Source organism: Diadema antillarum, unplaced genomic scaffold (genome assembly GCF_040938485.1).
Source record: "Diadema antillarum isolate AM-2024a unplaced genomic scaffold, OU_Dant_1.0 seq00000550_RagTag, whole genome shotgun sequence".
In the NCBI taxonomy this organism is placed as follows: Eukaryota; Metazoa; Echinodermata; class Echinoidea; order Diadematoida; family Diadematidae; genus Diadema; species Diadema antillarum.
This window is the reverse complement of record NW_027271495.1, coordinates 4,116,203-4,260,381: the sequence shown is the minus strand read 5'-3', so window position 1 is coordinate 4,260,381 and position 144,179 is coordinate 4,116,203. Positions and strand designations below refer to the sequence as shown.

The window sequence follows — 144,179 nt, the reverse complement described above, 5'->3', positions numbered from 1 at the left end:
CTCATGCATGTGATAGATAGACATGTATCACTCTCAGGATGTCACAAACAAAATAAAGTGATTCACAAAATCCAGTGTAGGTTATACTTCAGATCTCTGATGGTTTCTTTCATTTTCAGCAAAGTAATGAGGATGAAAGCAAAAAAGCAGAGCACTAAAGTTGAGCTGTCATTGCACGCAAACAAGAGTGCCCCACATCTATACCAAGACCTGACCCTTCCACCTGGAAGTTCTGGTACGCCCAACCCAGTGTACCAGGACATTGCTGCTGTAAAAGAGGAAGAAGGGAATTCCGGACAGGCCACATACGTCAACACAGCATGTGGATCTACACCAAAGAAGGCTGCATTATACGAGATCCCAGACTGTTGTCGGCAGTCCATTCCGGATGACGGCCGGAAAACGGCACCAAAATAAGATGAATCCTCTCTCCTGAGGTGGATACACCCCCCCCCCCCCCCAAAAAAAAAACCTATTGTTTATCTCTTGTCTATAACTCATAGTGTATACATGCATACTTTCAAATGCTGCCTAGTTCAATTTCACCATGAAATAACTTTTGACACATAGGGTTTTTCTCTTAATCTTATATTACTTGGGGAAAATATATGTCAAACATTCACAGGTAGAACTGAAATGAAATAAATAAATAGATAAATGTGTATGTATTATTATACATGAATATACCAATGCTTGACACAGGTTTTTTTTAATAGTCAATTCAGCCATATGAAATCATTATATTTGAAATGTTGGTGGCCCCAAAAATAAAAAAATAAAAAATCTGTGACCTACTATAAAAGGAAATATAGCAATATATTTTGAATTTTAGTTGCCAAATTGGGCAACCAAAAGGTATGCTTTTTGAAAGCTTGGACATTCAACAGCAATTTTTACTGCGGCCTCAATAGAGCGAATGTCAAGCCTTGTACATGTGTATATAATTTGTACTGACGACAAGAGGCTGCGGTTAGCAATGATATCATTATAGACTTGTAGATGTACCACCAACCTATCAAATACTGGTACAAGGTATGAAATATTTAGGCATTCACTACAAAATACAAAAATACCATGTATAACCCACTACAGCAGAATGATTGATGCAATATGCTAGCATCATCCATGACCCAATTCCTGTTACCTTGGAATTTAGATCAGGAAATAATGCATTGTCCTATGATGGCAATTGAAAAATACTGCCATCCTCTAGGAAAACCATTTTATGAGGCCAGTTAGGGCTTTCCACAAATTAACTGAAAAAAAGACAGACCTGTGACATGTTTTACTGGTTTTAACTTTCATTATTCAGATTTCAAAGTTAGTGTGCATATTTACTCAAGCTATTTCCTCATGCTTCAATAGCCCTTTGCTTATACTGATAGGTGACATGGGTAAAACCCCACAAGAATGTACGGGATCATCCAATCAGTGCAGCTTTTGCCTACAACATGTCATCTCTCATCCACTTGAATGTACCCTGGACAGGAGTATGCAGTTTATGACTATTTCCTCCATCAAATGAAGCTAGACTTGTACTTTTAGCTTATATAAATATATTACAGACATTCTAGTCGTATGATGTTTGGGAAACTGTTCTGAATTAATGCTGCTACAATTTTCATACATGTAAAAAAAAAGGAACTTTAGCCTACAATGTATTATTAATGGTTTCGAGGTGAACAACCAAATCTCTCTGCTTTACACTTAAGTGAGGTTTCAATGGGCAGTTTGTAAAACCACTACTGATATGCTATTGAGTAAAGTCAAGCACATAAATACAATTGTGTTATTCTTTGTCTCACAAAAAACTATGTCACCTAAAGACAGGTTACATGTGCTGTGTAAATATAACTTCCTGAATAGGCACCTCAAGACTAGTCAGTATCCTTTCATATCAACTGAAGTGGTAGGACAATTAAGTTTGGGCAGTGATGAAAAAGACCATTGAAACTACCAGCACTCCAAAGCACTTAACTCTGTCACTCTGATAAGTCATGATGCCCTGACGGAAGGTGCTGGAATGCCTGTAATGAGCAAACATCACTTTTCATAGCTTCTGACTTTCACTGTTTCCTCTCAAAAGACTATGGGTAAATGAATGTGGGTTTACTTTCATGACTGTCATGTGCACTGTACTACAAACAAAGACCAGTTTAATGGCAATATTGTGGCACTTACAAACTGAGGACTTTGTAGTGAGTGTGACATTAAACTTGTTTGAAGAGATACTCATTTAAAAGCATTGCCATAAATTGTAAAAGGATTCTCACATTATGTTTGTTTTTGTACTGGTTTTCCTAAGGCAAGCCACAAATTGTTACAACACATTGCTTTGAGAAGCCCCTGGCCTGCAAAAGGCCTATCTATTTTCATGGGAGATATTAGAGAACTCACAACTCATGAACATGGGCTGTCCAATCATGCTATGAAATTTTCATTTCTTGATTCCAACCATTTTCCTGTTGATTTCTTCTATGTGAAAAAGTCTACAAATACAATGATCTGAATATGTTTTTTCAACACATGTATCACACATAAAACAAAAATTGTCTATCTTTTCTGCAACCACTACACTCCACTCTCATACTCTTAACACAGCTTTATGCATTGAATAATGTCATCATGCCTCACATTCTTTGGTAATCACTGCCACCAATTCTCAGATTTTTGCCATTGTTGAAGACGTAATGAGTAAAGAAAACAACATGATTTTAATCCTCTATACACCTCTGATCTTGAGATTATCAAAATCATGGACTGGCAGAATGCAAAACACCCACAGCAGTAATATAAAATGGTTCAAATCAGTGAATTCTGAACTTACAATAATCATGTTTCATGCATTTTCCTCAGGTACATCACACCAAAATCCTCCTGAATGCAGGTCAGGAATGTTATTTGCTGTTTTATAATTATAATGTACATTAACATGTATTTGTCCATGCCCTATCAAAACTGAACTGGTAAAAGCAGGTAAAGCAAACAATGTGTAATCATATTTTGCACATTTGCCAAGAAATTGATAGACATTTCCTGGTTTGAAAAAGCAAACAAACAAAATAAAACAAACCTGTCACACTTCCTGCAATGCAAATATGTGATTCTGCCATAGTGTGGGCACACTATTGAAAACCTTTCAATGTTAATAATGGGAAGCTTGATGGCATCCTCACATGTTTCAGTCAGAGTTATGCATGCGGCATGTTTTTATTTGCATTGTTTAATTTTCATGAATTTTATATGGGCATTAAAATCGTTGCCTTTTAGATTTAGCTGTTTGCTCTGTGTAATTTGTACCTCCATCCCTTGTCACGTTTTTGGTGCAGTGAAATAATTTGAGGAAGTGCTCCATGAGTCACTGGTATGGACATCTTGGTGACTGCCAGTATTTTGTTAAAATGCATGAAAAAAAAAAAAGGTGTGTAAACTGCCCAATGGTAAGTTTAGGAGACAACATGAACAAGATAGAAATGTTCTCATCTTCTTTGTTTGTTTGATTTGTTTTCATGAAGTGTCAGGTAGACGATTATACGAGAAGTCCCATCACCATGCATGACTGTGCTTCCTTCTTCAGGAAGTACAGGAAATTTGAGATGGTTCATATCAACCTCAGACTTGAAAAAAAAAAGCATTGAATAACTCTATCATTTTCTCTATAGCCATGCAGAAGATTGCAGGAACAAACAAATGAAAAAAAAAAACTCAAAATAGGGCAAAAACAAAACATACACATTATAGCAATGTTCATATCATTTTGTCATAGCACAGAGAATGGTACAAGTGATCTTCATAATTAGGTAAAAGACCACACACACACACACACACACAAAAAAAAAAAAAACAACCCACAAATATGCAGCAAGTGATAGACAACCAGGATGTATGGAATAAATGTTATAAAGATGGCATGTTTGCAAGTATGACCTCTATACCAAATTTCAATGGTTTCACTGTAGGTGTGTAACAATGACATTTATAACTCATGCAGGGCATGTACAGCTGAGCACACATGCTTCCACTTTTTATTTAGACTGGAACTAATTGCACTGCCTCCTCGCAAGTAATAAGGAAGTTTGATGACATCATAAGGTGGGTGCTTCCTGAGCATTGCCGCAGCTAGTACACGCTTTTATAAAGAACACTGTATAGGGAAAAGCAGCATGATATGGGGGTGGCCTTGGTAGGTGTTGGAATGAGGAAGTAGGATGCTTTGTGGGACATTGTTCAGCAAGTTCTTGTTGGAATAATTATGTCATGTATGCTTTGGCTTGAGCTCTATTTTCCTGGAGTGTGGGCCATTCTAATTCATTGCACATGTCTGTTACACCTCTTGTTGACCACTAGAAACAACAGCATTGTGCCATCTCAAGTCTGTGTTGACATTGGCTCAGTGAACAGGTTCCATGTTTCGCTAGCATACTCCACTTTGGCTTCTGGGATGGTTAGGGAACAGAGTCTTTGGACATTTCTTGGACATGAGTGATGGTTTCTTTGGATAATTGCACTGGTGGAACTTGCCCGTTTTCTGATGAGGTAGACATAATAATTCAACTTTCTGGATGTTAAATGGCAAGGTATTTGGCTGTGTGCACCCCACCTCGTCAAAGCAGTAATATCTCACCAAAGGCAATCCAACTTCAAATAGAAATTTCTCACTTGTGTATCTGTCCATCTGATTCCAGTGCCACAGCTTACCAAGCTCTGCTATTTGATAGCAATTAGTATTTTTGACATCCCCGTGTCAGTGCCATACAACATATCAGTAAGAGAATGTGCTGATAAAAACCACCACCAAAAAACTGATGATGCTACATTCTTCCACTGTTAAAAGATCAAAAGTACATAAATATAATTTCCCTGCATCTTAATCATGAATTATGACAATATGCTCCACAAAAAAGAGCTTGAAGCAAGTTTTAAATGTGTCTGATTTACATGCATTTCTTCATCATTTTTTTTTTGTTCAGATTGTATCAGTGACAATTTTTTTTTCACTCACATCAGTCTAAATTTTGACTGCCACCACGTGAAACTGAGCTGAAATACATGACATGCAGCATCTTCCATTTCCTTATGTTCTGTACATCTCAGAAAACACAGAGATACAACATAATACAGTAGCCTAGGATTTAAGAAACAGTCCATTTTATTGGTTCAAAAAAAATATATGGATACTGAGACCACCTAAAAATTGTCATAACTCTGAATGTTTGATGATTACAGGTTTCAAGTTTAAATCTCACAGATTTGACCTGTCAGACAACATGCTATATTTGCTTGATTGCAAATACATAATTGTAACCTGGTCTAACAATAAATTCCTAGTACAGTACTCTCCGCATAATCGGGTAGGCTCGGGCAGAGCTTTTCTTACCTGATTAAGCGGAGTACCCGATTAACAGAAGAACACATCTCATTCACAGTTGACACATACATGCATTGTACACTGCATCAAACACCTACACTGTATGCTTGAACACGCAAGCTTGCATGGCACATTATACATACCTTACACCTGCTGAGTCACGAGCAATAATTTACACTCTTTTTACGGACAAATATGTCTTCAGGAAACTCATGTTTAATCACTCCCCAAATGATCAGTCTTCTTTGCAAATTGAAGAGAATACGATTAGCCGTGGAAAATTTGACATTCATGATTTCTTAAAGTGTTTTATCTGCGATAAAATGTGGGTAGAAATTATATTAGAAGAAAATTATTTACCCATTTATGCGGAGAGGCAACCCGATTATCAGGTAAATTTGATGTGCATTGGAACTGATTTTGACATTACTACCCAATTAAACGGAGTACCCGTTTAAGCGATACCCGATTACGCGGAGAGTACTGTACCACATTGGTCACAATGTTCCAATATCGAAAAAAAAAAAAATCAACTTCAATTATCTTCCATGCAAGGAAGTTAAGCACTCCAATGAAATACTATCTTTTGAAGAGGGTCTTGAGTGAACTTTAAATTTCCTTGTGCATGGCTTTTGGTATTCGATGCAACACATGAAACACCACTTGATATTTGATATCACATTGGTTCTTTGCTTTTTATCCAAATAAATAACTGACAAACACAAGTGTGCTCTGGAGTTTACTGATAATATAGATTTTAAAGGAAAAAGTAGACAATTCAAAAATGTGAAAATGATACTCTTGAAGTACTCTAAGTACTTCTGAAGAGGAAACCAAACCACTGATGGGCATTATCAACCTAGCATGAACATTAAAATCATCGCAATGCTTGAATAAACAGATAAAAAGTTAAATAAATAACAGGAAATAGAATAAATACTTCAATAAATGAGCGAACAGATTATATGTGTATGTACACATACACTTAGAAGTAAAAGATATTGCTTTGTCACTTCCCAATATCTGGTTTTTTTTTTTTCTGTAGTGGACCATGTACACCAAAGATCAACAAAAATGAAAGAAACGCCCTGTCACGTGAGTGACTTTTTTTTTTTCTCTGCTACTCTGACATCGAAATAATGGAAATTCAAACTGTTCGTATACAGTTATGTTCGAGTTTAATCTTTCAAATCTTTGCAGCTTTCTCGATCGTTCATAACAATACATTGAGCATAAAATATAATATGAAACAAATCACAAATACATAACTTAGGTTGTCTTGGATGACCTGAACTGGTGATCCCCTCAGCTTGGCTCAGTCGTCATCGATGTCCGATACCCTCGTCGTCGACCTCGGCACAGTCGCTTGGCTTGTCTCTTGGAAGCACCCCTTGACTTGGCCACTCAGCTAGACGCTACCCTATCGGCGGTCCTCTCAGCTCCTCGGCCTTCACTAGTCCCTGCTACCACGCAGACTCATGCCTTGACCTGCGATGCCCGAGCTCAAACGACGGCGAGCAGGCAAATGGAGATTGAGCTCCGTTCCAAAGTTCGGATCATAACTGTCCGAGTTCAGTTTTATCGGCAGCTGGAGCTCGCATCTCACCGACGTAGAAAACCCCCAGAAGAACGACTGCTGCCTAAGCGGAGATCTATGCTGGATGTCTGATCAAAGTATTTCTCCTCGATCCTCTACATTACCGAGCTTTTTATTAGCTTCCCTAACCATAGAGATTAACACTAAAGTCCCTTACACTCCCATACACTTGCTTTTTCATGCCTTTTCTACACAAAAAGGATCATCCAATCATCATGCTTAAATATAGCCCTATTGAAACTCTACACAATATGTCTAGCCATCGTCTAGACTGCTGTTACATAACATCTTTACTCATGAACTTATGAACAATAAACTACAACCAACACCCTAGTGACACTGACATAGCTGAGTCTCGACTGAGCTAGAAAACATTCCTAGCCACCACCTGGATGGGACCTATTACATAACACCTCTATTCACTCAATTTCTATAGTCTGAATTAATACATAATACTACAAACCGGGCATGCTGTTGCCATGCTATTTCTTTAACTTTTGCTTTGTCTCATTTCATGAGACTGCCCTGTCTGAACTTGACTGATCTAGACATGCTGTTGCTATGCCAGTTTATTCTTTAACTTTTACTTTGTCTCATTTAATATAAATTTCCAGACAGTCACTTTCTTGTAGTTTGACCTAGTGGCTTTCTAGGACAAGTTCAATTTCACTTCACTGGCAAAATCAAAGATAAATTTCTCTCCTGACAATATCCCCCACCTTAAGATATAATTGGGATATCAAAATTATATCCTACAAGAAATTTATGGTACACGCTATTCAATCAACCAACATACTATTCACAGTGTATGTCAATATGCATATGTTCAAAAGAGAGACTGATAAACATCAATATCAACAGCATATATACATCATACATTACACTATCCTTTTCTCCTCTGCCATCCTTGTTCTGAAAAGAAACAACTTCATAATCATCTCCCAAGCCTTTTAACAACCAACTTTTGCTTTGCTGGTATTCCTAATAAAGGCCTTATAGCTTACTTAATACATCATCTTCAAATCCTGCTCGAGTATAAGCTTTAAGTCTTCTATAACTAAAGCAGAACCATCGAACATGTATACATAAAATCTTCATTGCCTATAATGATACCTTTTAGCAATAATATCTCTGCTATCACACATTCTTGCTCAGATATCCTAATATGTTTGTGCGTGCTTTGGCTTTCATTTCCCTATACTTCCATGTTGCACAAACCTTACAACAAATAATATTGTTGCTATTTACATGTTTATCTGGATGAAAATCTACTGAAATGTAATCTTGCTACCTGGTTAACACCTGCTACCTCTTAGTACGCCTAGTGTTCTAATACCTCATATATACTTGAATACGTACACTGTAAGATTTAACCAAGCCTTAAGCATTACTCCCTACTCTTAATCCCTTTACATCTATATTGTAATCGCGATTCGCTGATCCTGTAAGAGAAATAAGAGAGTGAGAGAAAGGCTTTTGTAGCATTTGCACTTACATGAGTATTATTTTGTTCATGACAATTCAACAAAATTAATATGTGTTTCATCATTTATGTTCCTCTCTTTCTTTGAGCTTTACCTCGTCAACATGTAATGGAAAAGCAAGGACCATTACCAACAACAACAATATAAACAGTTATAGTAGTCTACTCATGAGGTCAGCCGCCCTATTTTCAGACCCCTTTATGGACACCAGGCGAAACCTATACTCCTGTAGGCACATACTCCACCTCATGATTCGCTTGTTTGTCGACTTCTTTGTTTGGAGGTACGTGAGGGGTTTGTGGTCAGTGTGGATCTCAAACACTCTCCCAAACAGATAGTAATCAAACTTTCTGACCGCCCAGACAATAGCAAGACATTCTTTTTCTACCGTGGAGTATCTCTGCTCCCTAGGAAGGAGTTTCTTGCTAGCATAGGCCAACGGGAATTCATCCCCATCATGCTCCTGCATGAGTACCGCCCCCAGACCACTGTCAGAAGCATCAACCTTTAACATAAAGGTTTTCTCGAAATCGGGCAACCGCAACACTGGAGGATTTGCAAGACACTCTTTCAGCTTGACAAATGCACTTTCCTCTTCAGGCCCCCACACAACATCTCCAGGCCTACCTTTGCGAGTCAGGTTAGTAAGGGGTAGGGCTATGTCTGCATAATTGGGTATGTAGTCTCTGTAGTAGCCACAGAGTCCTAGGAAAGACCTAACCTGCCTCTTCGTCTTGGGCCTTGGAGCTTTGCGCACTTTGTCTGTGAGCCTATCGCTAGTGTGAATCACGCCTTCTCCTAATGTGTGTCCTAGGAATTCTATGGTACTCGAACCTACGGTGCATTTGGATGGCCTAGCTGCCAGATTGGCATCGCGCAGTCTATGCAAGACTTCATCTAGAACCTCCACATGCTCTTGCCAAGTGTCCGTGTGAATCAGAATATCATCGATGTAATTCACAACATTCGACATTCCATCTAGTACCTTCCTCATCATTCTAGTGAATTGAGCACTGGCTGTCACAAGCCCAAACGGCATGTACTTGAATTGGTATTGTCCCTTAGGCGTTATGAAAGCTGTCTTTGCTTTATCTTCATTCCTCATTGGGATCTGCCAATACCCTTTTGTCAAGTCTAGTTTTGTGAAGTACCTACTGTCGGCTAACGACGCAAATAGCTCCTGAGGATTGGGCATGGGCTCTGGATCAAAGACTGTGACCTTATTCAATCGCCTGAAATCTACACAAAACCGATTAGAGCCGTCCGGCTTCTTGACTATCACAATGGGATGACCGTATGGAGAGTTAGAAGGCTCGATTACTCCTAACTTCAACATGGAATCAACTTCCTTGCTAATCTCCTCTTCCATAGCCTGAGGTACCCTATGAGGCGGAGATCGCACTGGTTGATCAGTCGTCAACGAGATTTCACATTCAGATATGGTTGTCTTCTTCGGGATATCGGTGAATACATCCTGATATTCACAGAGGATCTTTTGCACCTGAGTCCTCTCACTATCCTTTAAGACTGGATCTACTGTTACCATGTCAACGAACTCCATCTGTACTACGCTAGGCATACTGGGCATCTCCCTATTCCAATCAGGGCTAGCCTCTGCCACATCTTCCTCGTCAGCCATGACCTCAACAACTTCCTCATTGCCTTCGACTCTCTCAACCTCAAAGCAACTGGCCACTGGTACCTCTTCACGTCGACTATAGTACCTCTTCAACAAATTGATGTGATACGTTTTGGCAACACCATCAACGTCGACCACATAGTCATAGTCAAACTCGTACTTGAAATTATCAACATGTCCTCTTTTCTGCCATAGAGGGCGCAACGACTCATCATCTTTCTGTTCCTTTAGAAATTCACTCGACCGCACATTATCAACAGGATCTGCAATAGTCAAACCTTTACTAGGCCTCGAATCCTTCACCTTTTGTGCAAAAGTTTGAACAGCCATCCCTGTATCATCCAACTCACCTGGGATTGCGACCTCGACGTCCTGTTCTACACCATCATTTGAACTTTCTAGATCCGTATCCGGGGTTATGACCTCTACATCCGGGTCAGACACAACACTCTTTGGGGCCCAATGTAGATTGGGGTCACTCGGTTCACGAGCCCCTTCTACATTCCCGATAACTACCTCACTCAAACAATCAGGCATGCACACGGCTTCAACTTCCCCTTCGAAATATGGCGAGTCAACAGCTACCTTAGCCACGGGAAAACGCCTAACCGTACCGTCAATTAACCTCACTGCCTGATGTTGACCTGTTAATTGGTCATTTCTAACCAATTTCTCTTTCACCACGCACGTACTACAACCTGTATCACGCAAAACAGACACGGGTGTATTATCTGGCATCAGTCTTCCAGACACAACCGGCATACGATTCGCCTTCGCAGCGACATCATTGTATGTCATTCCACCTTTTTCAACCACTTCATTCTTTACACACTCAAAATCATTGACCACTCTCTCAAGGAGGAAACAACCTGCCGTCGAACCAACAACTCCCGGCTCGGGCTCACCCCGCGACACCTCATTCGCCACATTCATGTCTACTTTTGGGGCCGTACCTTCCCCAGCACCCATCAAACCTTGAGCTGATACAGGCCTAGACAACATGGGACAATCTCTTTTCATGTGATTTGGGTTTCCACACATATAGCAACCCCTGCCCTGAAAAGTCCTATTTCCCATAGCCTTTCCCACCTTTGACTGAGCATCAGCCGGTTTCTGATACGTACTAGTCTTTTTGGCCTGATTTTGTTGGGGCGGTTTGCTTTCCGGCTTTGAATCAGATCGGTTTCCTTCCGATCTCTGTACACCCGAAAATGCATGAGGACCGTGAGCTTCTACATAGATTTCAGCACAATCGACTACCTCCTTGAAATCTTTACATTTTCGTTCCTTAACAAACCTAACTACTTCTCTGGGACAATCTATCAGAAATTGCTCTTGCAAAATCAAATCTTCTAGATCCTTTCTAGTATCCCCGATCTCAGCCTCTTCCACCCAATGATCAAAATACCCCTTCATTCGAGTAGCAAACTGTTTTGGGCGCTCAAACTTCATTGGCTTTGCTGATCTAAAACTCCGCCTATACCCCTCTTCAGTGAGATGATAATATGACATCAACTCATGCTTCACTGTAGCATAACTCTGGCGATCATCAGCACTCATCCGATTCACAACATCTAACGCTTTGCCTGTTAGATTGGAAATCAAATACAACACCCACATGTCTACCGGGATATTCTGACTTTTCATCAACATTTCGAACTTTGTGACATAAGCATCAAACTTATCATGTGCGTCATCAAATCGACCTACTTTCAGCTTTAAGCCAGCTAACTGGGGCCTACCAACATTCGCTGTTCCTTCCTCTATGCGCAACTGTGCTAATCTTATTTCATGTTCGCGCGCCTTTTCTAGAGCTTCGCGTTCATGATCAGCTTTAAGCTCTGCTTCAATTGCCTGGCATCGTTCTGAAACAAAGCTACTCAATTCACCACCACTAAGGCCCATTTCTCTGCCTAATGAAGAGAACTCTCTGATTTGCTCAACACTAGCCATACTGACTATGTAACTTCCAGACTAAGCAAACGTGTAGTCGTACAAAACAACAGCTGACTAGCACCTAGCTATCAAAGTCCGACAAAAGTACTACCTTGCAGCCAGCGTACTTAACAACAATTTGTATCTCCGAACGAGCATACAATTGCAAATGACAAACAGCTGAAATTCACTCAACAAGTATTCCACATATCAAACCGCTAGTACCATGTCAAAAGCGTACTGGAATGCAGGCAATGTGAAATGACACGAGTTCACTCAACCAACATTCCACATACCAAGCATGCCTTGTCAATAAGCATACTAGAGCTGTATCTCCCAATGAGCATACAATTGATTTGGGACTGTACAAACCCCACACTACAATCCACCAAACATGCCTATACCAGGCAACACCAAGGGCGTAACCTTGTATAAAATAACTCTCCGCACAGATTCATTCATGCATGCAAACCCCGAATCTATCACACTGCCTCTAACCGGCAATACCAAGGGCGTAACCTTGAAAAAGGAGTAACACTCCACATAGACTCATGCACACAAACCCGAATCAATCAAACATGCATATAACATGCAACACCAAGGGCGTAACCTTGAAAACGGAGCAACACTCCACACAGATTCAATACCCGAATCCACATCACACATGTGCCTCTAGTAGGCAACACCAAGGGCATAACCTTGGGGAGAAAAACTTCAATCAAACTGTCACGTAAGGCGACATACTCGCACAATTCACACTGGGGTAATGTTTCCGATCAAACGTACGAAACAGTTATTATATCGACAATAATAACATGCAATAAATGACGGTAATGCGTACGATTGAGCAATGAGGCTTCAATCATGAATCAAACACAAACATCGCATTTAAGCCTAGAACATGTTAAAAGAGTAGCAGGATCTCGGTGGGACCTCCAAATTGTCACGTGAGTGACTTTTTTTTTTTCTCTGCTACTCTGACATCGAAATAATGGAAATTCAAACTGTTCGTATACAGTTATGTTCGAGTTTAATCTTTCAAATCTTTGCAGCTTTCTCGATCGTTCATAACAATACATTGAGCATAAAATATAATATGAAACAAATCACAAATACATAACTTAGGTTGTCTTGGATGACCTGAACTGGTGATCCCCTCAGCTTGGCTCAGTCGTCATCGATGTCCGATACCCTCGTCGTCGACCTCGGCACAGTCGCTTGGCTTGTCTCTTGGAAGCACCCCTTGACTTGGCCACTCAGCTAGACGCTACCCTATCGGCGGTCCTCTCAGCTCCTCGGCCTTCACTAGTCCCTGCTACCACGCAGACTCATGCCTTGACCTGCGATGCCCGAGCTCAAACGACGGCGAGCAGGCAAATGGAGATTGAGCTCCGTTCCAAAGTTCGGATCATAACTGTCCGAGTTCAGTTTTATCGGCAGCTGGAGCTCGCATCTCACCGACGTAGAAAACCCCCAGAAGAACGACTGCTGCCTAAGCGGAGATCTATGCTGGATGTCTGATCAAAGTATTTCTCCTCGATCCTCTACATTACCGAGCTTTTTATTAGCTTCCCTAACCATAGAGATTAACACTAAAGTCCCTTACACTCCCATACACTTGCTTTTTCATGCCTTTTCTACACAAAAAGGATCATCCAATCATCATGCTTAAATATAGCCCTATTGAAACTCTACACAATATGTCTAGCCATCGTCTAGACTGCTGTTACATAACATCTTTACTCATGAACTTATGAACAATAAACTACAACCAACACCCTAGTGACACTGACATAGCTGAGTCTCGACTGAGCTAGAAAACATTCCTAGCCACCACCTGGATGGGACCTATTACATAACACCTCTATTCACTCAATTTCTATAGTCTGAATTAATACATAATACTACAAACCGGGCATGCTGTTGCCATGCTATTTCTTTAACTTTTGCTTTGTCTCATTTCATGAGACTGCCCTGTCTGAACTTGACTGATCTAGACATGCTGTTGCTATGCCAGTTTATTCTTTAACTTTTACTTTGTCTCATTTAATATAAATTTCCAGACAGTCACTTTCTTGTAGTTTGACCTAGTGGCTTTCTAGGACAAGTTCAATTTCACTTCACTGGCAAAATCAAAGATAAATTTCTCTCCTGACACGCCCACATGTACACAACTGTGTGTATATCAGTTTTGTACAATACACAATCCCTCTTAAAATCAGCTAAAATATATGAGATATGGGTAGCTACATATGCAAGCAAAATAAACTGTTTACTACAAGTAATAAATGATGATGATACAATCAGACCAAGGGGCTCAAAAATATCAAAATCACATTATCTTTCTCAAATCTCATCGTTTCAGTGAAAACTGTAAGTGCTCACAATGTCCACCTAATTTAACCTGATGATGGCATCTTGTACGAGAACATGATCTTCACTCAAACAAGCCAAAGGTTTGGCCATGAGAAAGAAAGTGTAATAGGCTTTATATCCTTGCATTCTGAATGTGTCACCTACTCAACACAAGGGTAATGCAGTTACTTACAGTCAAACCTGTCTATAGTGGCCATCAAAGGGAGACAAAAAAAGTGACTGCTATAGACAGGTGGTTGCTAAGGCAGGTTTGACTGTTCCTGCAAATTAGACACAAACAGGTATTGTCATCAGTTTGGTGGAATTATAAAAATATTAACAGGCAGGAAATTCCTTCATACAGTTTGAAAGTTGCCTGGTGCTCAAGGTCAATACAGAGGGTGATTCTCACACGGCAAACCATGATCACTGCTGAATCTGGGCCAAGATTTTTGCACTAACAAACAGGAGTCACTCTTAGTCTCTGACTTTTTGTGTGATAATAATAATAATAATAATAATAATAATAATAAGGTCTTATTTACCCAGGGTAGCCTCTTCAGTGTTGCCACTGCTCTACCAGAGGGCCCTGCTATTATTATTACCCTAGCGTTGCCAGGTACCCATTTATACACCTGGGTCGAGAGGGACATTGTGGGTAAAAACATCTTGTCCAAGGATGTAAGCACTGGGCGGGATTCGAACTCACGATCCTCCGTTCGGGAGTCAGAAGTCTTATCCACTATGCCACAGCGCCCCCATGTGATGTGAAACGTACGCAGTAAACACAGACTTAAGGCAACACATCAGATTGAGTTATGCACCCATATTACTGGGAGCAATATAATGTGAAAATTATGTCACAAAGTGTTCCTTAGAAAGCTTATGCTCCTTCAGCCTCTGTTCACAGACATGTAGCCACCCACTTCATACCTAACATATACATGTACATATCAAAGCACTAAAACAAACAGTTAGTACATGTACAGTGTGGAATACACAACAAATCTTATTTGTAATACTACCATGGATGCAAAGAGTCCCTCTTCTCTACTAGGTTACTAGGTTTAATGTCCTATTTGCCCTACGTCAGTAGTAATCATCGAAGCTGAAGAGAGCTAATTCTCTCTTTAAATAGACCCTTATGATACCTTTGAAATATTTCCCGTTACAAAAGTTGGCCAAAGCTAGGCCTGTCCAGCCAAGATCAATCAGGGATAATTACACTGAATATGAGACTGGGATGAGACTATTAAGCAGAGCAGGAAGTTCCTGTTGAGCAGGAAAAGAAAAGATATCTCCTTATCTCTTCTATGAATGAGTAGTGTTAGTATCCTGTTTACCACCTCTCATAATCATTTGTAGTACAATTGACATGCAATAAATCTTTACTTCCTCGAAAAAATGAAATGAGGATCGGGTCATTTTTTCCTTGTCTTCGTTGTGTTCAGTTGTTTGAGTGTTTTGTTTTTTTTTGTTGTTGTTATGCATATGACCCACATTAAGTGCAAATAGGAGCTTTTGTATTTCTTTCACTTGCTCTCAATAATACACTTAAACCTGCATCAATTTCAAAAAGAGTAGGCACTCGAACTCTGCAGCTGGTTATACTGAAAATGCAGACAAAATAGAACATAATAACATAGATATTTACAGAGCAACTGATTATAAGGAGACCTTCATTTCATTTTCTTTTCTCTTTTTTTTTTTAAGATGGAGAAGGCTTTACTGTTACCAGTCTTCCACTTTTAAAAAAAAAAGTCACTTTGATGTGCATGCCACTTTCCCACGCTACTAGTTTAGGAGTCATGACAACTCAGTGGTCTTTCATTTTCAAAGATCAAGAGGCAAATCTTTCATGGACTCCACACTGTATTCAAAGGGCAGATATAATGGTGTATAAGCAAAGTGCCAGGATCCCAGCAGATAAATCATAATTCATTTTCATGCAGACATCTTACCAAAAAAAAAAAAAAAAATCTTGCACTGTCAAAATCAAAGAAGACACAAATTTGTCATTACACAACCTCATGATGTAAATTGTTTGAAGCAATAATGGCAATAGGTCCTACAACAAAAATCATCAAACTCCTAATCCCTCTAAAAGTCTTGCACGATAAACATGTGTATATTTTGATTATACAGCTACACTGTATATGGCTGAGATGTAAAATATTTAAATTGCACTGCAAAAGATGGCAAGCACTATAAAACTAGTTTTAAACAGTAATTCCTCATGATAAAAACATAAAATCTAGTGAAGACATACAATTTTACAAATGGCTGTAAAAACAAACAAACAAACAAACAGACAGACAAACAAACAAACAAACAAACAAACAAACGAACAAACAAATTGGTATTACCTCTCCAGTTTTATAGCTGGAAGTGCATTGAAGTTCTAATGTTGCAATAAAATGTACAATGAAGAATCTTTAACATATAGTGTCCTGCAGTACTGAACCTCATGAATGTGTAAGAATAATGTGAATCTTACATGTAGTTTCCTGCAATTAGTATACTTCAAGCTTTTTATGCCTACTTTACTTTGTTGCAGCAAAAACACCTCTACATTTTCTTAATTGAAAAAAGATACTACACAAACAAATCATTTTCCTTCTCTTGATCACATCTATTTAAAAGGGGAATGAAATAAGAGATGTTTTGACACATTATTATCATCACGAGAAATTTGATAGGAAAAGGGTGCCATTAATCTACGTTCTAATAATAAAACTGTATTCAGCATCTTTTCCTCACTTACATATTTTGCAACTCAAAGTTACTTGTGGATACTCAGCAACAGCTGTCAACATGGCATTACTCTGGCATGATTGATATGAACACAGTGCCAGCTGTATGCAAAGTATTGATGTATGTTTAACCACTAGCATTACAATTCCCCCTTTCTAGTCAGCCTAAGAGAACTCGACACATGAAGCAAATGATGGACTAATTTCAGCACAAAGTGTAATCTACAGAATACAGTAGGTACTGGTTCATGTATGTGTTACAGCACTTTATATGCACCTGACTTCAAATATGAAACTTGAACCCAGGAAAAATGTATATGTTAATCAATCAAATTGGTAATCCCTGTAATGCACTCTATATTAAGCAGAGATGCCACATGAACTTCATGACAATGTGGAGTTATATCGTATGTCAAAAAGAGAGACTGTATCTTTTTTATGGTCGGACATCCACACGTTCATTGAAATCCCCCGCTGAAAGAGCGACAAAATCACGGCTGGTGGTTTCAGCCGTGTGTTAGGTCACCGTATGTGGCGCTGTAGGAAGCGGGATTGCAAATACAAACACATGTAGTAGTTCTTCGCCACCACATTTCGAGCATGTGCACTTTTGAGGAAAACAGCTGCATGAGAGATCAAGGTCAGTCCCCGCAAGAATTTGTTGCCAGACTCAACAAGCTTGCCGGGGGAGTGGGGGATGTCCTATTGAGCGTTCACACGATGGGATTCCCGGAGAAAGTCCTGGCAAACGGGACATTCCCCGCGAAGTCGGGGATCGTCTGAACGCAGGAATAGTGGCATCTCTGATTAATGTGGCATGTTACAGGTGATACACCGTTTCAAGGACAGGTGCTCGTAGATTACAAAATTAACTAAAAAGAAAAGAACAAACAAATTCAGTTGGGAATAGAGATTTGAGTTCATTTGAATGTCTTCTTTCCCCCTTTAGTTAATAGATGAAAATTTATGCCAGACATACCAGATAACTTCTTTTATTCAAAATTCAACCCTCAAATTCCACCCTATACAAATATATAGCCATATAAAAATTTATAGCCATATAAATATCTTTGCAGCTCTTATGCATGAGAAGTGAAGAACAGAAAGCAGAGGTGACAAAGTGCGATGATAGGACAACTATCTCCTCTATTCAATCTCTTCACTTAAATATTAACACAAAATGAATACAAAATGCATGAAATTTTGCATACTTGAACTCATTATTGCATTCAAACATATTCTTGTCACTTTCTTGGTATGTACAGACTAAAATGCAGCTTTCCACCACTGCACACAAGATAGAATCAGTACTATGCACCATAAGACTTCATGGTATCAGCATGTTAGCACACTCTTGTTAATTTTCCAATGTTGTATTTGTTCTTCTTTTTTTCTTAAATGTTTTGAAATATACCAGAAATTATGTACCCTTTGAAATAAGCTGACATAGTTCGGCAGTGAAGGATATTTCCTGATATCCTCATTGAACTCTGGCTCAATGGAGTATGGGTACCAGTAATCTGAAGAAGTGACAGGTTCATTCCTTCTTGGGTTTCCTCTCCCCTTTGGCATGAGATGGGGCTGGGCCTTGAGTGGGAGCATCCACCTTCCTCCACTTACCAAAGAGCACGGGCCTACAGGTCTCCTCAATGGGTGTGAATGGATCTGTGATACCAAAGACCAGGGAAGCAATCTTCATGGAGACGAGGAGTGTTGTCAGCATTAACATCAGCTCAGGGGAGGGGATGGTGATGTATCCCAGGTTCTCCAGAGAAAGGAGGATGCTGCACAGAATGGTAGCCTTGGTGGTGCTGGGGGAGGGGAAGTCAGTTTAGATAGTGCATCAGGTCTTTGATTCAAGCAGTTCAAGTTTTAAAAAGAAGTTGTGTTGAAAACAGTAGGTCGGAAATTTTTACAAGCATTTCTTCTTTTTACTGGACAAAATGATGATCAAACAAAACATGTCTAATCCTTGTCCTTTATCACATGATACAAGACCAGAAAGCAAAATTGGTAGCAGATACAAGTCTGTAAGTTGTCTGCAAGAGAAGTAAATGTTTCCAAGGTTGATGCTATTTGTTGAGATGAATAATTTTTTTTCCCCCTGAACTTTGAGGACTGGACATGGGATTCTTGTAGGTCACCTAATTAACAGAGATTTGTGTTTCCTGCCATAAATAAACATAGGCCAGAGTAAGGATAACTAAACAGTACAGGAAAAAAAAACAAAAAACACTTAATCAATGCCAGCATATCATCTACTTACACACACATCTAGACGGTCATTCCTTTCATAAAAGAATCATTATGGTCTTAATTACCCAGGGTTATCCCTTGAGTGTAGGCATTTCCATCTCGGACGGGTCCTGTCAACATTACTAATCAAGCTTCCCCAGATACCCATTTGTAACCCAGGTCAAAGTTACATGGTGGGTATACCGTCTGATCTCATAAAACATGCACTGTGCTGTGTTAGAATGTAGGATCTTCTAACTTCACTGTGTTATTGTGCTTCTTCACTGCTTTTACACATACAGTGTACAGAAAAATGCAACATTGCCTTTCAGCAGGCATTTATTGTGATATCAAAGATCATAATCAACTGAAAGAAAAAAAGAGAGAGAGAGAAGAAAAGCCAATGGCATTCTTCTAGATACAGTCTACTGCTACTGGAAAACCACTCCCTAATCTGTCTGTTATTGAATGTTTCCCAATAATCACACTGCATTATAGCATTGTTTGAAAGGGTTTCATTATTTGTGACCGTGCACCTCAAAACGAACATAAAGTCGCACACACTGATTTTGCGTGAGGACTGAAAATAATTGAAATGGGTCAACCTAGCCGAACTTGACTTTTTTATATTTTCTGAAAGAGCGGGTCTTCTTTTACATTATGCTAAAATTTGGTATCATGAAACGGGCAGGAAAGTGTGTTTTTTAGCAGTTTATCTCGAACGTTTTTGGTAGAATAGTGTGATTAGGATCCCTTTTTCATTTCTGAAAAACCTTGTCCACACTCTTCACTTTCAACTCTAATAACATTTGAAAGGATAGTGCTACTGCTTTGAAAGTTGGCATTGATTATGGACAGAATGTGTTAATGAGGCATGCTTAATTTCAGTTAAATCTGATAATCCTTTCATTGTTGTTACTCTGGTGGTTTACTTCCTGTTTTTTGTCCCATTCATCGCACAGCCAGCACGGTTTGGTAAAGATTAAGCGCTTGAATAGACACTGTACTTCAGAGCCTCTTTTCTCGGTTCACACTTTTCCTGAGTTTGTGCTTTCTTTCCAATATTTAGATAGGTTAGGAGAGTCCATTTGATTTGAGTTATACATCATTTTAAAGCTTAAAGTCTGCTCTTTTAGAATATGGTCTTAACTAAAAATTCATGTCTAGCGACTTTTTGTTTGTTTTGAGGTGCAGGGTCACATTTGCTTGATACATACAAGGAAGGGTTGAGGAGTTCATTCTGTGACAGGTTCCCAGCTCCACGCAGCACTCTTTCAAAGATACGCATGAATGCACTTCCAGACCCTGTTATGAAGAAAAACATTAATTCTAAAAGCAATCCAGAACAGTTATGAAGGCACAGTGTAGCCGCATTGTCTTCACCCACAGAGAGAGAGAGAGAAAAAAAACCTCTTTGTCTTTTCTTGCAATCCATACTCATAAGAATATTGGAATGTCCTTAAATCTTTGGTGTACAGGTATACATATCTGTTCACTTGCTTATGTAAAGCAAGTTCTAATGCAATTGTTGTTGTTTTTTCTTTTTGCAAACAAGTGAATTACTCGCATATTGATAAAAGTTCCAATGAACAACTGAATTCATGTTAATACTAAATTGAATCAATTTTTCCTGTGGAACAACTTCTTTAAGAATTCTTTATTGGTGAAGTATGGGAGAGGGGGATTTGTAGAACTACAGGTAATAAGTCTTTGTGTGTGGTCTCCAAAAATATTAATTCATTTCAGCATACAACAGCAGCTAAAGTTCTGCATCCTGTCATTTGCATTTACACTCAAGAGCTTAACAAGATGAAACACTCACTTTGACACTTTGAGAGGATGTAAAAAAAAATTACTCATTAATTCAGTTCAAAGTAGTGACACATGAAATTCAATATTTACAGTAAATGCACTCATAATATTCTAGGGAATGTAAAAACAAAACTAAAGAATACCTCCAGGGTAGTTTTATTTCTTGACTTCAATTGAGAAATTTAAAGCCTTACAATCGTGGCGAGTGGTTTGTGCGGCAAAGGAGACGAATGCAACACGCTGCCTCCCCAATTCTGTATCAAATGTTGTGACACCGAATGAGAATAGCGCTGGCTCAATGGGTCAGTGAACACGACTGCGGCTCAAAATCATCTGACCCAAAATGGTTGTCCGAGCCACGCGAGCTTCTGAATGGACGCACACTCTCAGTGCACATGCGCATGAAGAGAAACCAAAAGAGCCACACGTCTTCTGGCCTCTCTCCTCCAATCACCGCAGCTCGCGGTCACAATGTTTGTGTATGATGCGTGTACACACACACACACACACACACACACCCGTGTCTCAGTGGCAGCATTGTCCCACACATTTATGGATATAGCACTGCAGTCTGGCACTGCGCAATTGCATGCACAAACTTCATTTGTTCGGGAGTTTACGAAATAACGTACCATTAGGGGTTAGGATCGTCCGACTTTAATAAGTAAATTTCAATTCAATACAAACTGCCATCTTCATACTGTATGTGTGAACTGAACAGGAAAGTCTGTCATACGTAGAAGGCTGATAACTTCATCCCTTTAAAGGGAGGCAGTCCTGAGAATTTTCACTGTATGATAATTAAGGCCGTGTCACACCAGCCTTGCGTGCGACTTGCAAAGAACAATTTTGACTATCCGGAGGTCCCCGTAGATGATCCGCACATGACAGTACCTAGCATGTATCTCAAAAGTAGTCGCCCAGAGGTGCGCACGCATATTTTTTTACCCGCAACCGTGTTTAGGCCCTGTCACACCTTTCCGGGCACGCTACTCGGGCTTGTTACATGTAGGGATTTTCTAGCATACCGGACATTCCTGAGGGCGGAAAAGGATTTGTGCGAGTCAGCGCATGTATCTTACTTGCTGGACGCGTTATACTTGCGAGTATACTGTGTGACCTTTGTACCAGTCGCATGGGGGCTGACAACTCAGTGAAGGAATTCCTCTAATGGAATGGCTGAAATCTCACAGAATTTCATTATCTTGGCTGCATATGGGACTGCGAAGTACCTGCGTGGGAATTGCCTGGGAAGTACTGCCGCTGAGGGTCTCCTACTGGCGTTCTGCGTGGACCTCTACGGGCATTCCAGCGACTCACCCGGAAAAAGTTTTGGTCATGCTCAAAACTTGGCTGCGGTTAAATCGGACTTGCGTGAGCACCTCCGGGCAACTACGCGCTAGATACTGTCAGGTGCGGACCAACTGCGGAGAGCTCCGGGGAGTAAATTTGTTTCCCCGCAAGTCAAGCTGCAGAAGTTCCCCCGTACGCTATGACAAGGCATGAACGAAAACTGCAAACATTCTTGTTCGCCGCTGAAAATCTTCTACGTGCTGGAAACTACCTCCTCGCCACAAGCCCGCGTGGCTTGCCCGGAATGGTGTGACGCGGCCTTTAAGAAGAGTAAAAAATATAACCTTTCACCAATTTATACATGTGGAAAGCAAACACTGTCTCTGTACGCGATTTTTAAAAAATAATTCCTGCAAGCGATCGTGTAAGAGCCTGCAAAAAGGTGCAACGTCATTGATGCCCAACTCACTAAGTTGACAGCCGTGCCTCAGAAAACTAATTTAAGTGTTCAAAATGATCATATCTGATTTTGTCATAAAATGTGACAATATGTGGTTTTATTATTTCAAACAAATATTTCAAGCTTATTTATATATATAATTAATATAAAATAAATAGTAGACATGAATTAATAAATAACTAGGAAGCGTACGCATGACGAGCAGAACACGGCTGGGAAGAGTTGTGCCTCGGTGACGTCTGACTCTCCGCCAAGACTTGCTCATTAGCATATTCACCATGCAGATTCACACTTTTTCAATCAAAATTTACGAGCTTATTTGATGATTTGAAAGTTTGTTTTTGGTGAAAGTAGTTCATTGGAGGTACCAACAACAACATATTTTTTTGAAATTGGTGAGGACTGCCTCACTTTAATGGGCTTTTCTTCCCCATTTAGCACATCTGCCGGCTTGCTCTGTCAATAAACCAGTTCATAATTAGTTCATGTGCACATTGGGACATACTTGTATATGTCCATTCTTTTTTCTTAGTTGGTTTGCAAGCGACATCGTGCTAAGCTTGCACTATGCAACTATTCATGAAATTCATGTTCAAAAGAGAGGATGGCTTGCTTAGACCGGTGACCATTGATAATAATCCATCAATTACTGTAAAACATTATATATTCGCGGCCAGAAATTTTCGCGAATTGGAGCCGACGGCCTTTTTCTTGGCATGAAATTTTCGCGAAATGCCACTGGTGTTAAATGCATATAGTGTAGACAAGAAATTTCGCGTGATTTTAATTTCGCGAATCTTGGCGCTCGTGAAATTCGCGAAATTAAAATGCACGTGAACATTCCTCATTTTACAGTAACACTTGGAGAAAAAAAAAATTGATGCATTGAATAAATACTATGCTTAAATGAACACTTTTTTGCTGTCAGGTGGATGTACTGACCAGCACTATTTGGAAGGATTACAGGAAGTTTCATTACATTACAGAAGTTTATTTCAGTGAATTTAAAAACTTAAAAGCCTGCGGGTACAACTGACCTATTTTTTTTTTTTTTTTTTTTTTTTTTAAATTTCTTTTTGCTCAAGCAAAAAGTGGAACTACAAACTGGTATATTGTCAAAGGCTAACTGACAAGTACATCTCAAGACTTATTGTCTGTCACACGGGATTATGATCCCTGTCACTTTCTTGTTTTACAATGGGCTTTACTTGTGGATTCAAATCATTACATTTGAATAGTTCGTCCAACTCGTATGAAAGCCAAGTTCAATATATGGACGAAGGGTGAATCAACAGACTGCCAGTGTTTCATAGTGGTTAGAATATGAAAGTGTATGGACACGAAAGTGTGCAGGAGAATTCATGCCAGAGACTTACACTGTACATATACATGCATGTACTGTATAAGCTGTTATTTTTGAGTACAGATATTTTTGCAAATGATCTGAGGTCACAGACATTTCCCAAGATGTCTTCCAAAATGCAAACCGATGCTTTCATAAGTGCATGGTTACCATAGCGCATGGCAACATTTTTATGTCTTGTTAAATTTGTGGTCCAACAACGATTCCCAAAATTCGCAAAAATAACAGCTTGTACAGTATCTTTCGCACTTGTTATGGAAATTATTCAAAACCTATTAACATTGAGTTAAAATGCCTTCAAAATAAAAACAGAGCTCTGGGACTAACCTCTGACTGTGCCAATTATGACCATGATTAAGAACCCTTGAGGATAGACCTTGGCTGCTTGGAGTACACCAAGGCCCACTTTGCGGGCCCGTACAGCCTCTTTCATGGGCCCTACAACCAGTTTCCCTGGAAAGCTGGTAACAATCTTATAGAATACATCTCCAGGTGAGTAGAAGATCAGGTACCTGCAAGGCAAAATGACACATGATAGAACCTGCATTATTAAAGGGGAATACTGAAGATATTATATTACATATGAAGTCAAAGAGTGGGACACATAGAACAATTTGTCGTTTACATCGTTTAAAATGGCCTTTTTGAAGTGGAGTTAGAGGATATTGAAGATTTACACCTGTCACCCCCCTGAAATCTAGGTCACAGCGTAAATTTCGAGGCTTTGCCGATGACGTCATGGGGTGAAGGGAATTGCGCAAGGTCTCGAGCGCCGCAGGGCCCCGCGCGCATAATGCATGCATTGTATTGTACAAGTTGTTGTGGAACCCGGTATTAAAAGAAAGTTTTAATACCGATATTAAATGACATCGTACGTTAAGGCCAGTGATGATCAGGATGATTTCTTGGTGGAATTTGAATGTGGAAGCGATGATGAACTGCGTGATATACAATAGTGATGATAGCGATGATGAAACTAGTGATGATGACCCTGGTGAAGTTGGAGAGATAGATGTTGATGACGAGCCGCACGGCCAGGCGCAGGAGGGAGACGCTGCGGGCGAGCTAGGGGGGAAGGCCCAGGGCGGTCCGGTTGAAGCGGACGGACTTCCTGGAGATTGGCAGTACGAGCCTTTGCCACACGGCAGGCCAGGGGACAATGCTGGTGACGCAGGACCAATGCCAGATAGACTTCAAAATTTAGATTGGTGAGAGTTGTTTTTATTCTGAACTGAAAATGATCCGAGCTTAGTGCTGACTTGAACTCGAACTTCAGAGCAGCAGTAGGGCCTAGGCCTAACAATATTAAATCGGCCTGGGCGCTGTATGTATGTACACTAACTTGGGTCTAACGTTATTAGGCTTTATAGGGCCTACCGTAAGATTTTAGCTACGTGTAGAAAATAGAAGTCCATGTCAAAATTTCGGCTGTGTGATGAGCTTTGCTGTAAATGTGAGACACATTAACTTCGTAATATCGCTCTTGACTCAGGTCTCAGTGTCATCTCAGTACAGTAGGCCTAGGTCTTTCTATCTTTAATATTTATCCTTACGAAGTTACGTAGTAACGTAGGGCCTAGCCCGACCAGACGCAGCTGTGCAGCGACTTGACTGTGTATATTCACGCAATCTCAACTTCGCAGCTCGGCCGTATGTAACATTAAGAAGAGTGGATTCCGGAATTACATAGTAACAAAGGTCGGTGTACGATCTTTGATAGTAAGTCTACTACAGTAGACTTAGTATCAAAGATCGACCATCCTCCTCCCTCAACGGCTTTCTCGCGTATAAAATCATGGGCGCGATACGCTGAAACATTCACACATGAATACAAATCAAGAAAAAATAGGAGGATAAGTCCTAGGCCTACATGTAACTAACATGAGAAAACAGGAGGAAAAAGAATTGAAGAATATCCTCATTAAGGTAGTAAATACACATAATTATTGTCAACACCGGTCTATTTGCCCATTCACTGGATTTAGGGTACTGTACGTGCTTTTTAATGGGAAAACGGGTGGTCGGTTTAAAAAAATATAGGCGCCTATACCTATACTACAGCTACCACGGGCGCATGAAAAAACAAAATTAGATCTAATCATTCACTCTGATTTTGGGAATAATAAACTGCAAATTAACCCTTCTACGAAAAGTTATCTTTTTACTGTAGCGCTATGTAAACGTTGCATTATAATTCAGGACGATTTTCGTCATGGAATAATTGACGTCTTTCACGATACACCACAGCAACTTAACCCATTAATTCTACCGAGCAAACTAAAGAGAAAATCGGCAAAGGGAGGCACAGATTCATTGAACTGAGCAGTAGAAGGTCTAACATGAGCATTTCGAACAATTTTTGCCATAAAATCTTGTGATATATCGACATCTTCTAAATCGGAGGTGAATTAAGGTGAATTTCTTAGCGTTTCTACATTTTTGTGTCGCATTTTTGGCGATTTCGGCCCGTAACAACGCTCTGTAGATCATAAGTTGAAGTAGGCCTACCTTAGTATCTAACTATACACAGCCCAGTCGCTGTAAGTAGCGCAGCGTCTGGTCGGGCTACGTAGTATCATATCTTATCATATCACACTCACTCCGTACTCCCGGTCAAAGCTCATCAGCATTCTATCTAGCTAGGAACCCTCACAAATTCAGTGCACGATCCATTCATTATTTCACTGAGTCCATCAAAGTTTTATCACTCTTGATGAAAACCATAGTGCTCTGTATCATTTATTTTATCACCAGATAAGCCGGCCGGCCTAGCGCCTAGTCAAGACTTCAACTTGGCTGCCCGTAGTGCCCTCACACTGAGTAGTACCGGTACTCAGTATCTAGTATTAGCGATCCACATACGCCGAATGTTTTGCGAGGTTTTTTTATTATCGCCAATTTCGTGAACCTGGTGCTTTTTGCGAATTTAAAAACACGACAAAATATTAACTCTCTTTCTGTATACCCCTTCCGTAGTGTACTCCACAACCACGAATTTAAGCACTCGCGAAATTATTGGCAAGTCCCGATTCGCGAAAAAAAAAAGACTCGCTAAATATATGGCGTACACAGCTGTAGTAGTACCAAGGAGCTGCTGATAGTACATTGTACGTGAGGTACGAAGCCCAGGCTTCTCCGCTCTTTGATACACGAAGGCTACTGCACTGCGACATACGCGGCCGGTGATGGGCGCATGCATGTGACTGATCGACTACGAAGCACCCACTACAGGCACTAGGCCTGACAACTTCTGTATTTGTGGCCTAAATAACGCGTAACAGACTTTATTTAAACGAGGAAATGTGTGATTTCACAGGAGACTTGAAGTAGAAAACAGTTTTATTTCATTTTTTTGTGACATTCTGATAAAAAATGTCTTGGGATTTCGGGTACGAGCCTCAACATCTCACTCTCATCGGGAGCATACGTATACGTAAGCTCAGGCTGTTGTGTGATACTTCCGGATTTGCCCTTCACCCCATGACTTCATGGACACACCCCCAAAATAACCACGGATCTTCCGATTGAACATGATTCAGGATGCAATTTTTCTAAGCAGCCGTTCTCCAAAACGCAATTTTCTAATTGGATGAATTAAAGGCCGCTGTGTTTAACATGCTCTAAGCTTGAAATGGGGGAATGATCCAACAAAATATGCGTTTCCTTTAGTATTCTGCTTTAAACCATGATGAATATTAGTCCATGTTCAAAAGTATTATGCAGAGTGTAGAATATCATCCGAGTTTACTTCTAAAGCTTCAAATTGTATATCAAGTATCAATAAATATCAGAAATGGCCACTAATAATCACATCAAAACCCATTCCTTGAATTTGTAAAGCCTCTGTATAGTGTATTAAATGGGCACCCATAAATCCACACACTACCAAGTGTTCAATACATTGTTAGTTTAAAAATGTGATTCAAGTAAAAATGAAATAACTCAAAACTTAGCAAACAAAAAAATTGACACCTTTCATATAATTGGAGTAATATTGTAGTTATTTTGCTAGTGTATCTCAGAGATATGTTTATTGAAAATTTCATATTTGATACATGACAGATCCAGTTCCCTACTACTCAAATGGTATGTTGACAATGCTGCAAACATTCACATTCAATTGATAATTAAGCTCCCTTTGACGACACCCTCTGACAGTTTTGAAAAAAAAGAGATTTTTCACAGCTTGCATTGCAGTATGAAAAAGGACAGTCCAGCTGATGCAACGTACCACACAATAGTTGCTATGCCAATCTTCATGTGGTAGGCAAATGGAGCGACCAGTGACTGCCCAAGGAGAGCATTACTCAGTATGTAGCCAGCAAACGAGGACAGCATGCTGCACAACCAGCATGCTAGCGGGTTGTTCTCCGCCAGTGAGAGAAACCCTACATTGAAAAAACAAACGAACAAACAAACGAAAACAAAAAAAAAAAAAGTATGGTAGATAAATAATACTAATACTATATCAAAGTGCTGGCATCTTGTGAATCCAACCTCTACATTGTGTATGCAATTGAACATACAAAACAGCTAGAGAGTAGAAGAAAATATGTACAATTTTTTGGTATGTTTGCTATGAATGCACAGGTGGAGTTTCAATGATGTCTGCATCTGAATACAGTTTCCATTTTTCAATATTTGTGCATAACGAAAATCTAATGTATAATTCATTCCATAAAAGGAGGGAAATTCAGGAACTATATTCATGACAAAATTATAGCCTCGAGTATTGAGCAACCTTTCACTAGAAATGTTATCTATGTGTATGTGTATTAGGGGACATACAACAAAAGCTGATATTAATTGCTGGAAAATGCATCACATGACCTAGTCCATTCACCATGATGAAACAAACCCCATGCCTTTGATGAACCAAGGAGGTTCGAGAGATGGAGTTACAAAGTACTCTGACTATAATTATTCAATCAGCTGTCAGTTTTCTATGGATGGACAAAAGAATTCCACAGGTGCATTTGGGCCTTTGATGTTCGATGCTTGAAGCCGCCATCTTTCTGAGCAATCGCTAACATAATATCGGGTATATGCTGCTCGTTTATATCAAATGCAATGAAATTTCACCTAATGATGAAGCATATCAAACAAAAGTCAATTCCATTCGAAAATATGTGTGAAAGTGTAAATCTGAGCTGTATTTTGTGAAAGTGTTTGAAATTTTACCCTCATGGAAAGCCGGTTTTATCACTTTTCTCCTTATTTCCGCCAAATGAAACTAATATGGTATCATCTTCAAGTATAGTTCTTTATAAATCAATATGTCAGATTAGTGTACAGACACGTACAGTCGAATAATTTTGATATCTTTTTCAGCAATATTTGAGCAATTTCTATTCGCGCACCCCCGTGCCTTTACCATTGTCTACCGCCCATCGTTTGTAAGTAGGGATAGTGAAAAGTGATTACCATCACAAAGATATATCTTCCTTGGAAAGTGGCTGGTGATTATGCAATGAGACACGAGTCAATTGTCTTCGCATCTGAGCGGCAGATCCAGTTTGACACATATTTCAAACATTTTTTTGTGGCGGCTTCGAGCATGGGCGAATAAGACTGTTGTGACTCCATTTCTCGAACCTCCTTGGATGAACTATGCTGTTATTCACATGTGCATACATCAATTCTTATGCAACATTTTCAAACCAAAATTAGCTGTCAAGAATGATGCAAGAATTTGTGTAAAAATAATGTATGCGAGTATGTACACACTGTACATGTGTAATCTGATCTCGTAAGTATGGTGTGGAAGTTATGGTGTGATGACAAGGGCCTGACCATACAACTTATGATATCGGAAGGAATATGAATAAATAGGCTCAGATATTAACATCATTTACTCTCGACATTTCGCGCCACAATTCCCCAATGCGTAAAGATTTTGCTGCGTTGTTTCATGACCTTTTTCATTGAAGTCTCCTGCATATTTTGAGACAAAATTTGCGACGTCCGGGTACACCGTTCTGAAGTTACATGTAATGTTTTGCATATGTCCATCCGAAAACAGCTCAAATTCATGATATCATGTGCAAATCCAATGTAAATTGTGTTTTTTGGTTAAATTGATATAAATTAGATTATTTCAACTTTTAACCATTGAAACTAATCAATTCTAGTGTAGATAAGCTTGAAAAAGTGCCTGCAACAAATTTTGGCAAAAAAACAATAGAAAACAAAAGGTTGAAAAAAACGATAAAATACATAAAAAATTAACAAAACAATAAAAAACATTAGAAATTGATTTTGATTGTGCTATTTTTTAACAAGAAAATTGTTTGATGTGTCTTGAGGAACACTGACAAAAAAACTTAGCAATCCTTCAGCCTTTTTAATGGAGTTATAGGCGAAAATATGATTTCATGCATAAATTTGCATAATTCATTGATTAAAAATAAAAAGCAAATATTTTTCTAAATTGTATGACCATGGAATCTTGTAGTTGACACCCGGCTCTATCTTTAGGCAAAATTTTGCGGCGATCGCCAGATCGGCGGCCGAGATCTGAAGGGAGGGTCAAATTGACCCCCCCCTACCCCTTGGTCTCAAAGCTACAAATTATGTAACTTTTCTTCTTCATTGAGGTGCAGCAATCCAACTCTGTGCAAGTATGAGCAGTGACATTTTAAAAGAAATCAAACATTTGTAACATTGAGATATTTTCAACTGGAAGCAAATGTGATATCATGATTTAAAGACTTTGGAAAAGTGTTCTTCCACATGTTGTGTGGGCATAATGCTAGCGCATCAAAAAAGAAAGAAAAAAAAAAACACCCCAAAACAAACCATGTAGGAAGTATTGCCTTCTCAAGTAGCCCCCATCAGGAAACACAAGGTATAAGTACTTGCAGATAGGCCTATAACTGAGTAACCTTGCACATATAGCCAAGTAACAAAATTAAAGATCCGTAAGTCTTGTTAATGTGAAATTATGCCTTACAAATATCAACTGCTACAACATCAAATTGATTAATAACCATTGTGGGAACACACAGCCATATTTTTGAAGGCCATCCTAGAGAAGGACTGGTTTTTTTTGTTTGTTTTTTTTCCCCTCCCCCCTCTCTCTCTCTGTCTCTATCTCTGCAGAAAGCATTGAGTTTGTGAGCAGTCTTGCAAGTTTCAAAGTTGTCAAAGAAGACCATAACATGACAACAATATGTGTATTTCTCCTCTGTAATTTCTTCATTTAGAAAAGTCTGAGAGGCTCACAATCCACACTCACCATCTCCTGTGTCTTTCCTGAGGGCAACAATCATCATGATGTAGTGAGCAATGTCAAAGACAGGGAATAGTGGGAGAGTGGCATACGTATTTGCATACTCCACAAACAGGCTGTAGTCTGGGATGTAATTCATGATGTTCTCTGGGATGTGGTCATGAATTTAAAATGAATGCTTGAGTTGTGCAGACAGGTGTCTGTGAACTTCAGGCTCTTGTAGTCACTACTGAGCTGCTATAGAGTACATAACTTGAGTTGATTTCAGGGCCGCAACGCATGTATGTCTTGCATTAGATGGTGGCCGAGCAAAGGCAGGTATCTAAGAGATGCAAAAAGATAAAAGGTTGACAATCACAAGAGTACAAGGAAGTAGGCATTCATGATGCTTTGCAGCCATGGTCGTGTGATACATGTATAAACAATACAAAGTCTACATACCGGTAGTTAAAGTTGTGACCATGCAATACAAGAGCCTAATGAAGTCCCACAAAGCTAGGGACAGCTGACCTTAGCACTGACAGACATTACCTAAAATGTGTGAGAAACTTTTTTGGAAAAGTTCTGTTTATGAACTGAACACTACTTGTCCTTCCAACCTCTCAGTATTTGATCTTGGAGTGATTTCTGATTGACTTGTGTGTGTGTGTGTGTGTGTGTGTGTGTGTGTGTGTGTGTGTGTGTGTGTGTTTTATAGATTTCCAATTGACTTGTACCCACAGACACTGAACTTTTTGTAGTCTGACTAGGCAATCATTACAAGAAAGGTCATTGTAAATTCAGCATGCTTCAAGGATGTTCACTGACCTTTAGACCTAAAAGTTATCATCACCAGATTTTCAAATTCATTTAAATTCAAACATGAATAATCCTTTACTTAGATGTGATAAGAATTTGTGTTTTGATTCTCAGTGCTTTAAGAAGAAGTTCAAACCCTGCATGACACTCATTTTAATAAGCAATATAAATAAGTTTGTATTTGAATTATATAAAGTATTATTACAAACTGACAGCAAGTCCTGCAATCTATGGTCAGTAGTAAAACTTGAGACAAATAGAGAGAATGTTTATGGCACTATCCAACCTTCTGTGGTTCTCACTGGAAAATGGTCTAACTTTCTTTATACTAGGGCTGTTCTCATCATGAAATATTTCAATGTTGCAGTCACAAAAGTTATAAACATCTAAGGTTTTGCCATTATAATATGCAGTAAGCTTTAATTAAAGGGGATGGCTAGTACATTGTAACTGATCGGTGGGAATCTGTGGGAATGCTGGGGGATGGTTGTTCCAATTCTTGTGGGATTCATTGAAGAGTACATTACATTATGTCTATTGTTGTGTGAAAATTATTTGCTTCAGAATGGTCTCATATTCAAGTAATGTGCAGTCACTGTACAGGCATGCTAGCCTGGAAACATTAAACTGCACATTACCTGAATATGAGACCATTCTGAAGCAAATAATTTTCACACAACAATGGATATACACTGTATTATATACTCTTAAATGAATCCCAAAAAAATTGGAACAATCATACCCCAGCATTCCCACTTATTTCCACTGATCAGTTACTAGCCATCCCCTCTAACATTCTGCTGGTGATACAACTGTGTAACACTAGCCCGATGGCTGGATGCATGTTCTGTACTTAACCACGCAGGAGAATCATAATACAACTTGAAGAATGTTTGAAGAATAAAGTCACAGATACCATGCTTCTTCCTGCAGACAGAAACTTGTGGAAAAAAAAATAATGCCAACATCGTGTGTAGTTAATGAAAATCACACTCTGGTGTGTAGTTTCATTGGTGATGTTTTGATCATCACATTTCGTACAGCAACTTCCACCAAGATGTCACAGTTTTAAAATAAAGTGTAGTATATTGCAGCATGAATGGCCATTGAGCAGAAGGCCAATAATGTTTTTATGCCTCTGCCACGAAGTGGTGCCGGAGGCATTATGTTTTCAGGTTGTCCGTCCGTCCGTTCTTCCGTAATGAATTTTGTGGACATCGTAACTATCAAAACCTTTTGAGGTATCCTAATGAAACTTGGCATGTATGTGTATTAGGGGGTGAAGTTGTGTCTATAAACTATTGCGTGCACCTGCTCAAGGTCAAAAGTCAAAAGGTCAAGGTCAAATACATAAAATTTCACTATTTCCACCATATCTATGCAATGCCTTAAGATATTTTCTTGAAACTTAGTGTACATGTATTACCCAATTAAGATTCTGTGGTGAAAGTTTGGGTCATGAGGTCAAAGGTCAAAGGTCAAAAGGTCAAGGAAAAATATTAAAACTTCACTTTTTTCTCCGTACCTTGGAAATTGTTCAAGGTATCTTCATGGAACATAGTATACATGTACTGACTGGCAGTGATTATCTTGAGAATTTAGGGTTCATGGGGTCAAAGGTCAGGGGTCAAAGGTCAAGGGCAACACTTCAAAATTTTACTATTTCTCTCATGTTTATGCAATACCAGCAGGATTATTTTTTTTTTTTTACACTTGGTTTATGGATGTATAACCTAATAGAGATTCTCTTGAAGGCTTTTTTTTTCTTTTTTTTTTTACCTCAAAGGTCAAAAGGTCAAAGATCAAGTGAAAGTGCTGAACTAACTTTCTCCTCCATATCTCGGAAGTGGCTCAAGTTATCTTGAAACTAACTACATATTTATGCATGTTCTGCCTGACAGTGATTATCTTATGAATTTTAGTGTCAAAGGCCAGATGAAAATGGTTTAATTTACTAGACTATTCAATACAGAAATTGCAATTTTTCTCCATACCTTGAAAATTACTCAATGCATTTTTATAAACGTTTGAATGGGTCAAAGTCAAGTTAAAGTCCTTAAATCCCCAAAATACATGCTCTCCTATTCATCCAATTAAACCTAGGTCAAGGAAGGTAGACATTCAGCACATTTTTGACAAACTTGTCATTTTAATATTTTGCCAATTTTGTGAAAATGTAATCACACATTGTCCACATGCACTATCTAGACCTATTAGGAGAATCATGCATTATGGCGGAGGCATACCAGTCACCATAGCGACATTTCTAGTTTCAATATGGATGGAGGAAAAGCAAATAAACAAACAAACAAAACAGCAAAAGCATTCAAAAGTTTTGGATCATGGTAGTATTTTGTTCATTTTCCCCACCTCCTTCTACTAAATTTAGCTACATGGATCTATAATACTAAACAAACAAACAAACAAAACAACACTTCTGGCCCCCATTTCATAAAAAAATGTTAGGATAGCAACTCTTGCTGGAATGAAAACTTCCCATAGCAACAGCCAATCAGGATTCTGGGTTCTTGTCATTACCATTGCCTTTTTTTTTAATGAAATGAGGTCAATGAGAGCACCTGATGGCAAGAATTGACAAATGGGAGTGGGAGTAACTACATGTAGTAGGCCTAAGTCCTCGAGTTGGTTAGATTATCAATTGGAATTAACATGACTAATTTCATGCTCTTTATTTTGCTTAGCTATACGAAGCTCCAGTGCAACACAGTTACAACTAGATCATTCATCATTCAACTCAAGCTCCAATCTTGCCAAACACTGAGTCTCATATAGATCTAGAATTATCTAGATCTACACAGTTCCAGCGAGAAGCAACACTTTTCTGCAGCAGCTGAAAATTGTGAACTAGACTCTACTGTATAGTGTAGTCGTACTGCAAGTAGTGCAATATCTATATCTAGGGCTGGGGGGGGGGGGGTGGGGGGGGGGGTGGGGGGGGGGGACCTCTCTGGTCTACTAATGATAGAACCAATTCTACTATGTGACCATGAACACAAAGTATCCCACAGTACAACTGTGTAATGGAGCACCTCTGGATTACTTTCTATAAACCTACTTGATCTAGATGTACATGTAGTCTAGTACTAGTATAATATAGATGGTCCAGGTCTAGTAGTATTAGAGTAAACAACCCGCAAACAAGCCTGTTTGCGGCAGGGTGCCTTTTTCTGGAAAGGGCACTTTCAGTCATCAACAAAACAGCTAATGAACATCATTTGTGCTTAGTCCCACTTTAGAACACAAGCAGGAGTTACAGGTACGTGCAAGTGCTATGGAAAGTGACACTTGAATGGGCCTTTTCATCAATGACTGAAATGGCCCTGGCCGCAAACATGCAAAAACATATAAAAATTGTAGGCTTCTTTCTACATGTAGATTGGTCTAGACTACTCAGTGGTCAAATTTTGGACACTTTATGGTTTAATTATGGGTAGTTAGCTCTATTCAAGTTAGACCCATCTATAAAATCTAGTAGCGTAGATTTTAGACACCTATGCCCTATGTGTAGTAATTTTTAAAAGTGTTCACACATCAGTCACAATCACCGCTCTCTGTTCTGTCTGTGGCCTCTGCACTGACCTGCTTTTTAAAATTATTTTGTACAAGTTGGTACAAACCGGGATCAAGTCTCCGATTCTTCAAGGCTAAAGATTGACTTCTCGGCTCTGATTAAGCGGCTTCAAACTAGACTAAGTTTATCTACAGTAGAACGTATTCTAGCATAGACTAGCAGGTCTAGACTTCCTCACTTCATAACCCAAGCTCTATACACGAGCAGAAGAGATCACATCAAATAATCTATTCAAGCCCACCGTCCCCGAAGGAACAACTGATTCCTACAAATTCTCCTTTTATCCCCGAACCACTCACATCTGGAACCTATTCTACCAACCATGGCAGTTACTGCCCCAACAGTAGCTGCCTTCCAGGAGGCTGCCTTTCCTGTCATCAGAGGGCTGAAACCTCCTGTGGGTTCCAACTTCCATGCTACTGTATTTTAAATTAATCACTAAAGCTTACAAAATTTTTAGTGTGCACATCACTGTTTTTATAGTAGATCTAGAATCTATATTAAGATCTAGAGTAAGATACCCCATTTGCACCAGTTTAAGGGTTTTTCCCACAGTAAATAAATTGGGCAAATTATTTTTAACCATTTCATATAAAAACATGGACAAGATTATTTTCACACGCTAATGACAAATGTTATCAAACAAATTATGACCAATGACAAACATAGTTTTCAAGATTGACTGGGGGCAAAACCCGGTACCAATTTTCACCGATATGCGCTGTAGATCTACATGTTTAGTAGCTCTGCTTGTGGCATGACGTAAAATTCTTATGCAACATGCACATGCTCCGCAATTTTCAGCTGAACACCTTCACATGGCTCTCGAACATTGTGTAAGCGCCATGACCCCTCATGAAAAATACTGTAACAACAACAAAAGCCAAAAAGATACAGAATTCAGAAACCCACATGTAGATGGCTACACTACGATGCAGTACGAATCATCTTAGCCAAAAAAGACCGGGAAGCGATGGCGTCAATATTCGGCACATGAATTAAATGTAAATATTTGTACGCCACAAAACTTAACAACAACAACAACAACATCCCCTACTGTCACAGCAAATCCCATCCTAACTGCACCAGCCACCCTAACCCGACTCGGTACGGGTTGGGGTCGCTGGTGCGGTTACAGCGACCCCAACACGTACCGGTACTCAACGCCCCGCGCCGGGGTTTAACTAAAATCCCATTCAATCAGTTCGGGAAGAGCTAGCCCCGGAGACTGCGCCGCCAGGCGCGGTCCTGGCGGCTTCCCCGCAGTTTCGCTTATGTGGGAATAACGAATAGCTCCCCTACTGCCACATGCGGCGACTTCACAAATAAACAATAACTAAATTTCGATAATGAACACAATAACAATCAAAATTGAAGTATAGATTACTTCATTGGCTTGGCTCTTCTCACCATATCATCGGGAAACTACAAAATTTTCCACACTTTTTAGGAGTAAGCGACCTGCCCCAGTGAGGAGAGCCTTGCTGCCATTTTGAACGTGTATCCATTTGCACGCATCTACGCATGCGTAAATAATGACGTCATCGGTAGGGAAGCTCAAGGATATGAATAATGCATAATTACTCAGTGCATAATTACAGCAATACAAGGTGAAATGAATATGCATCAAACAGTTCATTTTCAATGTTTGCAATACTGTAGTACAGTACTGTAATTTTTATAGTTGTCTCGATTATATAATCGTATTAAAAGGACAAGTTAATGTTGATGCTTTTATTGCTAACTAGTATTTTCGCCTGTTTTTCTTTTTTCCTTGTTTTTTTTTCCCCCATCGGCCGCATCGTCGATGTACATAATACTAGTAACATTGTAAATGAATATTCATGAACTCAGTGTGAAGACCTAATTGATGTGCATGATCAAGACATTATCATTATTATTATTATTTTGTAAGCGATTCAAGCAGCATTACTGGAACACATTTCTTCAGCGTATTAAGGGTACGGAAAAAAAATTGCAGCAGCATGTTGTTGTTGTTGTTGTTGTTGTTGTTATTTTTTTTTTTGGCGTGTATCATTCATTTGGGCAATTCCATAAATTTGTCAACCAGAGGGTCAATTTTTCAAAATGAAATTATCAGCACAAATTATATATCATTTTGATGGGAATTGTTTAAACTGTTCAAAAATGTTAATTAGAAATGCACTTTATCAAGGTCAAGGTCACAGGAGTGATTTCAATGAAGCCATTTGACAACTGCTCTGGAACCACTTTTATAATCCACTGTTTCATTTGATATTTTTTGTGAAGGAAAAGAAAACTTTTCAAGTCACTACATCATTGAATATGAAGGTAATGAATCACTTTTTCCATATCCACACGATAGAGAACGTGAAAGTGACAATTTATGTTGTCTTCTTTACTTTTATTTTGTGCATTATTTCAATGTACGTCCGAAACAAAAAAACACTTTTTTTAAATCTTACATAAAAACTTGAATGCCAGTAAACTGCAAAATCTCAATGCAAAGCAAGTTTTTGTTGCTTTTCAAATGTGTAACGTTAGAATTTTGTAATTATCTCTAATTAGTGAAAAAATATGTGTTCGGACATACACTTTTTTATGTACGTCCGAAACAACTTTTATGTACGTCCGAAACACTTTTCATGTTGACTTCTTACTGTGCTCTGGAACCCATTGAAAACAATCCTCTTGAGCTTACATATTTAAGGAATACATTTCTGTGTCTAATCCTCTTGTATACATAGGTTTATAATAGTCAATAAAATTTTAATTATTCATTAAATAAACAAATTCTGTCCATACATGTATGTGTGCACACAAACAAGTTAGGCTGAACAGAAAGCGTGGTCTGAAGTTGATACAGTGGAATGTATGAAAACCACCAACAGTAGGGAATGGTCATATAAGAGACATTCTTTAGACAATGTGTCTTTACAAGGACAGATATTGTTTACTTGCTTACCACCTCCCTGCTTACATAGAGCAGAGAAGGTGGCTTGTTGTATGAAATACCCTCCTATTTTGGCCAAGACTGAGTATTTCAGCTTCTTATCACCTTGCATTCACATTGCAATACTACAATGTACTGTTTCCTACCATTTTTGTCAGCTGGTGTTTACAATCCTAATCCTGTGACTCGAAGTTATCGTCTGCATCTTCATGCATTTTGATTACAGATATATGGACACACAGCCTGCAATTTAGACAACAATAGACATGATATACATCATTGTTACGACCTAAGACCTCATAGACATGTATACAATGTTCAATTCACTTCGGTTAGTTCCTAAACTTTTTGTCAATTTTCTTCACAAAGCTATGATGTATTTATCTTCTTTCAAAATCGGTTTCATGGTCTACTGTAGTATCTATGTCATAAATTGTTTTTCAACTTAATGATTTAATTCAATGCTGCACACTGGCACTGGTCCGATTGTCCAGGACAAGTAAAAATTACTGTCGGACCAGTATTTTTTTTAAAGGGATGGACCAGTTAAAAGATGGAAAAACTGGGTACCTACTGGTCTGACAGACCAGTCCGACCAGTAGAAAAAATGGGTAAGTGTGCAGCCCTTTCTAATTTGTGATTTATCTTCATGCACTTTAATCATTCATTTGAAAATTACAGACTGATGTTGCTGCCGAAGGAGTACTGGAGCAGGTCATGCCATAAAAATGGTTATGATAGTGTTAGTGATTTATGATAATAATTATAAATATTTCAGAGTGAATAAGATTTTTTCCATAGAATACATCCTGTAGATTATGCAACAAAAATACACTGCATAGAGCCCATTGTTTAGCAGGTACTCAATAACATTTCACTAAATCTAATATTCTATATAAAAAACAACAACATCAAAAGGCCTTTGATTACCAGAATACTCCAAGCAAAATGCAAAACTGTCCCATATTTTACTTTCTTTATACATTACCATGCATGTTTTTGTGAGCTTGACCTCACAAAAAGGAACCCATAATGTTTGAATTACACTGAATGTTGTGTTTAATACATTTATCCCTCATAAATTGAATGTGACCACGCAATATTTGCTTTGCTCTTTTCATTGTAAGTTCAGAGAGTTTTGAGAACAGAGTAAAAATTCATGTAAAATTTTCTGGTCCAATACATGCATGTACAATGTACTTACTGTTGAATCAACATAAAGTAATCAGCAATTGGTTTCTTTTGATTATTTTTTTCCATAATTGTAAAGGTCCTTGTTTACTAAGCCTGCACTATGCTTTAAGACTAGGGTTTAATTCTAATATTGGTAAAACAGGCCTATTTTTCACTCTTATTTCCCATAAGAGGGCAAAATCAAATAGCTTTGACTTGCCCGTGAACAATATCCATTGTGTCAGGATTACTCTACTGTTGTCTGTAAAAAAAAAAAAAAAAAAAAAAATGTATTGTTTTGCCACCATGGTATACAATGTACATGTAACAAATATCTAGTCAGTATGTTACAAACAGTTATTGGTTACTACACATAAATCTTTCCATTTTCCACAAATTTTATTTTTCTTTCTGTTTGTAAATAAATGCATCTGGTACAGTCCTTCGTTGACCGTACATTATTTTGTACCATGAACAAAAAAAAATGAAATATAATGTTTCTTTAATTAATATAGTAATTGGTTACCTACAGTTTGCAACACATATGATTCTGTTGTTCTGGCCAGTTAGTTTTTAGGCTGTATTTTGTGTTATAATCACAAAGTTTGATATAAGAATTCTGGTTCTGTAATACAAGTACATATACTTGTCATGCGTGAATATTGTCACATGTATTAAGGCAGCTGATAATGCACAGACCCTATGTATACAGTATTTTTCATGTTCTGAAGCTCTTTTATTCATTTACACTGGTAATGCTGACATGATAGACAAGTGCTATCATCTGAGAAGAGCCTAGGATGAAAAATAGTTATGTAACAAATTTCTTTTTGCATTTATTATAAGTGTTGTTGAGGGTGTACAAAGTGTACGTCCGAAACGGCGGTCGTGTACGTCCGAAACTGTACGTCCGAAACAAAAAACAAACATAATAATTTCCATGTTAATTGTTTAAATTGCAATTTTTTTTTACATTTCTACATCATTTCACATCTACTTTAACTGTTATAATGTGAATTTTTAGAAAAATATTGCATACTTCACAGAACTTTGTGATTGAACTTATGAAGTCAGAAAATTCACTTTTTCTGTGTACGTCCGAACACATGCTATTTTTTAATCATTCCAAGGTCACTGAGGCCTTGACATAATTTTTTCATAGTTAATTGTTTTCTACTAACCACTTGTCATATCATGGCCAGAAAAAAGTTTCATATTCTCAATCTTGGTATCTTTGGCAGCTTAATAGTGTGTTCAAAATGTACGTCCGAATTTATGGAATTGCCCATTTATGAATATTTTAATACGTCTGTAGCAAGTATACGTAGCCTTCTGTCAAGGCCCTCTCGCTGTATGGTGTGGAGAGCCCAGCCGAGTGAGGTAGCGCTGTGCGCTCGGATGGACTAGCTTCGCTCGTACGTTCGCTCTTCCGTTACAGCGAGACGGCCTTGACAAAAGGCTAGCAATACAGTTCAAGTATTTTGTGCACTTGTGCAAGTGATTGTGAATTCTGTGAACATCGATGAGCTGCTTATAAGACATCATGGTTCGGGAAGAGCTAACTGCGACAGCCGCCACACGCAGCGTGTGGCGGATGCGCCGTGCTCCCATATCAGATCTTCATGTTGAACAAACGGGTGCCTTTGCGGCGCTATATTTCCTTAATTTTTCAACAGAAACTACTAGGAATACTTACATGGGTCGATGAAACCTAAATGACTATCATCGGCGACTGTTTGATGCATTTCATTGCTTGTGATGCACAAAATGATGTCTTATAAGCAGCTCACCGATGTTCACAGAATTCACAATCACTTGCACAAGCGCACAGAATAGGGGAGCTATTCGTTATTCTCACATAAGCGAAACTGCGGGGAAGCCGCCAGGACCGCGCCTGGCGGCGCGGTCTCCGGGGCTAGGGAAGAGCTAGCTGCCGAGTGCTACAAATGCAACATGATATTGCATACACGGGACTACACAAAGCAGTCATAGTGCAATAGCATCATCACGAAGTTACTTTATCAAAGTACATGAGTAATTTAGCTCATCAAAACATCGTTCTCAAGTTTGCTGTGATCAATTCACGTAACTCTAACTCTTCTCATGAGCTAGTGTTCACCTACCTTAGCTATGGTTCCTGGCTATAAATGATGTGCCGGCTGACCTTGTCTACACGTACCTCGCCTTGCTTGATTCAGGATTCACTGGCCTCGATTCGCGCTTCAGGTCAACGAACTTTCCTCAAGATCGACGATGTGTGGATGGAGTGTACTGAGGTGTACGGAAGGGTGAATATTTTATCAGAGCCATAACATTTTATTGTTGTTTTGTGTAGGCCTATAGGCTTATCTACATGGGTTATTTAACCTATTGGCGCTATAATCTCGACGTTCACCTCCAAAATTTGTGGTAAACTCGATTTCAAAGGCGAGTTAAACATTTAGTAAAACAAGCAATCTTGCTGAGAGCTGCTAATTTCAGCAAGAGCACAACTGGAATTTCAGGTATGTCAGGAATGTCAGCTATGTTTATTATAAAGATCTTAAAGAGTCTGTTAACCAATCGACCATCGAAACACATGGATAATGAGATGGCATCAAACGATAAAGTAACATTCAGAAATTGTTTGCATTGTCAAAATGTTTGTGCTTATTATAGTCTACTAGGTGTTTCAAAAAACATTTCCCACTTTTGATTCTTAATAATTTAAAAACTATATATCAGATATCATTGTCATTGATATGAGCGATAGCTGAATAGTGTACAATTTGGTTGAAGGTGGTTTGAATATGAAAGCATAACTCAGTTTCATGAAATCCATGGTTAATTTCACAGTTAGGTCCCAGATTTTGCTCTATTTTCAACCCTCTGTACAAAATTTCACTTTGCACAGGGGTCAATGGGTGTGTATGCGAGTGTGTGGTTAACACCCTGACAATGGTCCTGAACAATAGCCAGGGTTTGAATGCTTCATTATTTATTCATGAGAAATTCCACTATCACAACTAGTCTTTATTCAGCCTCTGGCAGTATCTGTGTAAAGTCAAACGCCTGCCGATACTGTCGTTGAGTCGTGACAGTGCTCTCCCTACTTCTTAAAAACGAAATTACAATGAATACCTTCTGTTCTATCGTAAACATGGTGACAGGAAGCAAAGAGTATACACTTGTGTATATGGAGCCTTAAATTAATCTACTGTGAAACAAATCGCCCCAATGAGAAATGCTGCTGAACTCTTTACCAAAAATGATCTCTTTTTATCGAAAAAGCAAAAAAATTTGTCAGACTATTTAATCAGTAGAGAGTTGTATTAAAATGAGGAACTTTAGATAATTTATTCTTATTTATATTCCAAATTTAGTGATATGTGAAGCAAAATTTGAAAACGATTGCCAGCTGGAAAGAAATGTGGTGTTTGCAAGCACTTTACTGTGCATGAAGTCAGACTAGCAGTGCCCAGGGCAATCCACATGAATTATTGATTAAGCATTCATGTGCCAGGGAGCGCGAGACTGACGCCTAGTCAAACAGGTGGTTCAGGCATGTCCATTGTTCAGGGCCATTGTCAGCACACACTCACATACACATCATTGGTTCCTGTGCAAAGTTCAATTTTTGTACAGAGGGTTAAAATTTGACCAAAATCTGAAACCTTACTTCAAAATCAATCTTAGATTTAATGAAACTGATTTATGCTGTAACGTGCAAATCACCTTCAACCAAATTGTACAATATCCAGCTATTACTCATATCAATGACAGTTTTATTGGATGAATAGTTTTTGAACTATTAATGATCAAAAGTGGGAAATGTTTTTTGAAACACCTAGTATATGCAGTGGTTTCCTAATTCACTTATACTTTATACTTACAGGCGTGTTCTTACTGCCCGTTATGCCATAATATAGGCACGTAGGCAAAAAGTCCGCCATAAGGATTATTAACTGTTTTCATGATTTGGTAACTGCTCTATGATCCCTGGGAGCCCGGTAACCGCACCGACGACACCAACATGTTTGTATCGGGATATATGCAGCGCCCCAGGGTTGGGAGCCGAGGTGCCGGGTGCTGTTGCTAATATACAGCTCTCTTGTCATGCTTGTGAAAAATAAATGTTGACGGGCAGTGGATCAAGCGCCACAGAAATCATGATTTGTGAAGGGGGGGGGGTGGGGGTGGGGGGGGGGCGGGGGTGGGGAGAACCCCCGTCTTCTGTATAACATGTTTTCATCATGCATGATTCAATACTGTTGAGAAATTCTTGAAGAACTGAATGAAATCTCAAAAAATCCTGGAGATTTCGATATCATTTACAAGAAATGTGATCAGAAAGTGAGCAAATCAAGCTAAAATCAAATCATAGTACCGGCGTTAATCCGTACCGAGTTTGGGGGGGGGGGGGCAGAAGATATGGGGGTGAATGTTTTCCCATACCCTCACTTTTTTTGTGTGCATAAAATATCAGATGGGAGGGGAGTGGCAGCAAAAAAAAAAAAATGTTTTGTTTTGTTTTTGCTTGTCGGCCGATATTTGTCGGAAAGTCGCACGTCAAAAATTTTAAGACATTTTTTTTGTTTTCGTTTTTCTTATGTTTGTTTTTCTTTTTGCTTGACAGACTATCTTGACACCCCCTCACTTTCAAAAACGTATAGCGCCACTCCTGCATGATACACTCTTTTATGATTCTTTATTCGAATTTCGTTCAATTTCATATCACAGAAACAGAAACGTTCAAAGAAACAAAAACAGAACATTATACAAAGACAAACTGCACAAACATTGTACAAAATAACGTCAATCTTTACACGATAAGGACAAAATGCAGTAACACCAACATTGTGCAATCTAATGTCAAACTTACATTGTAACTCCCCTTCTGATCTCGCTAAATATGAAATATATTTAATCATCAATATAATGGTTGTATTCCATCCTTTGACTTTTAACGAGTTTCCGGATATACCTGTATAAACAACTTCGCAATTCATGTTTCCTAGTTCTTCTAAATTCAATTTCTGAATAATAATTTGCCACAATTCCTGCACTTTGATACACTCCCGAAATAAATGTTTGCAGAAAGAACAGAGATCATCCGAAACAAACCCAAATCTCAACAGATTAACTTTTGTATAAAGTGCACCATGAAGAAGTTTAAACTGAAATTCCTTAAGCTTTGGAATAAGAGTTGTGACTCTGGGTCGGAGAAAAATATCTTGGGTTACTTTTGGTGAGAAGACGAAATTACTCTGTTGATCTCGTACGTCCAATGTATGCATAACTGTTGTAAATCAGTTAAAAAATGCTTGTAAATCTCTCTCGAAGGTATATCACCAATCCTAATTTCTTTTCCATATAATTTTAACCAAATATCATACACTTGAAAAGGCTTAGTACTGACCCACGACAAACTAAACCGTCCACTTTTCAAAATTACACCACAAATCCTCCAAACATATTCAATTCCCTCACTGCATAACCCTGCTTTTTGAAAATATCGGCCACACACCTTTTCCATCTAAATAATGACATAATCTACAAATATTTTTCCTGAAAAAGATTTTCATTATATATCATTTTACGTTTAAATAATAATAATAAAAAAAATCTATTATTAGATACTATTTGATTCATATGCACCTCTTCTAAATTTCTCAAACTTCCCAAATCGTGCCACGCTTGTGAAATCTCTTTATAGAATTTCGGAACTTGTAAAGAAAGTTTATTTGTTTCGAAATTACACGGAAAAATTAAAATACCACCAACTGACCTAAAAACATATTGAAAATACTTTTTCCAGGTCATATTCTTTTCTCCACAAAAAAGTCCACACACACACCCGCGAAATGTAGGCCTACGTACCAACAAATAAACAAGTGAATAAATGGAAAAATGGAATGAAATAGTTGAAATGGTATTGATATCTATTTCGGTGTATGTAATAATGAAGTAGATATATATAGGATTTCTCAATTTTCTTGATTAAATTCAGTTAAAATAGTCATTTCCCGGGGCGCCAATCAGTTTTAATGATGGGGGTGTGGGCAAAACCTGGGATGTGCGAAGGAGCGGAATGACAGGGGGGGGGGGGTATTGGAGGGAGTTAACCCTCCAACATGATGGAGATTTTGCACTTTCAAACCTGTAATTTAGAGATCTAGTGCAAAGTCATTTTGGTGAAATGTTCGACATTTGCTTCTGTCAAAATTTAGGGAAATGGGCTGGGGACGGGGTGGAGGGGGATAGGCCCCCTTCCACGGGGAGATTTTGCATTTTCAGACCTGAAATTCAGAGATATGGTGCACACTCTTGGTGAGGTATTTGATTTTTGTTTCTATCAAAAAAATAAGAAAGATATAGTAAAAAATTCGGAGAAATGTGTGCGTGTGTGTCGGGGGGGGGGGGGGGGAATTTAATGGCTGTACGGGATAACCCCCTTCAACAAAGGGAGGTGTTTTTTTTAAAGATCTGAAATTCAGACATCTGGCAGGCCCTACACACTTTTGGTGATATACGTTCGTTTTTTTTTTTCATCAAACAGCAAGAAAAATACATAGTATAGGGAGGTGTGAAGGGGACGGTGTGGAATATCCCCTCCCATGCACACGAAGGACATTTTTGCATTTTCAGACTGGAAATGAGGGATCTGGATTCTAGTGCAACCCTTAATTGGTGAAACATTTGATTTTTGTTTAGCTAGAAGACATTTATGAAGTGAAATATAAACACCGCAGGAGCCCAAAAAATTGGACTGACAAAGACCTTTGTCTAAGTGAGATTGAAAGTAAACATTCCGACAGAAGGCATACCGCCATAGAGGTGAGGCATTTCGTCCCGCCTCCCTTAGGCCTATGCCACTTACTATATTGTATTTGTGTCATGAACCTAATCATGATATAAAAAACAAACACCGACCAAAGCTGCGATAAACCAATTGAACTTATGGGAATAAAGTCAGGAATTGAAATACATGTACATTTCAAATTTACTAAATTGTAGGCATATACTTCAAACATGCTTAAAGCTTTACTACAACAATGTATGCTCAATCACCACTCTGTTCTCAAGACGGGTTAAAAGCTGAACAGACAAGCTGAACAGCTAAAATGACTGAAAACGAGGGGGAAAAGGCTATGAATTGCATCCCTCTTGAAGATGATGCAGTTTGATAAGTGGACAAAATCGGTGTGTTATCGGACAATAATGATCTGTAATACTGAAGTCACGCCAGAGGCAAGAACATAATGCTTGTTTTAGGATTTACTAGCTATAGATAAATTATTTTTCACCTATATCTTGAATAGGCTTCTATTTGTTGACGCTTGTTTGAGAGCACGCAAAAGATCCCGCTTCATTCATTCATCGCAAAGAGCAGGGTGTTTAACTCGGTGAAGTGGTCCCGCCTCACATCCAACTGGACCCAATGAAAGACCAGCTTAGCATAGCTGGATATGGGCTATATACAGCCATCTTCTCAGATGAAAAAAAAAAAACTACAACAAGCAAACTAACAAACAAACAAACGCGATGGAATGTTCTATTGGCCTAAATAGTAATCGAATCGTGGATCAGCTGCGTGACACGCCCATATTTTAATGCCTTTATCATTGTAAGAGAAACACTGGCGTTTTGGCAGGAGAAAACAAAGAGAACTGACCAGGTAAGTTAAGAACGCCTTTAGACAGTTATCAAGATTATTATACATCAATGTTAAAATAAAATGATGTCTTCTATGGAAATCGTATGTGGTACAACGTAGAATAGTGGAAGTTTCACTAACATTAATGTACTACATAGCGAAATTATGGAATTTGAAAATGTTCCATGTATATTTCTGAGAAAAGAAAAACATATTCAGGCGCAATGATATGAAGAAATAATTCAGGTAAGCAATGACGTTACAGCTTTACAACTCTGTTCTTAGTTCATCAAACAGAATCATGATTTGTCGATCGGGATTGCAAAGAATTTAAAACCCTTTCAAATGTATATAGGTCTTCAATGCGTGGCCAAAATCATGAAGTTGCGAATGATTGAAGTTACTACTTTCGAATGAATTCAATCACAGGAATTATATAGGGAAAATATTATTCATATCAAAGAAAGACAAGGGAGACGATCACTTTAATCAATTTGCTCATGTGGTGGCAAATAATCTACCTTTTCATGAAAGCCTGTCAAAATGAAAAAAAAAAGGAATATAGTGGTCTATCATGTTTTATTGTGATATCTCAGCGAAAGCATTTTGTTTTGTTTAAAGGAGACCTCCAGATGATTTTCAGACTTTTATATTTGAACAACCATAAAGTAGTTATACCGAGTACAGAGATTCAGAATATATAGTGATTGGGTCGAGGAATAAGAATGTTTTCAAGATTTACAACAAATTGCAATGAACAAGGATGATGACATGGCAGCCTCACCATAAGAATGCATGAGTTTGGGCTCAAGGAAGTAAACAAAAGAAGATGACATGCATACATTCTACACAGGTGAAGTTGTTATTAAAGCAAGTGGTATTGAAATGGAATTACACTGCTACATTTCTGAAATATGTGGGGCTCCTATGTCATCAACACTGTTCAGTGTGATTTGTTTAAGATTTTTCAGAGTATTGTTTCTCTGCTCAAGAAATCACCACAAAAAATCTTTACATGGAGCTGTCGATTTATTTACTACATCATGTACATGTTGTGAAATTATGAAAATCGTCTGGAAATCCCCTTTAAATGCTATCACTCTGCTTATAAAAGTCAATCCAAATCATGCGGTGGCGTTGCACTCTCAATAAAGGAGGAGAAAAAATCACACAAACACACACGCCCAGCAAAGTTCTCACTGTTTTTGTCTTGATATCATATTCTTGATGGCTCTTCGCATGACATATCAAGAGTAGACTACCATTCACATCTGTTAACGTAGAAAAAGAAGCCATTAGAAAACGTGAAAGTCAACAACTTGACAAAGACGACTTACTCCGAAGTGCCACCATGTGGAATAATTTGCCGACCTCTGAATAGATATAATGCCTTCTGTCCACTTACATTCCTTGCCTTTGAAATTGATTCATCCGTAAGATTGCCAGTAGAGAGCAGGATTTCTACAAAATATGAAATCAGCTTTATGATAGATATTTTTTTTGGCGGCAAACAACGTAGATTTTTTTTCCCTCTCTGTCTTCTACCCGTCGAAAGAGCAACCGCAAGATTCGTTCTCATGGAAATGGTATCCTTATAAAGAGTAATTGAAAGGTTGTTGGAAAAGGATATCACAATGGAGGAACCTACCTGACAGCCAATTTCGTTTTTCTTTCTTTTAAATCAACAAGAACAACAACAAAATCCCCCGATACCTAGGGAGAGACAGATAGCCCGTGAGTGAATAAAAGATGAGTAATAAGAAAGGGAGATTAAAAAAAGCAGTAAGAAAGCGGAAAAAAGAGTAAGAGTCAAGTCTAATTTATATTTCATCTTTTATTGAAAAAAAGCTATAGTGCTGTTCAAGAGCAAATGCAAAAGTGCGTCTGCGAATACAGTGGATACGGAAAACATTTTGTACATGAATACATGCAGAAATCAGTTTTTATATCTTTCATTCAAACTTTCCTTGCAGTCATTTTAGACAGATTTCAGGCACGTTAGTTCCCTTAATAACCAAGGTATACAATAATACTGATGATGTGAACGTCATTTTTTTTTTCCAAACTGGAAAAGAAAAAAAAAATAACACGAGTTTTAAACCAGCCAAAGGCAAGAGAGAGAAACTACATCTCATGCATTATTAGTCTTCTTTTCAAAGCGATATAATAGTTCTGGCTATATCCTGCTTTCCTTTACAAAGGTAGAGTCATGCCACATGATGTTTTCCTTCTGAAAGCTCATTTGTTTCTTATTCAGACATCCTTCTTAAGCTGCGTGACATTCAGAATTGATTTTGTGGTCCCTTGGTCAAACAAATAAAAACAGAGCCGCGGTATGTTGTTACGTCTATCAAATAATGAGGGTTTGACATTACCTGGGAAATATATTTAACTCCTTCATTCAAGACCGTAGAAAAACACTGAAACTTAGAGACATCAACACACTTGATTAAACCATCACAATGCTGCATTATAGGCCTTTATTTGAATGCACGTGCATGGGGATATGTGCATAACTTAAATACCGAAAAAGTAGCAATGGAAATACCAAAAGAAGAAATGAACTTGATGTATAAGACAATACAGTGAAAAAAGCACCCCACAAATTTGATTACTCTTGTGTATAGTAACTTTCAGTTGTTTTTCCAAACAAGTTTTTCTTGTCACAATAATCATCCCGCAAATTTGATTACTCTTGTTATACTTTATTGAGATAGTAACTTTCTGTTGTTGTTTTTTTCCCCAGTAAGTTTTCCTTGTCAGAATAATCACGCAGCTTTTCTCCGAGGCAACATAAAAACCGCATTAACATTTTTATAGCGACAACAACTCCGGTTGCATAATCTAATATGGTAACTTTACAGTTAATGGTCATTCTGCATCCAATGATAACTGCACTAGCACCAGTGACTAGCAACACCTTTCCGTGGCCAATCAATCACAAGAAATTATATATATATATATTTTTAAATGCAGAGTAACCATTTGATTTTGATTTGATTGATTTTGACTCATTCACAAAATGCATATATACATACATTATTCACAAAATATGCACATACTTTACACGAAATACGTTATTATACATTTTGTGTGGATCGTCATTTAACTATGAAAAGCTTGTGGATAACGTACACATATTATGTACATAAACATCACTCAAAAAATGTATTGTGCACGTTCAATTTATTCATAGATAGGGAAATGAGAGAAGGAGAGAAAGAAAGAAAAAAAAAACGATAGAGAGGAAGAAATAAGAAGAGGGGTACTCTACATCATGGTGGTTAAAGGTATACAAGATTGACAATTCTGGTAACATAGAAAAACTCGCTGCTATATGTACGTGATGTACGTATGACAAAATAAACCTGTGAACCTGGGGCGAGGGAGCAGAGTTACCATAGTTTTATGCAACAGGGTCTACGAGTGGAACACTTTTTTTTTTCTCCACAAACAATCATTTGGACAAGTAGTTTATCACATTGGTACGCTTATACAATGTATATGCATATGTATACATTTTGTTGTTGTTGTTGGGTAGCTTCCCCGTTCACCTGTGATCAGTAGGTCCCTATTGCCAGCAATCTTGCGTTGTCACCGAAGGTGTTCTTGACACATAGATAGTTAAAGTCTTGAGGCCTCACTCCAGCCTGTCTCCTTAGCATCTGCGCAAAACGTTCACTTTCTAGATCTTACCTTCCATATCACAATGCAATCTTCATACTTATTAAGTCTTATGCGCATGCGTGCTTGCGATACCAAACGCCAATGATAATTACCGAACTGATTTCCTTGTTATGATGTATTATATCGATTAAAGTGATTCCTCAGAAGTGTACACGACTCCAACAAATGGTCATCCAAGAAAGAAAGTTGGAGATGATTGCAAGTTTCCCCAGTTTGATAAAACGCGTAGACAGATGAGGGAACTTCTGATATTAAACAGGGTTCTCATTCACTGACAAAGTTCAGCGTTTGCTCCATATCCCACTCGCTTCCATCAACAAGGTCGCCTACCACCACTGTCAGAATAATTGTCTTATAGACGCTGCAATAATTCGGAAAGTCATTGTTGCTGCTACTTTGTAGTTGTGTGGCAGCATGGATAGGAATGATACCGCACCCTCCGGGAACATCTATTTCGAATCGACTCTTCTTGCAATCTGCGTGACAGCGATGCTGTGTAATCTTCTCACTCTCTTCGCCATCCTTGGAATCCACGCCTTGCGACGGGAGCAGAACATCTTTACCTTCAATCTGGCGCTCTCGGACCTGGTCCAAGCCGTGTCGCTGATAGGCCAAGTTGCAAACGTGCAGAGCGGAACGGTGAGTTCTAGAAACTGTCTGGTAATCGGGAAGGATTACATTGCAATAAGTATCCATAAGTAATATTGAAACGTGCACCCTTAATAGATCCGTTAAGTCGCATTGATAGCTAAAGAAGCATTTTATAAGGGGGAAATCTGCTTGAAGTTTATATCAAGGTTTTTAATACAAATTTACGTCCCAGGGGGACAAATAATACGTATCAAGATAGAGATGAGCACAACGTCCTCTTCATTTCCACTATTATCATGATTTTGATCACACAATTCATAGTACTCTTTGTTCCTATTGATCTGGGTATTTTAAACCAAGATGAACAAATAATAAGATCACTATACATTGACACTCTCAGCCTCTCTACATAGCTTTCATTTTGCGCTACAGTTCTCGAATGGGGGGGGGGGGGGGGGGACCAAAACGAACACGCTGCATATTGGGCAAAATGAATTAGGATACAGAGGCTGAGAGCATATACTCATTTTCACACATTGAGATCAAAGCTTTAAAGGCACGACAGAACCTATCCAGATGATGAATGATGGCAATTATAGTCTTTTGGTTCAGGCGAGCTGAAAGAAAAGGGGGAGAGAATCTTAGCAGAGTTATTACCCTAACAGAAAGGCTGATTGCCTTGTGTAAATCTGGGCGGGCCCTAGTTCAAATCAATCAGATTCACATACACACAGTCACTCACGCACATGAATTGTTTAACACAGTGCTTGGCAAGTAACCCAAGGAGGTATGATACGTGAAGATTAGAGGCGTGGCAGGTAAGACATGTATCTCTTCTTGAAAATATTAAGTGATAAGAGAGCCTATACAACGATACCCATTTGTCGCATTACTTCCATGACTATAAAGGACCACTAAAAAAAAATAATAGAATAGAAGTAGATACAGTATGAAAATAAACAAAGTTCTAGTTAAATGTTTGTGAATGGACCGATTTAAAGTATTTTTTTTTGTTTACTGTTGGAAGGTTATTCAAACCCGAAAATATAAAAAAGAGATATCAATTTTGAAAGCATGTCCAAAGATATTCAATCCAAAAAGAAAAAAAAAAGAAAAAAGATATTTCAATTTTTAAAAATAAACAGTGGTACAGTATAAGTACACCATTATTTGATATACCAGTAGTCGCAATATCTAATTTCAACAATTCATTTATTTCGTTACGTTTTATTGGCCCACGAAGAGACCGGTTCTATAACCAACAGAAAAATGATAAGATAAAATGACACAGAAAAAATGTAATTGGAAATGAAACCGCAAAATGAACAAGGCGATGATGAATTATAATGGTTATTCATGGCATGTTTGGCATTAGAAGGCGTATAGAGTAGGAAAGTTAATACGAGTTTTGCATTTTTTATAAAATGACAACCTTTAGATCATCTATAACGATTCCAAAGGGATCGTTAGCCTGTGAACTAACCTCGCCTGCTCTCACCACTATTATCAATGGGATATACAGAAAAAAATGGAAAGCTAGAGCTGCTGAGCGATGAAAAGTCGTAATGGCAATTCAAATTCTCTCAAACATAACATCGACGATGACTTTAATACACGAATACATTTACTCATACTATAATAGCAAAGCTTAATGTTATACCGCAAGAGATATCCTTATATACATCAAATCACATAATATACATACTCGAATGGATGTACTAATGTAATTACATACTTATACCTCCGAATACAATATTCTTTCAGGCTAGTCATGCTGGTAGGAAATAAAATAAAACTATGGCTAAAATCCATCAATGTAAATCAAGATGCCATACTTTTACTACTTTTTATCACTATCATTATTACTGTTCTTATATAGCGCGTAATACCTTTGGCAAGGTCGCTATGCGCTTTAGAGGGGAAACAAAGAGATAAAAAGGTAAACGTAATTGCAGAAATTAATGTAATACATATGTATGCATTTCATATTCCCTAACAGGTCACGCCGATTATTGGAGATTTACAAGCCCCTGCAATCATCATGTCCATTTTCAGCACTCTCGCTATCGCCTTCCAGCGGTTCGTTGTCATCCGTCTCGATCCATTCGGTAATCGTAAAATTATCACAGCTACAAGGTCCGTGGCGGCGTGTGTGATTGTTTGGTTCATTGTCCTCTTCGGCTACATCGCGATACCGGAACTGATAGAAACCAATGCCGACTTGGTGTCCTTCGAGATAGTTCCGGTAGCTTCGGTTACGTTCATATTTTTGCTTTTTACGACATTATGCTACGTGGTGATTTACCAACAGGTGGAGAAAGTGTCTCTGCAAGTTGAACTGCCCTCCGACGTGAAGGCAAGGCGTGCTGATCAGAACCGTAAAATCCTCCTCACGTTTGGTCTCGTGGTCGGGACGACATTCGTCGCATGGGCAATGTTCCCTTGCGTTCTTCTGATGGTGTTCTTTGCGCCACATCTTGCTTCGAAGTATTTTCGACCGCTGGTTGACGCTAGTCTCATCTTGCTCGCCCTGAACCTGGTTTTGAACCCGACTATCTACTGGTTTCGCCTCGTCGAGTTTCGACAGCAGTTACTGAGGTGTGTCAGAAAAAGAGGAGAACGAGGTGGATCAGTGTTGCATAAGACATCAAGGAAAGATACCCGAAAGAACCAGGCTGACTCTGTTACCGAGACAACAGCTGTAGGTAGAAGTTTGGATATCGCCAACAACATATGACTTCATCTTGCACTGAGCACAAATCATCATGTAATTGTGCTTTGACAAGGTAGCAAGATTTACAGCGAAATCAACGCAACATTGCGCCTGATTGCGATTTATATCGCTCTTGATTAATCATAGTAACATAAAATTTGTTGCAGTTCTGCATCAAAAGAATACAAAGATCTTAGAAACATGGGCATAATACTTATGCATGCCAAAATATATAATTGTGAACATTATGAACGCACTATAGGTACAGCTGAGCGTAAAAGACACACGTCATGTAAACTTATTTGGCCAAGATTTTTTTTCGAAAAGTGTGTGGCTATAAATCCTAGTCGACATTGATAATCTACGAATGTTTCTATCACCAAACTTTTTCTAGTTGCATGATATAAATCAGCGGGAAAGATTCATTTATTTATTTATTCATTCTTTTTTCTCTCAAACGAAGAGTCCCTTTATTGGCGTATATTGTCCGAGAATAAGAAACATCTGGGCAAGGACCAGTGACCTTATTTTTGAATGTTCAAGAAAAAAACATTATCATAGATGAGAAAATCATAGTAACCGGGTATGAAATTTGTGAGAAAGATTATTTCTTTATCAACGAAATAATTAATTTCATGGAATATGCAATTTATAAGGTATATCTCATGGAAGAATACAGAAATCAGCGATTTACTGCAACCTTTATTGTAAAAGAATTCAAATATGAGTTTCTGTTATATTGTAATGATATCTGTAAAAAAAGAAGTATTCGAGAAATCGATGATAAAATCCGTTATATACAGAATTTTCATTTGATGTAAATTGAACTATGACTACAATTGTCTTATGCTTGTATTGACTTATGCATGATTCTGAATATTTGATTTAAGTAAAAAGTCCCTCAAATTGAGGACAAAAAAAAAAAGAAATAAATTCTAGCCGACATTTAAAATCTACGAATGTTTCTATCACCAAACTTTTTCTAGCTGCATGATATAAATCAGTGGGAAAGATTATTCATTTATTTATTTATTCTATTTTTTTTCTCTCAAACGAAGAGTCCATTTATTGGCGTATACCCGCTTACGCTTGAACGGAATGACGTGTTTCAGAAGAATGAACCTTCGGAATAACGAACCTTATTTTATATTCGGATTACTGGATATTCTAAATAACGAATGTTGCCAAAGAAATACACTCGTAGAGCAGTTCTTGAACACCAGCGCTGCAACTACAGTCATTGTCCCTGACCAATTCTATAAATTAATATCTCATCGTATCCACTACTCGATCTCTATAGCAGAGAACTGCCCTGTATCCAGGCGCGATTTGGTTAAAGTGGTAGTCTGTGGTATTTTCACTGTCACGTTTCCTGTCATCAGTAGATAGAGAGAAGTTTCTCTGCGAAAAGGAAGTTCAGCTATCACTTTCGTTTGTTCCTTAGAGATACAATCATCCTGAACACATTAATTTCATTTGACGAGTTGCACGTTCACCATTTTTTTTTCCAACTGCAGAACTGGAAGAACGTGATTGCCTTTTTGAAAAAAAAAAAACACAAATAAACAACAATACCCTTTTCTCCTTTCTTGTCACCTGTCCTAAGGATGGATGCTTGTTTAAGTCTTTGGTAAGAAAACACACTAAGACTTTGTACTGCACCCTTGTCAAAACTGGCCAGTAAACTTAATGTAATAAGCTGGAAATGTGTCCTGTTTTAATTATCGTTGTTGTCATGGAAAAAAGGGAAAGATTAAAAACAAAATTCTTGTTTTGAAGTTATGTAGCTTTTTTTAGTTCTGACATTTTAAATAAGCTAATAAAAGTAATTCAATTTCTGGATTGATTGATGAGCTATAATAGAGCGAAAAAATGATGTAGGAAAGCTGAATAGAACATAAAACTGATATCGCTGTAATATATGACACAGTCGTTGACGTATGTGCATTTAACAAATCTTCTGTTCTAACAAGACTCTATATGAGCTGTTCTTATTTTACCAAACAGTTAAAAATGTGAGACACTTTTGTGTAGTGGATAGTTTTGCATTTATCACAATCTCTGCAATATAAAGAGTAAAAGTCTTCAGTTGTATTAAATGAATAGAGTAAAATCAGGTGTTATACATAATGTATTAATGTATACAGCAAACGAGAAAAATTAATCGTAACCATGAACGTATTTGATAGTGATTGTAATTCCCACAATTTATAATATATAGAGAGTATGGGGAGGGGAAACCCCTTTTGTTTCTATCAATAAAACTAGTAAAATATACATTGTGGGAAATGTGGGGAAGAGGGTGAAATAATATGGAAAGGGAAGAGACCCTTCCCACTTGAGGGAGATTCTGTATTTTCACACCTGAAATTCAGAGATATGGTGCACAGTTTGATGATTTATTTTTCTCTCAAAATTATAACAAATAACAAACTTGTGTCCAGTGAAACGTGAGGAGTTTTTGCATTTTTAGAACTAAAATTCTGAGATCTGGAATTCCTTTTAGTGAAACGTTCGATGTCTTTTTGCATAAAAAAGTAAGGAACATGGATATTCAGGAAGACGTTCAATTTTGAAGAGTCGCGTACAAGGGAGTGCATTGTTCAAGATTGCGTCATTATGCACACTGTATGATTTTCTTTTACATTATGTGGACGGGACATTTGGAGAAAGCATGCACTTTATTGATTATCATGGCGTAAGATTTATATTTGATCATCAGTGATCCCAAATACAGGTTGGTATACTGTATCCTATATAATTCATAGCACATCTTCGCCCCTGTGCATTTATAACCTCTTAACATAACAATATGGCAATTTCAAAGCCTGAGTAATTTGTTCCTGTTTCATCGTGCTACTGCCAGTAACCATGCAGGGAAAGCCATATGGTGGTAATGTCGCTGCCCGGAAAACAGGTTTGAATCCTACTGGTCCTTTTTTCCGACGTGTTTGTTAAACTGCAGATGAGCAGAGGCGATCCAAACAAGTACATTTGTACAGAGGGTCACAATTATTAAAAAGCAAACAAACAAACAAACAAACAAACAAACAAACAAGCAAACAAGCAAACAAACAAAAAACCACACACATAACAATTCTTATATGATACATCCTCTTTAATCATATTGATTATCACAACCAACATTTTTATGATCACTATTTACGCTGTAGGCACATCTCGTAAAATGATGAGGCTTAAAGAGGCACGAAGAGGAAGAGTTAATTGTATATTGGAGGAAGAGGTGAGACACCCCGCTGTCTCGGCAATTGTGGATGATGTTCTTATACATTGCAAAAGCTATACGTTCTTATCTGACGAACCCTTGAACATTTCAGCAAACGAAAAATATGCCATACAACAAGAGTGTGGATGTCGTTGCTGCCTGCTCCTTTTGACGTTTGTAATATAAGAATTTACATGACATAAGTAGCATTTATTAATCATTTGCAGTTATCTGGCATTCATTCATTTCAGAGTGCTGTCAAACTTCATGTTTAAGTTGGTTTGGACAAAAACTAAAGTAAAACGACCGGAATGGTATGGTGTTTGGTCAAAATTGGACTTGAGGAAGAAAATACTTCCTTTAACCTTGAACAAACATAAAAGTTCGTTATTCCGAAACACACAAATTTCATGTTAGGACCTAGAGGTTTGTAAATCCAAAAATGATAAAAATCGTTATTCCGAGGGTTGTTTGATCAGAAAATTATAAAAAGGGGTGCTAAAAGGGATGGTATAGTTTTGGTTGAGATGGGGGAGCACGTTTCCAAAGATTGCGAGATACAGTAATACGAAACTACCTAAGAAATATGAAAGAGATACAATTCTAGAGGAATTAAAAGTTTATTTCGTTTTTAAATGACTGAGATACCCGAAAACACAGAGGGTCTTATAATAGGTGTGACCCACCTTTGTTTTTCTTTTACCTTGTTTTTGGATATGTCCCCCATTTCAAAACTGATTTTTATCAAATAAACTCTGAAAAACTCTTCTAATTGAATGCTCCTTGATATTTTATAAGTGCTTAAAACCTGAACTTCGCCCCCATCTCAACCAAAACGTGAAACGGTCTTTTTTCGCAAAATATTATTTATTCCGAAAATAGATTTAACTTTACTGAGTGACAAAATAGTGTTGCAGTTGATAAATTATGGTAGGCTAAAGGTATATTACACAATGAAAATTGCTTTAAAAACAGGCACACACACAGACACTATAAACATACTTTTTATTTCGGAATAACAACGTCAGAGTAACAACCTTATTTCGTTTCCGGATGGACGAGCCTTTGGACTGACGAACCCTTTTCATTTTATTTTTTTTTTTCAGATGAACAAACATCTAGGTATACAAGGGAATCTGTCTATTTCGGAAAAACGAACCTCCGCAATAACGAAACTTCCTTAGTTTCAGATGAACGAACACTGCAAAAAGTCCAGTTTTAAATATCAACTCCAAGCTGGTGTTAAATTTCTGTTGCTCATTTGTGGTTGTAGATTAACACTTCCGGGTTTCATTTCACAATATAAAACTGTTTTTTTCTTTAAATATTTACTTAGTTACTGTTATTCACAATGATTTTATTTGAACTTTAACAAAACGATCAAGAACTCTCCAATAAAGTACCATTTGATTATTGAAAAAAAAATGTGTCTAAAATCTTCTATTGACACTGGGTGGGTGTTATACCATTGACATTAACACCAGCAATATCAAATCAACACCAGTGTCAAAAATATCACCAGCTGCATTATCAAATTAACACTACGAAGTGCCAGGTGAACACAAGTCAACATTATCACAACGTATTTTCTACATCTGTCGGTGTGGTCGTCTATCGATACTTGATCGGTGTTACATTTAACACCCATGATGTTACATTCAACACCCATGCTTTTGCAGTGAAGCTTCGGAATAATGAACATCACCCGAAGAATCTAGGCCTACTCTACATACTGCATTAATACCTCAGAAAAAAAAAGCAATTTGTATAATCACTACCGCCAATCCATCCTTTACGAGCAGGAATATTGGACATGAATGGATACTCGAGTTTGAGATAAATGTATATCTTTAAACATATAACAGGGAACTGGAGTGGCATGTATTATACTGGATTATACTCCATGTGCATGGTTTATCAGTGATCAGATTATGAAAGTCGTTTAGTCATGAAACAGTTATTTAGTGTGTGCTAAGTAGTGAGAACCGATCTTAAGCTTCACCTATTACATCATGTTTCTCTGAGAAGCAAAGAAAAAAATTATTCTACAAGAGCCACAGTTAGGCCTATCACATACCCCAATCGATACAAAAAATCGTATGATGCTTAATTAATAATTAACAGTGAGTGTTAGTGTTATTGTGAGCGTCAATGTGTGTGTGTGTGCGTATGCGTTTTTAGAGACACTCTCTAACTTTCCTGAGGATCACAATACTTCTTGATAATAAAATTGTTAAGTAGATTCTACATGTATGATGATAATTATGTGATTGGAGCTTGTTGAATAATAACTTTATGCAGTGGTTACTACCACAAATGAGTAAAACAAATGTTTTCATTTATTCAATCTAACTATCTAGCGTAAAGAATGCCCTCTTTTCCTTGACAACGTCAACAAGAGGAACAACATTATGAAAAGCTTAGAACCTGCCTATTCCACTCAATGCGAAAATATGAGTAGGGTCTACCAGGCATGTTGATGCATGCCCATGCTGTTGGCTCAATCCTCAACTAGCAGTTTCCTGAAGTAGAGCTGAGCATGTCTACATATAAAAATTACTTAAGCAAGCCTGCTGTTTGAACATAAACGTCAACGCGAGAGACCAACATCAGTGTCAAACAGGGTATTTCAAATACAGACAGACTGTCTACATGCACAGTTCATCACTGGACCATCAGGAATAAAGAAGTCATGATGCGCACATATGACTGGATGCTATTTGTAGTACTTTATATGTCAGTTCGTAACAGAAGTAACAGTATGAATCTACAAACATTACACACAAACTGTCTCTGACAGAGTAACCCCGGGGCACTCCGTTGTACACAGTGGGACATGCGGTTGAGCTTAGGCCCTAACATGTTGTGAACAAACACGGGTATATAGTTATGATAAACATTCCAACTGCAGTAGTCTAATTCTGCGGATAGTGTATGTCCTAGCTCTTTTTCCACTTTCAGCCCTTGCAAAGAAATCTGGATACAAAGAAAGAGGTATACCTGGGTATATGTATATTTTTCTATTAGCAATAACCATCATTTCTAAAATCACACAACTATCCACCATTCTTAGAACATAGTGTATGGCGTTATGTTGGTATCAGCCTCACAGAGGGAAATTGATATATATTATATATTTTTAGTACATTCCGGAATATAGTGCGTATTACTATATGGAGGGCATATGACAAAGTGAAGAATGTCTATGCACAAACACAGATACAGCTTTACATCTGGACTACATTTGTACATCAAACTATACATCTTAAAATGGTGATTAAGCATTGCTGTATCTGTCCTGTATATGATTTCTAACATAGTGATCTTTCCAGCAAAAGGTGATCAGTTTGGCCCCGAGAATTGTCAGCATTCAATTCTAGTTAGGAATGTATGTTCTTTACTCTACTATACTTCACTACAAGGCAGTACTACTTGCAACCAAACAGCACCAACTGACGGACAATAATTATAATCTTACTTAGATATCAAGACACTATTTTGACATGGCGCGGTCAGTATAGCAGAATCCTGTGACTTTGCATCACAACCCAACAATAAAGTGCACATGTCAATATCATGATGAACACGAAATTGAGCATTTCTGTTAATAATTATTAATTTATGGAAACTAAAGGGATTAATATTATTGACACTAGTGCTATGAGTACATAGATTGGTGACTATAGTTGAGAACCAAACAGGTTTCCATGAGTAAAGGATATCAGAGTCATGCAAGTATGGTCTGTTGAGAACACCATCAATGGTTGCTAGCAATGGATTAATTGACATCATTCTACTGAGGCCAAGTACTGGGGTGGAAGGAATGCTTTATGACCAACGAAAATATTTCCTCTCGATTATCAAAACTATACTAAAGCTAAACGTGATCTCCTCTTGGTTGCTGCTATACTACAGGACACTATAAACATGTTCAATGCTGGCAAAGTAAAACTGATCAGCCCCTGTCTACTAATACAAGTACACTCTTAATTGTGATGAATGTACGCTATTAGCACCTCTCCATACAGTACATGAAAAGTTGCAGTCTATTCATAGAGTAATATATGTTCTTTGCTTAAACCTATCCAACACACATACCTACAACATACACACATAAACATATTAAACACACATGACACATAAACACACATATTGAGTAAAATCACAAAGTACTGATTCCTCTGTACAAGTTGAAAATTACTACTTGATCATTCCTGCATATCATTCTTTATAATTTCATTTTTTTAATGTTAATTCTACACCATCAATTCAGCCCTGGAACAATATTTCTGCATAGCAAGAGACACAATGTCAAGTATATACAGAATGCATTCATACATGATTAGTATTATGACTTGTCATGTTTGACTGGATTTCCTCACTCCCCTTTTCAAGAAGTATCCACGTTCATGTACACCATGTATGCCTTCTCCTGCTGTAGATATCTGCTCATGGCATCATAGCACAATTTGTACTGATCCTGCAGATTATATGATATTGAAAGAAACATGTATATAAGACTAAATACTTTCACACAATGGCAAGCATGAAATTGCTGTACATAGGCAACATGGAAGTTCTTTGTGTACGAGGGATAAAGGAGATTCTTGAAAGCAACTGAAATGTTTGGACTATATCAGAGCTAAAAAGCATATCATTATTTTGGCTTTACAACTCCTGCAATCTCTTCAATTATTTCTTGACTGCCACGTTCTCATGCTCTAAGACAGAAATAATTGGATTGGCAATGTCATGTTCAAGCACATGAACTATATCATTTCAGTTCATAATAATAACAAAAAGACAAAACACACATAAAATCCCCCATAAAAACACAATGGAATAAACTCACATGCTTAACCATATTTCAAGGAAAGAGATATGTTTCGCGAAAATGAAATAGGCGCCATTGATATGATGAATGAAAAGAAGGTTAACATTTCCATACCACTGAATCTACAGCTTCTTTTCTAAATAGTTTTCATTTGCCCATGTTTTGCATTTCTTTAAGCCAGTAAATGGTGATTAAAATGGCAGATTGGATCTCATAAGTTTTATATATAATTATCATCACAGTTTCGTTACAGTAGTATGCTAAATATTACTTTCACACACTAATGGCCTGTGTGAATTACCCTCAGTCTGTGCTTGGCATGCTATACCCTGCCAGAATAAAAACAAAATTGCAAATATTATTTAAAAAGAAGTCAGTACATGTACTTGAATTACTAGAATACATTTATGCTGAAGGAAGACCGTTCAAACCATCACAGTTCTAAAAGTTCAAGAATATTAACCCGTTGTCTACGGGAACATGGTGCCCCTGTTTTGAAACAATGGGAATTCGAGTAAACTCTGACGTAACAGGTTAATTGCCATACAACTCATGTGACACCTATAATGCAGAATGTCATATTCACCTGTTCACAGTATAAACAGTATTATGTACATGTACTCTCTAAAAAAAATCGAGTGAAAATTTTCACTCTAAAAAGAGTGAATACAAAAAAGAGTGAATTTCGAGTGAAATTGGAGTGAATTTTGAGTGAAAATGCTCATTTTCACTCATTTTGGAGTGACGTCAGGGATCACTCCCAAATCTTCGAGTGATCCCTGACGTCACTCCAAAATGAGTGAAAATTAGCATTTTCACTCGAAATTCACTCCAATTTCACTCGAAATTCACTCTTTTTAGAGTGAAAATTTTCACTCGATTTTTTTTAGAGAGTATCCCTTAAAAGACACTTACGAGTGATTCCACCATGTTTGGTCTGTTGGTACGCAGTACCTGCACTGCATGGAAGATGTCTACTGCACTATCTCTCTGGCATTTGTCAATCACAGACCACAAAGCACAGAACACTCCACTTCGACCGATCCCATTTCTGTCAAGGATGAAAGGTCAAAACCTCACAAAACCATTACCATGTTTGCAGTTCATGTAAAATACGAGCAGTTGATAAATGTGGGCCTATGTATTTTTGTTTTTACCCAATAAGATTAGAGTGATGGACATTCTCTTTTATTAGTTATGTTTGCTCATATCAGAGAGGCAGACAATGGTATTGAAAGTTACGTGAATTTCATAAATTGATTCCAAAGGAATACATGTGGATACGGGAAGTGGCTGCTTGAACTCTTCCCATCTGATTGTGAAGTCAGCAGAATGAGCCACACGACTTAAATCCATACAATCTCATTAGAAATCAACTACATTGCTCAAAATACCTGTGTATAGCCTACAGTAAGGGGAGGGGGAGGGAGCAGGAAAGTTGTGTTATCTTCTTATTTTAATAAATATTAAAAAGTTCTTATCCCCCGTGCTGAATCTTTCTAGCATAGGTTCTTAATTAAATGAATGGATACCGACCGGTGTGCTGTATTCTCTGCACCCTGAATGACATTTCAAATTTGGCTTCAACTACATCTTTGTATGACAGAGGGTCATTTCAAATATCCTACCTATGCAGGGTACTTTAAGCCAGAAACAACTGTTTCATGAAACATCGTGAATTGGAGTTGATGGCCTTCTTGCGGAACGAAACTTTTGTGAATGGCCGACCATAAAAATAACATTACACATGTTAATGTTATGCCTTACAGCATATAGGCCCTACAGTAGTTTTTTTCAGATATTTTATAGCTAGTTGCTTACTAAAAACACACACATCCAAACCAATGTTTCGTGGCTGGTCAAACATGGGGGCCATCCCATTACGACTAAGAGGCAACCATTGGGCATAATATGGGAGCTGTCAAGAGTTTAACCCGCTCCAGGTACTGAATTCTGAAATCCACATAGACTTAGTACACAAGTCATCAGGTTCTCCTATGGAACGGGTTAATAGACTAAAGATAAAACTCACATGCAGTGGACGATGACTGGACCTGAGGTGTGGGCAGTCTTGGCCGCCTTCTGTACTGCCTTCACAAGGTGGATGAGTGACACTGGAGATCGTAGCTTGTTGCTTGCAGCACTCCATCCAAACAGTCTGAATTGGGTCACAGTCACACTCTGGTTGTGACAATCAAAAGATGGCAATACTACTTTAGAGAAATCCTTACTATTAGCTTAGGGTTAAACTTTAACATACTACCCCCATCTTAACAATCTAAACTGACATTGCTGTAAATGATTTTTTTTTTTTTCATATTGATCAACACTATTAACTTTCCTTTTATTGTGTATTATAGTAGTCTTAGAAGATAATAAGATGCTAGCCTTGCCTATTACTTTATAAAATCACTTTATTCCCCTTGTAGACAGTGAGTAGTTTTGACTTCGTGTGCTGGTATGATGGCTGGATAATTCACGTCTGTCATTAAACCTCTTCATACTTTCATGCAAACTGCAACAACAGACTGTCATCTTCCATGTTATTAGATTATCAAGGGACATGTATTTTTTAAATCCAATCTCTCGATTCATCAGTATAATTATGTCTTAATTCACTTACACACTCACACACTAAGCTCGTGCATCAGTGACTTCATAGCTTCATCTGTTTATGACACTGACAAATTTCTAATGATATATAGAATATCAAACACACACACACACACACACACACACACACACACACACACATGCACACACATTTTGTTTTCCCCACAGTTTAGAATTGCATTACACGGCTCATCACATTAGAAAAGAGAAAGTAACAGTGAACTCTGGTGTGTATGCTGACCAATTTTACACAAACCTCTCCCTTGCTTGAGACAGTAAAGGTATCAGAGTCAAAGAAAGGTGCACTTGAAGATCCCACTCGTTCAACATTCAGAGACCCCAACTGAAGAGTGCCCTCATTAGGCCAGTACTGAGCACACGTCTGGGGGAGAAAAGAGAGTTACAGACAGGTGGGTTATTTTAACCCATTTCCCAAGGAAATCAAGTCTGTATAAGAGAATTTCATTCATTTCACACATGCATGTTCACATGCATGTTTTTTTTAATTTTCATTTCCAATCAAACACAGGTAATACACTTTGACATGATTACATATATTGGAACATAATAATACATATTGGTTCTTAAAAGAACTTCATGGAAATGGAAATTGAGGGGCTGCTAAAAAGCGAACTTGTAGATTGCAGTCCCCTCACTTACGTTACATTACTACAATACATTAATTATATATGACTTTATAACACAATACAACGATACATGTACCGTACAAGCTAATCATTAAAAGTATACAGTTTTCATTCAATCAAATCGGATGGTTACATGAAGTACAGTGTATACGCTTTCACATGTATACACATACACATAGACATAGACATAGACATACACATACACACACACATACACACACACATACACACAAGCGCACACACGTACCCACATACACATACGCACACACACGCACGTACACACACATGTATGCATCCACATACATTGTACACACACAGAAGAGAGTAGGGAAAGAGAGGGCGGGAGGGGGAGAGGGGGAGTAGAGAGAGCGAAGGGCAGGTCTCGATACAGGGTGAAGAAAAAAGAACAACAATTCCAAACAGTCAAACTAATCATGGGGTACATATGAGCTAATCAAATATTTCTTTAAATTACTAGAGAATGATTTCAAACTAATGGAATCTTTTATATTTTTCTCAAGGGAATTCCAAAATTTTGGGCCACTGTAGATAAACGTGGATTTTGTAAATAGAGTTCGGGTAAGGGGCAAATGATATTCATCTGTTTGACGAGTGGGTATTTATGAATATTTTTATTCTTATTAAACATATTTTCAAAAACTGAAGGAAGTGACTTATTATACAAACTGTACATAAATTGACCAAGGTAATGATAATACAAATCCCTTACTTTTAAAACCTTATTCTCCACAAATAATCCGTCAGTATGGGAATATTTGGAGGTATTACATATTACTCGAAGTGCTTTTTTTGTAACAAAAATAATCTATCTAAATAAGTTGAATGTGTATTTCCCCATACTATAATTCCATACATTAAATAAGGTAAAATTAACGTTGAATATAACATTAGCAACTTTTTAACAGAAAAACAAAACTTTACTTTATTAATTACACCTATGTTACTGGAAATAGTGCGGCATATACAATCTATATGCTGTTTCCAAGAAAGCTTACTGTCTACAGTTACACCAAGAAATCTAACAGAATAAACCTGTTTTATCACTTCATTTTCAAAAATTATATCATGTGGCAATTTATCAAGGGTATTGCTAAACAACATCACATTTGTTTTCTGCAAATTAAGCGATAATCTATTTGCTCTTAGCCATTGCATTATCTTGTTCAATTCTATATTCATGACATCAACTAATGTATGAGGATTTGAATGAGAAAAGAAAAGATTAGAATCATCTGCAAATAATATAAAAGAAAGAACATTTGAAGATTTTGGAAAATCATTGATGTAGATAATAAAAAGTAACGGCCCTAGTATACTTCCTTGTGGAACTCCACAATCAACTGAGCGCAAAGAAGATTTTTCATTGTTTATACAAACAAATTGTTTTCTGTCTTTCAAATAGCTTCTGAACCACTCCAAGGCCTTCCCACGTATACCATAATGATTAAGTTTATAAAGAAGAATGTCGTGGTTAATCGTTAATCTTCTTCTTCTGCCGTATGTTTGATGCAGCAGCACGAGGTGGGGGTTATAGCTTTATAGGTTGATATCCAGATAATTGCATCATTGGATAATAATAATAATAATAATAATAATTAGCATTTTTACCGCGCTTAATACATGGTTTCTAAGCGCCTTACACATATGATAATCATATCGAAACATAATCTTGCATATCATTCAACATAACTACAAACTCTACAATAATTTACATTACTTAATATAATACACACAAAAATAGAAAAAAAAAGGTAACATAGAGAAACACGAGATCATTGGAAATTCAAATTATATTGTCTTCATTAAATGTGTCTTCAGGAGGGTCTTAAACGTTGGATGAGGTCTAACTCGTTGCTTCTTAACCATAGCAAGTGTAAATTTATTCTTTTTTGATCGATTCTATTTCCATCGTAGGTGACAATATTTTTCTGTCAATATCATGTCGCAATCTGGGTGTTATGTTTGACTCCGACACGGTTACGTGTTGTATAGGTTTTCAATTTCATAATTTTGTTATTCAAGTTTCTATTCTGAGCAATCAATTTCACGCATTCACGCTCGCAGCATGGAAGCAGTATTCAAATCCAAAATATGGTCATTCAAATTTACTATCGGAGCTATCAATTTTCATTTGCGTCATTCAAATCTAAGAAAGGAGCACGAATTTCATATCAGCAACGAACATTCAAATTCCTTTCAAACCCGCGCGCAACGGCAATGGAATCTCGTCGGTCATTCAAATTCGTAAAAATCAACCATGTTCCAAAAAAAGTGCACTCAATTTAAAATGTCTTGCATTTAGTTAGCATGGGGGGGGGGGTGTATGCTTGTCTTTTTCACATAGCTTTGAATTGATTGGGGTTCATGATGAGGACAATTTTATGTTGCCGTATAGGCCCTCCTGTTCATTCTATAAATATGAACTTAACGGGCATGACGAGGGTAAAATGGCAGCCATATACAAGCACGGCAGGCACTGTATGCAAGCGAGAATATAGGGGAGGTTGATTGACACCTTCTAAAAAAACAATTTCCACTACATGGAAACAGAAACCACGAACATCGTAGGCCTTTATGTCTTGTTTGTTGTTTATTCATATCTTATTTGTTAACTATTACTTTTGCGGGACTTTGTGAGATCATTGTGTGTCAGCTTGCCTTTAAATTGACGCATTGTTTAGTTCCTGTTGGAGCGTTGTCCTCTTTTAGTGTGTATTCGTGCACTATTTGGACCTTATGATTGAAAATGTCTTGAAATAAAAAAACCGGGAAAATATGAACAGAAAACAATTCAAAAACATGAAACATAATTGAATGCATAGGCCTATCAGCCTGGGTTGTGTACATCTCTTTGCGTGTTTTATAAGAAACTTTCGCCCATTTCTGTGGCATCTTTACCCCATTATAACCCCATTTTTCAAAATATGTTTTAATAAACAATACATTACCTTTAAACATATACACTGCAAAAATATTGGTGTTACATTTAATACCATGGGTGTTACGTCTAACACTGATCAGGTGTCGATAGAGGACACCGACAAGTGTAGAAATTATGTTGCGATTGTGTTGAAAAGTGTTCGTCTGTAACTTCGTGGTGTTGATTTGACACTGTAGCTGGTAATATTTTTGACACTGCGCTGGTGTTCATTTAACAATGACACTACATGGTGTTGATTTGATATTGCTTGTGTTAATGTCAATGGTATAACATCTGCCCAGTGTCAACAGGAGACCACACCAACTGGTGTTACTGTGGTGGTAAAGGGTTTACATTTTTTTTTTTTTAAATCAAGTACTTTATCGGAAAGTTCTTGTTCATCTTTGTGAAATTCAAAATCAACAAGAAGAACATCTAATTACCTGTCTAAAAAAAGAAAGTTTTATATTTTGAAGTGACACCCGGAGATGGTAATTTAACACCAAAAAAGCTCGGTGTTTCACAATGAACACCCAACTTTTTGCAGTGTATTTATAAGAATAATAAGCCTTTGGGAGTGGTGTATACCAGTGTGCTGATATAAGCTACTTTCGCCCCTTTCTCCCCATCCTCACACTCATTAACCCTTCTTCAAAGGTCTATTCCATTTCCTTCATGAAATTGATTGCACGAAGTAAGAAATTGATCATCTTAAAATGAAACTGAACGCCCAAAACAAGATCATCGGGACTATCGCGTGAATTGAATGCACGAGTAGGAATTGCAGTGCTCGCATTTGGAAATTGAATGCCGTATGTGAATTTGATTTGACGGAAACGAAAAAAGAGTTCCTATAAATGAAATTGACCGCTTGCATTCTGAATTTGAATGCCCGAATATTTTCGCGTGCGTGCGCTGTGTGAATTTGAATGCACATTCATGACTTGGAATGACAAAAGTATTTATTTATTTATTTATTTATTTCTAATCTTTTGTCAGGGTAGTCCATTCACCAATAAATAGTGGTCTTCCATGGAGCCCTGAATAATATTGATGAACATAATCTATTATGTACATTAAATAGCAAAACGTAGGCCTATATACAGAAGATGACATAATACAGTGTAGATACATACCAGCATACTGTACATTGCAAACATAAAAAAAGTTCATGCCACAGCAAGAGTTCACCAGAATGCCGAAATAATTAAAACGCTATTATACAGGAATGATAAAGCCCAGAATGAATTTCGTGTGTTACTTACAAATAGCAACTTTGCTTAAACAATCTCTTAAATGAATATATGGAAGAAGCTAATCTAATTGAATGATCTAGCCTGTTCCATTCAAGTACAGAGGATACGATTGGGCTGCACTTGTGACAATCAGAGCGAAATCTTGGCACACGTAGATTTCCACTGTCTATTAGCCTTGTATGATGTTCATGTACATTAATAGGCTTAACTAAGTGCACCTGGAGGTACGATGGTGCTAAGTTATGGATGCATTTATATATCATCATAACGCGGCTAAAATCAAAACGTTTGTCTAGTGTCATCCATTTAAGACTTTTGAATGTTTTGATATGTTTTGTCCAAAATTATTCTTGCTGCCCTCTTTTGAAATTTTTCTAGCTTAGTTGTATGGGATTGAAATCTGTTTGACCAAACAACAGAACAGTAATCAAATTGTGGCAACACTAGACTATTATGAAGTAATTTTAGGGATTGTTGGGGCAAAAAGGCCTTCGCTCTCTTTATTATGCAGACACTTTTTTTGGGTACGTTTGTTTGAACCATTTCAGTTCTTCATCTATTAAAACACCTAAACATTTCGTGAACTGAACTCTTTTAATCCGACTACCATTTAATGAAATACTGAAATTTTCAATTTTCCCGAGATTAGCACGGGAGCCGATAATCATGACAGAAGTTTTGTCAGTGTTAAGGACGAGCCGATTGTTCTTAATCCACCCCTTTACTTTATCTAGTGCAACAGTTATCTTTTCTTCTAAAACTGTTGCGTCATTAGCACTGACAGTGAGGGTCGTATCGTCAGCGTACATATCTATAACACCTTCTGAAGTACACTCGGGTAGACTGTTGACATAAATTGAAAATAAAAGGGGACCAAGAATTGACCCTTGAGGTACACCCAATTAATAGTTGAAACTGTATGAAAGTATGAAACTGACCGGGAAAACCTATATTATCTCAGTTGCGGATCCAGTTCAGGGCAGCCTCACTTGCTTTAGCAAGTTGCAATATAACTATGTAAGAGAATATCAAATTGTCATAGACATTATCAAGGACTCACCAGATTCGGTTATGAGCCTGGAAGTGATACTGGGAGATTTTTCTGTCTTTACCTGTTTACATTCGTGTTAGTATTCAAAATTGTTTGTTTCCTCCATGGACATGATGGAATTGTATTTGTCAAATTATGAGCAATGTTTGTTTGTAGTGACAAAATTACCATGCTCCCTTTTAATATAACAACAATTGTACAGATACTGAAGACTATTGTGCAACATCATTAATGGTTTAGTGTCCTTTTCGTTTACGTCTTATGGCATATGCAGTGAAAAGCTTGACTAAAAAACCCTAAGCTTTCTCACGCCTTGAAGCAAACACAAAGATAACTGCAGGGTAGAAACTTGCTAGTTTTATCCTCCTTTCTGTACAACTTGCCTTTATGTTGCTGGGAAGACACTAACTTTGATGGCTCCCCCCCAAAAAAATAAATAAATGAATAGATAAATAAATAGAAGAAAAAATACCACCATCACAAAACAAAAAATCATATGCAATTATGACTGCTCAATCAAATCTAAAACAGAACTGAAACAAACATTTTTTTATTGAGAAATTGCGGTTGAAAGTTTATAAGAAAGGATATGTAGGTCCCTGTTTGTCACTAAGTGTTTGCAATAATCAAGATGTACCATGTGGTATGCTCTTTGATGCCATTGTAACCACTTACCTCATCGGTTGGGTCAAGCTCATTGAGCACGACAATGACAGGACACTTCAGGTCAAAGACAAGTCGCCACATGTCCACTACTGTATTGGGCAAGGGAGCCTGGGTAGCTACAAAGACATCTTTGTGTGTGAAAGTCTAAAAAAAAAAAAGCCGCAAGCAGACTTGTTATAGAGGAAGCAATGTAGTAGTTACAATGATAAAAGGTAAACTTGTATTGTGAAGGTACTGCCAACAGAACTCGAAGTAGCAGATGTGACAGCAGTAATACTAGAAGCATTATGATTGAGGGTAGGAATGACATTTCAGTGCTAGGAGGAGAAGTTTGCTTTTAATCTCTGCCTGCTTTTTTGAAGCATTCCAGAAATCCCAATTGACACACACTGAATGTAAAATACATGTAACTTTAATAAGTTTTATTGCCATATCCACATCTGCAATGGATGAATGCGCAGAAGACACCCGGACATGATTTTATCCAACTGGATTCATGAAGACGCCTGCTCAACATCAAGGGAAGAGAATAAAGCGAAGTACCACAGTGGGAATTTAAACTGAAAAAAGTAACAGATGTACTGGTAGAGGCAGTATAGTCAAGCTGTATTTGTATAACAAATTACCATGACGGTACAAGCAAAACCACTGATGTTAGAAATACTTTTGTGTTGCATGAGAGATTCTGCCGGGAGCTGGTCTTAGAATAAGTTTCATACAAACCTATTTCAGAAGATTCCTATTAGTTTGGTGTTGTGTGTGTTACACTTATGTCTTTTGTATTAACCCTAACTAGGCCGGGGGGGGGGGGGGGGGGGGGGCTCGGCGTTCCCCGCGATGTATCGCTATCGCGAAAATCTATCGCCGCGACGTTTCATGACTTTTTTCTGCGCGGTTCCGAAGTTGCGCATTAAAATGTACGTTCATGTCAGACCAAAATTTGCTCAAAAACGTAAATTCGTGTACAATTTCAATGCAAACTGTGCTTACAGGCAAATTTCATAAAATCAATTAATAACATATTTTCTTGTTCGGAACAATGTCACGGACAAATTTCATCGAAAAACAATGGAAAACATAAAGTCGAAAAACAAAGAAATACATTTTAAAAAACAATGAAATATAATTTTTTCACTTACATTTGCTAAGGACACTAAAAAGAATATTTACGCAAAAAAAAAAAAAAGGTTTTGACTTTTATTTAGTGATTTATTCCAAATTGTCTGATTTCCTGCATGGTTACGCATAAACTAGCATAATTTAGCATAAAGACAATTTTTTTAAAAACTTTATGGTACTTTAGATTACGTCATAGGCAATGTGTGCGCCGATTTTCGTCGCGATCGCGCGGTCGACGACCGAGATCTGACCGACTCTATCATCTACCTCAAAATCAGCCCGGCTAGTTAGGGTTAAGAAAAGAAGGGCACTATCATATCATATTCTCTGTATAACTGTGCCCATGCATCACAAAATCTTCAAAAGAGTCATACAGGTTGCTTTTGCAGTATCAATCACAAGGGCGCCGGAAGCGGGGGGGGGGGGGGGGGGCAGGATGGGCACTTGCCCCCCCCCCCCAATATGTAACAAATAATTAATCAATTATTTCAGACCAAAATTAACAATATAGGCACTTTTCTTGTCTAAAAGTTGTCAATTTCAGAACAGAAAATGCGAAATTGTCGCCCCTATCGGGGCAAAAACGATAATACATTATTGATATACATTATAATATCTATACACTAATATTTACTTAAGTAACTTTAGTGTATAGATGGTAGCCTCGCGTCCTAGAGTGTGCCCCCTGAAACATACCTTTAGTAAACCTTACATTTTCCCTTTCTTCTATGCTTTTTAGCAATATAAGAATAATTTTTAATTCTTGAACAATGCGATCACGTTTAAGCTTTTAATGAATACATTTCAGATGAGTGGCAAGGTGAAAGTGGTTCGGTCGCTCTGCCCGTACATATAGTAAAATGAACAGTTTTCATAAGTTTATGATCATAATCATTGTCCTTCGCACTAATTTTTCACTATGTTTAATTTCCAAGAAATTTGTTTTAAATGCTCTATAAACGCGACTTTTGTACTCTGTTTTACAAAAAGTCCCTACCGTGGGAGGGGGGTATCTCCCTCCCACACCCTCCCCCCCCCCCGTCTGTCGCTTCGCTCCCTCGCCGAGGATCTCACACCGTCAAATTCAAATTCAAATTCAAATTCAAACTTTATTTTCACTCTTTTTCCAACAGAATGTACAAAAAACAATATGATACATTTGGCATGCGAGTCTTTGATAATATACATAATCAGACAGGGATAACAACATGTTCATGTCTTTATGTTTAGTACAAAAAGAAACATTTATACACTCTGTGAAAAAAAGTGGAGGTACCCACTCAAAAGACTATGCTTGTAACATGTGGGTACCTCTGAGGGAAAAGGGGGAAAGAGGGGAAGTAAAGGGGGTGAAAAACTTACAACTACAAAGTCACATAATGTACCCCAGTATGTTATAATCATAGTCCTTCACACTAATTATTCACTATGATAATTTCCTAGAAATTTGTTTTAGATGTTCTATAAACGCGACATTTGTACTCTGATCTTACAAAAAGTCCCTACCCTGGGAGGGGGGTACCCCCCCCCCCCCCCCACCTTCACCCGCTCGGTCGCTTCGCTCCCTCGCCGAGGATTTCACACCGTCACATAATGTGCCCCCGTCGAGATTTTGCCCCCCAAACCCAAAGTGTTCCGGCGCGCTTGATTCAATCACCTTGATTAATCATACACATATCAACTCCAGTGATTGATAGATTCTTGTGATTTAGATAAGGTCACCTTTTTGATCGAAATTGCTATTTTGAAGCATCAAATTAAGCATATAAAGTTGTGTGTTAATTGACAGATTTGTGAAACTTTTCTGTCATGAATTGGTTTTCTTTATTTTCAACACATGATGTAGGGCCTACACTGTATGTGAAATTAGCATTAAACTAATCCAGAACATTTCAGATTAATCAGCATTTAACTTTGACAGTCTGACACAATCATAAATGGATTGTTGATGAGTGTATCAATGTAGGCTGATCTGGCAATCCTATCACAGTACTTGTCATGGACTTTTAAAACCCCAAATTTAGCTTTGGAAAAAAATACGGATGGCTTCACCACTGGGCAATGAAAATCATTGAATAAACCACCTTTTTAGCTGACAAAACATATTTTCTTACATGCAAACAAGGGCAGACAGGTAAACAAGTCTTGAAATACACATTCCTCTATAACATCCATCTTGTTTCCTAGTTCTGTGATGGGAACCTATAATCCTTGAATAAACTCATTAGCCAGATGATTTACTTGATACTCACATTCATAAATGATGCATTGATGTAATCAGTGGAATCTGTGAGTCCTTTTGAGACAAGGCAGGGTCTCTTTGTCTCCACTTAATGGGCAAAAAAGGCAGATAACAATCAGAAATCAGCAATCATAATTACACATAATTTGAACAAAGAAAGGATGTCATATCTTCTTTACTACACGAAGCAGAATTTACCCTGATAAGTGCCGTATAACGTTTCAAATTTGTGCATGATCAAACGAGAACAGTTAAATTGTAAGGTTACAAGAAAACAAGGATGAGACAGTGCTGAAAAAAGGAAAGATAAACACTTTTTATTTGATTTGCTAATGCGAATTATGCATTCATAGGTTTCTTGTTGACATTATCTCTTCAGAGGGATTTCTCTTTCGTTTCCAGCAAGACAGAAATGTAAGTGCAGATTTGTTTTCAAGTATTTTCCTTAGAACTTTAAAAGGCAAGTTCCTTCATTCGAGTTGCCTTGACTCACATGGCAAGATGTCATGGAATCTGTTCTTGTTCTTGTTTTGAGGCATCTTTCCTCCCTTGAAAGCGCTGCTAGAAGGAACCGGTGCTAGTATGTCAAGCAACTGAAAGGATAAAACACTCTGTCAGATTCAAAGGGCTTTTTCGACATTGTACTTTGTAGAAAGGTAATGCATTATTTCAACATGGCATCACTTGGACAAAACATGGCTTTCACAAGTCAGCTAAGCTTCGTACATGAAGTTCATGCAACATGCCACCACAATAATTTGCTTTAAAGAAGATCTCGCAGGAATACTTTTCTCTGCTTTTTTATTTGTTTTCGTTATTTCCCCAAAACAAAACAGAACTTTTTCCTCTTATTCTTAAAGTCATTAACACAAGTCTTACCTTGGCATTGGTGTTTAACTTTTCTCACCTCGTATTCTAACTGAATATTAGTTTTCTTTGTCTTTGGGTCCATCCTGTGGAGAGTTTCTAGCTTCTTCTTGAACTGTGACACAGGAATATTGTTGGTCTGGCCCGACGAGTAGATCTCAAGAAGAGAATTGTAGATGAAGACATACTGTTCCTGTACAGTGAGGACATCAAATGTAGTGGGCTAGTAATAGTAAGAGATTTTTCTTTTCATTTGAGTTTAAATTCAGATTTAAATCAGAGTTTTCTATAAATAAACTATAATTTTCACATTTCCTTTTATTTTTCAAGAACAGTAAGACATACAATGAGTATATTCAAACAAAAATAATATTACACAATAATCAGATAATGAAATGGAAAGAAATGTTGATTTGATGCTTTTAAAATCAAAGGAATAAACAGTGATCTGACTGAGTTATATAGTAGAATGTGTTGGTGGAATCATAAAGAATAAACCTACCTTCCTGATAGATTATAAAAAGAACGCAAATAACAGAAGTTTTGAATTTTGAATCTTAAAATATCACTTTGATGACATGAAAACGATGAATAAAGACAACATGGCGAAGGAAACCTGTCTTAGCGTCAACATATTGATTTTTTAATACCACAAAAAGTTTATATCAGGAATCAAAATCAAGCATAAAACAGTTTCACTTTGCCTTCACACTCCGTACAGAAGATCGCACAAAAATTTTTTAAATGCATAGAATTATATGAAATGTACCCATAATTAATCAAAAAGTCATTTTGAGCATTTGAACTTTTGACAGTGCAGCACATGAGTGCATGCATCGCGGAGCACACGCAGACAACGATTGGACAGCATTTTGATGAATGGCTTACAGTTAATGTACAGTTAATCAACAAAATTCATGTCGTATGGTTATGAAGATTACGATTGACAAATGTGATTTCAAAAATGGCATCCAGCAGATGATATAGTTCAATGACCATTCTGACAAGGGAATGCTTTCTACCAGTATTCCTGAGCAAGACCAAGCAAAGTTGAAAATATGATGTTGATGACATATTATCATAGATGATAAGATCACGAAATTCATACAGAAATTGTTAACCAAACAAATGAATAAATACAACTGTGATGAAAAAAAATGGAGATTTTCGGGTGTGCTGCAGATCACCTCATATAGGTATTCCCGCCCAATATAGGTATTCCCGCCCAATTTCATCAGATTTGCATTCGATTAACAATGCAATCATTCAAGTTCGCATGAATTTGAATGATCACCGAGATCAATATTCAAAAAGGCCACTAGCTCATTCAATTTAATTTCATCAGCATGTGATTTCATGAGTTTTTCAAATAAACGTGCGAAAAGAGCGTTAAAATTGAATATGCACATGCAACGCATTCAAATTTACATCAGCTCAGCCGTGAAGAACGTTACGGAATTCAAATGCACGATAAGGCGAACAGTTATAACAAATGGGCAGTGTTTGTCCTTGTTGCCTTTATTCTTTGAAGTTACTCATCTGTTTGAATATACAAACTCAATGTGCCTCGAAATGGGATTTTTGCCTGATAATAGCTAAAAGCTTGCATTAGTACATTTTCAAACACATACATTTTATTCACGCAGGACTTACGCGGCTGTTGGAGCAGAGTATACATGAATATCTCGAATATGGACAGATCTATAGTGAGCGAAGCATTTGACAACCAGCAAGACTATATCACTGGCGAAACCCTTGGATGAAACAGGTTCTTAAGCTTATTGTGACATCTTGTCATACAGACACAGGGAATGTAGGAATGGAATCCAAAATTTAAATATAAAGAATGGACGTGGACATACAAGAAATTCCCTGCAAAATTAATGTTACATCCCTTTATCCCCTAATTGAAAGTGGAATAAAGGTTGACAGGAAAGAAAACGGTAGAGCCTACATAAAGTACAATTAAGATTAAAGTGTGAAGGGCCCCAATTTTTCTCTCTTTCTATTCTTTCTTTAGAACAACAACAATTAAGATTAACAGATTAAATGAAACTTTAAAAGGAAAATGAATTCATAACCAAAAATAAAAATTGAAATGAACCGTGGTAGTAGATCAATGACGAAAATTACTTTAATTTGAACGCCTTTTCCTTTAATCAAATACAAATCTGATGAAATTGGGCAGGAAATCCTGTACTATTAATTGGAAACTACACTATATGCCATGTGGCACATACAGACCAAATTTTAAGCAATCTGCTGTAACAATTATAATCTAGGCACCCTCTAGCCTGTGACAAGAACTTCACACACCTAAAGAACAAGAAAATAATGTAAGGGAACTTTAAAAGAATCAGTTGCTTGGAAAGGCAAGATAGTAAAAACTGACAAGAATGTGAGCAATTCCATTATCATACTAATCCCTCTGGAATGGAGTGTCTCAGTTAATTCTTCATCAAACAAACTATTAGGCAATTAGGCCATCTTAGTGTACTTTGTAAAAAAGAAAAGAAGAAAAAGTGAATGTCTGGTATAGCGAGCTGTTAAAATACACAGTATAAAAGAGGACGCACATACGTTTTTCTTGTTCCATTTCAATAGACTATATCAAAATCCTCTATTCTAGGACAACTATTCAGCCTGAATAGAATATCAAGGAAGGCTTGAAAGCTTGTCCACTAAATTATCTTTCCGTGACACAATCTCTTGCCTGTGTTTGTATCATTTCGATACGGTTTTCTCTCATCTGGTTGACGAATCCAAATATGTCTGCCTCTCCAGTCTCTTGCATCATACACAGCATGTTATAGAGGGTGAGGAAGGTGCCTGTTCTTCCTGCTCCAGCACTGCGGGGAAGAGAAACCAAAAGCAAAGAAAGTCTTATTCAGCCATTAGCATACGCAGCAAATGACAATTCTGTGGTCCAGCAACAGCAAACTCAGCTTGTTGAACCAGACATAGGAAAACAGTCAGAATTTGTGAAGAATTTCGAATGACAATATACAAGTATAACCTGAAGAGTTATGCTAGTATATTTATAGGACATGAGATATCTGTGAATCATACGGCAAATGCCAGATTTCTGAAATAATGTCTGAAATACAGTGTAAATCTGTCTACACCAGTAATACATCATGAAAAATAAGAAAACACAATTCTCAGATGAACAAGTATAAAAACTGAAACAAACGATTTATACTATTTTTTTACCTGACAAAAGTAAAGAAGAAAAAAAGAAGAAAGAAATGTCTGTTGCCATGCATTAGAAGTGTATCCCGTAGGTCATTAAACTACAGGGATTAAAGGGGAATTCCAGTCCAAATATGATTTCGTCTGATAAGAAAAAGTAAAATATTTCGAGTTCAACGGTATAAACTTGATCAAAATCGGACGAAAAAGAAGGAAGTTATGACATTTTGAAATTTCGTATTTTTGGGGGAAACGGTTCCTGAACAGTCAATAATTATGAATATGCAAATGGCAAAGTGAGCATGACATTCCCTCACAACTCACCATATAGTATGTACACAAGATTTTGAAATTTCCGGTTTTTCATTCAAACGCAATTATGCTCGAGGATCAAATCCTCATATATCTATGTAACAGATCACTATTCTGAAGTTCTGGGGAACCTACAGTTTTACAAGCTGTAACGCTTTTATGTAGGCCCCATCATATTTCTTATACTTACTTGTGACATCTTCATACGATATGACCATGTACATTTGTGTCAAGTATGTTTTTTTTTCTTCCTCTTCTTCAATCAAAAGACATGATTGTATATATTTTGTATTCTTGTTTTATTGTCAATAGTTTTGTAATCTCATCATTGAGAAAATGGAAATATGAAATAAATTTGAATTTAATTGAAATTGAATTGACGTTATTCAACCAGGAATAACGTGATATTTCAGACTTCAATAACACAAACACTGAATTTTCGTCATTTTTTTTTTGTACACAATCAATGGAAAATTGTGAGGGTATGACATGGCATATTCAGACACACTGTACAAGAGCTGTTTTGGAGAAATTATCAAAACTTCACAATTTCGTAACTTCCTTACTTTTCATCCAGTCAAATTTTTACAGTTGAATTTGTAAAGTTCTACTCCTTTTTATCAGATTACCTTTATATTTGGACTGGATTTCGTCGTCAAGAGTATACCATGATGGAACTCCATACCAAAGAAATAAACATTTAACATGCAGCCTTTGACCCAATAAAGGCGAAAAATTGGAGCAGCATTGCCTAAAGCAATGAGGGGTCTAAAGTTTTACCTTATGATGCACCTCCATCTATAGTAATAAACATTGGTAGAAAGCTGAACAAGAAATGTAATCAATCATGCTGGCTATCTTTATTAAAATCTGGAAAAGGCGGAACATTGGAAGAAGCATCACCAAAAGTTACAGGGGTTCAAATGTGATTATGATTAAACCTTTAATCAAGCCTGATAACAAGCAAGGGCATTACCGCTAAAACGTTCTTCATGATACACCCGCACACTAAATGTTTGAACTATAACTCATGGCCATTATTGCGCACACAAATGCGATGCAATGGCTGTCTGTGATGTTTGCACAGCAATCAATGCCTGTACACCTACCGTAGGATAAAATTACACTTTTTTATGAAGTAATGTATTTTTACCCAATAATTGTTCTCAGGGTATGAACCTCCCCTCATATTCATACTATTGTCTTCTTTCTTAAAAGAGGTATCATCTAAATGACGGCCTGGGATGGTTGCTGATGAATGAAAGTGATCTGTGAAGAGGATAGAGCACATATAAACTTACCTGCAGTGTACCAACATTGGTCTAGTTCTATCAGCTGGAGACATCGTGGCATGGTGATGGAGAACAGCTTCAACAAAGTCAAGGAGAGTGGTGTAGTACTCTGGAACCCCTATGTCAGGCCAGGACAAGTAGTGGAACTGGGTTACCGCTCTCTTCTCTCCATCTCTTCCCTGCATAAATAATAAACAAACAAACAAACAAATAAAATAGATAAATAAATGAATGAATGAATAAATAAATAAATAAATAGATAAGTGAATGAAAGTGTACATACAGTTTGGATGTCATCTTGAGATGTGGTGAAGGTGGGGGAGGATAGATTGTAATCTGAATGTAAATTGAGCCTTTGGGAGGTTAAACACATTTTTTGATACTAATACACTGGAATGGCTTTTCAATAAATGTAATTCTAATTAATGTTTGAAAGCATAAAAAGATGTACGCTACGATATTTTGAGAGGCAAATTGCTCGTCTGTTAAGGTCCTGTTAAACATTAAGTATATCTTTAGTGAAAACTGTGTGAGTACATGAAAGATGAAATGATATTTACTCTAGTCATAGGTATGAATCAAATGGTTTCTTTTGAACATATCCTGAAAAATTGTTGGTTATCTATCCCTTGCCATTTCTATGCCATTATTTAATTCAAATCAAAACATGGTAAACTTCACAAGGAATTTTTTCCACATTTCTATCACACTATATTTTCAAGGGAGAGGAGGGGAGGAAAGGGAGAGGGTGGAATTGCTATAAAGGGTCTTTTGTTTGCCAAACTAGCCTAGCTCCTGTGAAGCAAATCAACTCCTAACCAAGGTTCTGTCCTGTTATATGTCTTTTGTTTAAATCTGTTTTCAGTTCTTAAGCGGCGTAACTAGCTTGCTCTTTAATCGAAGCAAAGATCTGCTCTACAAGAGCGCATATATTACCTGCTTCACAACCAATTCCCTGATGGCACGATCAGAGTACGTGTGTTCCTTGTACGAGAAAATGGAGAATTTTCCGATGTTGATGGATAGTGACTCCATGGGCCAATATTGCTCACATTGGTCCTACATAAAAAATTAATTTTTTTTAAAGATACATGTACTTTCTTTACAGTCAGTAGATACAGCTTTAGCATAGCAGTTATCAAGCAGAATAGTCCATACAAGATCAGTTATCATTAACACTGCAAATAAACCATACAAGGTCAGTTCTGAGCTCCCAGCAAGTCACATCTAGAAATGTTGCTATTGTGACTGGTATGTCTCTACAGTAATGCATGATTCCCGATCCTAACAAGTCTAGAGACAATGTAAGGTGTAAGATGACAGTTTCACATATCTAGCAAAAAAACAAAACAAAACAAAACAAAACAAAAAACTATCATACAGAGTAGATTTGAGTATTGTAGTATTATTTGGGGAAATGCATGGAAAGGAAGACTGGCTAAATTACAGAAACTGCAAAACAGAGCTCTCAGGACCATATGGAAGACGGATTGGAGTTTTCCAGTCAGGATTTGTTTGATATTGTGAACATTGAAAAACTTTCTGACAGAAGAAATAAGCAAATTTTGTATATGATGTATAAGATTGCATATAATATGATACCGGGAGAATTTTTGAAACATTTTGTTTTTAAAGAACATTATTATGGTTTAAGAAATGTGTATAAATGCTTTGAGTTATTTAAACCACAATCCAATATTAAGAAACGGAGTTTTTCATTTCGAGGAATTAAACGATGGATTCGATTGCCTAGGAAATTGAAAGAAATGTCTTTTATTAGATTTAGATTGAATATATAGTTGTTGTTTTTTTGGATTAACGAGACTGTTTTCAGGTTGGAATCATGTGTTTTGTGTATATTTGTTTGTTTATTATTATGTAGAATTCCAAACATGTATAGATTCTGCGTAGATTTATTTGTGTCAGCGGGGGGAGGGGGGGTGGGGGTGGGAGGTAGAGAATGTGATATGTAGCCTGTAAGCTCAGGCGTTTTTCTTCTCTTCTTCTTCCTCTTCTTCAGTATGATTTTGTGTATTATGATGTTTTTGTATTAGGTGATGTAACTGTTTTTATTAAGATGCACGAACTCGTTGAAGAACAGCCTGCGGCTGAAACAAGTGACCGTGTGGAAATAAAATGAATGAATGAGGCATAAAAAAAGTAAGTTTTACAAAACGTTACAACAAAATACGTTTATGCAGTTCTGTTGCAGATGCACAGTAGTGCGCAACAGTTTTAGTAAACTGTTATGAATGCCTATAAATTGATCTACAAGTTTTTTTTTTACAGTTCTGTAGTCAATTTTGTAATGCATAGTGACAATCAATGTTCACACAATACACACATTTTGTCGTCTAATTAACATTTAAAACAAAAATGATACCGACCTTTCCATCCTCACTCAAATTTGTCACCATGACAATGGTCTCAACATTTTCCTGCCATATCATCCGCCAGAAATCAGTCAGTGTTGCTTTGTTTGGTGCTACAGGGCAAAGTAATTGGAAACTTTACAGTAATGAAAATTATAGGAAGTAAAGTTTGAACTATTTATTACAAGATGTTGTTTGTGATTTTAAAACAATTTAATCTATTTAGAACAGTTAGATATTCAATGTGATATTAAGCACAGTTGATGGGGAATGCCACTTTTAAAATTGCATGATTCCCGTAACATGGTAAGATTATGATAAAGACGATTATCGTACTTCTATTTACATCCACACTGTAATTGTGAACATGAATTACAGGGCATAGCAATCACCAACAAAAATGAGTGTATTTATGGAAGAACAAATTATATGATGCAGTTTTCATGTCTATTCCTATTTTTCAATTACCCACTCCATAACATGGCATGTCATACAAATTCCATATGTATACAACTCAATTCATAATAATAGAAGTAGTATAAGAATCGAAATGGCAATAGCAAACAATTTACATAACAGCATACCACAGATTTTTTTTTTTTTTAGTTTCTTACCTTGTGATGCAATAAACACCTTTTCCCCTCTGTAATTCTGTTCAAAGAAAAATTAAATCTTTCTGTAATTAACTGGCCTGTCAATGAGAAAAAAAAAACTGCTTTTGTTTTTGGAAGCATGCAAATGTTTGCTTGAAACAATGAGTAAAATATCTTTAAACTATAAATCTTGGGAAATGATATCAGATCAATATCCGCTGTATTTTGTTCATTATCACTCATTTCATAAATTAAACAGGAACCAGAAATGTAATTTTATATTATTTTCCTTAGAGCCTGTAGGTCTTCAGAACGTCTTACCGGTATGAGACAATGGTTTTATATGGTTCACTTTTGTATGTACCAAATTTTATGAGAATAGTTTAATCTATTCTTTTAAATATAATTAAAAAAAAAAGATGCCAGCAGTTTCTTTTGACCTTTAACCCTATGGCATAAAGTTTTTCCAACAGAATTATTATGCAGTATGGGCCTATATACAAATCTGCACATTAAGTAATTTCTAAGGTACATATCTGTAAGGAGAAAATAGTGTAATTTCACGACTGAGTAGTGTAATTTTCAGATTATAATCAACCTTAATTTGACACTTGACCTTCAACCTCACGACCCCAAACCAAAATCTCCCAAAAGATCCAAAGAACCACATACATGCAGTGATAGTTCCAGATAAGTATGACTTTGTTGCTCATTTTTGAAATAACATATCAAAACATTCCCCTATTGCAGGAGAATACACACTATCCAATGTCGATCTGCTTGATACAAAATCATATGATGTACGTCTCCGTAGAATATTTTGTCATAGAAATGATACTCACATGTACATAGTTAGCATTGTAATAATCTGAGTGAGGATCGCCATCAGTTGTCTCCAGAACGACTCTGGAATGATCGTCTGCCCAAGAACCAGAATCACAAAATAACAGGTTTTTATAGAACATACGGTTTTTTTTTTTGTATTGTTGAACAAGTCACCAATGTTCTACGACATCACTACTGCAGCCTGCCACTGTTGCAACAAAGAATGTAAAATCTACCTTCTCTGAAATGTGCAGAATTTCTTGGGATTAGATGTATAATTTTGTAAGACAGGTAACCATTCAAAGTCTTTTTCACTTACAGTGAAATGTGTGTCTAGTGTGAAAGAGAAAACCCACTATTATCAAAATATCTTCATGTACTAACATGCAGCATTCATTTTTTTTTTTTTTTGTTATGGTGGCCTATTCAGGCCCCTGCAATCTTTAGATTTGAAATAAAGGTGACCCAAAAAGAATGAAACATAATATTTTTTTTTTCAACTTAGTTGCCAATGGGACAAGCAGAAGATAGGGGGAATACAGGCTCGACATCAGGCCCGAAATTTTTTTTAAGCAGCCCTGTATAGGTCACAGCTGTTGTCGATCCCTGCATAAGAGCATACTGTCAATATCAGTCTACAACTAATGTAATTTCGTGATTGGTGTCACATATTCATGAGATAAGCCATCGTCCCTATAATAACTGATACTTAACTTAATACATTAAGGTCCACAATGTATAGTCTGCAATCTATGCATCCCTAACACAAAAGTACATTACAAAACACAGTAGCGCCTACAGTGCACTCTCATTACAACTAACACTGTTATGACAAAGTAAAATTTCAGGTCCTAAAATTATCATAATTATAGTCTTTGGTAAAAGCTTTGCGTACAATGAACATGGTTAAAGTAAAATTTTTGTTATAATGAAGTCATATCGGAGTGCCATTGACCAAGAAAATCAAAAGAAACATTTTCCATTACAACGCAAATTGGATCACTAATAATCAATAATTAATGGACCATCAGCACAAACCTTATCTTTATTTCGGAATAATAACTTTGAGAAACGTCGAGCCTTTAATTCCGAATAACGAATCCTTGGAAGAGCGAGACTTCGGGATAATTACGAACCTTCATAACAACAAACCTTTCGAAGATGAGCTATAATTAATGGACCATCAGCACAAACCTTATATTTATTTCGGAATAATAACTTTGAGAAACGTCGAGCCTTTAATTCCGAATAACGAATCCTTGGAAGAGCGAGACTTCGGGATAATTACGAACCTTCATAACAACAAACCTTTCGAAGATGAGCTCTAAGGGAATCTAAAACATGCGCATGCTAAACCTAGGCCAAGGCCCATCTTTCTAGAAACGCTCATGCTTTCTTTTTGCATTGATGACTTCCAATATATTGTTAAACTATCTGAAAATGCTAGTTAGGAGTAAAAAAAATAACATCTTACCTATATTTTGCTGAAAACCCCACTCAATTTGGTTAAGTGGTCAAAGAGACATGTGGTTCATTGTAAAGCATGATATGTGTCTGATTCTTCCAAGTTCAATACTGCATATTAATGTGTTAATACAATGGACAGAACTTGGAGGGAAAAGATTCCTGACTTGCTCTACAAAAATCCCTATTTCTTTTTGACCACTGAAGCAAATCGAATTGGGATTTTTGTAAGATGTGCATGGGTAATAAGTTATAGTTTGCTATCCTGGATTTGTATATGGATTGATTCACAATTTTTAAAGTTGTCTTTGCGGAGGGTCCCTTTTCGGGACATATGGTATAAAGATGAAACCCATAATATCTATCTTATTGGCATGAAATTGTTTGACGGGCTCACATGCTATGATGTTCTTGAAGCGATTTTTGGACTTGTTCTGTTCCTTTGATGCTACATACCATGGGTGAAGCTGGCTGCCTTTTAGCATCTAAACAACGAGAAACAAAGCAAACAGTTATGCAATTCATAATTCTTTAAAGCTATACATTTCTTCTCCCACAGAATATATATATATATATATATATATATATATATATATGTATATATATATTTATTATATATATAGATAGATATATATTATACACTGTATTATCATTACATAAACATACAAAGAGGCACTCATCATTTGTATTGTACGTACAACTCTTCACAGTTTGGCTGATTCTTAAATGAGTCTGTATGCAGATGACAACTTCACCTGGAGGGTAATATATAAGAACATTGTATATTGGTTAGAAAATAGGCACACACAGTGATAATATTTACATGATATTCCTTAATGAGTCCATTTCCTTTCTCCGCCTTCTTGCTCTTAATATATGCCTGGAGCTCACTGATGGGGATAGAACTTGGAGCTGCAACATCCTGGTAGACAACCCCTACTTTCCTCCATCTTTCGGTTGTCCTGACTACCACTCCCACTGAGGGAGCCAAGCCCCTTCGATGCATCTGTCTCTCTGTCCCCAGCCCCATCCTTCTGATTCTTCTGGTGGTTGAAGTAGTGCTTGGGGTTTGGAGACGCTTTGTGTTTGGAGTCAGAGATGACTGCAGTGCGTTTAATGACTGCAATAGCTTCTACACCTTCATACAGATGCTCATCTGGCTCATCACTTGCAGCATTTACATACAAAACGTTTGGGCTTTGTTCCTCCATAGAATCTGTATTTGTATAATGAATGAAGAGATAAGAGCAACAAGAGCACTGAATACACAGAGGGATACACATCACAATAGTGATGTTACATCAACTTCCTAACTAATCAGAATAAACGATGGAAACATAAACACATAGGTTTGAGAAAGTCAGTTGTGGATCAAAGTCTAACATGATCTCAAGTCATTTGTCTCCATGCATTTATTTCGTTTCAACTTATTTTCAAATTTCTCACATGTAGCACAATAGAATATATGAATACTAAAATTATACAGACCATAAATTAGATGAAACTTCATCGGAATGGACAAAAGTTTGTCTTGATATTAACACAAGGTCTGTATAAATGAGAGTTGATATTGGTCATAATGCGAGAAATTTGATGGGGCCTATGTAAAAGCAAGCTTGTACAGCTGCAGGTCCCGTGATAAATCAGACTAGGGGAACTATGAAATAGAGATATTTTTCAGACAATACTATAACTGGGGGAACCAAGTAAAACAAACAAAGAATTCGATCAAACAAATGTTACTACATAAAATGAAAATAAATGTTACTAAACAAAATACTTTAAAAGTACAATGCTAGAAGCAAGATTTTTACAAGGGGGTCTATAACCTGAGATTTATAGCTTGTTAAACAAAAGAAAACAACAGAAATAGAAAGACCATCATGACATCATATTGGAGTAATTGCAGACACAGGATATTTATTACAATTGAAGATTGAAGAATTCAGATATAAAATTCAGAGTAAAAAGAGTTAATAAATCATAAAATAATTTCTTCATTGTTCTGTGGAGTGGATCAGAGTAAGTGACAGGTACAATTCAACTTTCTTGTATCTAAAATGATTGCCAGGTTCATGCAGCTATAAAGAAATAAAAATCACTGTTCCTAAATATTTTCCCAACGTTTACAATAAATATATCAAACACATATTCGTTGATTTCAACATTCTCTCATTACCACACAGATTCACAAAGAAATTTTGTAAGTCAGGCTCATGCAAATGAAATGCTCCCAAATATCTGCTGATAGGATCAAACACGTACTCAACAACAACAACAACAACAAAAACAACAAAAATCACTCATGGCTATAAGGCAATCCACATGATAACAAGAATAGAGTGCAAAATCAAGTATTAAAAGTAAGAGCAGGATCTTTAAATGTATTCATCCATCACTTGTGAAACTGATATCAAGTTTGTTTGTTTGATTTTAGAGCAGATAATACATCAAAAGTCAGAGATATTGTTGCACAAACTTGTCATTGTTGTCATACGGGTGTAGTAAAGACTGGATTGTGCCATTTTGAAGGGGGTATTGCCAAAGAAATATATCCATGATGGGAATTTTTATCCTCGAAAAAGTGATGCCACACTCGGACTAATTGGAATTATAGTGAAGACTGGGTTGGTCAACTTTTCATTTACAAATGAGATGATGACCAACACATTTTACTTTTAGAGAATTGTCACCATCAAGACTAAAGTAACTCACTTTGAAAGGGTGCTTAAATGAGGGGCAGAAGTGCTTCCCTTCCTTGTCATAGGTCTTTTCCATATTGGGTGTTGGGTGAATTTGCAAAATCGCAATATTTTCATATGAGTTGGTAGAGTAATTTTTATCAAATCAATTTTCTAAGATTTTTTCCTATTTCATTTATTTTACTCTTTCAATTTTTTTTTCGAAAGACGTTGGGGCTTTTGGGGGCAAGAATAATCCATGAGCATAAGGTTCACTATAGGTTTATAGGAAATTCGTATGCAGAAAAGTCTCTTTTATGAATACACTTTTGTATGTCTAGGTTTCATCAGATTTCTAAATGAAGATTAAGGGAGTTACATTGTAGTTATAAATGAAATGTAAAATTTCAGTTGTTGGACGAGAACATCTGTCTCCCTCATCCTTATTTGAAGTTTCAACATCATCCTGATTTGTTGATTATGAGTTTTACCACATCATCAAAAGTTGATTCAAGTCACTGAATTTTACGATTCCAGGTATTCAATCTCTTGAGACACCATCATCATGATCATTTCAGTACAATGAGAGAAGCATTATGTCTACACAGAGTTGTGTTGAAAGATGTTACTCACCTTTTCTGCCATCAAGGTCTTCTTTATCCTGGTTCTCGTCACGTCTTCTATACAGCATTCAGAAACGTAAAGTGCACACAAATTATTTGATTATATGTCACTTTTTGCAAAGTTAGTATGCACAGTTGGATGTAAAGTTTTATTTTCTTGTTCTTGTTCTTTTTTGTTTTTATGCGACCTTTTTCTTCTATTAACTTTTCATGAGGCAGCATGCGTTTCACACATGAACCTTAATCACATGAGTTATTAAGGTTGAACTTGATTGAACAAAAAAAAATTATGAGCACCTGCAGAATGCTAAGATTTGTGTATTTGCATATGGAAAATATCAATGCCAATTACTGCGCTTCAATCAGATGATGGCTTGCTCTTTTCAATGGTCAAAATTGTCCATTCATAGTGAGATATTACATAAGGTAGATTTGATTTGGTAGACCCTTACACTTGACTTCACCTCTTTCAGAACGGAGCAGAAGTAAAACAACCAATATTCAACATAAATATGCCAGTAATAAGTTGAGGGAATGTGTAATTTTCACAGAATAACAAAATGTATAATTATATATATATGATTGAATTATGTGAACTTCAGTTCTTGACTTGATTGATTGATTGAAAGGTCTTTATTCAAAATCTGAGTGAACGACTAAAAGTCGAATTACACAGATATACAAAGATTTTACACTAAAAAGGACAGAATAATAATTATTCTATTTAAGTTTGTGTTTGATTTGCGTTTAATTTGATATTTGTATATCTGTGTAATTCGACTTTTAGTCGCCCACTAAGATTTTGAATAAAGACCTTTCAATCAATCAATCGATCAAGTCAAGAACTGTAGTTGTCTAGTCATCCAATGATAGTTTCGTCAAAACTTTTAAACATTCATTGCTTTTTAATGCAATATCAGGTTTTCCTAAAACGACACTTATTTGACATTTTCTACTATTTCAATAATACTAAAATAGCTACATATTATGTAGCTGCATGCACTCAATTAACGTATTCATTTGGGTTTCATTCTCTTCGACATGACACGTAGAGAACATACAACAGTATATATAACACTACGCAGAGGGCATTAATGGCTTTGGCACCCTGATGAAACAAACCTTCTGTAGAAAATGAAGCCCACAACCAGACCCACAATAATGAAGATGATGAGAACACCAACAACACCACCAGCTATGGCACCAATTGCAGAAGGCGGGTCTGTAACACACAGCGTGGCAGGTGAGATTGTATAAAACATGCACAGGCATAAATAAATAACAGTATCAATACCTAAAGGGTATCAAGCACACATTCAGCCTAGTAATCTTTTGCATGCGTATACACAGAGGAATATACACATGCATCAAAAAGATATGTACTACTGTAAAGTAAGGCATGACTTATTTAATTACCAACTATTGCAGAATTAGATCTAAGTGTTTCCACTATTTACCTCTGCGTATACAGTGTTCTTGACAACATACATTTGTAACGAGAGATGTACAAATCTTAGCTACATGTAGGTTAAATTAGTGTCTATATAACTGTGCTTATTGCTGCATGTCATTTGCAAAAATTCCCAAACCAAGGTTATTCGATGAAATAATAACGCCTTCAAAAAGTCATCTGAATCAAGTGCTAATAACCAGGAAAAAGCTTTCATAAAATGCAAATTAATGCTGCTGCAATTAAGTTCTCTAGATGACTTACTATTTGTTTCACCAACGATCATAGGTGACCAGTCGCTTTTACCAACACCATTGACAGTTCGAACCTGGGACAGATATTTTTATAAATATGAAATGTTCATGTTCTTAGGAAACATAAAGGCTTTGCTCAGTGTTCAATTTTTATCCATTTCCTTGAATGTGTTATTGAATGAAAAATTCATACATACAGTAGCAACAACATCCTTTTCACAAAATCAATTTTGAGTAACCTGGTACAGTCCTGTAGGAGTTCTTATGATTTTTTTGAGGTTGTGGATCTGTTCATCCGTACTTGATTTTGTGGATGATGTAAGTTAACAAGTGTTTGAGCTACTCAAACAAAAATTGGAGCATGTACATTATACAACTGTAAGAATGAGTGGAGTAAACCTTGCCTACCAACTTTTGCGCACACTGGCTAAAGGTCAAAGGTCATATGTGAAGGTTAATTGCTAATATTTCACCATTTTCTCCACCTGTATATCTCCGCAAATGTCTGCACGTATTGTTATGAAATTCGGTGTGTGGCCTACACATACATTATCAGATTAGGATTCTGTCGGTAAGTTTTGGGTCATGGGATCAAGGTCAATTGGTTAAATTGCTATACTTTCGCTTTTTTTCTCCCTATCTCGGAAATGACTGAAGGCAAAACTTCATTAAAATCAGCAAGTACATATTGCTCGACATTTCTTCTATTTGAAGTTTTAGGTCATGAGTTGAAAATTCGAGGGTCAGAGGTCAGTTTAGGTTGCTAAAATTGAATTATTTTCTCAGTGCCCTGGAAACAATTTGATACTTGTATATACACTTACAATGTAGGACTAGTAGTGTCATTGAACTTAGTACAAACACTTATGTGCATCAGCATGTTCTACCACACAGGAACAACATACAGGTAAAGTTTTGAGCCATGGGGCTAACGGTAAAGTGAAAATTAAGAGTAATCCTCATCTCCACCAATATTGTACCAGCCGCTTAAAACTTAAAACTTTCTACAGTACATGTATCTGCTCACCAAATATTCTTTACATCATTTCCTCATATGACTTTGACCAAACTTTACAAGTAAAGCAAGAAAAAAGGCCTTCACACAATGATTCCCTGAGATCTGACTCAATAATTATGATTCACTCCTGCAAATCCAGATTTTTGGTAGTGGCATGAATCTAAGGTGTACTATCCATGCGTGAAATATTAGTACAAAGATTATGTATAGTTCAACACCCCACGACTAAAGACCGCTACAAATTGAACTCATATTAGTAAATTGGATGTTCCAAGGTAAATAAAAGAAGCCATTGACAGTTTTTCTAATAGTTTACTTTCACTATTTTCACATACCTAATGATGAGAAAACAAATCTGAAATAGATTTTTTTTTTTCAGATAGGGTAAGCACTCTCAGAAAACACCAAACACAAAATCAGTGTAAATCGGGTAACACTTTACTGGTGGTGTGTTATGATGGAGGGTCACCATTATATACATGTATCATGCTTGTGTCTGTATGTAGGCCTACATCCCTATGCATATGTGTAGGCCTACGTATGCTAGTATCATGTAGAATTAGCTCTTGCAGGAATTATCAAAAACATTTTCAGAAAGGGTCATTTGAGAAATTTAAAAAGTTATGGTTGAATCTGTGATTGCTATAATCCGGTCAAGCTATAAGTATCTGGTGAATGGAAGTCACAGATCTGTGCAATACACTGTAATATTATAGGGTGTATTCGATTAAAGCATATATCTTGATAAAGGCTAGCTTAGCAAGGAGTTTCGGAGAATAGAATGAAAGGATGAAAGACAACCATACCTGTACTGAATACATACTTCCAGCCAAGAGGTCAAGGATAGGGTATATCACATCAAACTCTCCTTTATCGACTGTGATCACAGTGTAATTACTCTCCATTTCTGGTTCTGTTCGGCGATACCGCAGCTTGTAAGCCATAATAGCTCCATTAAGGTGTAAAGGAGTGGCTGGAGACCATGTTACAGTGAGGGAATCCTGGCTAGTGTCTGAAATTGCTACATTAACTGGTGAGGCTGGAGCTGGTAAAAAGAACAGGCACGACATAATATAAGTATCTCTTAAGAAATATATCTATTGTATAATATGTGTGGATGTGTTCATGGATGTTACATATCAGTACTTACAGATGTCTAGCCATCATGATTCAAGTTATAAATGTCTGATTTTGTCAGGCTCAAAAGTTTCTATAACATCTCAACACTTTCTCTCTTTTCTTTCCTCACCTTATATTTTCCAGTATTTAAATGTCACCACGTGAAAAGGATAATGGTTTTTATGAGCAGGACAGCAACAACTTGCTTCCTAAACATGTAAGTTGTCCCACCTATCTAAAACCTACTACAGCAACAGAAAGAAAAACAGCCATCAAACACCATAATTCTAAGAATTGCCTTTAATGTTTAGATGCAGTCAAGCATGTTATCATGAGTTCATTCCTAACTCTGTTTCACCGGGCCACTTTAATACCATGTCAACCTCCCAAATTCCTATATTTTATGAGGATATTGACAACAACATAAAATTGATGAAAAAGTATTGATGCCTACATGGCCCCTATGAATTTGTCATTGTAACGCATGTTACACTCAGTCCTAAAGCATTCTAGAACATGCAAAAATAAAGAAACATGTTTGGTAAACATCAGAAATACATCTATGCAAAAAGTTCAACAGTGAATTTTGGTAGAAGATATGTTAGCGCAATCAGCACAATAGACATGTCTTACTTTCTTCCAGTGTCCTTACGATCATCTCGCTGTTTGGATCACTTTCTGAATCTTTATTGGCAGCAGTCACTGTGATGGTGTAAGCTAGATATGGTTCTAGGTCTGTCAGGATTATCTCAATACTAGGAAATGTTTCTGGTAATTTAGATCCAGAAAAGTCTGAGATTTCTGTTGTGTAGTGGACTATGTAGGCAGTGAAACCACTTCTGCACTCCGCTGTTCCAATGGGTGGTGCCTGGAAAATAATTCAAGGGATCAAATCATCATATCCCCTTCTCACTATAGATGGTGATTCTACTATGATCCAAAAAATAAAGACAAAGCACAACAAACAAATCGTGGTTTGATCTTCTCCATCATGTCTAGAGCATTTCAGAAGTGTGAAGGGTCACCACCATCACATTGGTAACTACAAATATTAAACTACCTAACGAACGCATTAAAAGCATATTCAAATCTGTTGCGCTGAAAGCAGCTAGTTCCCATTACCTGTGAAAAATTCCACTTTTACAGTATTACGCAACAGGTTCCAACCATGACTGAAAGAAATTGGTGTGTCATCAGACCAGGGAAGTCTATGAAAGCATGGAAAAATTATATTCTCCGTGGATACCCACGAGCAGGCCTTAAATCTTCTTTGCTCATTAAATTGATACAATAAGTAATTCGTTCGCAGACCGGTCCTTCAGTATATATACATTTTTATACCTGTGCACTTCATTTAATGTATGACTATTAACTAACAGTTTAAGTCCACACCATGTTTAAACTGTTGTTGTTCTAGAATGCTAAGATGTAGGACAGAAACTAAATTCTGCACATCCATGTTGGTTTTGCACTGGCATTCGATAAAAGAAACCCAATATATTTTAATAAAATAGAGGATATGCCATTACCCAGATGATATGGATGAAGTGAAAGCAGCGATATGTAAAAGAAGAACACATCAGTACAAGTTTGAAGAAGATCAATTCTACAATTAGGAATTTTTAAAAGTTGGTGCTCTCATCGCTGGATAACGAGACTACAGTGAAAACTTGCTTTGAAGAGATCTGATTAAACCAAATACCTGATATCCAAGGGCGTAGCCGGGATTTGATCTTAGGGGGCGGTTAAGGGGGGGGGGGGGGTTGCAAGGGGGGTGTTCCCCCTCCCACGGTAAGAACTTTTTGCATTTTGATGTTGTAAATGGTGCAATTTGATGCATATTTTTGCGCGTTTTATCGAATTGAAACAGTCCCACTTGTTTAATAAGGTAGCAATATATTTTCCTGTCGATTATCATTGAACAATTTGGCTATAAAATATGGTATCATTTAAATCAATGTCTTTTATTAATTTTTACACTGAATATCATGAACGCGACTGAACCCGAAAGAGCGGAGCGAGAGGGGGGGGGGGGGGGGGTGTGGGAGGGGGGTGTCCCCTTCCGTCAGTGAGAACTTTTTTGCATTTTTATGTTGTAAATGGTGCAATTTGATGCATGTTTTTGCGCGCTTTCTCGACTTGGAACAGTCCCACTTGTTTAAGGTAGCAGTATATTTTGATGTAGATTATTATTGAACAATTTTCCTATAAAATGGTATGATTTAAATACACTTCTTGTATTAATTCTTTTTACTGAATATCATGAACGCGACTGAGCCCGAGGGAGCGGGGAGAGGAGGGTGTGGGAGGGGGTGTCCCCCCTCCCAGGGTAAGATCTTTTTGCATTTTGATGTTGCAAATGGTGCAATTTGATGCATGTTTTTGCGTGTTTTAACGAGTTGAAACAGTCCCACTTGTTTAAGGTTGCAGTATATTCTAGTGCAGATTATTATTGCACAATTTGCCTATGATATATATAAAATGGTATCATTTAAATAAACTTTTTGTATTAATTCTTTACTCTGAATATCATGAACGCGACTGAGCCCGAGCGAGCGGAGCGAGCGAGGGGGACGGGAAGGGTGTGGGAGGGGGTGTCCCCCCTCCCACGGTGAGAACTTTTTTCATTTTGATGTTGCAAATGGTGCAATTTGATGCAGGGTTTTGCTTGTTTTTGCGTGTTTTATCGACTTGAAACAGTCCCACTTGTTTGAGGTAGCAATACAATATGTTCATGTCGATTATTGTTGAACATTGTGGCTATAAAATGGTATTGGTTAAATAAACGTCTTGTATTAATTGTTACACTGAACATCATGAACGCTTTCTGCTCAGCAATCAAACAGAAAAAGCATGCACACGAGGGTGTAGATAGGGGAATTTCCCCTCCCACACGAAGGTGATTTTGCATTTTCAGACCTTAAGTTCAGCGATCTGGTGCAAATTTTTGTTGCAATACTTTTTCATCGAAGTGTTAAAATCACGGAATTTAACTCTTATTCCGAATGTGCATCATCTGTGTGTATGAACAAATTCCAGTTAGGCAGAGCTTAGGGGAAGGGGGATTCCCACTCCCGCTCGGCGGAGCTTTTGCGTTTTAACAATGAAATAAAGCGATCTGGAGCACACTTTTTGTGGAAAATTTGGAAATTGTCCTTCCCAAAAATGTATTATGTCTAAAGTGGGTAGCAAGCAATGGAAGGGTGGCAAGATACCTCTCCCATATTCAAGGGAGCCCTTTTTTCAGTTTTGCTGAAGCTTTTTGAACTGAAATTCAGCAATCGTGTGCACACTTTTGTTGGAATATCTGGAAATTTGTCAATCAGAAGAGAAGTGTAGCAAGCCTGTGGAAGGAGATTCTGTATAATTTTCTGATTGCAGTTAAACGTTTTGGTGCACACATTTTGTGTCATATTTGGAAAACTGTTTATGTTCAGAGCGTAACCACAGTCTACTTCTATGCATGGGGGGGGGGGGGGGGGGGGGGGGGGGGGAGGGGCGAGCGAGCAGGAAGAAGGCGTGGGCGAGTGTTATCTCCACCCTTCCCGTACGATGGGCTTTTGCCGCGTGGTTTATCAATGAGAATTTTGATCTATACACAGCTCGCAGAGAGTGCGCTCACTGCGGATTTTCCCGACGCGAAAAAAATACATCTTGCTGATAAAACACGTATTTACTCAAAATTTTCCTATGCAAGTATACTCATATCTTTAGTGCAAACGATGGCTATGCTAATCAGGTACCAGTACATATCAGTGGCAGTTTCTTGGTGTAACGTATTATGGTACCACAAGAACTTAAATGACCAATGTTTTTCGCGCTCTTCTTAGTCGCCGATCGGCGACCATGGCACGTCAGGACTATGGTCGCCGTTCGGCGACCATGGCACGTTAAGAGTTAAGGTTGAAATTGAGATATCTCCTATACGCATATTTGATGGAATATTTGGGAAGTCATTAAAGGAAAAACTGATGTGGGGGGGGGGGACTGAGGGAGGAAAGGGTCAATTAAAAGAGGAAATTCCCCTTGTACTTGAGGGAACTTTGAGTTTTCGGAATATAAGTGATAAGTCTTGTGCACTCAGAATTATTCATAATTTTGTGTAAATCTAAAAAGTGTACTAAGGCTAGGGAAAGAGGCACAGAGGGGGAGGGTTTGGAAGGGGGATACCCCCTCCCAAGCACGAGAGATTTTGCATAATTTGAATTGAAATTCAACGATCTGGTGCACACTTTGAGTGAAATATTCAAAAAATTATGATCTTATTTGATGAAAGGTTGAAAAGGAGACCCGCTTCATGTGCATGCATACAGTATACACGCATTTTTTTTCCGCCTCGCAAATCCCCGGTCCAAATCTTGGGGGGGGGGGGGGGACCGCCCCCATCGCATATAACGTCATTTTGGATAGCAACACAAAAAAAAAATACAAGGAAAATTCAATAGAATTAATTTTTCATCAAAAGTACACATTCCATAGACTTGTCAATTCCATTGTTTGAAATTGTTCGAGTACACCTGAATCACAAAATTACTTTAAAAATCCAAAACAAGTCTAAACATGCTTCTGAGGTGCAAAGCTACTTTGGGGGAGCTGGGCTAACAATATAAGGTATATTGTTTCTTCTGTAAGCATTGAATACGTCTTTAATACACAAAGAATTCTTGTTCAATGCCTAACATATCCAACAAATGCTTTTTTTTAGTCTTTCATGTACCTTTAAAGGTGAATTACAAATTAACAAATGAATAGATTTGATAACTTTAACACGATAGTACAGATTTCTCTTTTTCTGACTAGATATTCTACCGTTTTAAATGTTTTTCATTAATAGGACTAATAATTCCATATCATTTCAAAAATTGTATTCGATTGCGCAAAGGATGGAAATTTTGGTTCTGAATTGACAACATATTCCTTGAAATGATCCTTTATATCGTGAAATGCAAGACTGCCTAATATGTTGATGCAATATATATACATGAATATGTATACACATTAGGTTTCACTATAATGACAGTGCCATTTAGCTGCATTTTTATTAGTAGAAACAAAGCATTGACAGAGAAACCAACAACAAACACAGAGTTGGAGAATCACACTAACTTATTTTCCTTTCCAGATACTTCACAACACAAAATGAAAACGTAAACTACTAAAATGACCTTCGAAATCAAGATTCATTTGTGGAGATACAATTAATAGATTTGCACAAAAAAGAACGTTAGAACAGGCAACCAACCGACTTAATTAAAAGTGGAGCTAGACCTTTGTGTATAGTTAAAGTGAAAAATTGTTTCCAGCTGATACACTGGTGATTCACATTGGCACTTGCTAAATGGTCACCAGACAGTAAGGATCCATTACATGTGAATTACATAAAATAATGAGAAGTGTACACTCAGTTTGTTGTGAATGTACTCCTCAATTAAAATACTATCTACAAAATATCCTAACGATATGAGAATTATCTCCATCATATTATTTTAGTTGATAGGCTTCCCTTTTAAAATATCAAGACACCATGTAAACTACATACCTGCCATGTGACATTGATTTGTCTGGGAACATTTGCTGTTGCTGAGACCAGGGTTGGGGAGGCACTGGGACCTGACACAAAAGAAGTGAAAAGAAGAATCAACTAATGGTCGATGTGTATAATTTGTCATTCAAGTGATTGACAACTGATAAATTTATTAGCTGCCATTGGGTCTCATTAAATATCTTTTAATTAAGGTATCGATTATATGCTCTTTAAAGGTTTGCATGCTGGTGAGAATGTAACTAAGGGAGAGGTTTGAGGTCCACCCAGTGGGAAATCCTTACAAGGACGGTGGAGAAAAGAGATTAAGAGAGTGAAAAGAAAAAAAAAATGTAAAGAAGGGGGAATAGTTTTGTAGTGTTGTTTGATAATTGGTGTGATAGGAAGGTGGAATTGCCATGTGTACAGTCCTAAAAAGGATTGAGCTCTTTTTCTGTTCTTTTTTTTTGACAGGAAGTGAAGTCCTTTGACGGAACGATCAGCGTGTGGATCGGCCAGATAAAAAAAGTGTTGGTTTATTCTTAATAGTCATAATGACGCAGTCCTGACAGGACAGATCACTTTGTGCCAAGGCCTGGTAAGGACCGTTTGTTCGTTTGTTTTGTTTTGTAAAAATGGTGCATTCTGTACAATTGGAATTTTAAGTTATCATTAGGGATGTATTGTTTGATGACATTTCAAGATACAGTAAAGTCAGAAAGATCGAGATTGTCATTGCTTAATAACACATTTTGTAATCTTTGCAAACCAATGTTTATGTGTGGGGTCTTTTTTCCAACTTGCACAAAAAGAAAGATGAAAGAAGTGGTTCGCAACACAAACGTTTCCAATGTACATCATGAAAAAGAAGACAAGCAGAGTAAGCTTGGTTCTTCTAAGCAGTGTAAGAATAGAGAAACATTTATCCCTCAGATAAGCTGATATGGTCTCATGATTCGTGGCAATCATACATTGTAGTTTTTTATGCATATTGATATGCATCGATGCATTTAATGCTGACATTTGTTAATTTTTCACTTTCGCTGCAAGTGATATATTGTTTTTTATGTTTTATTGTTTTTTATCTGGCTTTCACAGCATATAGCTTTGCTGTAAATCAACAAATATCCCTTGCATTTATTACTGAATATGAAAGCTAAATCTAAGATATCTGAAGATATTATGATATGGGAATTTTGACCCTCACACTGATTAGATTGGACTTTACATAAATCTCAATAATTTGGCCTTCCATCCTCCATACACGGAATTAGTTCAAGAAAAATGATCAATTGCTTTTTAAGTTTTGGCATTGTCCTGTAAATGACACTTATTTTTTTACCAATAAATACTGAATGAAAAAAAAAAGTTTGGGCATTGCGTAAAAATTCTGATCCAACTCTGAAAATGTCGTAAGTGCAATGAGTTAAAATAACAATCTCAGAATTTTCAATACTGCATTGTGAGGAATTTTGTTCATAAGAGTGAAAGTGTTAATTCTGTTTGTCTTAATAAATATTAATTTGAATTAAAGATTCTTGCATCAAGTTATATCTCCACTGCAACTGACTTGACAAATAGCCGGTGAGTAAAAATAAAAGAGATATGCAGTAACCTATGCCATAAGAAATGAGAACCGCGAGTCTGGCTATATATCTGATTGAAGCTAGGTAGTCTAGTGGATATAACTCCTGTCCAGCAATCAGTATGTCGTGGGTTCAGATGTTACCTGAGAATGCATGGCCCTGATTTTTTTTTAAATAATTTTAATGGCTATTACTCGAAGACATGGACTAATAAATCTAAAATCGCGACTTGTCCATCACTTGCAATGGAAATAATACATGCATGAAGCATTGATTTTCGACAACTTACTTGCACACTTGGTCGCTGTTGTAAATGAGTTAGACCTGGGTCCTGTCCCTCCTGGACCCTCCCTGACCGCTGCTAGACTGACCTCATAGTCAGTGTCTGGATCTAGATCAGTTAATGTAGCAGACGTCATTGAGGCTGCTACTATTTGTCCATCAATCCAGTTTTCATCAGGAATCCTGTAATAGGTGATGTAATTTGTAACAGGTGGGTCTCCAATATCACTCTGCTCATTCCAAGCTATCCACTCAATGGTAAGAGTGGTGGATGTTGATGCAGTCATTGTTGGGGCAGCTTCAATTACAGGCAGGACTGTGAAAGACATATATCACAAAAGAACCCTGATCTTAGAGATAAAACATGGTGGCCATAAGACTGCAGAAATCGTGAAATGTTTTGTCCTAAAATGAAGACAACAGCAGAAGAATTACACGAAATGATGCTTATCATACAAGATTACAGGTGAGTAACAACTAAGATGTAAAATATTACTATAAAAAAGGTACGTCGCAAGTAATGCAATCTCAGATCAGATAGCTGCATGTGATTCATTACAGGCCTGTGCTGCTCGGGCACGATTCCATCATCACATACTAGCAGAGTTCTACATATCATCAACTACTGAACAGGGAGAGCGCCTTATAGGAATGAAAGTCAACACCAACTTGTACTACTTCACGTTTTTTATCTCAAAATATAGGCCCTACTCCAATACAACTCAATTTCCCAGCGAATCAGGTAGTAAAGCCAGACGAGATTGCCTTCAGGGTGCCTCTCGCTATTGCAAATAAATTTCAAATCGTGATGTAAGATGGATTTTGAGCCCTTCTACAAACTAATTTCAGAACTTAAGAAGTATTAGAACTTCATTTAATGTGTAGCAAATATACGTTGTATAAAGTTCTTAAGATATACCCTGTATCAATGTAAACAAAGTACATTGTGTGAGACTACAAATTGGATAATGCAGTATTTACCAAAACCCACTTCACAAGTTTGCTGCAGCTCTGATATCAAAAAGGAATTTTAAAGTGCATTCACACTATTTCTTCTTTTATTATCTTGAGTGAAGTGGAAGCCTACAAAACACATATTTGAATTCACATCCAAAGCAATGACGTTCTTTTTTCGTTAATGAGTTCATGAAGAATTTGGCTTGATGTCATGAATATTATACGATGTACATCATGATTTCATAGAAAAGAGTGCACTGAAATTTGTTACATTATGTAGCCAAATCTGCAAAGAAGCCCTGATGCATATTCAATTTGTCTATCATACATTGAATATTCTTTTAGCATTTGTAACATTGCTAACATTGCAGAACATGCCATCTCAATATCAAGCATCAATTCTATTTCATTGATGCTACATAAGGTTCTTTTACAGGTAAAATGAATGGAAATGAATGGAAACGCTGGAAAGAGTTATTTCAAATATTTGTATAGGCCGTGATGAGTCAATTCTGGATGAAAGTAAGACAGATACATATGATACATATGAAGGGCTTTTATATGATTATACAAAGTGTAGCATTCTGCACTGTAGGCCTTTTATATGATTATACAAAGGGCATTTATATGATTATACAAAGTGTAGCATTCTGTACTGTAGGCCTTTTATATGATTATACAAAGGGCTTTTATATGATTATACAAAGTGTAGCATTCTGCACTGTAGGCCTTCCCTGTGAATGCAACAAATATTGGTCACTTAATTGCAACCTATTCCTTCACCCCATTCCCATTGCCATGAAGCCACTCTTATTCATCATTCATGAAAAACTGTATATTACCCATTCACTAAAGGTATTAACCTAAAAAGATAAAAACACGCCTTTACACAGTCTTGAACATCTGCCATGAATTTGGGATCAACAACTATTTGGTCTGATCTCCAAATTATGTCATAGACACGAAGAACATGGGGACTATAAGAATTTAAAAAAGAATCCTTCTGTCGTTCTAGTACACACTCCCGACCTCTAACTGTTTTGGTTCACGAGAAAAACACATGAATTTATTTAACAGTTTATTTTTGACATCTGGACAATGTCTTGAAACACGAGAGGCTATATTACCAACTTTTGTTCTTTGGTTGGTTCCTTCCAAGTTCAAATGAACAGGCGTTATAGCTATAACCAAGCTTTTGACGTAAATAAGTTGCAAATAGCTGTGTCACTTATCACATATAATATCATAGAAACATAATGCACATCAAACGATACATATTAATGTCTTACCGTAAGTCATTGTATCAACACTAAGACTTGCTTGATCTTCATATACGGCACATTCATATTCTCCAGAAGTCTCTTGATTAATTGTAAAGACTATCATACGCCTTTCTCCAAATGCATCCAAGTAACTCTGATTTCGACTTATGCCAGAATCATCACGTACACCATCTATGAGCCGGTAGAGGCTGACATCTGTTGCATTAGGTGGTGGGTCTCCTTCAACAACACAGGTGAAGGATGATGGCTGATTTGGATTTACTTTGACACTGGTGAGACTGGAAATTCCTAAAAGGAAAGAGAATATACCAGATGCTATATTCACATGAGAATTATTCATAGGCTTTGTATGAAGTGAAGATCTTTTACTCCAGTCTTTTCCACCAAACAAAGATGGTCCAAATAAAACCATTTTAAAAGTTCCACTCCCTTCAGATAATTACCCGTTTGACAGTCCTTCTCAATCCAGTTTGGAAGGCACTGTCCTGTACAGATTCCAGACAATTTGTCACAGGTGCTTTCATCACAGTGGCATGGATCTACACACCCGAGACCATAGAATGCTCCAGGGCACTCTGGAGGATCATACAAACAAAAGACAATGGATTCACTGTTATCAGATACTAATACAAACTTAAGACAATGGATTTACTCTTATCAGTTTATACTAATACAAACTTAAAACAATGAAAGGAAGAAACTTTGCACTAATCAGTCAATGTCATGAAGGAGCAACACCTTTCTCGAGAGTTTGGTGTCCCCGTGTGAAATTATAGATCACTTTTTTTCTCTCTTTCAATTTGATGATGTCATCACTGTGAAAATCTCGATTGAAGTTAACTTTTGTAGTCTGGCAGAAAATCTTAAGACCAGAGAAATGGTTTAGTACCATATTTTCTTGTTCTAGATGGGCGTACGGCTATTAGCCTATTTAGCATAACCATGGAATTGATGTACAATATGGAATATATTGCTAAATTTAATCCAGGATGCATGAAAACACAGATCAACTATTCAATGGATGATATGATAAAGGATCAATAATTTTGTACCCCGGTTTCCATCTTCAAATGATGCAAGTGTCTTATTAATCATGATGAGCTGATTTTGAATCCTTCATTGTACGTACAATTGTCCAGTAGACCATGTGCATAACCTGGGAAAGTTAAGGTTCCATGTTCCCGTTCATTCGTGTTTTACACACACACGCACACACACACACACACACACATACACAAAAACAACTCGGTTGCTACGTTGCCAACGGTTGGCAATTATCTTTACCACCCTAATTAGCATATTCAGTTAATTAGTATAATATGATATATGATACGTTACTAATAAATTCTATTTCTGGAAGGCCGAAATCAAAGCTGATCCAACTGTGAAGGATTTCTTTGATGAAGAATCCATTTATAGCATAACGCCACTTAATAATTTCAAACTATGCAAGCATTCTAACATTTCAATTAATATAATAAACGAATTTGCATATATGTATATGGGACCATATACCATCCGTAACGTCAACTGCAGAGACCAAGCAGGGAGGGGAGCGTTTGCATAAGTAAAATTAAAATTCAGTAATCTGATGCACACGACTGGCAAATTCTCAATCAAGAAAGTTGGATGATAATATGTTGGTTAATCACAAAAATTACAAATAAGATATCAAAGTTGACAATATCAGACAATATAAGTTGAAACCTTAACTAAAAATTTGTCAAAAACGTTGTTTATTTATTTAGAAATTGCCCCCCTCCCCCCCCAAAAAAAAGCAGAGAAAAGTGAAACAATATCTTAGTTCTGTTATTGTTGCTAGACTGTCTCACTGCCTGCTCAAATTATTTGAAATCTAATATTTAATTATAGTGACCAACCAGGGAGTGGGAGGACGGGGATATCTCCTTCCCACCTGAGGGAGCTCATACATTTAATTATTATGAAATTCTATATCATGCACACTTTAAATGGAATATTTGGAAATTATTTGATAGCTATTAAAGTGGCAAATGAACGAAATGAACTACAGTCTTTCATTATTGGGTGGTTAAAAAATATTCAAGCAAACCCTGCTCTTTTGAAAAAAATACAAGAGGGAGAACGGAGAATAAAGACACTAAAAGTGTTGCTATATGTCTGGGGTGCCTCTGCTATAGCGCATTATTCCAGTTTAAAATTCAGGTGAAGTTTTGGTACGAATGAAATTGATATTTGTGTTACACCGTGCATTAATGATATTGCAAATATCTTTGTCTGCAGGTCCATTGAATTCCTAGAAAGTCATTTCCAAGGAACAGATGGGATACAAGTTTCAAAACCCACAAATCAAGAACATAGAGAGAGGAAAAAAGTCGCATGTCACACTGAAAACTAAAAGACATTAAATGATCACTTTTCTTACTCAGTTTTACCAGAGGATATGGACATTCTGTTGATTGCAGAAAAGCACACTGTCTCTACAGGAATGTTGACGATCCTGTCTCTTGCCATGGATTCAGAACATCCAAGAGCAAGTTCTAAAATTCATGAGAGCATATTTTGCTATTACCTTCGCAGTTCACTCCTTCATAAATATTGAAGTAAGGAGCACAGTCCCGATTTGGACACTCTCCTGTTGTCTTGTCACATGGTGCATCATTTAAACAGTGGCATTTATCTGTGCAGTTTGGTCCATAGTAACCGACATTACAAACATCTGGGACTGATAGAAGAAAGAAAATTTTGGTTATGAAAATATAAACTTTATTGCATATATTCTTGTCGTTTTTGCTAGATACAAAGAATGGGTAAATGTCATCCTCTGCAAAAGTTGATATAATGACATTGCATGCAATCTTTCCAGAATCACTATTTGGACAAAATCTTTAAGATTTAATTTCACTTTCTGAATTGTAGTGTATGATGAAATAAACTTGTCCTTTTTAATCGAAAACAGAAACCTAATGAACTACTTCAATTTTTGTCTTCTTCCTCTGTGAAATTTTCACTGTACTCTAGAAAGTTACTTGTCGTAGAGAAAAATGACAGCTACGAAATAAAACTCGTCAATCAACACCAACTAAAAGTCTCATGCAGATGCCTTTCACAAAACATCAATGCATATTTCCACCTGTTTCAATGTTCTTTCTGAAACATGTAGCTTGAATGAAAATTACACATAAAAAAAAAAGTATATTGAAGAGGATGTGAGAAAAATGCATCACAGCCAATATAATTGTGCTCAAGCATTTGATGGACCTTGGTTTTTACTACATCTATTTTCAAGAGATCGTACTTTTGTTAATTTGTTTGCTCCTTACAAACAAAGATTCATAATTGTAAACAATACCTCGTTCTAGCTTGGTCATTGTCTTCCAAAGCTTTTTATTTACACTGATGATGTAGATTCTGATAAGACTAGATACAAAAGGCACAGGCGGTTTCAATACTCACTCTGACAATTTTCCCCAGACCAGTTTCCTTTACAGTCTGTTGAAGGTATTTCAGAAGTAGCTGCGCAGTTTCCAGAATATCTGTTGCAAACACCAGACTGACAGTGACATGTTTGACTGCATCCAACTCCATAAATTCCTTCGGGACAATCTTTTTTTGTTATAAGTAATAAAAAGGATGTTAAGAATAAGACATGCAATATATTTTCAAATTGAAAATGTGGCAAAGACATTTATTTAACATTAGCACTTTAACCTTTGACCCCATGGCCCATGGCCCATGCCTTAAAGAGTCATAGTGTTGTAATGTGTGTATATTAAAGAGTCGCCTAGTTTTTTTATGTACATGTGAGTGCATATGAAGAGCATGCTTCCAAAAGGCGCTAAATCCATTGAAAAATGATGGATTTACTGCCTTTTGCAAGCAAGCTGTTCATATGCACTGAGTATTTTTTTTTAAATGGGGAAAATAGTGTTAATCCAAAACTGACCTTTGACCCTTGACCCCTTGACCGAAAACGTCGAAAGGAAATAATTGTTAGGCAGTACATGTATGTTTACCATGTGCATATTAACGTAAACCACACCGAGATACGGAGAAGTACAGTACTTGAAATTTTATAATTTTTCTTGACCTCAAGTTCTTAAGATTTTAATTGTGCTGTCCACAAATTGGATGGACGGGTATGGGCAGACAACTCGAAAACATAATGCCTCCGGCAACACCTTGTCTATAGTGGACGTATAAAGTAATTTAGATGTGGTATGGGGAACAGGTTTGGGGGACATGTGCTCGAACGGGTCCCCCATTTTAGTGCTTTAGGTGTTTTTTTTTTTCTTTGTGTATTGGAATCTATTTGTCATGGTATATTGAACTGGTATTTATACATAATGCATTTATACCACGCAGGTTTTTTATAAACTAAAAATGAATATTCAAATATAAAGGTAAATCCTAGTTGGATATAAAATTGTTTTTCATTTATTTAGGTTTATTCATGTGGGTTGTAGGTGTAATATTTTATGTGTTGGGTGGGTGCGTTTTTTGTTATTGTGTGTTAAGATTTCTGTGTTATCTAAAATTAATCGATGAAATGTGTGTTGTTTTGCTGTTATTTGTGTTTCGTCTTGGAATGTGTGCTGTATGTACCTATGTGTAATCATATCTGGCACTTGAGCCATGAAAATGATCCAGTTTATTTGGATAATAAGTAGATGAAATGAATGAATGAATGAATGAATATTTCGGTTTAATTCAATTTATTTTCATATTTCTCAACGAAGGAATGTACATCAAATATAATAAAACATAGTGAATCATAATATCTGGCTTGGATGCACAGTAAATAAATGTAAACATATAAAACATATAAAACATAACGGTCAATCATCGTACGTTTGGCTCAATGTATAACGCTAAAGAAATATGATGGAACCTACTTAAAAGCGAGCTTGTTAAGCGTAGGTCCCAAATTCTGAACAGAGTGTAAGATACAGATGAGGAGCACGGATGCAACGTAGGACCAAAATAAAGAAAAACACAAATGAAAAGCAAAAATACCCGGGGCAATAACATAATCTTCTCAATACAAATAGTGATAGATATTATACAAACAACCACGTTCTGCAGACGTGAAAGCAGTTGATTTAGCCGTGTTGACGATATAGTGTAATAATACGATTTGAATAATGTTGAAAAAAGAACAACTCGACATGCGAGTCCTCGAAAGAGACACGACAACAGCCAACACAGCAGCAAAGGGCACATAAATAATAACCAGTTGCAAACAAATTGAATCACCTAAAAATCAGTTGGAAACAAATTGAATCACCTGAAGCTATCATATGAGCTGATCTGTCCTCTCTTCAACATACATGTGCATACCATTATGATATACACAATCAAACCTTGGTACCTCTAGTGGCCACTTGTCTAGAGTGGCCAGCTGCCATATGCAGCTACTGAAGAATCTCCCCTGCCCCCCCCCCCCCCCCCCCCCCCCCCCCCACAAGAAAAGCCACGTTAAAGACCAAGTGTAAAAGGTCCACCAAAAACTCCAAATTACTGTTTCCGGCAGTAGACTTTAATCTGTGTACAATAATTGACAGTACAGACAGTACTTCTCTATTCTGACCTGCAGAAGGCGTACCCGATAAGAGTTATTTTCTGCTTTTCAGCCATGCTGGTCATGCATGGCGAACAGTTCAGGTCCACTGCTGTCTTCACTTGCTATAGTGTTTTATAGTAATGAACTTGTGAAATGTCTGACAACCTGTCTAAAGCGGCCACATGTTTTTTATTTGCCCCTATTAGCGTTTTGCCAAGGCTAAAAGAATGGAGGCAATCGACGTGAGCTAGAGGGCCTTGACAAAAGGCTAGGCCCCTACGTAATTTTTGACTGTATGTCACATGTATCAGAACCAGTTGGTTGCTGACGGGCTTCAAAGCTCCCTCAATCATGCCACACTTGCAATTAATGTATAGTACCTTCGTTATCGAAGATGGAGGTGTGGTACTTGAAGGTAAATTCAAGGTCAATTCGAGACCTTTCTTCACAGGACAATGTTTCTGAGTGTATGTATTTGTTTTACGTGTATAAACAGTTGTGCATAACGTTTTGTCGAGTGTACGCATATTGTCTGTGCTGTATAGGCCTACATAGCAGGGCCAGCGATACATTTTGAAAAGTGTGTGTGTGGGGGGGGGGGGGGGCAGATTGTTTATATTTCTGGTGTCACTTCCAGGTTTCATCTCCTAACAAGCAAAACAAAACAAAAAGGGGTGGCTTCAGCGCAATTATCTGGTGCCATTTACGGTACTTGTATCGGCTGGCTAGCAAAAAAGAGTAAAAAACAAACAAGCAAACAAAAGCATGTTTTTCACTTCCCCCCCCCCAAAAAAAAAAAAAAAAAAAATGGAGGGAAGGGGGCGGTTGGGGAAGTGGTTAGACCCTATGCATTCCTATGCATTATGAAAAAAAAAAACAGCCCCCATCCGGCTGCCCTGTAGGCTATATAGGCTGTAGGCTATATGCCCTGTAGGCCCATCTGTGTCTGCATATCATGGGCGTAAATCCCGGGGGGGGGGGGGATGATATATCCCCCCTGAAATGGAGGAGGGGGATGGCCTGTACAATCATCCCCCCTGAATTTGAGAAAAATGGAGGAAGCAGAAATGTGATTGTATAAATTTTGGCATATTGCATGACGTTCGTACGCCCGCCTTCAGACAGGTAACAGAGCTGAACAGTATTCTATCTTGTAGGATAATGTATACATAATTTTCTCGAGCGCTCGCTCGCTTCGCTCGCTCGCGAAGAAAGTAATATCGACATAGGGTATGGTCCAGACGTTGACAACATCAAATAGCATACGCTTACATGTAAACATGCTATGACACGAGCAACTCGGACCATCTGCAAATTATGTACGAAAACAAACAAACAAACAATAACAAAAACTATAATTGAACCCCCCTACATTTCCTGAATTATTCCTGAAACGATGATGACTCTGATACATCTATCTCGGAGGGGGGGGGGGGGGGGGCAAAGGGGCATTTGCCCCGCCCCTACGGAAATGTTGGGGCAGACAAATCATTTGTCCGCCAAGTAATTCCCGAGACGAGTACAAATCTCGAACTTTCTTTATGGAAAATTGTCCAACTACCGCCAGAACTATGTACCGGATCGTTGAATTGCAATCGTAAAAACGTAAAAGCTCCGCTACTGGGTCCCTTTCGATAGACTTTGTACACTTTTGAGATACTGAGTCCCTTTCGATGGACTTTGTACACTTTTGAAATTGACGTATTTCCGTACATATATATTTTATCAAAGAGTGTGCAGCAGATCTTTCACTTTATACAAAAGCTCCCTCATATGCAGAGGCGTCGATGGAGGGGGATGGTTCCCCAATAAAAGTATTGGGGACGAACATATCATTTTGCTCCTCCTCGTAACTCCCGAGATGTGGAAATGTTTTTACTTTTTTGACAGAAAACTGTCTAAATATTTCACCCAAATATGGCTGAATTTCAATTCTGAAAATACAAAATCTCCCTCGCGTAAGAGGGGGATAGGCCTAACCCCTTCCATGCCCTCCCCGTTCAGTCCTTTCTACTTAATACACTTTAGATTGACAGATTTTAAAATGTTTCATCTAAAGTGTGCACCAGGTCTGTTACTTCAGTTTAAAAAAACTGCAAATGTTCCGGGGGTGGGAGGAGATATCTAAATACTGTCAATTAAGGGATGGTCAACCCCCCCCCCCAAAAAAAAAAAGAAAGAATAATTACACTTCTGGGATTGAAATTTTCCCGGATTACATCATAAATGTGTTTACGAGATATTTTCATCTGAATTCTAAAAATGAAAAAGCACCCTCTTATGCAGGGGCGTCGATCCTGGAGGACGAGGAGCGCGGACGGGGGAAGAGGGGAGGGACAAACATATCATTATGATCCCCAGTGATTCCCGAAATGAGGAAAATTTTCTTGCGTTTTTTGATAGAAAACTGGAAGGGTGGTGTCAGCACTCGCCCACGCCTTCTCCTTGCTCGCCCGTCCCCCCCCCCCCGCCCCTATGCATACAAGTAGACTGTGGTTACACTTTGAACATAGACAGTTTTCCAAATATGCCACAAAATGTGTGCACCAAAACGTTTAAATGCGATCAGAAAATACAGAATCTCCCTCGTGTATAGGAAGGGGAAATGGGGATTAGGGCTTATCCCCTTCCACCTTCTCTGACTGACAAATTTCCAGGTATTCCAACAAAAGTGTGCACCAGATTGTTGAATTTCAGATCTAAAACTGAAAAAAAAAGCTCCCTCGAATATGGGAGACGTATCTTGCCACCCTCCCATTGCTTGGTCCCCTCTATAGACTTAGCATACTTTGGGGAATGACAATTTCCGAATTTCCCACGAAAAGTATGCTTCAGATCGCTTTATTTCAATTCTAATAACGCAAAAGCTCCGTCTTGTGTTTCCCCTCCCACACCCTCCCCCAAGCTCTACCTCACTAGACTTTGTACATGTAACACAAAGATGGCGCACACTCTGAATAAGAGCTAAATTCCATGATTTTAACACTTCCCTGAAAACAACGGCGTAGCCAGGATTTAATCTTAGGGGGGGGGGGGGCGGTTAGTCTGCGAGGGGGGGGGGGGGAGGGTGTGGGAGGGGGGTGTCCCCCCTCCCACGTGAGAACTTTTTGCATTTTGATGTTGTAAATGGTGCAATTTGATGCATGTTTTTGCGCGTTTTATCGACGTGAAACAGTCCCACTTGTTTAAGGTAGCAGTATATTTTGATGTAGATTATCATTGAACAAATTTGCCTATAAAATGCTACAATTTAAATATGCTTCTTGTATTAATTCTTTTCACTGAATATCATGAACGCGACTGAACCCGAGAGAGCGGAGCGAGCGAAGGGGGAGGGGAGGGTGTGGGAGGGGGTGTCCCCCCTCCAACGGTAAGAACTTTTTGCATTTTGATGTTGCAAATGGTGCAATTAAATGCATGATTTTGCGCGTTTTATCGACGTGAAACAGTCCCACTTGTTTAAGGTAGCAGTTTATTTTGATGTAGATTATCATTGAACAATTTGCCTATAAAATGGTATAAGTTAGATACACTTCTTGTATTAATTCTTTTCACTAAATATCATGAACGCGACTGAACCCGAGCGAGCGGAGCGAGCGAAGGAATGGGGTGGGTGTCCCCCCTCCCTCGGTGAGAACCTTTTGCATTTTGATGTTGCAAATGGTGCAATTTGATGCATGTTTTTGCGTGTTTTAACGAGTTGAAACAGTCCCACTTGTTTAAGGTTGCAGTATATTTTGATGTAGATTATCATTGAACAATTTGCCTATAATATGGTACAATTTAAATACACTTCTTGTATTACTTCTTTTCACTGAATATCATGAACGCGACTGAAGCCGAGCGAGCGGAGAGAGCGAGGGGGGAGGGGGAGGGTGTGGGAGGGGGTGTCCCCCTCCCACGGTGAGAACTTTTTGCATTTTGATGTTGCAAGTGGGTGCAATTTGATGCATTTTTTTGCGTTCTTTTAACGAGTTGAAACAGGCCCACTTGTTTAAGGTTGCAGTATATTTTGATGTAGATTATCATTGAACAATTTGCCTATATAATGGTATCAGTTAAATACACTTCTTGTATTAATTCTTTTAACTGAATATCATGAACGCGACTGAACCGGACGAGCGGAGCGGAGCGAGGGGGGAGGGGGGGGGGGGGTGTCCCCCTCCCACGGTGAGAACTTTTTGCATTTTGATGTTGCAAATGGTTGCAATTTGATGCATGTTTTTGCGTGTTTTAACGAGTTGAAACAGTCCCACTTGTTTAAAGTTGCAGTATATTTTAGTGCAGATTATTATTGAACAATTTGCCTATAAAATGGTATCATTTAAATAATCTTCTTGTATTAATTCTACACTGAATATCATGAACACTGTCTGTTCAGCAGTCAAACAGAAAAAAGCATGCACACGAGGGTGTAGATGAGGGGCATATTCCCTCCCACACGAAGGTGATTTTGCGTTTTCAGACCTGAAATTCAGCGATCTGTTGCAAATTTTTGGTGCAATACTTTTTCATCGAAGTGATAAAATCACGGAATTTAGCTCTTATTCCGAATGTGCACCATCTGTGTGTATGTATAAAGTCTAGTGGATGAGGTAGAGCTTAGGGGAAGGGGGATCCTCCTCCCGCTCGCGGAGCTTTTGCGTTTTTAGAACTGAAATACAGCGATCTGGGTATAGCCACAGTCTACTTCTATGCATGGCGGAAGGGGGGGGGGGGGGGCGGGCGAGCAGGGAGAAGGCGTGGGCGAGTGTTATCCCCACCCTTCCCCACCCTTGGAGCTTTTGCCTTTTTATGGTTGAATTGAGATATCTCGTCTACGCATATTTGATGGAATCAACATTTGGGAAATCACACACACACACACACCACACACACACACACAAAACTGATGGGGGGGGTCTGAGGGAGGAAAGGGTCGATTAAAAGGGGAAATTCCCCTTATACATGAGGGAACCTTGAGTTTTCGGAATATAAGTGATAAGTCTTGTGCACTCAGAATTATTCATAAGTTTTTTGTAAATCTAAAAAGTGTGTACTAAGCTAGGGAAAGAGGCACAGAGGGGGAGGGTTTGGCGAGGGGGTATCCCCCTCCAAGCACGAGAGATTTTGCATATTTTGCATTGAAATTCAAACGATCTGGTGCACACTTGAGTGAAATATTCAAAAAAAAAATATCTTATTTGATGAAAGGTTGCAAAGGAGACCCGCTTCATGTGCATGCATACAGTATACACGCATTTATTTTTCCGCCTCCAAATCCCCGGTCCAAATCTTAGGGGGGGGGGGCGATCGCCCCCATCGCCCCCCCCCCTGGCTACGCCAGTGCCTGAAAAAGGCCTATTTATTTCTTCAATTATTATTTTTGGGCTCGGTCGCGTTCAAGACATTCAGTGGAAGAAATAATACAAGAATTTTATTTAAATGATACCATTAAAGGCAAATTGTTCAATAATAATCGACATCGAAATATTCTGCTACCATATACAAGTGGGACTGTTTCAAGTCGATAAAAAACGTAAAAACATGCATCAAATTGCACCATTTACAACATTAAAATGCAAAAGTCTCACCATGATCCCCTCCCACACCCTCCCCCTCCCTCCCTTGCTCGCGCTCCGCTCGCTCGGGCTCGGTCGCGTTCATGAAATAAGTGTAAGAGTTAATACAAGAAGTTAATTCACCAAATGATACCATTTTATGCCAAATTGTTTTAGAATAATCGACATTAAGATACTAGTATATTGCTACCTTAAACAAATGGGACTTTCAAGTCGACAAAACGCGCAAAAATATGCATCAAATTGCACCATGTACAACATCAAAATGCAAAAAGTTCTCACTGTGGGATGGGGAACAACCTCCTCCCACCCCTCGCTCACTCCGCTCGCTCGGGCTCGGTCGCGTTCATGTCTTCAGTGTAAGAATTAATAGAAGAAGTTTATCTAAATGATACAATTTTATAGGCAAAATTGTTCAATAATAATCTACATAGAATGTACTGCTACCTTAAACATGTGAGACTGTTTCAAGTCGATAAAACACGCAAAAAAAAAAATGCATCAAATTGCACCATTTACAACATCAATATGCAAAAAGTTCTCACTGTCGCTTCGCTCCCTCGCATCTAACCGCTCCCCCTAAGATAAAATACTGGCTACGCCGGTGATAGGCCCCACTATTTAGTAGGCCTTCACAGTGATGTCGCACAGGCGGAGCAAGAGCTGAAATACCACGATGTAGTCATTCAATTATCTATGAATATTTCTTTTTCTTACTAGTTTTTTGATAGGAAATAAATCCCAGATTTTACCAAAAGTGTGCACCAGATCGCTGAATTTCAGGTCTGAAAATGCAAAATCTTCCTCTTGTGGGAGAGGGGATACCCCCTCCTACACCCTCCCCCCGCTAGGTCGCTCCGCTCCTTCGCACAAATATTCCAACTCCCAAGTCCCTCCCCCACCCACCATCATTAAAACGGCTGCGCTACGTTTTGAAAGGGGGGGGGGGAGGGTATCAAACTCGCCCGTCAGTCAAGAAGAAAGAACATCAAAAGACAAGAGAAACAACAACAAAAAAGGTCTTCATACTTTTAAAGGAGACCTCCGGATGATTTTCAGATTTTTACATTTGAACAACTATAAATTAGTTATACTGAGGACAGAGTTTCAGAATTTATGATAAATGGGATGAAGAATAAGAATATTTTCCAAATTTAGAACAAATTGCAATGAACAAGGATGATGGCAGAGTCACCATAAGAATGCATGACTTGGATCTCAAGGAAGCAGAACAAAAGAAGAAGGCATGCATGGATTATACATAGGTGAACTCGCAAGCAAGCGGTATTGTAATGGAACTACACTGCTACATTTCTGAAATATGTGAGCCTCCTATGTCATCATCCTTGTTCAGTGTAATTTGTTTAACATTTTTCAAAGTATTGTTTCTCTGCTCAAGAACCACAATAAATTCCACAAATCTATACATGGAGGTGTCGATTTATGTACTACATGACGTGAAATTATGAAAATCGTCTGGAATGCCCCTTTAAGGTCTGATTTTCCTCCGAAAGTCGGCTGACAGGTTAAAAAAAACCCAAACAAACACAAACAAGGGCAAAAAGTCTTCATATTTTTGCTGCCACTTCCCTCCCACTTTGCATGCAAAAGAGTGGGACATTCGATCCCTGTGAAGTGTGTGTATGTGTGTGTGGGGGGGGGGGGAAGGGTCCAAGCTTCTCTCTCCCCCCCCCCCCCTCCCCCAAGGGCTGCGCCGGTCTGGTTATGGGCTTGTAATCTAGCCTGGCGCACTGTACCCATTACACTCCATTGTATGCTCTGATTTTGAATAATGTAGTATTGGTATTTGTGATTGAAGCCGAATAAGTTATGATAATGATAATAGTAATAATCATAATAACAATAATAATAATAATAATAATAATAATAATGATAATGATATACTGTATAATAACAACAACAATAATAATAATAATAATAGCATTAACATGCGCAGTGCTGAGACACAACACAGACCCAACAGTACAAAGTTACATAGATAAGCGCGTTTACATCACAATACAGAACAAGCATCAAGTGAACTGCAATCTGGCACAATCTATTGATAAGACATTTCAGTTTCCAACAGACGAACCTTGGGAATAGCAAACCTTATTTCGTTTTCTGGAGATACAAATCACAAGGCTCGACAATAAAACTAATTTGATTTTGAATGAAACATTTCCGAATAACACCAGAAATATTCAGATGAACTTAACCGTTTTCCATTTTTGTCGATCTCACCGGAGGTGTGGGGGAGATTAAGGGATCGCCTGCAGCGTCTGTCCGTCCGTCGTCCGTCCGTAACGCTACAAAAACTTGAATAACTCTCTACTGAGGACTTCAATTTCACTCAAATTTGGATGGAAGAGTGGTTTATACAAAGTTACACATTTTACCAAACATGAAGGTCATGTCAAGGTGAAAGGTCACAGGCAGAGGTCAATGAATTGTAGAGGCCAATGTTAAGTTTTTACGGCGCGTTTCAATAATGGCTAACTTTTGATGTAGGGCCTATATGTCTGTTTGTGACCAAAACTTGGATGGTAGATGTTCCTTGGGAGTTGAAGGTCACCACTAGGTCAAAGATCACATACAGGGGTCAACGAACTTTTAGGGCCCATTGTTAAGTTTTTACGGCGTGTTTTGATTATAGTTCATAACTTTTGATCCCTATGTCTGTTTGTGATCAAACTTGGCTGGTAAATATAGTGTCCCTTGGGGAGTTGAAGTCATCACAAGGTTAAAGGTCACAGACAGGGGTCAACGAACTTTTAGGGCCCAATGTTAAGTTTTTACAGCGCGTTTTGATTATGGCTCATAACTTTTGATCCCTTTGTCCGTTTGTGACCAAACTTGGATGGTAAATGTCCCTTGGGGAGTTAAAGGTCACTACAAGGTCAAAGGTCATAGGCGGGTCAATGAACTTCCAGGAGTTAGAAAAACATTAATTTCTTCTACGCGAATGGGCGAGACACAATTTGACACTTGCCTTGTTGGTTAAACGGGTGCTGTTCGTTATTCCGAAGGTTGGCTATTCCGAAGGTTCGTTATTCCGAAGGGTCGTTAATCCGAAACACGCAAATTTCCTATACCTACAGGTTCGTTAATCCGAAAATGAAATAGGGTTCGTTAATCCGAAAATTTGTGTCGTTATTCCGAAGGTTCGTTATTCCGAAGATTGGTTAATCCAAAAATGAAATTCGAAACAATGAAACTTCGGAATAACGAATCTTAGGAATAGAGAGCCTTCGGAATAACGAACCTTCGGAATAGAGAGCCTTCGGAATAACGAACTTTCGGAATAACGAGCTGTAACCGGTTAAACGAACATCCATGTACATTTTATATAAATTTGTATTTCAGAATGTCAACCTTCAGAATAAAGAAGACTACTCATTCAGAATATATATATATATGTATGTATATATATATATATATATATTTAAACATGTTGCAAATTCAGGTATTGGTTCCAATATAAAATCAAGAAATAAGTAATGCATTGTTTCGCCAATAAAGAATGAGTTTATTGTAGTCAAATTTTCGGTGGCCTCCATCTTCTTCCCCGTCGAGACTCCTCAAGAAGGTGGAGGCCACCGAAAATTTGAGTACAATAAACTCATTCTTTATTGGCGAAACAATGCATTACTAGTTTATTTCTTGATTCTACATATATATATATATATATATATGTACACATTTGTGATATATTTCAACTCTACACGCGCACTTCCATCACTGGCCCAGTTTGCTATTGCTCTGTCAATTTAGTACATTGTGGATCGAGAGTACTATCAAGGTGTACTGATTGTAGCCATGAACAGCCTCACAGAGAATGATTCCTTACTTGTATCACAGTTGATTCCTTGTCTTCCCGTGTCACAAGAACACCCAAATGGATCAGGCAGGCAGAACTGAAAAGGACTACACTGGCCAGGAGGATCAGTATCTTGGTATGTACATCTGAACTCACAATTTGGTCCAAATCGATTCCCACCATTGGTTCTGCAAACTGTTCAACAGATTAATATTCTTAATTGAATGTAATCAAATCACTGAACGTGCACTCGAGACACTGTGAAGAGTTCCAGCACGTTTATTTTCATCTTTCACTTCACATCTTTTCATATACTAAGCAAAATACAAACAAGCAAAATACAAAATGTGACATAAAGTGTTTTATTACAAGAAAACTAGTCACATATGTATATATTAAATATATATATATATATATATATATATATATATATATATACATGTGAAATGTGAAGAAACAGCAAAAACAAAGCTTGTAACAGCAGGTTCCAGAAAAAAATATCGATGTAAATTTGTTTACATGGAAATAGGACACAAAAGTACTAATGACGAAACTATTCATGAAAGTTAAATTGGCAAGGTACAATCGGCATTAGAAGTAGAAGAAAAGAGAAATAAAAAGGAAAAAAGGAAGAGAATAAGAACTGGTAGAGAAAATAGATACACAAGTATACGAGCACATATTATCTATACAATCAAGTTCATAACGATTTCGAAGTATAAGTACAACAGTGTAGTGATTACATGGGATCATGGACACCGAAACCAGGAGGTAGGGCAGACGTACACTTTAAATTGATCCGCCATGCAGTGAAAGAGGATAATGTAAACCAACAAATTACATGAATCCAACCAGGCAAATTATACTCACTAAGTAGCATTATTTTGAGACTTTGTTCGAAAGTGAACAGAAAAGAACATTCGAGAATTCTGGAATCCAGAATCATTCCAGAATTTGGGTCCATTGAAAACAAATAATTAGGGAAAAAGTTTGCGAGTACTTGGAAAGTGAAATGAATCTTTTTGTCTTCTTGGATAAGCATGAACCGAATAGTTTTTCTGAAACATATATGGCTTAATATGTCAGACATGTCGTAGGCTGATAACTGATACATAAATGTGCCTATGTTTTATATAAAAAAAAACAACAAATCAGCAACCTTTAAGGAGTCTGTTTTCAAAGAAGAAATAATTTGTGTGAGAATAAAAAGCAGCTCGGATGGCTTAACGAATAACCCATTAAAAAAAAAAAATCTTCTCAATTTATGATTTTGCACAATTCCCCCGGTTATATCGTTATTTCGAAGGTTCGTTATTCCGAAGGTTCTTTGGTCCGAAGGTTCGTTATTCTAAAGGTTCGTTATTCCGAAGATTCGTTATTCCGAAGGTTCGTTAATCCGAAAACGAAATAGGGTTTGTTATTCCGAAGGTTCATTAATCCGAAAATGAAATAAGGTTCGTTATTCTGAAGGTTCGCTAATCCGAAAATGAAACAAAGCTCGTTGTTCCCACGGTTCGTTACGGACCCTATCACTTCGGATCAACGAACCTTGGGAATGACGAACCCTATTTCATTTTCGGATAAACGAACCTTCGGAGTAACAAACCCTATTTCATTTTTGGATAAACGAGCCTTCGGAATAGCGAACCCTATTTCATTTTCGGATTAACGAACCCTTGGAATAACGCCACAAATGTTCGGATTAACGAACCCTTTTACATTTTCGGAATAACGGACCTTCGGAATAACGAACAGCACCCATTCCCCCAGGCAAGTACACGCAGTGTACACCGTAATTCAGATAGTCCAGAACAAGCGTGAATATAATGTTTGTTTGTTTTTCAAAATAAAGTTAAGAACACCACATTATTATACTGTTTGCAACTAATTCCTGAATATTTATGAAATGTTCATGACTAAGTAGGTATTGCTCTGTTAAAAAAAAAGAATGTCAGTGAGAAGCTACTGTAGTGTCCACTCTGTGTGTCTTGTGTATGTAAACAAGCATCCATTGATGTGTTGATCATCCAAAAAATGTGTTTGCAGATATTAGATTATAATAAAAAATAAAATAACAGGACATTTATATTGCGCAGCTACTATAATGATATACTCTACTGCGCATGATTACGAAAATTACCGAACGGTTACGAAAATTACCGAACGGGAGATGGGGTGGGATCCCCCTCCCAAGCTAGAGAGATTTTACATTTTCAAAATTGAAATTTAGGAATCTGATGCACACTTTGAATAAATATTTGGGCAATTTTCTATTTTTCTATTTCAGGAATTATTGTCCCCTCCCCCACCTCCAGGATTGATTTTCCTGCAAACGAGGGAGCTTTTGCATTCTAATAAAAGAAAAGCAAATGAAAACATCTCGTTAACACGTTTTTGATTGAATTGGAAAGCTGTCGATCTCAAAAGAGTACTAAAGTTTTGAAAGGGAAACCAATCGGGGAAAGGGTTAATTGAAAGAAGATTATCCTCTCCAACCCGACGGAACTTTGTTTTTGTTTGTTTTTGTTTTGCTTGTTTGTTTGTTTGTTTGTTTTTTTTTTAGGCTGAAGTTACAGACCTGGTGCACACTTTAGATAAAACATTTGGAAATCTTTCACTCTAAAAGTCTATAGGAAAAGGACAGAATGGGGGAGGGAGAAGAGTATCCTGCGCAAGAGAAATTGTACAATTTCAGAATTAAAATCCAGCCATCTGTTTCACTCTTAGGATAGAATATTTGGACAAGTTTCTTTAAAAAAAACACAGAGAATTTTCACATCTCGGGAATTATGGGGGGGGGGGGAAGAAACAAAAAATATGCCCCCCCCCCCCCCCGCGTCGTCCAGGATCGATGCCCCCGCATACGAGGGAACTTTTTTCATTTTTCGAATTCAGATGAAAATTACTTTCGGGGAAACAGTTGGAAATTAGTCATTCTTAAGTGTACTAGGTCTATAGGAAAAAGGACCGAATTGGAGAGGGTGTGGAAGGGGGCATCCCCCTCTCAAAGTTGAAATTAAGATCATTATGTCGTGTATGTTATTGATGGAATATTTTGGAAATTGCCCAAAAAAAATGCATTAAATCTGATATTGGGGAACTGAGCGAGGAAAGGATTGATCAAAACGGGATATTCCCTTGTACTTGAAGGAACTTTTGGTGTTTTTTTTTTTACAGTTTAAGTGATAAATCTTGTGTACTCAGGATTATTCAGATTTTTTTTTGTCAATCTGAAAATTTACTAAGGTTATGGAAAAGGGAAAATGTTATAACGATCTGGTGCACACTTTGAGTGAAATATTGAAAAAATATTGGAATATTTTGGAAATTGCCAAAAAAATGCATTAAATCTGATATTGGGGAACTGAGCGAGGAAAGGATTGATCAAAACGGGATATTCCCTTGTACTTGAAGGAACTTTTGGTGTTTTTTTTTACAGTTTAAGTGATAAATCTTGTGTACTCAGGATTATTCAGATTTTTTTTTGTCAATCTGAAAATTTACTAAGGTTATAGAAAAGGGAAAATGTTATAACGATCTGGTGCACACTTTGAGTGAAATATTGAAAAAATAATTTATAATCTTACTCGATGAGAGGTTGAAGGGAGCTACTCCATGCACAAGCATTATACAGTAATACACACATTTTTTTTTTCGTCTTCCAAATCCCCGGTCCCATCGCCCCCCTCCCTCGCTATACGGCGGTGCTAAAATATACCCCTTTGCTCTTAAAATTGGGAATTCCTATGTGGTACAGAAGACCACCTGAGTGTGTGTGTGTGTGGGGGGGGGGGGGTTGTTTGCAAGTGTTTACAAACCTAGACGAAACCTATAATTTGCTACTTTGGGTGTACTCACATATGTGAGGTATAATGCTCTCTTTAGTCTGTGTTTCTTTATGGTTGGTACCCAGGGACTGTGCTCGGGTAGTACTAGTATGAATATCCATAACGGTAACCCCAGATATTTGAGGGTTGTAAGAAACTACTTTATATGTCATCAATAACTTTGAATTTGCTTGGTGACATGGCATAACTGTAAAAAAATGTATATTTCTTTAAAAAATAATTTGTGTCAGGATTTTTTTTTCTACAAGATGAATAATTTTAGAAGATTCTCCCATTGAACACTTTTCAATTATTATATAATTATAACACATGAAAGATTTTTCATGTAGATCCACTACTTCATTATTTTGAAACCATTTAAAGGTCTTGAAAGGGCAGCACGAAGCTGCGTTCGTAAGAGAAATTTCAAGAATTTGAATAATTACGCAGTACCCGCTGAATGCTATAAGGACTAGAAACAGCACTTGCTGTCAGGCGGAAGCTCGGTGTCCTACAGGAGATGACGCCTGTCCTTAGACCAGGAGGTCGGAGGTTCGAATCCTGCTCGGGTACGTACGCCCATTATCTCTTTTATCATGGCTACTATACTAAAACACTGATCAATTCAATGCTATTTACGTCGATGTATGGCAATTTGTCAATCAGTTGCATAAAAAAAAAAAACTTCTCGACGGACAGCTGACGGAAGAATTTCATGAATATGCATAAGATTCAATTGATCAATTTCCTAAATTTTATTTAAGTTTGATCAAACTTTCATAATTCTGTCACTTGACGATGAAATTGGCTTCTCCTTAGTTTATTAAGATATAATATCCATTTACATCTAAATCTTCATAAAGTCGGAACTAAAATCCTATATCTTCCGTACAGTATGGCTGTTTCGGTATACTGTAGAAGTATTTATTCAAACAAGGTGTATAAAATGTACTTACTCTCCAAACAATTTGGTCCTCTGAAATTGTTTGGACAAATACACCTGCCAGTCTCATCATCACATACTCCACCATTGTAGCATTTGTCACAGATTCTGATGCAGTCAGGGGGCCCCCATTTTCCTGCTGGACAATCTATGAATAACAGAAAACTAGAGTCATGCAAGTTGCAGCTGAATTTGACTTTGTCCCATAGAACTACACTACGATCGTGACATCCTATACAACTGCATGAATGATTAACCTGACTTCATTTTGTTCGTTACTTAATTGATTATTTCAACAGATAAATGTTAAAACCATTACTATAACATCCTCACTCACTAAAGTATACTGTTGTCACATTAAAAGTTCCTTAAATGTCATCAAAATGTTCTATCACTGATTTTATAACTTTATCTTGAAACAATCTATCCCATTACATAAAACAGATATATTTTCTCTCCTGGTTTATCTAATTTTTCTTCATACGTGTGTTTGTTTTCATGTTGGATCATATTCTATTGAATGCTAATTGCTGTGTAATGCATTCTTTCACACGTAAACCTTGTTCCTTTATCATAATTTAGAAGCTTATTTACATTTTGCATTTCATAATGTCTGGCAAGGGCTAAATAAGAGGAAAATATGAGAAAAGAAAGAATGGTGAAATCTGCAGAAATGCAGGAAGTTTTCATGTCTAAAACATGAAAGGTGCGAAATGTTTGAATCCTCATCATTCAGCCTAGATGGGATTAAAAAGCGACATATATTGTGTATATTGTGTAGAAGATTGGCAACCTAACCATTAAACAAACAAGCAAACACCATAGCAAACCAAAATACGAGGGACAGGGATTTGTAATTTGTGTAGCCCAGAGGTTACACTATAGGGTATCATATTTTGAAATCGAAAGTGCTTATCACTATAATCCCACAGAATAAGACCCAATAAAATAACATATACATTCAGGATGCCAGTGTCCATTCTAATACATGGTTAGTTTCCTTCTTTTTTTTAATCTGCAAGAAGGGGGGGGGGGGGCTGGACTTTTCTGGTCTTCATACTTTTCATGATACTGGGAAAGGCAATCTGTGTAAACCCAAAACTGAGAAAGTTGTATTTTGACCATAATACCACTTCCATGATCTTTATTTAAACAGTGATACATGCTTGGTTAAACTCTGACACAGAAGCAGCCAGATTAAGAAACATAACATTAACAGAAATACATGCACATCTTGCTTTGAAAAAAAAAAATGTACCAATTCCTCTCTATTTTGTACTTTTATATTACTTTCACATCCAAACCTACCTTGGCCTGAATTACATGTACCGGTACATACCACGAACAATAAGTCTGTACAAGGCTCCCCTTCCTTGACTTCGCATGCCATGGTAGTGAATCTCATAGATGCCTTCATCCTCAGCCACTATTGGATTAGAGAATGTGAACATGTTGGTCGTCTGTCCTGACACACGATCTCCTCCATCTTTTCTCCAAACGGGGGTACCAGAACAACTACTTGTAGTTGTCATTTCAATCTCCACTCCTACGTCACCTACATTCACTGTACGGGTGAATCTCCCATCCACAGGCTCAAAGCAGGCTAATACATAAAAATAATAGTTTAGAATGCATCAATCATCAATACATCATGATTAGATATATCACACTTCCGTTCTAGAGTGGTATGCTCTTTCTTTCATACTGTTATTTGTCACCCACTTAATATCATGTTTAACTGTATTTACATCCCAAATCCATATTGGTAATCATTTATCTGATTTGAAAGCAAAAAAAAAAAACAACAACAACAACAAACAAAAAACAAAACCCAACGTAAATGTACATATGAACAAAGTTGCCCTTACAAGTTATTATATAAGATATGATTTAGAACTGTGCTCATCGAGGAGTGCCAATCATGTGCACAAGAATATTTTCCATATTCAATTGAGACCAAAAAAAAAAAAAGAGAAAATAGATATTCGCAACAAAACAATATTGTTTTCTCCTTTTGCCAAATATAAGTTAATAGCAGTCACTTTGCATCCTTAGCTTCTCTAGCTCTGAAGGGAGGGAATGGCAGCAAAAAAGATCTTCATAAGCTTTTACATCTAATTGGCCATTGTTATGGTAGTTGTAATTGTAAACAGTTAGACAAGATCTATCCAATTAAAGAGTTGTTACTTTATATCTGGGGTAAACTGCTGTTTTGATAATTATGTTTTCTTTAATACTATGTCATCTGTACACACCGGCAATACTATATCGTATCAGAAAAGTGAGGGCCAGAAAGCCTTCCCATATTATATAAGGAGCCTAAGCAATTTTCAAGCTGTAAATCGTGTAATTATTATTATCATTATTATCAACATTTATTTATTTATTCATTTATATACTTATTTGTATACTTATTTGGCCATACAATTGCGATATACAGTACAATGCCATGTAACATACATACAGGGCTATACATGTGTCGTATATTAAAATTACTGTTGTACAGCCTGCCTTAGCGGCCACCTGCTGTGTGCGACCACTGGATATTCCCTCCCGGTATAAAGAGCCATGTTAAAGATCCTGTGCAGATAAGCCACCTGTCTAACAGTGGCCACCAATCATGGTCTCCCTATGTAGTCTGTAGCTGCCAAAGACCCATACAGAGCAGCCAAGCCGATTGTCACGATGTGACTGAGAGTGTGAGTGTGGAATGTGTAAGACGCCATTGTTCAGGCAAGCCATCATGTGGAAAATGGGGACAGCAGAAGAAAACAGCATATTATAGAAATCCAGAACCGGGCAAGCCAGGTAGACAAAAATGGTCAGTATGAAAAGACAGTATAGAAGTTTAAAAGAGGGAGGCTCAGGTGAGCCAGGGTGGAATAACTAACTTAGGAAGGGAGGGCTGGTATGGAAGAAAGAATACATATTTAAAAAGGGGGGATAGTTGGGAAAAGATAGGTTTAAAGCAAGAAGGGAGAAGTAGTTGGAAAGAAAGAGACATGTAAAAAAAGGGGAAAGCTAGTTGGAACCAGTTTAAGCACAGCAGAGGGTGGGATCTACATTAGAGGTGACAAGGAAAGTAGATTTGGAGGGGAAATCAGTTGGATATGAACATCTGTCAGAGAAGGACATGGTTATGCTCTTCTAACTCATTGGTCATACTGTTGGTAGGGGTAGAGAGGTAGCTGATCGGCCTACAACGCAGAGCTGCATTTCAGGCAGGAGAGTCATACCGCAGAAGCCCCATGCATAAGGGCATGGCACGCGCAAGACATGCCGCAGGCACTGACAACAGCTGAAGTCTCCTCACAATCTTTGGGTTTGAACACTAAATCAGACGTAAGTAATCGTCTAGCTATATAATTTTTTTTTTCATATTCTGCATTTATTATTCTTATCTTTTTTTTTTGTTTATATAGATTTATCCTATGTTCGCTGGTTTATTATGTGATAAAGACCGCAGTGTGTTAAAGTATAGATAATGCTGTATGTCAGATTGAATATGTTGTACTATGGTAAAATAAAGTTTTATTTAGTTTGGCAGGAAGGCAGGCCAAGTCAGAAGGCGAATGATATATGTGGTATGTGTAAGTGGACAGTGATATTTGTGTATATAGTGTATTTTGTGTTTTTTTTTCTATGGTCATATTAGAAAAGTATAAACCAGGTTCTGTTATTTATAATTAAAATGAATTTTGTTAAGTAATAAGTCAGGATCGAAATTTGATTGCTGAATGATTTAAATGCTACAGTTATATTGTGAAATAATTGTTGAATTACAAGAGGATACAGTTTTATTTACTTTTTTGTTGTGAGATGGTTCAAATAAGAGATAACAGGCAATGCTCATGTTGTAAGTGAGCATATGAACATTTAAATGGCATTGGCGTATTTCTAAAATATATATATATATATATATATATATATATATATATGTGTGTGTGTGTGTGTGTGTGTGTGTGTATAGGTCTGTTGTAATGGTGTAAGAATTGATTAATATGGTATAATACAGGAGCATTATTGTCAGGTGTAGGGAAATACTGAACTGTGGTTCATGATGTATGGCTACTTTTTGAACAGGTAATACCATATAAGAGTTGCTTATAATATTCCCATACAGATCGCCACTGACGAGCTGAGCTCGACGGCATCTCTGTTAGCTTGAGGGCAATTCCCGCTAGCTCGACAGAAATCCCGTTACCTCGGTAGCCCTCCGGTGAACGCGACGACATTCCCGCCAGCCGGACATCATCCCCGTCAGCCGGACAATATCCCCGCCAGCCAAACGATATCCTTGCCAGCATGACGACATCCCCGTCAGCTGGATAAACCCGGGTCTAGGATTTATAGTAGGGTCTACTAATGACCGCATTAAATTTGCCCCTGAACGACGTTGTTACAATTGTGCAGATACAGAAGAAATTGTATTATGTGGATTTTTTTTTGTGGGAAATTATCGTAAATATGCATATTTCTTTTTTTATTTTGTTACTGGATTTTTGTTGGAAAAGTAAATAGCATAATAAGCTGCATTTCACCGAGTGACCTAGCGTATTATTTACAGTGTGTCTCATTATAACAGAACCTGACTATCGTCAGTCGTAGACAGTAGGGCCTACAGATCTTAGAGCTGACACCGATAATACAGTGTGTCTTTCTGCTTTGCATCCATGCCAATGGCTAGCAGTCCTATCATCGCCACGACTGCTTCCACCAATCAGTTACGGTATAAGTGCACTTGTGAAAGGCTTTTTTAATGTACACATGTACTGTGCAACAACTCAATCAATACTGACATTGTTCGATGAATTGATATGCATATCAGTAAATTTTACTCATACACACATATATACAACAATAAACACATGTATACACTACGCGTAGGCAATTACACACAGTAAATGTTAGGAAACTTGTCTAACGCTGCCACCTGTCTCTACCGACAACTCTTTTCCTGTTCCTTGATTGGCTGCTATAGACAGGTCTCACTGTATTTTGGCTTATTTTGACAAAAAAGCGTTGTCCCAAAATGTGACTTTTTGTGGTCGTTGCAAAAATCCATGTCAGTATGTGTGCGTTTGTGTGACTTGCCCTATTCTGTGAGATGTGAGAGAAAGCCAGACAGACATGTGAGCGTGAGAAAGACTATACTGAGGCTTGTGTTTCATTCCTAAAATGTGCAAGACTTGACGTGTATGTTATTATACCGTCACGTCTTTTGAAGAATGATGATATTGTCTGGTCGTCAAATCCTTCTTGTGAACCAAGGCAGTAAAATGCTCCGAATCCCTGCACTTCCCAGTCAGTAGAGGGTAGAAAATGTATACGTCTAATGATATCTGCGAAAATTTCAGGTGCTGGAGGGCCAGGTGAAGTGTCACTGGGGATTGGTGCTGTCCGGCCAAAGACACGAGAGGCATTTAAAGATGGAGAGCTTCTATAGCACTGCATCTCGGTGTTACTTCCTGGACTCTCAATGTTTGAAAATCCAACTGATAGCACTGTGATGTGAACACGTTCATCTGGATAAAGACAAATCATACAAAGTACGATCTGAAGTACTGTATTTGCAAATAATTAGAGTTTTCATGTTCCCACATGTTACAACATTAAACTAGTACGCCTACATCATAAAGTCCTTCCACATTTCCATAATGTGGACCTGCATCACAAAACCAACAAAAAAGTCGCTAGTCATGAATTTTCATTTAAAAGTAGATTCTAAAAAAGGAATTTTAAGATTAAAATTGATATATAACTCAATTGAAATGGACTCTCTTAACCTATCTAAATATTAGAAAGAAAGCACACATTCAGGAAAGCGTTTATTCAGAAACGAGGCTCTGAAGTATAGGATCTTTTCAAGCGCTTTTAAAAATCGTCTACCGAGCTGTGCTTCGTGCAATGAATGCGCAAAAAATAACATGACGTAAAACTTCTTAGCAACAACCATGAAGGAATTACCGGGTTAAGCTGAAATGGATCATGATTTATAAACACATTTCATCAATGGCCAATGTAAACGTTCAAAGCAGTAGCAATCGGTTTTTTTTTTCAAAAATATCAGAGTTGAAATTAACGAGTGTGTAATGAGTTTTAGAGAAATGAAAAGGGACTCTGAGACACACCTAATCACAGTATTCTACAAAAAAAAAAATGTCCTGGAAAGAAAAAACTGTCAAAAATGCATTTCCCGTTTGTTTTATGATTCCAAACTTTACAACACTGTACTGTAAAAGAAGTATTGCTCTTTCATAAAATATGACAAACTCAAGATTGACTAGATTTACCCGTTTCGCTTTTGTTTAGTCCCCACACAAAATAGGGTTCTGGTTTCGTGATGCACGGTCACATATTTTTAGTTTGCAACTATTAAGTCACAGGCATTCTTTAGAGAAGATATTGTTAAATCTGATCATATGAAGAGTTGGATATTTCTTATTGTTGCAAACTAATTATATTTGCTGCATATAATCATATCTATGTAGAAGATTCTACTGGGAAATATGAGTAAGTTTTAAAAAGTGCATTGAACAAGAGTATTAGATTCATAAGAATTGACATAATATTGTTCAATGACACCAGAAAGCTTTAGGACCTTAAAATGAAACCCAAAACCCTATATACTTAATGTACACTGACTGTTTGAAAGCAGCAAAGTGTAAATGACATCATTGCAAATTTGAGAAAAGTCGGAAAATTGATTAAAACAATATGAATTTCAAAACTTTCAATGACGTCATCACTAGATAAGGAAACTTCTTCATAACGTCAATGTTGGCAGCAATACATAGAAAATACAAGAGAAGTCAACATATTTTCACTTTCCTACCTTAACAAACATGAAAAAAGAGCATTGGTTAAATTTTCAGAAAGCAGAAGGATCAATTTTACCCTTAACATATGACAGTGACAAGTTTATGGAATTTGTACTTTCAATGAAAATGAAATTTTGAGGAATTTTCCATGTACCATTTTCTTTATATTGTTGTCCAAAATGACATCATGAACTGTAGTCTTGTTATCCAGCAATGATGGAACAGAAACGTAAAAGAAAATCATAACTTTTAATATGATGCCCCATTTCCCTCGAGCTTTTACTGAAGTGGTCTATCAAATTGCTGCTTTTGCTAAATCCACATCGATATTTGGGCTTTGGTTCCATTTAAAGTGGGTACATTGTCTCAAAAGTGCAAAGGCACTTGAAGAAAGGTACTCATGTATTGCAAGCTATAGGTTTCTCCTACGCCATTTCATTTATTTCATTTAATTCATTTTCATTTAAAAAATGCACTAACAGTATGGCACCTACACGTATAATACTTAGTCTTGCAAAACAATACAACATTCAAAGTAAAGGAAAACACTGAATAACTGCATCAAAACAAAGTTGTAAATAGAGGGGACTGCTGAAAAGCAGATCTTGTAATTGCAGTCCCCTCATGAATAATAACTCGTGACTTATCGCGGAACAAACGAAACTGTGGCAGATTGTTTTCAGTAACCATGGTAACGTGTCAAAACAATTACAAGATATGTCAAGGTTATGAAACTTTAAGACATATAAACAGCTACAGGTGAAGAGTTGACTTTGATAAACAAAATTAAGTTGAAACAACTAAGATGAAGAGCAGAAGCTGCATCAAAAATTGGACATTAGAAATGAATATCAAGAAAGTGACAAGCTTTATGTGTTATTACCAAACAGATTGCATTAAGGTGCGATCACACATCGCCGGTTTAGATGGCGGTTCATGGCGGTTCTCAAACCGCCGTGAACCGTGTCCCAATGATGGCGGAAAGCACTTTGACTACGTTCTCAACACGTTTAGAACACGGTGCAAACGCGGATTGACGCGGTAGTAACACGGATCGCCCCGGAAGGTGGAGGAGTCCATACCAAGCCCATGTAGGTGGATGCAATCAGAGCCCTTTCACTTGTCCTCAGTGGGTTTCAACAAGGAGCGTTTTGCTTTGTTAGGTAAACACAATTTTTAAAAAAAATATGGAATGTTGTAGCCCCCTGTGTTTTACAGATTGATATCAGTGATGCAACAAGCAATTATCTTCAAGTTTCAACGTGCTTTTTCTCTTTCTCTTTTAATTTTCAAAATATCTGTATTAACTGTCATTAAAAAGACATACATGTCAAAGCAGAATCCAACATAGTTTCCAAAGTTTCCTGTTCATTTGCAGGTTTATTTATCAAGTGATGTACAAGTACTTGCTTGTTTCAACATCTCCCTTTTTTAATTAAATTTTTACATAATTATTTCGCGTATTGAATTTAAAATCTTGTTGCTTGTTTATCCATGTTTTCACAAAATTGCTCCTTCTTACCTTTCAGAGCTCCTTGTGAAATATGAGCCTATGAGAGTTCCTAAATCGTAAGGGGAATCTGTATGTGATACCCTTGATCCATTACAACAAACCACTATGGCAAACGTGGTGTATGCCGCCCCAGAACTGTAGAACAGCACCCCAAGTGATAAAACATGCAAGTTCCATCAATAAGTCTAAAATGTTTTTAAAGCCTATATGTTAAAATAGTTACATAGTGATTGTAGATGATGATTTATGCAGCATGTTGATGTTTCCGAAATTACCTTTTCCTGTTTATCTTTTTGTTCCCCCTTTAAAGCGCATAGAGACCTTGCCGAAGGTATTATGCGCTATATAAGAACGGCAATGATGATAATGTAATGATAATATCTTTAACAACAGTCAATAAAAAGACATAAATATGTACATTATGCATTATCAAAGAAGCATATACAGTATGTGTGCATAGTTTCCTCTTTACTTACAGGTTCACGTAACATAATAATGGTGTGGTTTTTATTTCAAGTTTCAACATTGCTTTTCCCTCTACTCTCTTAAGTTTCGACATATCTGTATCAACAAGTCTTGCAAAAAGGCATACATAATCACGAAAGCAGAATCCAACATATTTACATAAGTTTTCTGTGTATAACTTAGGCCTATCAGGTTCACGTTGCTGGCCATCTTAAAAGCTGTTAAGCTTTAATAAAATTATGAACTTACCTTTTAATGTAAATGATAGTATTCAACATACCTAACAACTTTTTTTAACATTACACTTTATTTGTTACTGTATATGTGTTAAAGAAATAAGGAGACTATAGCATTCAATATATTTACCCGATCTTGCATTATGGGTTAATCTTTGCTTTTTTTTTTCTCCATTTTTTATTGCTCCGCCACGAAGTGTCGCCGGAGCCATCATTCTCTTTTAAGTTCATTGTTTCTTTTCGCTTAAAAATTATGGCGGTGTTAACACGGTATTATCACGGACCTTGCGGTGCAAACACGGAGGATACCGTTCTGTACACGATGAATGGCGATGTGAACACGGTCCATTTTAAACCGCCAAGACCGCCACGAAAAATTAAACATGTTTAATTTTTCTGGCGGTTCCCCGCGGTTTCCCGCGGTTCTCGGGGTTCATGGCGGATGAGTGACGGATGACCAGGGTTTGTATACGGTGTAAACACGGTCTTTGGCGGAGCACGGCGATTTGCTGAACCGCCATGAACCGCCATCTAAACCGGCGATGTGTGATTGCACCTTAAGTGCATATTGACCACAAAGCACAAAACCTACAAAAAAATCGGGATTCTCTGTTATTAACCAAAATATATTTCAGTTTGTCTTGCATCAATCTGATAGTTATTGTTTTGATGATTATATATTTTTTTTTTCCGGTAATTGTAGGCAAAATAAACGAGGTGGTGGCTGCGGTACATATGGGTACATTCATTACATTGTTTTATCAAACATAGTTGATCTCGTATAGATGTATCATTCAAAAGCATATTTGCTAAATTGTCAAATAAACTGAAATGTAAAACCATTAACAGGTGTCATTGATCGCCCACCGGACCGAAATATTGATTTTTTAAAAATGAATCTTTATCTTTTCTGAATAGGAGTTGAAAATTAGATTATGTAATTGTTTAATTATGGGAGATTTTAATTTACATTTAATGCATGCAGGATTGAATCAAAAAGTTGATTCTTTTATGGATTTGCTCTCAAGGTTCTGTTTACAACCACTCATTGACAGTCTTACAAGAATAACTCAAATCTCTGCCACTGTATTAGATAATATTCTTACTAATGCAAATTCTTTCATACAGTCTCGTATTTTGTTGTGTGACATCAATGATCACTTAACAATTTTGTCCATTTTCTCAACTCTTTCAAATAAGAACAATATGAATTCTTGAAGATGATATAACCGTGTATTTAATGATTTCAATTTGCAATTACTTTTCAACAAGATGAAAGATATAAACTGGTATTTTCATTTGTCAAATGATGATATTAATGAAAAATATATTTTTTTTCCTGCAAATATTTAAGAAAAATTATGATGAATGTTTTCCACTTAATCTTTTTCTCCGGAGATGAAATTTAAGAAACCAAGGATATCAAATTATTTGTTTAAATCATGTCCCAAAATAAAGTTGTTTAAAAGATATCTTCAAAATTCAACTGTCTATAAAAAAGATATGCTTAATATCGTATCGTTTTAACAACAAGATAAAGGCAGACTAAAAGGGAGCATTATGATAAAATGTTTAATACGTTTAAAGATTATGGTAAAATAATTTTGGAAGTTGATAATTTTTTGAATGAAAATGAAAAGAGTGAAGATGAGAAATTTGAATCACTTGAAATTGATAATAAGAATGTTACTGATAGGCACGAAATTGCTAATTGTTTTAACATATCTTTTGCTCAACTATCGTGACTATTGCTGATAAAATGAAAAAAAAAATACTAGTTCTGCTATTGGTGATATTGATATAAAGGTAGTGAAGTATGCAGTTTCTTTAATGTGAGTTCCTCTAACAATCATTTTTCAATGATTGCTCAGCCCATGGTATATTTCCTAAAAATATGAAAAGGCCAACTAAATAATGTTAGTAATTACAGACCAATTTCAGATTTATTGGTATTTTCTAAAATATTGGGAAAATGTTTTTATCAAAGTTTTAGCATTTTTTTGCAAGATAAAATAGCATTTTTCAGAGATATCAGTTGGGATTTCAAAGGGTTATTATACAACTTCAACTATATTACATTTAATTCATAAGATTAATCAAGCTGTTAATAATGATGAATATACTTTAATTGTTCTTATTGATTCAACCAAAGGATATGATGTTATAGATCATTTGATAGATCAAATTATACCGTTATGGCCAGGGGCACCACATTAAGATTACTACAGACATTATCTTCCAGATCGTGAACAGCTGACGGTAGTGGATGAGATGTCATCAGATTTTACAGATATAAAACGTGGAGTACCTCAAGGTTCTATCTTTGGACCCCAGTTATTTCTGATGTATATTAATGATTTCGCTTGTTCAGCTCAAAATCATCATTACATATTATTTGCAGATGTTACAAATGTTTTCTGTAAAGGTTCTGTCCCTGAGAGTTTAGTTCATCATGGTAACGAGCAATTATATCAAATTAGTATTGTGGATGACAGCAAATAAACTAATTCTTTTATAACATTCATAAAATAATGATTATTATGTTGGTTAGAACCCCTACTGGAGTTGATATGAATATGAATTTGTATTATAGAGAGGAGAGAATGAATAGAGGGTTTAAAATTTAGTTTTTAGGAGTATGTTTGATGAACAATTATCCTGGAAATATATTGATGATTTTTGCAAAACGCTGTCTAAAAATGTTGGTATTCTACAAAAGATGCAATTACTTCCACAAAATATTCTATATAAAGAAAAAATGTTATCTTTCAATTGTTTTTATTTTAATTTTTGTAAGGTTGTTTGTGGTTTCACGTCAAAGAAAAATATAGATCGTGTTTATAAGTTACAAAAACGGGCCATTTGAATATTAACTCACTCCTCATACTTGTCCAGCAGCATACCCCTGTTTTTTTAAACAAAAATATTGCCCATTAATGAACTAATGTCTCTTTGGAAATTGCTGAGTTTATGTTTAAATCATGTAACAATTGTTTGCGTAAAGTATTTAATAAATATTTTATTTTCAATTGTTCATTTCATAAGTCAAATACTAGAAATGCCCGTGATATACATCCTCTCCTCTATCGTATTAAAATGTCACAATTTTCTCCATTTCCCTATAGTGGTTCAATCCTTTGGAATAATTTGTCAAATTCAGTTAAGCGTAGTAAGTCTTTAAATCAATTCTGGAGACTTTATAAAAAATAATCTTCTGATAAATTTGAAGGTCAGTGTAATTTATGAGATTGATATAAAATATCTCCTTCTTTCTATACCGTCATAATTTGTATGTTTTTAATTTGAATTTCATTGACTTTGTTTGTAAATAAAAACAGTGTTGCTTTATATCACTTTGTGAGCTTTGTGTGATTCCCCCACTATTATTAATTTTTTTTTTTGTTCGGCAGTTGTTGTTTTTTGTATTACCAATGCTGTTGTTTTCATGCCTGATGTGAAATGTGGAAATAAACTCAATTCAATACATGCTATTTGGATTGACAGTCTCAATATGTTTAAGTTCATCTTACCTGGCAGAGTACTCTTTTCTCGACTTAAGAGTCAAAATTTCGCTATCGGTACTTCCAAACAAAATTGAAATGGAGACATTAGCAGTTTTCCTTCACATTTTTTAACAGGCGCTGCTTTCACTGGGTTTTCATTGATACTTCTGCTCAGCACACCTGAGTAACCTTAATCTTTGAATTATCTTTTCTCGCTTTTCTACGAAACTGAATCTCCTACCTCTCTCACATTTCAATTACTTGTTTAATAGGTTAAGATGGTACAATGTTAGCAAGTTATTTATCACTCTAAAGCTTAGAGGTTACCCTGACTTTGAAACTATGAAGAAAAGGGGAAATTCATTTAAACTAGGCAATCACATATTTCCTGTGATTCCACCACCCTACAGATTGACCCCCAATTGGCTAGTGTGCACGAACAAAAAATCATACTAATTTTTTTTTTTTTTTTTTTTTTTTGGGGGGGGGGGGGCAAATTATACCTAGCAACAAAGAAAAAGAATCTGTCGTCGCTTTCTTAAAGTCGTCATTACTAGGGTATTGCAATGCAGCATAACTTCACATGAAGGAAAGAATGTTAAAAATAAAATGATATATGAACATTTTGTGTGTAGAACAACAGGAAACTTGGGAGTCAGGGCATCACATGCTTCTTTTTCATTTCAGTCTTTAATCAAAACATGAAAAGTCAGAGGGTCTGCATGTAGTGCACACATTACTGGATGAGCAGAAGACTGTACCCTGTGTGACGTCACATTGAAAATGATAACAAGGAAAAAGAGAATTCCTAAAGTGTCACTTTTTATGACCTTTTTATGCCTTCGACCTGTTAGGAAGGTAAGTTAAGTGCCCTTTCACTATTATTATGCTAAAAAAGTGAGACTACTCATGTTGAATTTCTTCTTTTTTCTTTATATCATTTCCCCTACGCTTTCTCACAAAATGTTATAGCATTCTCCACTAGTAATGGCAGCACCATGGTTGTGCAATTTCGTAACTTTTTAGGGCAATGTAAATTTTCCTCAAACTGTCGCATTTTCTTTTTCTTTTTTTTTACTAATACTGCTGAAGTCCCTCAATTCCCATAGGGCCCATTTTGGTTTTATTCCCCATTAAATACCCAGTATCAAAGCATAGACACACCAGACAATGGAAAGATGGTCCAACTGAATTATGTAAAAAATCCCTGTAACAAACTGTGTACAACCTTATATGTAGCACACACACACACAGCCATAAAAATCTCAACTGGAGTTGAACATTTATACCAATGCTTATGCTTTGGTGCACATACCAATTCTTTTGTATAGCAATCCTGTGCCAGTCGCGGCTTTGAATGTACCCTGGGTGGCAATGAATAGCGATTAACTCAATAGAGCCAACCTTGTCCCCCACACTACCATGCAGGTCTTTAAAGGAACTGGTTAGTTTCTTTCGTCTAAAAACAAACCAAAAATGTCATTTCTCTTGAGAATGTCTTCAGCCTTCTAGAACCATATTGACATTTTTTTTTCAATACAAAAAATGGTGATTCTTTTGCGTTTTCTTACTTACTTACTGTTTTCTTGCCGTTCGATATGTGCAACCTCTTTTTTAATGGCAATGACAACATTATTTCTCAAGCTTAAGTTTTCTAAAGAATGTATTATCACCATTCACCTAAAAAAAAAAAAAATCAGTGTTCTTCAGAAAGGAAGAAACAAAGTTATTTTTGTGAAGTCAGTAACGAATGTCATTTGCATGACAATGCCATTGTGTTCTCATGGTAATGCTCATCAGCATCGAACATTGCTGTGTTGAGGAGTCAACTGATAACTGAATTTCCGATATGACATGAAGCTATGAACATCTAGTTCACCTGTTAGGATATTGGTTTTGCTACGTGGACATTTGATTTTCCTGTTGATATTTGAAGCACCAAAGGTGACACGTCTTCTGATATAGCAGAAATTTGACGTAGAAGAACTTAAAGAACTTTTATAGCAATGACTGACAGATAATGCCACTGGTACAATCTCACTTTGAATGGATATTTTATGTACTTAAATGCAAGCAATCTGATGTAAAAAAAGATATTCAGAGACATTATAAAATATATGGCAAATACATTATTTTAAACTGAAAGTAATCAGTTCAAAGAGCAACACAAAATTTCATGAAATATATGACACATATTTAGATATTCTTTACGCCACATTGAGTGAGGATCAGGGTATAATGAATCAATTTAGATGACAACAGGTATTGGCATCGGATGGTCGCTTCAAGCTTCAAAAGATTAGTATGTGACAGCAAACATGGGTACTCAAACATGAGGGAGCCCGTTTGTATAATTTGAGGGGAGAGAGAGGGAGAAAAAAAAGGTGTGAAGTCATAGTCCTGTGATTCAGACCTGAATCTCAGTCAGTGAATAGAATTAGTGACCATATCTCACAAGCTCTATCACTAGATATGCCTCTGTACGATGGCTGTATTAGTCCATTATTTGAATATTATCTAATTTACAGAGATCCGAGATGATGGTTGCATAATTCATTTTTCACACTGACTGCCTGGCGAAGAAAAAATATTGTATGCAAGGGCTGTTTAACAAAGAGGTAACGACTTTCGGATTTGGAGATTGTCACAGTCCTACAAAAAAAAATAAAAATAAACAGTATAAATAAGTTTGGCATGTTATTAGGCCTAGTTACCGCAACCTTAATCTATGAAACAAACGACCATAACACAATGATATGATACCATGATGACCAAATGAAAATGGAGTTATTGAAAAACTCTATGATATTTAAAACACAATTTAAAAATTTGAGCTTGAAGCATAATATGCATATTCCATCCAAAAAAGTCCTCTCCGAAAACAGTTAAATGATTTTTAAAAGACTTCAACACTTGAACAATGACATATCGTCTGAAAAGCCTCACTCATACCCACACGTACAAAGTGTTTGTGTATTAAACCCACACTTATTTAATTTTCAGCTAACTAGTGCACACTGGGATTTTGATGGTTTCATTTCCGTCTAAAAGCGTCCTCCCCGAAAAATTTTCATACATTGTATTTATTCAGGATTTCAAAGAACTGCACATGTTTTAAATTCAGGTTTGTTATATGTTATAAGCAGTGCTACTAGTTGTCTATAACATAAACGTCAAGACTTATTAATGGATATGATTTCCTACATTCAATTCAAATACGTCAAAAATATGGCAGTTTATACATTGATAAATACGTGATAATCAAAAGGTATAAAGAATACATATTCTTGTCAAAATATGCCTTTAAAAACACACAAACAAACAAACACACTCTACAATTACACTTACTCAATCTCGCATCGGGGATACAAAGGTTCTATGGGAAAATGTTTCTTTGAATCTTTGTTTCACTTTAAACTTCCATTGATTCCTTTAAAAAGTTACATAAGAAAATGAAGAACACTCATCATTCCTCTTATTCTTTAGGTAAGTACACATTCTTTCTTCATATATCTACTTCATATCAAATGTACTCTAGAGTCCTGGTAGCTTTATTGAACATCTACAATTATACTAATCAATGATTTCAGGGAGGACAACTATATTGACACATTTACCATATCCTTGTGAAAAGAAGTATGATGAAATGGAGACACACATGCTGTATTTAAGATTAATGCACAAGCACATGAAAGAAAAGGTCATCAGGTTATGTTTTAACAACAAAAAAATATGTACAACATATATTGCTCTGGTATACATTCCAAATCACAAAATACGCTTGGTATACAGGATACAATGTATCCTGAATGCTCCAAATTATGTGGGTCCAAGACTCGGTTTTCTTATGAATTGACAGGTAGAAATGGTCCTGTGAATACTTGTGTGAAGTCATCTTCATTATCATTTTCGATCAACTTCATGTTTTTAACTGTTTATGTTAGACAAATGGATCGGATGCGATTAAATAAAAAAGAAGAATTCTGAAGGATTTGTGTGTCTAACGGCTAGTAACACGGTTTGATAATGACCTCATGGTCATTGGATTATGGTTCCGTTTGAAACAATTTCGGTATCAAATCCTGTGATTCACATGTATTAAATCATTTTTCCAATGATTGATTTAAAGAAGACAATTTATATCTGCATTTACACACGTCCTGTCTGTATGTTATTTTTTATGTAAATGTCAAAAATGTCTTCTCCGAAATAAGTGTTTTTCCAAGTCAAATTCTGCTTAATCTTTATTCTACTTTGATTACTCCGTACCTTAATTATGGTATTCTTGTGTGGGGGAATGCAACTAGAAATCTTCTTGACATACTGTTCCGTATTCAAAAACGTGCCATCAGAAATATCAACCATGTCGGATATTTGTCCCACACGAATGATTTATTTTTGAAAAATAAAATACTGAAAATATCAGATCTGTTCAGTTACAACGTCGGCATATTTATGTACAAATTTTCTGCCAACGAGTTACCGGATGTTTTTACTAGCATGTTCAGAAAAAAACTATTTGATTCATAATTATCCTACCCGCCAAAGTGACGCATTTCACCTTCCACGTACTCGAACAATTTTCGCTAAAAAAAACGATGATGTATACGGGCCCTAGATACTGGAATGACCTCTCCCCCGAAATAACAAGCTGCTCGTCTTTATATTCCTTTAAACGTAAATTAAAAGAGTTTTTATTGAGTGCATATTTTGCAGACACTGAACAGTCGTAATGTCTTATGTAATACTGTGGTATGTTATTGTCCAATCAAACATTTTGTCAACACGTTACAGATTCCATTTAGGGTCTTGCCATGGGGCTCTCTGAATTCATCATTAGCAATTCCACACTCTACTTCGTTTCCCTCTCTTCCTCTTTCCCTCTGCCCCTCTCTAACCTTCTATGCAGAGCTTGACGGCAGGCACCAAATGGCTTAATAGTTGTACATGTTACTTTTTGTGTCTTACTGATCATATCCTGGTGAAAGTTTTAATGCAACAATAGTTTATAGTATATACACCAAAGTAGGCTGTATAATAATGATGGCTCGGTCACAGTAAGTTCATATTAATGTATAGTTTGTTTGTTTTTCTTCTACTTCTTTTTCTTCTTCTTTTTTATTACATAAAATTTGGCAACCTTACATCATCATTCTGGTCTTCTATCCGTTCTCCGTTTCTTTTTCACAAACACTGATTACTCGGGGCTTACAGCCAAACAAGCTAGCTTTCATGTAGGTCCCGTCATACTTCTCTTTGATCAACCCCATTTCGATTTCGATTTTGACCAGTTATCATTACATGTAATTACTGTGTTATCACCATGTATATTGTTTGTTTTCTGCACATTGTTCACAAGGTAAAAGAACTTGTCTGGTTTCTGTTGTAATGTTCATAAATGAGAAGTATGAAAATAAAATGAATTGAATTGAATTGAAGTGTCCTCTCCAAATGACATGCTAGTAATAAAACATTTATCACCGCACATTCAATACGTGCTGAAATCACATGCTAAATATCACTTGGACAATATGCGTTCTAAATGTGAATATGTTTATCAAAGTTTTTCTGTTGCAATTTTGTGGATTGACAGTTGTTTGTAGCTTATTCTTAAGGTGATCTTTGAGGGTCTCCTGCGTACAATTCATTAAGTTCAGATAACATTCTGACCTAGTCCTTTGTAGCTCATTCTTAAGGTAATCTTTAAGGGTCTCCTGCATGCAATAAAATTCATCAATTTCAGATAACATTCTGACCACAAAAAAGTGAATTCATGTTCTTGTCATTCAATCATTAATCAAACTTCTCCTAGATCAAAAAGGGGAACATGTTTCAAAAATTTGTATTACATGTATATATATCTTGTGTGTCAAAAAATGTACTATCTAAAATAGAAGTGCCCTCTTTGTGAAATTTGTCGTGGTCATTGAGCTGTGGAACGCCCCCCCCCCCTCCCGCCATCCCCCCCCCAAAAAAAAAAAACAAAAAAAAAAACAATGGCGAGCATGATCATAACAAAGTAGGCTCACATATTCCAGTAATGTAGCGATGTAATTTTATTAATACAAGACCACTTGCCTATAAACTGCTGTAGTTCACCTGTCTAGAATCTATGCATATATACTTTATTCGTGTTCTGCTTCCTTGACATTTTTTTGACATGAAGAAGGAAAGAAGACTCCAACAGCTCATGACATTATTTTGGATAACAATATAAAGCATATATAAGAAGAGTTTCTCTAAATCTAATTTTTAATACGAAGTATACATTCCGTCAAGTTGTGTACAATTACCGACATTAAGGGTGATATTATTCTTCCCGATTTTTGAAAGAGGTTAAGTCAAGCACTCTTTCATTTTGCCGGAAATGGTGAACTTCCTGTTTATTTTCTTCATAATTTTGTACATTATATTATAGCATCATGAAGTGTAGTATAAGTAGTCTCCTTATCCAGTGATGGCACCGAAATTTTAAAAATTCAGGAATTCTGAGCGATTTTGCCCAGTTTTCTTCAAACTTTGACTTTAATACGTTGAAATGATATTGCTGCTTTCATTCAATTGACATTTGTAGTTCGGATTTGGTTCCCTTTAAGCTTCTATTTTGATCAAAGGACAAAAAAATAACTATTACACCAATTAAGCCTCATTCTATCACGGCCTTTTAGCAAAGCTAGCTGCCAGAGAGCTAGTTGCTTGTACTTCGTATGAGTTTTCTTAGCTGCTTCCTCTTCTCCTATTAGGCCCGAAGGGACAGCCAAACCCATCACCTGCCTATATAGGCAGCCAAGACGCTCTGAACTTTAAAACAGCAGTAGATTCCTTGCAGTATTGTCATCCTCCGTGACTGTTTTTATTTTTGTAATAAATTTGGACTTCTTCTACTGGACAAATCGTTATCAGAACCATCTCGTACCACAGAGGCAAAAACATAAAGGCAACACTTTATGTAAATCAAGATCACCGGCTTTAGTTATGAACCGTAAATGTTCCTCCTATTATACGCGATGCTAATCATGTATGCACAAAACATATAGAATCTACTTACTTTGAACATTAGTTGGACATAATGTGACAAAAACAGCAAAAAACTTCAGCAGTATCCACAGATCAAAGACACAGGGCCTGCCTCTATCTATCAAAACCATGATGATTATCCACACTTAACTTGATGCTTGGCTATTTGCAATCTCGACTCTTAAGTCAAAGCTACCACGCACTCTTGTCGTAGAACAAGTTTGCGAACATTTACTTCCTTGTTTAACCTGTCTTTAATAGTTCTATAGATCAAATTCGTTTCACTGCAGAGTTACACGGTGGGAAGTTCATGGTCCCATGCACATCGCTCAGTAAACATCCTAAGTGCATAATACTCGTAGTCTAATCCTTCGTTTCGGGACATCCCCGATGACTTCATTAACTAGCTGTGCAAGTAAGTGTAACTGATGTACCTTCTCACACAGACGGCGACCGCACCTCCACGACTCTCAAAAGTCGAAAAAAGCGTGATACATCGTGTCTTTATAGTTTCTAATCTTCTCTATTGTATTTTGAATGTTTCAGAAGCGTCAAGGCTCGCCTACATGGCGATGGTCTCCTCAAACGTTGTTACTAACATTTTGTAGTACGTAATCCTTCGCGCATTGCGCGGACGTTTCATAACATTGTGCATATCATCATTGATGTGTGCTCCACGACGAATTCAAATTGTTATCAAATTTACATTAACTAAACGTTTTAATTAATGCCTGTGAAACAGCCTCTAAAAATTAGTTCTATTTGAAAGTAAGTATATCATTGAAGTCTCATACAGCTAGCAGGCCATAAATTTAATCTTAAAAAGCAAGACTGATTTAGATTCTGTGTGAAACGCCCCAAAATACGCATGTGCTAGCATCCCATAACTCGGCTCCCATGACGGCTACTAAAAAGTTATCAATGTAATTTCCACTTTGAGAGTTACGCAACAGAAACCGAGCATGATCGAAATAATTTTACACACCTGACGAAAGCATGAGTTAATTAATCAGTGATGTGGTTGAAATCCCACAGAATAATACATGGAAAATGTATTCTAAACATGTCAAAATTCCGGGTGATGTTCGTTACTCCGAAAGTTCGTTATTCCAAACCCGCAAATGCCCTATACCTCACCAATCTCTGTTACCTAGAAATCTTTGTTCGCTAACCTGAATATGAATAATGTTTGGTTAATCCGAACATTAATCGTTGCTGTCAGTAAAAGAACTTGTCTGGTTTCTGTTGTAATGTTCATAAATGAGAAGTATGAAAATAAAATGAATTGAATTGAATTGAAGTGTCCTCTCCAAATGACATGCTAGTAATAAAACATTTATCACCGCACATTCAATACGTGCTGAAATCACATGCTAAATATCACTTGGACAATATGCGTTCTAAATGTGAATATGTTTATCAAAGTTTTTCTGTTGCAATTTTGTGGATTGACAGTTGTTTGTAGCTTATTCTTAAGGTGATCTTTGAGGGTCTCCTGCATACAATTCATTAAGTTCAGATAACATTCTGACCTAGTCCTTTGTAGCTCATTCTTAAGGTAATCTTTAAGGGTCTCCTGCATGCAATAAAATTCATCAATTTCAGATAACATTCTGACCACAAAAAAGTGAATTCATGTTCTTGTCATTAAATCATTAATCAAACTTCTCCTAGATCAAAAAGGGGAACATGTTTCAAAAATTTGTAGTACATGTATATATATCTTGTGTGTCAAAAAATGTACTATCTAAAATAGAAGTGCCCTCTTTGTGGAATTTGTCGTGGTCATTGAGCTGTGGAACGCCCCCCCCCCTCCCGCCATCCCCCCCCAAAAAAAAACAAAAAAAAACAAAACAATGGCGAGCATGATCATAACAAAGTAGGCTCACATATTCCAGTAATGTAGCGATGTAATTTTATTAATACAAGACCACTTGCCTATAAACTGCTGTAGTTCACCTGTCTAGAATCTATGCATATATACTTTATTCGTGT

General features: G+C 37.1%; 4 protein-coding genes across 4 annotated transcripts in view; 2 read left to right on the top strand and 2 right to left on the bottom strand.

Moving 5' to 3' along the window:
* Positions 1-456, top strand: part of LOC139734909 (uncharacterized) — a 6,495-nt gene extending 6,039 nt beyond the window's left edge. The window contains exon 5 of the mRNA XM_071645689.1: positions 120-456. Within this exon, the coding sequence (XP_071501790.1) occupies positions 120-417 (298 nt within the window). The 3' untranslated portion in view covers positions 418-456. The remainder of the gene's footprint in view (positions 1-119) is intronic.
* A 16,815-nt stretch (positions 457-17,271) lies between these two features.
* Positions 17,272-42,228, bottom strand: LOC139734921 (trimeric intracellular cation channel type 1B.1-like). Its single transcript, XM_071645699.1, has 6 exons — positions 42,147-42,228; positions 31,532-31,847; positions 28,526-28,682; positions 24,622-24,806; positions 20,584-20,671; positions 17,272-18,942 (listed from the first exon to the last, which is right to left on the bottom strand). Exons 2-6 carry the CDS (start codon positions 31,662-31,664, stop codon positions 18,669-18,671), a joined length of 837 nt encoding a protein of 278 aa, XP_071501800.1. The 5' UTR covers positions 31,665-31,847; positions 42,147-42,228; the 3' UTR covers positions 17,272-18,668.
* Positions 42,229-51,760: 9,532 nt separating this feature from the next.
* Positions 51,761-54,674, top strand: LOC139734908 (adenosine receptor A2a-like). The gene is made up of 2 exons (XM_071645687.1): positions 51,761-51,985; positions 53,937-54,674. Exons 1-2 carry the CDS (start codon positions 51,761-51,763, stop codon positions 54,672-54,674), a joined length of 963 nt encoding a protein of 320 aa, XP_071501788.1.
* A 7,592-nt stretch (positions 54,675-62,266) lies between these two features.
* Positions 62,267-126,936, bottom strand: LOC139734907 (uncharacterized). The gene is made up of 28 exons (XM_071645686.1): positions 126,765-126,936; positions 123,969-124,232; positions 122,643-122,777; positions 117,890-118,054; positions 106,372-106,521; positions 105,488-105,640; positions 103,042-103,224; positions 100,704-101,012; positions 98,847-98,917; positions 93,941-94,175; positions 93,012-93,233; positions 90,589-90,688; positions 86,986-87,205; positions 86,560-86,647; positions 84,716-84,792; positions 83,895-83,931; positions 83,296-83,393; positions 81,845-81,967; positions 80,918-81,087; positions 78,826-78,961; positions 76,153-76,305; positions 75,739-75,838; positions 75,256-75,332; positions 71,894-72,028; positions 65,580-65,705; positions 64,743-64,891; positions 63,626-63,761; positions 62,267-62,356 (listed from the first exon to the last, which is right to left on the bottom strand). Exons 1-28 carry the CDS (start codon positions 126,934-126,936, stop codon positions 62,267-62,269), a joined length of 4,074 nt encoding a protein of 1,357 aa, XP_071501787.1.
* Between the last annotated feature and the right edge of the window lie 17,243 nt (positions 126,937-144,179).

Coding starts and splice junctions, on each gene's coding strand:
- LOC139734908 (XM_071645687.1), top strand. CDS start 51,761: ATGGATAGGAATGATACCGCACCCTCCGGGAACATCTATTTCGAATCG. Junction 51,986..53,936: donor CAAACGTGCAGAGCGGAACG/GTGAGTTCTAGA, acceptor ATTCCCTAACAG/GTCACGCCGATTATTGGAGA.
- LOC139734907 (XM_071645686.1), bottom strand. CDS start 126,936: ATGCTGGCAAGGATATCGTTTGGCTGGCGGGGATATTGTCCGGCTGAC. Junction 98,918..100,703: donor AACAGCGACCAAGTGTGCAA/GTAAGTTGTCGA, acceptor CTTTTGTGTCAG/GTCCCAGTGCCTCCCCAACC. Junction 78,962..80,917: donor CCAATGTTGGTACACTGCAG/GTAAGTTTATAT, acceptor TCTTCCCCGCAG/TGCTGGAGCAGGAAGAACAG.
- LOC139734921 (XM_071645699.1), bottom strand. CDS start 31,664: ATGAATTACATCCCAGACTACAGCCTGTTTGTGGAGTATGCAAATACG. Junction 24,807..28,525: donor GGCATAGCAACTATTGTGTG/GTACGTTGCATC, acceptor TTTGCCTTGCAG/GTACCTGATCTTCTACTCAC. Junction 18,943..20,583: donor GAACTCCTCAACCCTTCCTT/GTATGTATCAAG, acceptor CCCCTCCCCCAG/CACCACCAAGGCTACCATTC.